The sequence below is a fragment of the Macaca mulatta genome, chromosome 6 (assembly GCF_049350105.2).
Source record: "Macaca mulatta isolate MMU2019108-1 chromosome 6, T2T-MMU8v2.0, whole genome shotgun sequence".
NCBI classification, from domain to species: Eukaryota; Metazoa; Chordata; class Mammalia; order Primates; family Cercopithecidae; genus Macaca; species Macaca mulatta.
The window spans coordinates 39,587,648-39,731,826 of NC_133411.1; the positions used below are offsets into that span (position 1 = coordinate 39,587,648).

At 39.2% G+C, this 144,179-nt stretch overlaps 1 protein-coding gene across 5 annotated transcripts; it reads right to left on the reverse strand.

The window, feature by feature from the left end:
- Window positions 1-2,250: 2,250 nt before the first annotated feature.
- LIFR (LIF receptor subunit alpha) lies at window positions 2,251-78,982 on the reverse strand. Of its 5 annotated transcripts, none has more exons than XM_015139923.3 (20): window positions 78,666-78,982; window positions 56,163-56,323; window positions 54,397-54,511; window positions 53,017-53,156; window positions 49,259-49,422; window positions 38,876-39,050; window positions 37,569-37,823; window positions 33,959-34,088; window positions 33,363-33,532; window positions 31,470-31,615; window positions 30,128-30,290; window positions 26,945-27,015; window positions 23,813-24,026; window positions 21,053-21,232; window positions 17,625-17,726; window positions 16,515-16,682; window positions 13,240-13,401; window positions 12,192-12,285; window positions 9,683-9,761; window positions 2,251-9,312 (listed from the first exon to the last, which is right to left on the reverse strand). In XM_015139923.3, the coding sequence occupies exons 2-20, from the start codon at window positions 56,302-56,304 to the stop codon at window positions 8,689-8,691; spliced, it is 3,294 nt and encodes a 1,097-aa protein (XP_014995409.2). In that variant the 5' UTR covers window positions 56,305-56,323; window positions 78,666-78,982; the 3' UTR covers window positions 2,251-8,688. The 5 variants fall into 5 exon arrangements, with proteins under 5 accessions (XP_014995409.2, XP_077860532.1, XP_014995410.2 ...); XM_078004406.1 differs by lacking the exon at window positions 78,666-78,982 and adding an exon at window positions 77,867-78,182 and having other exon boundaries at window positions 56,163-56,304; XM_015139924.3 differs by lacking the exon at window positions 78,666-78,982 and adding an exon at window positions 77,867-78,182 and having other exon boundaries at window positions 12,192-12,252.
- Between the last annotated feature and the right edge of the window lie 65,197 nt (window positions 78,983-144,179).

Sequence of the window (144,179 nt, forward strand, 5' to 3'; positions counted from 1 at the left end):
ACATCCACTCTGTTGGGAACATGATGTACTCTGTCTAATCTTCCCTACTCCTGCAAAGGTGGGCATGAAGAGCCACGTTTCAGAGATGAGGACACGGGGAGAGGCTGAATTTAACTCTCCAAAGGTTATCCTGGTAGTAAGTTGTGATGCTGGGATGGGAGCCAGGCCTGTGAAACCTCCTGCAGTGCAGTGGCTGACTCGGAAAAGGTGTGAACCCGGCCTCAGCCAACACAGGAAAGGAAAGGAGCAACAATGGCAATTGAGGAAATTAGACTCTAGGTTCCATTCTGAAGGTGGCATGTTGCCTGCACTGGTAATTGGGCAATTTAGGACTACGAGGGTCCATCTGTTCTCAACACTCTGCTTCCTCAAGGCTTTCAGACTCTGGCTTGCAACAACTCCAAGGATGGTGTAGGTGAGGGGACTATGTAAGTGCCTCTAGAGGCTCAACCTCGAGCAGAGTTAAGGCAGGCTGAGGGCAGGAGGGGAAGAAAGATTTGTTTGAGCTAAAGCTTGACATTCATACCTTTCGAAGGTTTGGAGACAGAGGTTCATACACTGGGGTTGCATTCATTTTAAAGTTATTTCCACTTAGAAGTTTTTTTTTTGTTTGAGATGGAGTTTTGCTCTTGTCACCCAGACTGGAGTGCAATGGTGTGATCTAGGCTCACTGCAACCTGCACCTCCCAGGTTTAAGCAATTTTCCTGCCTCAGCCTCCCTCAGCCTCCCGAGTGGCTGGGATTACAGGCGTGCGCCACCACCTCTGGCTAATTTTTTGTATTTTTAGTAGAGACGGGGATTCACCATGTTGGCCAGGCTGGTCTCAAACTCCTGACCTCATGATCCACCTGCCTCAGCCTCCCAAAGTGCTGGTATTATAGGCGTGAGCCACTGCATCTGGCCATCACTGAACAGTTTTTATCAAGATCATCCTCAAAAGCTTTTCTTATCGCTAATCTGAAACTCATCACCCAGGGATAAAATCATCTCCAATTTAAGCACAAATCAGTTCAAGGCATCTCTTGTTACTTCAACTTCCCTGGGACCAGCACAATGAATATTTTCAATTCAGTTTTATTGTTGATCACTCCAGGAGAAAGCCAGTAAGATCAAATTTATAAACCACTCCAAACAAGCTATTATAGTTCGTTTTGAAGAACTTGTTTGTAAGCTAACATTTTAGTTGACATTGAATACCTTTAATATTTTTTTCATACATCTCTATCTTTTCCCCCAATAATTTCATCATTCGTCTCTGATCCTTTTTAAAAGTTCCTGGGTCTGAGGGTGTTATACATTTTGACTCAAGAACTTACCATCTGGGAAACAAGTTATGCACTGAGAATCCCCAAAGGACAGGCCATATGTATGTACTTCCTTGCACTTAAATACTAACATATTTTTCACAATTAAGTTGGTCTGGAGTTTCTTGTGGTTAAATCCAGGCCCATTCATGTTTCAATCTGGCTAAGTCTAGGCTATACATATGACTAAGGACTTAATTTCTCCATTTTTATCTATTTAAGGTCACTTTGGCTGGGCGCGGTGGCTCACGCCTGTAATCCCAGCACTTTGGGAGGCTGAGGCGGGCGGATCACGAGGTCAGGAGATCGAGACCATCCTGGCTAACACGGTGAAACCCCATCTCTACTAAAAAATACAAAAAATTAGCCGGGCGCGGTGGCGGGCGCCTGTAGTCCCAGCTACTCGGGACAGGAGCATGGCGTGAACCCGGGAGGCGGAGCTTGCAGTGAGCCAAGATCACGCCACTGCACTCCAGTCTGGACCACAGACTCCGTCTCAAAAAAAAAGAAAAGATCACTTTATACTTTAAAATTACTGGTTTTGCTAAATCTGACTGTATTTCCTAATAGGTTGAAATAAAATTTTGATACATTCTCAGAATCTTCAGGAATGTTTAAGCTATTTTCAGAGGGCATAAACTAAAAACCATTACTTTAAAGACCAGTATTTATTATTTATTTGCCAATGTTGGATTCCCACTATTTGATTATTTTTATGCTAACTTCTCAGGTAAACAATAATGATTTAATGGACAGATGGATGTCACACCAATGGCACAGCAATGTATTCAAATGTTACAAATACATCCATAGTGCTATGTGATTGCTTTACAACCACAGTATTTCTTACGGGATAGAACAAAAAAATACAACAACGAAGCAGGCACCACTTCTCCCAAGTGTGTAACATGGGGAAAAACCCAATAATGCCCAAGTCTGTCAGTGTAAGATGTAAGAAAATATATTTATTTTTTCCATGACAATACTATGATAAAATTGTTAAATACATGCATGTTTTAAAAACAGACATAAGTAACATCTTTAGAGTTAACAGCCAAGCATACTAGTTTTACATTTATGGTGTTTTAGTAATAGATTACTTATTTTCTATGTTTTTGCTATAATCATGTTTTCCAAAAGATACAGTAACTAAATTCTGAAATTATACAATGATATAAAGTGTCCAAATTTCCCATTCTAACAGCAATTTAATATCCAAATTTTCACAAGGCAGGAAATACTTCAGTTATCATCTAAGTGGAGTTGTTTTATTCCATATTACTCTCAGAATTCTGTGAATCAGACTGAATCACACACACATACTTCGTCTACAGTTTTCTTCCTGTATATGTGTATTTAAATGTTTCCTTATACAATTAAACATGATTTTAGGTACAGCACATCACAACTGATCATTCACCTTAAAAAAAAAAAGCATCTGTAGTGGTAACATTTCAAGAAATGAAAAAGGGAACAGTTTGGGATCCGCAGTTTCTCCCTATCTTCTTTCAGCGACATTTACAAGCACTTGACCAAACAAAAATTAGTAAACAGTTACTAGTATTTATAAAAAACTTAAAATATTTAACATATAATACTCACTTTAAAAAAACATTCATTCTACAAACAATCTTATAAAAGACAGAAACTTATATCTGTTCACAGTATGTGTATTTTGTAAACAGTAATTCACTATAATGCAATTTTGAAAGTAAAAACAGGTAATTTCCTAGTGTTATAAGGACCTTGACTTATGGCCAGCTAATGAAAGAGAAGAAAACTTAACATTCTTACTGGGAAAGTTAAGTATTTTGAGCATCAATCACATAATACCTACACCTCTGCAACAATGAAAGGCTTCTTTTTCGTGTTGTCTCCTGCTACTCACAATGTTATTTATATTTTTCCTAAATATTATGTTGGAAGGAAAAATTAAATGGAAGGAACCACTAGTTTATGATATATTAGAAAAAATGGGAAAAAGTATTTGGAATCAAACTGGGAGAAGAATGTTTAACAAAAATTGTATGAAAACCATTATTTAGTGTTCTTTTCTATGATCAATTGCAAAAACACTAATGTTAAACCTAACAGTTAACTTTTCCATGTTACAAATGAAAATTGTATTACCACCTAGAGATATTTTGATCTTTTATAATACACTACTGGAATGTTTAGGAAAATAGTTCAGAAGTTGAAAGTTACCCATTTAAAATGGAATAATTCTAAACGAAAGTACACTTTAAATGTGTAAGGAAATTCAACAACTTAAGTGAGCCATTCAATCTGGTGTGCAAAGTATTTTAGTCTTATGTGCAACACACAGGATCTATGTTGTTAGCTTTTTTTTTTTTTTTAAAGTTTTGATTGGTTACTGTAAAGGCAATCTTAGAAGACACCTGTAAATATAATATAAATCAATTTTCTTATCAAGTAGACATTTTCTCCACTCACATCTCTTAGTTTTTGGGGTATTCAGTCCCAGCAACCAAAAAAAATAATGTAAATTATTAATATTTTGTTTCTGGTTAATGTTCAATCAGTTTTTCTTTTATAAGAGCTTTTGATTTATTGTTCTATGGTTCTTTAGCTAGGCACTTATACATAAAAACATTCAGAGTTTCCCCTTAACACACTACTTTTAATTCTCATGAAAATGTTGCACAGTTAGAATTTGTCTTGCATAGATAAATTCTGTTTATAACATGGACTCTGATAATCCAAATATTAATATTCCTAATATAGGGAAAAATAAGCACCATTCATGGCTAAAAATAATAGAATCCTGTCATAACCCAATATCGTAAGGATCTGGATATATTCTAGACCAAATCACACTCCCTGAAACATTACCATGTACAATAAAGCCTGACATATCAGCCAACTAATTGAATGCTATCCTTAATCCTTTACATTGGCACTAAAAGTAGTTCATCTGTAATAAGCATGAATGTGACCATGTAATAATTAACAGCATAACTGAAAAGGAATAAAAAATCTAACCACTATAGCAAAATAAGGGGTTTAAGTGTTATTAATGGCCCTGGTACATAATCCATAAAGATATAAATGAACCAAACTCAAGCCAAGTTAATTTCCAATGATATTCTAAGGCTAAGTCTAAAAGATGAACGTTCTGTAACTTTGGCCATAAATCATTTTCTTCTATGAAAATTTTCTTCTAGAATAAATAAGATGGGCATGACAGCATGAAACTTCATTTCAGCAGGAAATAAAGACTTAAAATAGATGCTTTCAAGAAAAAGTTTATCAAGAGCATGAGTTCTGAATTAGTTAACCTCACACATGGACACACTGTTGGGCAGAACACACGCTGGCTGGTACAAACATGCCCCAGTTGCATACCCATCAAATAAGAAGGAAGTATGAACACTTAAAATTATGGAGAAATAAATATCTAGTGATAACAGGCATGAGCCCTTCCTCAGTTTTCATTCAAACCATGCAGTCACTTCCAAAGTAGATTTGAATCTTTGAGTCAATAGTCTCAGATCTACACAACCTAGATTTTGATGTGTATCGCCCTTCAGGAAAATTCTGTTGAATCTGTGACACTCTGGGATAGGACTCCATCAAGAAAATTAGTTACTGAGCTTTCACAATGTGTCTAGTTTTTGTAGCTAATAATCCCCCATTTTACTCTGAGATGCCCAATTTTACACTTTCAAAATACGAAAAAAGGCATTTCATAAAATGCACACAAATTTTAACACAATTCAAAATAGAGAATAGCAAAAATAACCTTAGAACAAACAAACAAAAAAATTTTTATCAGATTATATACCTGAGTGATAGAAAACTTTGAGATAATGTTTTCAAAATATTGACATGTTAATGAATATTTTACTTTCAAAATACCATAAAATTGATTTTAAATTCCCTTTGGAAGAAAACATTCCCTGGTCTCCTTCATTAAATTACAAATAATTACCCAAATACAAAAAGGACTTGTAATGCTTGTTAAATATGGACGGCATGAAGACAATTAAGAAACTACAGGACTTATTTCCAACAAGAATACAATGTGCATGAAGTTTTGAAAATGTGACTTTTTACCACAGTTTCTGAGAGTGTAATAGTACTAAATGTTCTAAATGTAATCTTTCAGATCCATGAGCCGTGAAAGTAATGCTGGTTTGGAAAATGAGGTTGATACTTCCTCTCTTAAACTTCTCAATGAATGGCTGCTTCTGTTTCTAGGCTGCAGGAACAAAGCACCTCTATCACATAAGCACATAAACACACAACTCAACTATCCAGACACTCAGGGCCACAGTCTCAAATCCAGGGCTGCATAAATTCAACAAGCTGATGACCTAGATTGCACACATGTGCTAATCTATGCACTATATGATTCACGAGTTCATCTAATGTTAAAAGTCTAGCTAAGTCTTTAATAATGTAATATTAAATATTATTTATTTAAAATGGTCACTCATAAATGAGCCCCATAATGACCTCCATTCCTTGGAAGGGAAGCTGGAGTTGAAACTGGCTTGTAAGTGAATTGACTCATAAGAGAGGTAAAAATATGTCTTACATGAATTACTATCCCACAGATATGATGGAACATAATGCTAGTTTGACATTTAGTTTTCTAACCAATGACTGGGCTTTCACTGAAGAAGAAAAGAGGGATTTCTCAATTATTTTCCTAGTCAGTAAGGGCTGGAGAGAACACATCTAGCTCTGCCTCTAACTAGTCCTTAATTGTCGCTTCCAAGGGAGAAGCCACAAATCTAACTGGACAGAGCACAATCAGTATGAGAACACCTTGTAAATGCAGGCATGCAACCAGCATTGAAAAACAGTGCACATTTACCAGTGTCTCAGACAACTGGACATGCGACTAATCTCTCCTTCCCACTTCCCTCTCCTCTTCCCGTGTTGTTGCTCTCCCTACACACACAGGTGGAGTGGGAGGAGAGGTAATATCCTGGGATCTGCACAAGGGTCTAGCTGTCTTCAATTCAATGAGGAAAAAGAAGGAAAACCGCTTTGGCCTCAGACACAAACCACACTCTTTTAAGCATACAGCAACTTATAAGGAGCTTGCCCAGACTTAATAGTGTTACTCTGCTTCTCATTAAGCTAGTGATCCTTGTGTATGAAACTCCAGAAGTAGGGGAAAGGTGAGTGATATTCTGCACTTTTTTCATACAGAAAAAACAGTGAAGTCTTGCAGAGAACGAAAGGACTTAAGAGCCCCAGTGATATTCATCATTAGCCAAACAAATGAGTCGTTATATAGGTTAGAAAGGGCCCTGGATCCAGATGGTCACAGTTGAAATGCATATATATTGACAGACAAAGATCAAACAATCTCTTCTGGCCTTTTCTGGTTATCTCAGGTTAGTGTCGTTTAGAGCAATAAACGTTTACTGTAGCCAACGCCTATCCTTGTCCTGGAGAGATAAAGTATGGGATTGATATATTTCAACAGGGAACAAGGCAGGAGTTGAGGGCAAGCAGACTATGGTAACAGCAAAATTTGGCAGGGAGAGAAGGCAGCCCTAGATCTCATGTCTGGGGTGGAAGCTAAGGGAAGGAGCCAAAGAGGATACAAAGGAAGACAAGAGAACACTATTTAGGGATGGCTCTGATTGGATATATTTTTCATTACTGAACATTTCTATGAACTATTATATAGTTTTAATATACTATGTATGTACAAAATGAATTGCATTTCACTCCAAATTTCCACAGATCATAAAGCTCAGAAATTTAGCTGAATCCTAGCAGTTAAAATCAGGATTCATACACAGAGAACGTAAATAGATTTTGTCCCTTGTCACTCTGGCTTTTTTCCACAACATGGTTTTTAAAAATATACAATATGAGCTTCAAAAAAATTAACTGATCCATTATTTGTAAATACATTACAGAACCTCAGATGACAAAAACCAAAAAACCAAACAAAAAAGGCATATCTTATTTGGACACTTAAAATTTTCAAGTACTTTTGCCTTAACTATGAAAAGGTAAAATACACAGGCAACCTGAGGGCAAGGAAAATACAACATACACTTTTTAGTTTTTCCTTCTGCTTTTCCAAGAACCACAATCACTCCAGACATCGCTTATGAGAAAGAAGGGTGGGCAGAGGATGCTGTGCTGAAGGCACCCAACTACGCACAGCTCACCAAGCAATTGCTACACCTGCAACACAGGCATGCCCGTGGATTCAGATCGGTTTATGACAGTTACTAAGAAATAGCCCTTGGGTAACTGTTCCTGTAAGAAGCATTCTCTCTTTAGTTTTATATTTAAAAATGTGAGTACTGGATCAGATAATCTGGCATGATGAAAAGACTCATGAGCAGGAGGACATCCACTAGGAGGTGTCAAAGATCACCACTGCCTGGGTAGCCAGGCTCAATGGCATGGTCTCCTCAGGAGGAACGAAACCCAATCAGAATACAGACAGCTAATGCTGCTAGATATTGCTTAGTAGTCATCTCACATAGTAAATCACTGGAATTATATGCTTATGAATAATATTGAATTTGTTCATATAAAGCTGTCACTATCACAAAATAAAATGATTTAAAAGAAACATGGGTCTATAGTCTTAGAAATGTAAATCTTAAATATCAGGGCAACCAACTGAAATAATGGAAGCAAGCATAAAAGCTAAAAAATAATGAAAAGGCTTGCAAAACCTATCACAGCAAGAAAACATGATTATGATTTGGGCTGGTCAGTGTCACACTTGTTTTCAAAGTTTGTACCCCTGAGACAACTGTTTGATAACCATTATACAGTAGGCACAGAAATCAGCATATTTTATCAAACAAAACACTAAATCACTGTCGCTACATCAAAAATTATATTAATTTTTGTGAATGCTGTGGATAGAGGAGAATAATCTTAGAAGTTTTTAAATCTGTGCTTGGTTTTCATCTAGAAAGGAGTAAACGTCAGGCAAATAAACATCACCTGTTACTTGGACATTTTCTCCCTGGCCTGCAAATCCACTTGCAATTCCACCAAGTATACATATGAGAAAACCACAAACAACAGAACAGAAAACAGTTGCGGCGGGATTTGTTTTACATGTACGTACAAGTAGGTATTAGCCTTGAAATGCTTCCTGAAGGTAGAGTACATGAGAATTCTTTGGCTTGATCACAAAGAGCTCCAAATCTTGAATTTTGTGGATTGAGGATTCTGAGTCACTATACTTTGGCTTTTAGACTACATTAAAAGCACATGAACACTTTTAGTGTAACTTAACATGTAGTGAAGTTCACCTCCTAACAATACTTCACAGGATCCCTCCAAGAATGCCCAGTGCTGATGTAGCAACACTAGCAATAAGAGCTTATTGAGATGGCCGACTGAAGTGACACGCTGACACTGTTAATCGTTTGGTTTGTTCTGAAAAAAGTTTGTAAAGGACCACCCTCCTCCATTAGATTTAGGAGAGTCTTCATCTTTAGGAGGAATCAAAAATTGTCGGGAATTAATGGAGCATGGACTTCCAAATGAGACAATCTCACTGTTGCTGTCTATGGATCTAGGAGAGTCTGGAGACACTAAATTCCATGTATTTACATTGGCCTGAGGTCTGTAACCCGCAGTTTTCTCTAAATCCTCTTCTGCAGCTATATCTTCCACAGTAGAATTAACGGGGAGGTGCATCTGTGGTTTATAGCCTGCCCCTCCTACAGGGTCATTTTCTTGTTCTTCTTCTGGTTTTGCTTGAGGCTGATACATCGACTGAACATCAATGTAAATGACCTGTGCAGTCCCTCCAGCTTCATCTGCTGCTGGGTTTGGTATTTCTTCCTCAATGATGGGTGGACAATAGGACACAACCACATGGTTTTCAGGCTCTGCATCAGAGCGATCTTCAGGACGCTCAGCTACTGGCGAAATTATTTCTGTATCTTCTATTTTAGGAAACGCTGATCGAGTTTCTAGAACCTCAACATTATTTGGGGTACAAGGATTCATTTCCAATGTCTTAAGACCACTGCTTCCCTAGAAATAAATTTAAAAATGGTGATTAAAAATAGCACTAAATGCTACTGCAATGCTCCTCCTACAAACAGGGGCACCTTTTTCCCCAAATCTGCTTGTAAACAGGTGCCTCTACTACTCTGCATTTCACACTACAGCACAGCCACTGTTTTCTTCCGTATCAGTTTTTCCTTGTTATTAATATTTGTGGGAGAAAAAAGAGCACGGTATAATTTAAAATTAATAATTTTAGAAACTGGGATGTTTCAAAGTATACTATCTTCCCAACACTTTTTACTTAGAATGACATTTGCATGTTAAAAACTTTTCACAAAAGATTAAAAAAACAAGTCAACACGTCAAAGATAAATATAAGAAAATAAAAGATTACCTCACAGACACTCTTTTGAAACTGTAACGCTTTACAGTTTTCTGGATTTGGAATATCAGGGTAGAAGGTTTCTTTAATCCTTTAATAAAAAATTATTAAAGTAAATTTAATAGTTTTAAGATTATTAGATAATAAGTTAATAAATCATTAGGCTTATTTTGAAGTATTTATGAATCCATTAATGAACATCTGAGATTCAAATGGAAGCTCTTTCGTGTGATCATTCACTAGAGCTGTCTATACAACGCACTGAGAGGTTCCAATTTGAAAACCATAAACAGGGCTGGGCGCAGTGGCTCACGCCTGTAATCCCAGCACTTTGGGAGGCTGAGGCAGGCAGATCACAAGGTCAGGAGATCGAGACCATCCTGGCTAACATGGTGAAACCCCGTCTCTACTAAATATACAAAAAATTAGCTGGGCGTGGTGGCAGGCTCCTGTAGTCCCAGCTACTCGGGAGGCTGAGGCAGGAGAATGGCGTGAACCCGGGAGGCGGAGCCTGCAGTGAGCAGAGATCGCGCCACTGCACTCCAGCCTGGGTGACAGAGCGAGACTCTATCCCCCCCCCCCAAAAAAAAGAAAACCATAAACAGTAATTCAATTTCTAGAACTACCATACCCATGTATCTCATGAAAATGGAAAGCAAATAATTAAAATAGTGGTTGTGCCATCTAGTCCAAAGGATCTGGACTATGGAAGAACAGCTGTGATCCCATGGCACTGCTTTACCGAGGTGGTTACAAAGGTGATCATAAAGGTGATAACTACGTGTCATGAGTACACTGCAGGCTGTGCTAAGAAAAAGGCTACTAATCTTGAACAAAAACTAAATGCAGCCAAAAATGAGATCTGCCTTTACCAAGGTGGGTTACTGAGGTGGTCATAAAGGTGACAGCCACGTGTCATGAACACATTGCAGGCTGTGCTAAGAAAAAGGCTATTAATCTTGACTAAAAACTAAATGCAACCAAAAATGAGATTTGCTCAGTGTCCTAGTCCTATCATATTTTTATATTTACGGCTACTAAAAAGAACTGTATTACTTGAAATTCCTACAGAAAAAATAACTTTGTTAATGTGAGCTTGAAACGCTGTAACTTCTAAACTCCCTTCTTATTTTGTCTTTTTTTTTTTTTTTTTTTTTAAGACAGAGTCTTGCTCTGTTGCTAGGCTGGGGTACAGTGGCACAATCTTGGCTCACCGCAACCTCCAACTCCCTGGTTCAAGCGATTCTCTTGCCTCAGCCTCCTGAGTAGCTGGGATTACAGGCACGTGCCACCACACCCAGCTACTTTTTTGTATTTTTAGTAGAGACAGGGTTTCACCATGTTGGCCAGGATGGTCTTGATCTCCTGACCTCTTGATCCGCCTGCCTTGGCCTCCCAGAGTGCTGGGATTACAGGTGTGAGCCACTGCACCCGGCCTAACAGTTGTTTGTAAAATGTGACTTTTGGTAATGAGAATATGGTTACCAAAATAGACTATTCTATAGTTCTACAACTATTACTATTTTGATTTATAAGCCAAGATTGCTAAAATACGTTCTCTTGTCATAAATGATGTCATTTTTAAGGCCGGTGAGGACTGGTCTAAGCATGAATGCAGTCACTGGCTCCATATCCAGCCCGGACAGCTCCTGCCAGGTAAGCATGAATGCAGCCACTGGCCGCATACCCAGCCAGGACAGCTCCTGCCAGGTAACCACACACATGGTCCTCTCTCCCATGGAGCCCCCACTGACTTCACCTCACCTCACGTCACTCATTCCTGCTTCACCAGGCACACAGCTCCTCTCACTTTCTCTGAAGGTTTTAACTCCTTCCAATTTCAGGGCCCTCAAAGAAACAATTCTCTGTCTGTAACATTCTTTTGCCTCTCCTTACCCTTTGGAACTCTCCCACAGACCGGCCGTGACTAGCACTGGCCGACCAGCTCCCAGGACGTAGCCCCCTGCTGGTCTCCTCAGGGTACCTGGTTCAGTCTTCCTAGCACCCACTCACACTCTGCAAGCACATCTTTGCTGGATGTCTATGGTTTACTGTCCCTCTTCCCACACTGTGCTCCAAGTCTATAAGAACCATGGCTTGTTTTGTGCACCACAATATTTCCCCCTTCACATGGAAGAGGTCATTCATATTTGTTGAATAAATGAGCAAATGATCAAAATGATAGGTCACCAGGGCAAGTGAGATCTTAATCATTAAATCATGTTTAATCTTGTAGACAGCTATTGCCGTATTTCAGCCTATAAATATTTTTTATAATAATAACTGCTATGACTTTAAATTATTAGGAAAAACAGTAGAAAAAAATTTACACATTGACTCTATTAAGACCTTTAAATAATATGTCATGTTTAATATTAAATTCAACATTAATTCTAATTAAAACTTTTTTTACTAACTTATTACAACAAAAAAGATATACTTAATACATAAACTAATCTTACAAATCTTATAATCATGCCCTTAAGAAGAAAAGAGCAAGAGTAAATGCAGAAACCATTACCATTCTCGCTTCCGATAACAAAGGATACTTGTCACCACTCCAACAATGACAGCCACTGCCACTGGGATGAGAATGGCAATAATTAATCCCACAGCTGAAATGAGAGTATTACAAATATTAAAATCACCATTTTTAGTGTGAAGTACAGAATAGATTTATGTTAGAAGATATTTAGGTTGGTAGATTATTTAGGAAAAAAACAAAATTAACTGCTGCAGGGACACTGAAAAACTATTATAATCTAACCTTCAGGTATTGTGATGATTTTTACGCAAATACTTAAACTCTTTCAAGTAGGGTTTCTCAATCTTGAAACTTTTGACATTTTAGGCCAGACAGATCTTCACTAGAGGATCGGGGGAGACAGTCCTGTACACTACTGGAAGTTTAAGAGCGTCCGTGGCCTCTCACCGCTAGATACCAGTAGTATGCCCCAGTTATGACAACGAAAAATGATACCAGACAGTGCCAAGTATCTCGTAGGTGACAAAATCACCCTCCGTTGAGAATCACTGCTTTAGAGAACCATATCCTCATGGCTCTTTATTTAAGAGCTGTGTCTGAACTCTCCAACTCAGGGGTAGAGGATAAGCCCATGATCCAAGTAAAGTTCTTTACTGCAGAAAGACAGTCAAGGCCATCACTGTTCTTGTCTCTCAAATTTATGAGTGTTGTGCTTTACAAAAAAATTAAGAACATCTTCACTTTTCCCTAGATACGTGAGAAATCACAGAATAGCTGGAGCAAAACATTTTTAATCACTGACCGTTAGATAAATTCAATATGACTTTAGACCTCTAGACTTCAGATGTATCCCAAATTCATTAATTTATTAGGTACTCATTTGGAAATAACTTCAAATAACTGACAAGAACGAACATAAAGTAATCTTATAGCTTTTTAACCTTTCCCTCCACCAGCCAAAAAATGCAACAAAATGTGAATGTTTTTTAGAAAGGGTGGGGAGGGGTTCCTACATAAACCAAGAATCACTAGGAACACTACGCATGCAGGATGGAAAGCACCTCAACAGCAACCCGAAACTTACAATTTTCCTTTGTCACCACGTACATACTCTTCTCTGGGCCCACTCCACCATCTGTATAGGCTCGCAAGACCAGGTGGTAACTTGTTTTACCTTGAAGGTCAGCAATTCTCAGTGTCTTCTGGGATATGTCAGTAATATTCTTAACCTTTATGTCAGAACGACCTATTTTTAAAATGAAGTATGTTAGCACTAATCTCTAACCCGTTTTAAATGCATGGTTACCTACACCTGTCTCACTAACTGCCCTTCTAAGTGGGTCTAGCTGCAGCCATCCCAGCCAAGGACTCTGGAGCTGCCACTACCTTGTTCAAACTCTACCCCCATGCCAGTCAGTAGCTGTATGACATGGGCCCGTTATTTAAACCACTCTCAACTGGAGTTTTTCTACTTATGAAATAGAACATCACGACTTAAGCTGTGTGAAGTTTTCACACACATTCTCTAGCATAATGCCTGGCATATAGCAGGCAATCAGTAAAAGTCCCCTTTCTGCTACTAAAAGCATGAAAACTACCACAACCAAAACCCACTTAGGCTGAGCCTTCCCATGAGTGAGAGTGAAAGATGGGATGAAGCAAATGTGCAAATCAGTAGAGATGACTCCAAACCACTTAGAAAAAGGATCAGTGTGATGGGAACTCTCAAATGAGACTAGTGAGAAATCCTTTGAGTTATAACTTCAAAAGGAAGAGTGAGGAATCATTTGAACTACTCTTTTATTTTTAAAAATTTAACCAGAATAATGCAGGACAATAGGTTAAAAAATTAACTAGTACTAAATGGTTAATAACAAAAAGTGACAGTTCTCTACCAGCTCCTCCTCTCGCCCCCTACAACCACTGTAAAAGTCATGTAATCAGTTTCTTTGGCTATTTACCTCCATATTCCAAAGTAGCAAACTTAGAGAGATGTGACTTTTAACTATTAGACCTTATCTACACATACTTTATAAGGGCAGATAAAGATAGAGCTCTTTTACACTACCATCACCCTTTCCCCCACCACATCATTCATATAGAAACATCAGAACATTTGATGAATTCAGTTTGGATTACTATGATTATATAAATATGAGTTAATGCTAAGACAAACTGCTTGGTGTGATAATGTTTCCTTTCTTGTTTTCCCATTGTTATAACTGCTTTTTCCCTCATTTGCTTGATTTTCTATATACCAATCAGTAATTCTTCCCATATCCTCCAATGTACACTCAGTAAGATTTTCCATGTGGTCAAACACAACAAAATCCCAGCTCCACATCTTCTCTGCTCTCCCCTCCACCCATCTCCTGCCTCCTGCACTAGACTGGATGCCTTCTGGGCTGCGGCTCTCCTAGAGCTCCCTGCTCTCTCCCCTGTGGCTTCCTGGGTTGGCCTCACTTCATTTCCTCATTAGGATGCACTCTTCTAGTAGCTTCTTGAGAAAAGCAACATGGGGGAAGTAAATATTTGCAGCCTTGCATGTGCAAAATGTCTGCATTTTAATCTCACTTTGGTTGACAGACTGGTGGAGTATCGAATTTTAGACTGAAAATAATTTTCATTCTGTATTTTGAAGAGACTTCTGTGGTACCTTCTAGTATCTGGAGTATTGCTGGGCTGTCTGTTGCCATTATTATTCCTGATTCCTTGCACATGACCTGCTTGTCTCTGATCATTTCTTTACACGTTAGCTGCTCGGAAAATTCATAATGACATACCTTGGCATAGATCTTTTTTCTATTTATTTTGCTGTGTGTTTAATGAATTCTTTCACTCTATATACAGTAGTCCTCCGTTTTCCTCAGAGAATAACTGTAACAATATACTGTAATAAAAATTATGTAAATATGGTCTCTCTCTTTCTTAAAGTATCTTATTGTACTGAACTCATCTATTTTCAGACTGCGTTTCGCCAGGGGTAACTGAAATGGCAGAAAGTGAAACCATGGAAAGTGAAACTGCAGAGAAGTGGATCTGCTTGTAGTTAGACCCTTCAGTTCTAAGGAACTTTCTTCAATTGATCCCTCCATTCAGACCAGATTGATCCTCACCACTTGGCCTCCAAGGCCTGGTCTGGCAGGTACTGGAGAAGTTCCTTCTCGACAATGCCTGACTGCCCACATAGATTTCACAATCCTCCACTCATTTAAGTCATTTGCCCCACTTCCACCCACAAATTTCTGAATCTTCTTTTTTGGGGTTGTTTTGCCTCTTCTGTTCTCTCCTTGTGGCTTTATTAGAGTTTGGGATTTTTTCCCCTTCTTTATGCTAACTTTAGTGATCAATCTACCATGTCTTACTGGAAATCTAGATGCTAGAATTTTAACTGTTTCAAGTGTAAAATTTCCAAGCATGTGAGGCAAGTCACACTAGACTGGGGATGTTTGTGGAATTTGATATTTAGGATGTCCCTCATTCACCAGCAACCATGAAGGTTCAGGCAATGCAGAACCCGGGGACGGAAGGGGAGGCACACACTTCCTGCAGCTGCTCTGGGGAGTGGCTGAGACAGTGCCCGGCCAGCACCGCCATGCCGTGGCGGAGTTCTCTATTTCTCAGACAGGCATTAAATAATTAAAATGATTTCTTTCTGAGGAGAGGCCAACCAGGGAAATGAAAGCTCTCAAACTGAAAAGATGATATGCTTGTGTTATGCAGCTACAGGAAACATCTGATTCTCTGCAGAAATATAATGAAAGGAAAAGCCAGAAATCTGTACAATTTTGTATTTGTAAATCTGAGAATTCTCTAAAGTCTTTGGATGTACACTTGCCAATTTCCAAGGATTGTCTGTACTTTTTAATAAATCCCCAATCAAGTCATTAAGTTTTCCAGCTTATCAAGGACACGGCTAAGTAAAATGCTAATAGGCCAATGGTTTTTGTCCAATTACAACTGAGGATCTGAAGCTAACTCTTTGGATTCCTGAGTTTTTCTCCTCCACTGTTATAAGTACAAGATTTCTTTTTGGCAGTAAACTTCATGAGATGCCTTGTTATGGATTATGTAAGGATCTAATAAGAGATGGTTTCTGTCCTATGAGGCTTATAATCAAAGGCTTCAGAATAAATGATTTAAATGATTTCTGAAAGACTATGCATGTCAATTATTGCATATTAAAATCTTAAGACTCTTATATTCATAGAATTACTGCCTTTTCATTTCTCTATCTTTCAGATAGTTTTGAAAACCAGTACTAAACTACTGAGCAGGACTTTCTTTTCCTTTTTTTTTCTGTTGTGGTTAAAGAGAAACTTGTAAGAAACACTATCCTCGTGCTATCAGTTTACTTACCTGATTCTAAAACCCTCATCTTTGATGTGTCTCTTTCTCCTTTTCCAAAGTAAAACAAATATCCTCTTAAAAAGCCTCTAAGTTCTTCCACAGGAATGTCTTCCCATTTTACTAATATCGAATCTGCAGAAGTATCCTCAACAGTAAAATTTGGTGCAACAGTGGGAGCTGTAAAAGGAAAGTCAATTGCTAAAGGGGAGTGTACGAATACAGAGTAATACAGTAATGTTTCCTGAGCTTTCTAGCCTCAAAAATAATTCAACTTGGAATTAAAACTTTATTTAATCATAAACTTGGAGAGAGATAATCACAAATGCTTTTTTTGTGAAGCTTACATACTAATAACCATAGACAAAAATATTTTTAGGAACAAAGGTAGAACTTACAATATCACTTTCAGACAAAATATGTATCTAGGGAAGCAATCTATGCAAAATCTTTCTGAGGCTATTCAGATAGACTTTATTTGTATTTCCCATCTTTACTGATAGTCCTGAAGAAGTTTTAACAGTTTTTTAAACTTGTAAAAGTACTAATTACATATTTTTGACATCAAGTTCAGATTTAATTTTCTTGAGGACAAGAGCAAAATTGTGAAATATAAACATTCAACAAATGATTTCAGAGTAAGCAGGCCCAGTGCAGTGGCTGATGCCTGTAATCCCAGCACTTTAGGTGGCTGAGGTGGGAGGATCGTTTGAGCCCAGGAATTTGAGATCAGCCTGGGCAACATAGTGAAACTTCATCTCCACACATACACACACAAATTAGCTGAGCATGGTGGCATGCACCTGTAGTCCCAGCTACCCAGGAGGCTGAGGTGGGAGGATCACCTGAGCCCAGGAGGTTGAGACTGAAGTGAGCCATGATCTTGCCACCACTGCACTCTAGCCTGGGTGACAGAGTAAGACGTTCTCTCAAAAAAAAAAAAAAAAAAAAAAGGAAAAGGAAAAGGAGGAGAAAAAAGTAGAATCAAATACTTTTTATCAAATTATTTTTCCTTCCTTGAACTAAACATCTTATTTTTAGAATTCAATCATACTATTGTTGCCAATTTATAATTTCTCATGTTACTCTGAACTCTTAAAAATAAGTACCCATTTAACTTACCCAATTCTTCTATATATCCAATCATGGAGCGTAATAATTGATATCCTTGATTTCTGCACCCATACAGGAAAAAATTATATCTTACACCTGGTCGAAACTGATCTATAGGATGAACACATCAGCAAACTTTCATAAATAAATTACTATGAATATCTATTTTAGAAATATCAAATTTATAACATACTCTAAAATTTCCAAAGCTAATTTTAAAGATGTTTTATTTAAAAATACATATTTTAAAGATTAGTATTCAGAATGAAAACTGACTAAACAAAAATTGTATTTACTTCTATTAACAAAAAGTTTAGTAATATAAGATGGGATTGCCTTGGAGAGAACAACGATGATTAAGGGTTACATTTTGTTCCTTTTTCCAGGAAGAAACATCACTGCTTGATTTTTTTTTTTTTTTTTTTTTTTTTTTTTTTTGAGACAGAGTCTCGCTCTGTCGCCCAGGCTGGAGTGCAGTGCTGCAATCTTAGCTCACTGCAACTTTCGCCTCCCGGGTTCAAGTGATTCTCCTGCCTCAGCCTCCCGAGTAGCTGGGATTACAGGTGCCTGCCACTGCATCTGGCTAATTTTTGTATTTTTAGTAGAGACAGGGTTTCACCATCTTGGCCAGGCTGGTCTTGAACTCCTGACCTCGTGATCCACCCACCTTGGCTTCCCAAAGTGCTGGCAACTGCTGGATTTTAAGGAACAAAATGTAAGTCTAAATCAACTTCCTGGGTCAGTTCACTAAGCCATTCATTCCAGGTCTACATTATGCTTCTATAAATCCCTTCCCTACATAGTGTTATTTCTGAGTTGGAAAAAACAAACCCACTGCTCTCTCCTCTCGTTCCAAGAAGCAGAATTAAAAGTTGCACTCTGCCTTGAAGCTTCACTGTTAAAGGAACTGGGTCTTAGAGTTTGTTCCTCTTTATAGCATCACCATTAAGTGTCTTTGGGTGAGTTAACTCTACAAGATATAGAGGTGCTTTGAATTAACTCCACAGGACACAGAGGTACTTCCTATTGAAGTACCTTAACTTAAACTCAAAAGGCTCCTTTTAAATGCCTCCTGAATACAATGCAATGTGTGCAATGTGAGCAACACAGACATGCACAAAACAAAATGTCAAGCATGCAGACACTTGCGGAGTGGTGGGGAAGACAGATGAACAAGGGTGACCATAACAGTGTGTTATATTAGAGGTATGTATCAGATTCCACGGAATCGTAAGTGAGGGGCCAAATGAGTCTAAAAAGATCAGAAATAGCTACCATAAGGGCCATCTGAATAAGGCCTTGAAGGGCACTGAGATGGTCATCAGTGGTGGTTGAGAAAGAAGAAAATGCCGGGGTTGCGGAGGTGGATTGGCGGCATATGGCATTGCATTTAATTTGCAGAATGCAATTATTCTGGTGTGGTTAAAGCATTAGTTCTCCAATCAAGTGCCCATAACACACCAGTGGCCTGCAGGCTCCAATGTGAGACAGTAGTCAATTTCTAAAATCACACAACCCAAGAAAAACTGAATCAACTTGTCTAAAACTTTTAACTTTTCTTCTTGCAATGATTTTCCTTAAACGTTTGCTATGTGCTGGCACGTCCTAAATACGTATTAATGCAACTCAAGCTCAGCCAATTGTGTTTAGTTTTGTAACATTTTTCTTTGGAGAAAGGTATGCTTGAGGTTATGTTTTTATACTGCATGTACATCTGTAAATCTGTACCTCTTTTTATATTAAATTTATTAATATTTTATAGGGCTCTGACACTTTAAAAAAAAGAGCCTGAGAAGGTTAGAGCATTAGAAATGTGCGAAGGTCAAAAAAGAGAGCAGACAGCTTAATGAGTAGACAAGCGGATGAGGGAGGAATAAAAGGTGTGCCTACTATGTGTCACTTGCTGTTCCAGAAGCTCAGCAGTAAATAAAAGACAATATTCCCAGCCTCTTGAAGCTTTGAATAACTTTGAATTTGAACCCGGGTTCTATCACATAATAATTTTGTGACCTTGGAAAAGTCACCTAACTTCTCTGAGTTTTTGTTTTCTCAAACTTTGTGTCTTTGTTCAATTGAGTTGGCACAGAAAGTTCTCCTCCCACAATCATCGCCGGGCAGCTTCTCCATATCCTGCAAGTCTCAGCTAAAACTTAAATGGGTAGATACTCCATTTATATCCACTCCAGCCTTCCCCAGTTCATCCTGATTATTCTAAAAGCCCAGGTGAGAAATGACAGACTGGAACCGTGTAAGGCTCATTCAGCTCCATGGGAGGGGATGCAAGGGAAGGTGCAGGAAAGAGAAGGGTAGCAAGTGCCTGGGCCCTTGAAAAGGGAAGTGCACTGTAAGAAAGGATAAAGGGAACAACTCAGGAAGATCATTACCACTTCAGCCAATTATATATGTGGAGGAGTTTGGCTGTATTCCAAGTAGAACTGGAAAATAATCTGAACTCATATGTGATAATCCAATGAATGGGACCCATCCTCATCATTTGACAGAGAAACAGTAAGCAAGTAGAAAGTGTTCCCTGAGAGAGAGGTAAGGAGTAGGCTGCTTGCTCTTCTGCACTTCCCTAACATGCAAGGGAGGCAGGAGACGGGAATGATCAAGAAGCATCACTACTGACAGGCTACAGGGTCCAGAAATCCCATGGGGACAGGCAGGATACACTCCCATCCTGCCAGGAAAAAAAGATGATATTGGAGAGAGGGCTCTAATGCCTAAGGACAAGGCTGGATTAGCCTGTAGGTTATTAAATACTGCTCTGGGGCTAAACTTCTCAGGCTGCATCCCATTGAGGGCCACTCAACTGCAGCTCACAAGCTCCTGAGCATTAGGCTCATGGAACACAAGGCCTCCCACCCACACTGTGGTCAGTCCTGCTGATGCCCCCTTGCCCTGCATCAGGGAAAGTGGTGAGGGGTTCACGGCCTTTCTGCTCAGTCTCTCCCTAACCTCGGTAACCTGGGCCCTGGGCAAACAAGGCGAAGGCCCTTCTGTGAGACCAGGTTACCGTTCTGTTGTCTTCTTTTTTCATGAACATTTATTTATTCATGTTGCTAAATTTTCCGCATAACTTTTAATGTTACTTAACATTCCATTTTACAGGTGTACCATCATTTACTCATTCCCTTATTTGCTATTTGGGTTTTTAATTTTTCACGATTATCAATAATATTGCCATGAACATTCTTAAATTAAATCTGTGTTGTTCTCTGATTATTTCTAAGAGTAAATTTCTAGACGAGTAATTACCAGATCAAAGGGTTTGGATCCTTCCACATGCTGCCACAACTGCCCCCCACTCCCAGGAAAATCAAACCTATTCACACCCACCCAGCAGGAAAGAGAGTCACTTCACTGCGCCTAGTCCCACGTGTTGCCTTTTAAAAATATTTTGTAGAACTTAATTAAGAGATACTAATTCAGCTTACCAGATTCGATTACAGTTTCAGTGCTGTTTGAGGGGACTTTTCTCCAGTCCATAAGGCATGGTTCCGACCGAGACGAGTTACACCACTTAATGACGTAGTCACAAGTCATGTTGGGGTCGTAATGCCAGGTGAGGAGAATGCCCTTTCCCATCCCAACAACTTGCTCTATTTTGAGATCATCTTCAATAAGAAAGGAGGATATTTTACTGGCATTAAAAACAATAATATAAGGCAAACCTCATAAAAATGGACGTGAGTTAGAAAAATCACTTCACTGTGAAGAAATTATAAAATAGTACTCAAACTAGATAAACTTTCAGCAAAGATTAGAAGTGTTGCTCTGTTATTTTTATTGTAACAACTGTAGCACTTACCTGTATATATAGATTAACATAGCAGCTGAAAGAAAGTGATTTTTTAAAAGCACCTAGGATCAGGTAATAACATATTGGGGCTAAGACATCAAGATCAAGGCCCAGGAAGGATGCAGCTAAGGGCACTGGCTGGGATGGGAGACTGGGGAGTGGACAGTGGACAGTCTGAAGCCCTCCTCTCATCACCCACCAAGAATGTGTGCAGAGAACAGGCGGGGCCCAGCACAGTGTGCAGAGTAGGCACTCAATGAACTTGTGGAAACAGTAGACGAACTAGCCCCCTTTCTTTCTTTCAAGGAAGACTGTGGCCCCAGAGGTGGGCTGAAGCGGTTGTCTGGCTGACCAGGGGCGGGGTGGGGGCAAGGGAGAAAGCTGTGGAGACACCCAGAGGCTATGAGGTGGGATGGCTGACGTGGGCACTGAGAAGGAGAAGCCTGCACAGCGTCCTAGGAGATACCAAGGGCAAGGGGCAAAGGCTGAGGGCAGACACAGGAGTGGAGGCCCTGGCAAGGTTTCCTTTCCCTATCTTGCCAGATCTTGGCCTAGGTAAGAAGTGGAACCCCAGGCTTGGGGAGAAGAATTGGGGTGGGAGATAGGGCAGTGTGGTCAAAAGGGAGAAGGAAATTTCCCACTGTGACAGGAGAAAAGTAGTAGTTTTTATAACTGATTTGTATTTAATGGTTCAGTAAAAACAAACATAGAAAGGTTTTTGGTTATTTCTAAGAACAAAGGTTTAGACAAGTAATTGTCTCAGGAGCCAGATGCTCAGGAGGCTGCAAACTGTAGGTGAGTGGCCCTTGACGGGATGCAGCCACGGCAGAGTATTTAATCACCCACAGGCTACAAAAAGGGTTCAGTAAAACCAACACAGACATTTCCCACTGTAACAGGAGAAACTAAGTAATAGCTATAACTGATTTATATTTAAGGGTTCAGTAAAAACAAACATGAAAAGGTTTTTTGAACAAAATGTGCATTCACAAAGCAACTACTACTAAATGCAAGACAACAATTTGGCTTAGAATATAGAACACTTCAGACATAACAGCTTTTTTTGCTCAACGTGATTAAAAAGCCACAGTGTAAACCTGAGTTGAGGCTGCAGAGCCTCCCTCCAGTCGCGATATCCTCAAGAAATGAGGATTTGTTCTGGGGCTTCAGAAAGTGTCTGAAAGCTGATGACAGAATTGCTAGTTCTGTAAATTACCATTTTCTAAGGGATACACAGAAAAGGTAGGATTATGCTTCCTGAATAAAAAGATAACATAGCTATTGCCTAGAATTGTGAGAGCAACGAAATACATAACCTAAATCAGTATGTTATCTTCTTATGGATGTTCACATCTCTGTCTCCTTCATTTTTTATTTTGTTATTTTTGCCAGGCCAAAATGAAGAAGCCATTATTCTAAGCCCCACCTCCCAGCATCTGCCACAACCCCTGGGCATCTCCAGCAGCACTGCTGCCTAGGCTCTGTATCTCTGAAATGCACTTTGTTTTCCCCCTTCCTTCCTCCAAATTCTCCTATGACTGACTCAAAGAGAACAAAGAAGCAGTCAAGTAACAAGCAATAAGAAACAGCCTCAAACTGGAGTTGGAAAGCTACTTAGAGGACCCTAACTGGACCAATTTCTCTTCCTCTAGAAGCTGTGGTTATAGAAAGGCGCTCCCATAGCAGGCAAGACAGAAAGGTGGGTAGGCAGAAAATGACTGGGGCACAGAGATCAGTGGAAGAAGAGGCGGACGTGGCCGTTTAAAGCTCGTAACTCTCAAAGTTGTCAAGAGATAGAAGCTGGGAAGAACGTATTAATCACTGGATATCTATAAAATTTAAAGAAAGGTGCTAAATTTTAAGAATTACACCACAGTTGTTTTTCTAAAGCCTATACTGAAGATCTAATTTATACCTTAAGAAGACTTTTTTTAATCCATAATTTCTATTAATAAGGAATTTCTTACCAAAAAAGGTGCTAATTAAAATAAGTGTTTTTTTCTCCTGCCCAACAATTTGCAAAACAGTCTAGCTGACCTAAAATAAACTTTCCTAGTCTTGGGGAAGTGTCTTGGAGAAGTGCCTGAATGTCATTTGAATAAACTGTTAAAATATTTCTTCCTAAAAATACTATCCACCACTGTACCTCTCCAATATTATCCACTATAGTTACTGAGTACAGTAATGATTGTATCCCTCAGTGCACATGCTTCAAGTCAATACTAATTACTTCTCTCTCAATGAACTGTAGACATCAATCTGCTCATTCTGCCTTCTATGTCAGCAGCAACAAGGTATACGAGAAGAATGCTGACATGACAAAAGAGCAAGTAACATCAGACATTCCTTACTTTAGTTTCCTGTTCTTATATACCACACCATCTCAAGCACTCACCATTTGGAATTTCCATACTCGCTATTTTGGAAGGTGGTGACGAGCCCACAGAATTTTTAGCCACCACGCTGATGATGTAGTCATTCTTATCAAGCTGTATCTCTGCTTTGTGCTGAGGATCAGGGATTTCAGAAAGGGACTGTGTTTCCTCATCTGATGAACATGACACATTGTAGGAAAGTATTTTTCCATTAGCTTCATTAATGGGTAAAGGCTATGAAAAACAGACAAATTGTTACAAAAACCTGCAAAAGGTGACTATGACTAGGCAAGGTAATTGGGTTTAAACTGGATGGTATATTAACAATAACAAGGTTGGCCAGGCGTGGTGACTCACACCTGTAATTCCAGCACTTAGGCCAAGGCAGGTGGATCACTTGAAGTCAGGAGCTCGAGACCAGCCTGGCCAACATGGTGAAACCCTGTCTCTCCCAAAAATACTAAAACTAGCCAGGTGTGGTGGTGAGCGCCTGTAATCCCAGCTACTTAAGAGGCTGAGGCAGGACAATCACTTGAACCCAGGAGGTGGAGGTTGCAGTGAGCCAAGATCGTGCCACTGTATTCTAGTCTGGGCAACAGAGTAAGACTCCATCTCAAAAACAAAAAACAACTAGTTACAAGGTAATATCAGAAAAGATGAAGCTGGCCGAGTGCGGTGGCTCACGCCTGTAATCCCAGCACTTTGGGAGGCCAAGGCGGGTGGATCATGAGGTCAGGAGTTCGAGACCAGCCTGACAAACATGACGAAACCCTGTCTCTACTAAAAATACAAAAACTAGCCAGGCACGGTGGCGCCTCAGGAGGCTGAGGCAGGAGAGTCACTTGAACCTGGGAGGTGGAGGTTGCAGGGAGCTGAGATCGCGCCACTGCACTCCACACTGGCTGACAGAGCGAGACTCCATCTCAATAACAACAACAACAACAAAGAAGCTCTCCACAGTGTGAAACACAGATTCAAAATCCACTGAGACCTGGGTAAATCAGGAAAGAGACACTGAAGAAAAACTATACTTGCTATAAGCAGTAAGAGTACACAAAAATTTAAAAATTAAGTGAATAAAAAACAATATTTATCTCCACATTTTTCCGGAGCAAAACTTTTAAAACTATCCAGAAGCACTGCTCTACTTAGTAACAAACAAAACATTTAAAAAAACTATAGCATCATGGGTTTTTTTCTAAACATTTGTTTTCTCATTTTAAAGTATTATATGCCCACTACAGAAAATCTGGAAAATATATAGGAGTTGAAACTAGTAAAAATCTCCCATATTCCCACCTCTTAAGTATTCTTTCATTTTGATATTTCTTTCAAGTTCTTTTTCTAGGTATAGATCTTCTATTAACATTGTTTTAATTACATTACACCATCTTACTTTTTACTTTTCCATAATGTACACTTGTTCATAATACAGTTATATACATTTTCATGGTTTTATATCTCATGTAGCACTTTTACTAGTGTACTTGAATGTCCCTTAAGTAAATGAAATTTAAGTTGTTCCTAATTTTTCACAATACTAAAACAAATATTTCGGTGAATTTTTTTGTGCCATGTTTTTTTTCTTTTTCATAGAATTTAATATGAATTTCTAAAAGTGAACTTACTGGATAAAAAGATGAACATTCAAACCTCTTCATTTCTACTGAACTGCTTTTCACAGCAACTGCCTTAATTTATACACCAATGTATGGGGCTCTCTGGTCAAGACTGAAGATGATGTAATACTGCTAAAAACTCCACTCCAGCAGAGAGGTCTCTGGTGATGCTCCAAATGGCCTGCTCTAAGGGGCAGGCTTTAGTCCTAAGACTTACGGGCTTCTTGGGATACTCCAGACCACACACTGTTTGAAATGTCCTCCTCCCCCAGTTTCTCTAATTCTATTTTCTTCGCTTTTCCTGCCCCTCTAAACCTTCCCCATCTCCTCTGCTGGTTCCTCCTCCTCTGCTGCTTCTATGCATGCTGCTGTCACCTGGGCTCCAGCCCTGGCCCACTTTTCACCTTGCATCTCCAAGTGATCCCATTTATATGCTACTCAAACCTGTTTTCAGTGCCAACCTCTCCCTTAAGGTCCAGAGCCTTACATAGATCAAACTACCTACTGAACTCTACTCATGATATCCCAGTGGCATACCTTTGGAAAACTCACTATGACCAAAACAACATAATTTTCTACCCGAACACACTCTGACTTGGCAAATGGCAGCACCATCAGCATAGGTAATGATGTTAGAATCTAAATCCTTTCAATATTTTTAGTCTTTACTTAAGTCTTCATCTAGTTTGAACAATATTCCAAACTTTCTCTGTATTGAAGTAAATTATATAATCGTTGCTATATTATCATGAAATCTGACAGGCAACTGAGAGTAGCCGGGGGATTTTCTAATCAAGAGTGGATGTAACAGTCAAATACAATCTCAAAGCAATAGAACTCACAACGAACCTGCATGTACACTTCACTTTACTCAAAGCTGTATCGATGCCAAAAGTTTTTTTAAATAAAATTATGTTTTACATTCCATAACAAAATTCACTATTTAAAGGAATCCTATTATGACTGCTCGTGTAAAATCTAATATAGAAAACAACTGTTCATGTTTTTGATATTCATAAAATACTTAAAAATATAGCAACAAAAAATGTTCCAGCAGAGAAAAATTAGTAAAATATACAATTCATATTTCATCTAAATATTTTACAAAATCATACAAAACTTTAAAACTGGCATGTCATAATGCAATTTATTGAAGGGAAATATATAAAATACATGAAATATATAAAAATTTAGTTTCCCATTCATAGAAGAAAAATGTAACAAACAGGATTCTAACCTATAGATTTCAACTGAAGTGAAGGAGATGGAATTCATGAAATCTTCAGGTCCTTTACAGGCCTTATAAGATCAAACTCGAGAAGGCTCAGATCTGACAGAGAAGATCCTCAAATGACTGTGGGGAGTTAGGAGTGATGAGGAATTTGGGTGGTTTAGGAACCAGGTTAAATTCTCACCAATATTGCACAAAAGCCAGTCTGGGAAGTTTCAGCTCCTTGATGACCCAAGTACCATATGTAAGTTAAGCGGTTTAGCAAAGTAATGTAAATGTTCATGGAAAAATTAGATATTTACCTTCCAATAGATTATTAAATTTTTTCCATCAGAACTCCACTCTCTCCAAGTGTCAGGCCCCTTTGAAGGAACTAAAAAGGAGATTTTAAAGTTAATATCTGAAGACACATACTATATTATGGTGCTTGGCATTTTTTTTCTAGGGTATTTGAAATTCTCAATAAAATGTGAAGCAGTTCAGTGGCTTCCACTTAGAAAACAGAGCAATGGAAAATCTAAGCTCTCAACAACTTTTGCAAAACACACGGCCCCTTCAGATGGGTGAAAATCTACCTGCAGGCTGGCTGTACTGGTTCCCTGGGTTCCCCTCTGTCTCACATCCTCCCACTCCCTCACTTGGCCACATACTGGCTTCCTGGCTGTCCCTTAGATATGCCAAAGACATCTGCCTCAGGCTCTGCATCTTCTGTGTCCTCTATTCCTCTGCCTACAACTCTCTTCTCCTAGATAAAACAACATGGCATGCCTCCTCATCTTTATAACTCAGCTTGAGTATTACCTTATTAGTGAGGTCTTTTTTAACTACCCTATTTAAAACTGCAATTCCTTTCACCGCCACCCCCTCTTATCCCTCAGCCTTTATTCCTATCCTTTCCTCTCCTCTGTGGCATCTGTCACCACCTGATAAACTGATGTGTCTATGTCTTTGTGTGTGTGTACATATATACATATAGATGTGTATATATATAAATTTATTTCTAGTTCTGGATCCTACAAACTCCACAGGCAGAGATCTCTGTTTTATCTGCTGCTATATCCCTGCTAACTAGAACAATTCCAGACACATACAGGTTGAGTGTCCCTTATCCGAAATGCTTGGGAGCAAAAGTGTTTCAGATTTTGGATTTTTTCTAATTATAGAATATCTGCATACATATAATGAGATATCTTGGAGGATGGGATCCAAGAACACATAAAATTCATTTATGTTTCATATACACCTTATACACACAGCCTGAAGGTAATTTCAGACAATATTTTAAATAATTCTGTGCATGGAACAGATTTGTGTTAAGTACTAGAGTGTGGAATTTTCCATTTGTGGTATCCTGGCGGTGCTCAAAAAGTTTTGGATCTTGGAGCATTTCAGATTTTCAGATTACACATGCTTAATCTGTAATGCATACTCAGTAAATATTTGTTGAGTAAATTGATGCCTTCATCTTAATGAGGTGCAAATAAGATGTTTCCTCCTGGAGACAACAGTTCATTAACTGAAGGCAAAAACTCCTATTGTGGCTAGTCTCCAAAATGACCAATAATCCCCATGTGTGTGGTGCCCTCCCACACTGCATTAGGGTTGGCCTGTGTGACTAACAGTGTACGGCAGACATAATGGTATGTTACTTCTGATCTTAGATCATAAAAGACACTGTTCAGTCACCAGCTGTGGGAGGAACTGGCTGCCATGAGCACACTTAAGCAGGCCTAGAGAGAGGCCCACAAGGTGAGGAACTGAGGCCTCCAGCCTTTAGTCACATGAGTGAACCATCTTGAAAGTGGATCCTCTAGCCCCAGTCAAGCCTCCAGTTCCCACCCACACTCCTGACTGCAGCCTCATGAAAGACTCCAAGTCAGAGATATCCAGCTAATCTGCTCCTGGATTTCTGACCCATAGAAATGGTAAGATAATAAATATCTGCTGTGTTAAGCCACTGAATTTTAGGGTAATTTGTTGCACAGCAATAGATAACTTATATCTTCCCTCTCTGTACTCATGCATAGCTTTCACTTTTGATGATACAAGTAATTATAACTTATATCTTCCCTCTCTGTACTCATGCATAGCTTTCACTTTTGATGATACAAGTAATTCTTACATATATCACAAAGCGCCCTGTCTATTCTTCACATCTCTTCATGTGGAGAGGCAAAAATCTACATCAACATCTATCATTTATTTGTTTTGCTATTTCTTAATTTTTTTGGAGGAAGTATTACATCTCCTATACCACATAATATAAATAAAGCTCTTGCTATCTTTTGTTAAATGATTCCTAAAAAAACCTATTTCGGCCGGGCACAGTGGCTCATTCCTGTAATCCCAGCACTTTGGGAGGCCGAGGCGAGCACATCACAAGGTCAGGAGTTCGAGACCAGCCTGACCAACATGGTGAAACCCCATCTCTAGTAGAAATACAAAAATTAGCCAGGCGTGGTGGCGGGCACCTGTAATCCCAGCTACTCGGGAGGCCGAGGCAGGAGAATCGCTTGAACCCGGGAGGCGGAGGTTGCAGTGAGCCGAGATCGTGCCATTGCACTTCAGCCTGGCGACAGGCTGAGACTCTGTCTCAAAAGAATAAAAAATTAAACCTATTTCTAAGTTTTTTTTTTACACCTAACATCTGGTTTTTCAAGGATAGAATATCATTCTGTCTTTGGAAATTATCATATTTAGAAAACCAGTTACCTGATTTTATAACTATCTTGACCTAGGTATACTATAGAAACTGAAATTCAAGACCTTTTAGCCACATCATTTCTCAGGTCTAGGTCATAAATAAAAACTAACAAATTCTCTTTTTTAGTAATTTTTTTTAAATGCCAGTGAGTTAAAAGCTAATTAAAATTCCAAGCAGAAGAGAAAAGAATAGGAGAAAAATCATTCTATGCATTATTGTAATATGGTAATACGGTGGCAATCATACAGGAGCCCTGTCCTTTCACATAATTTATGCCAATCATTTTTCTATACTATGACAAAACTTCAAAAACTATCATTTAAAATATCTGTGATATTTTATTAGCAGGTACTACACAATTTATCTAACCATCCCCCACTTTTAAGGACTCTGATAACATTTTTTTTTGTTTTTAATTTTGAGACAGAGTTTTGCTCTTATTGCCCAGGCTGGGTGCAATGGCATGATCTCGGCTCACCGCAACCTCTGCCTCCCAGGTTCAAGCGATTCACTGCAGCATCAGCCTCCCGAGTAGTTGGGGTTACCGGCATGTACCACCATACCCAGCTAATTTTGTATTTTTAGTAGAGGCAGGGTTTCTCCATATTGGTCAGGCTGGTCTCGAACTCCCGACCTCAGGTGATCCACCCTCCTCGGCCTTCCAAAGTGCTGGGATTACAGGCATGATCCACTGTGCCCGGCCAACTTTTTCTTTTTAAAGAAGCTGAAAAACTTCAGGATACACAGTAATTATTAGCCATATATCACTTAGTTAACTTACTGGCTTCTGTGGTTAAATGTTGTTTTTTATTGCTCCATTTGCTCCATTTCCAGAAAGTTTCAGTAGAACAACGAATCCGAAAAGTATATACAGTGTATGGATTTAACTTGTCCAGAGCAACAAGATAACTTGAATTTTCTACTCCTTTGATTGTGACATTCCGCTATTAGAAAACAAATAAATATGTATGTATGTATATATTGTGTGTATGAAGAATATATATAAATATATATACACATACATACACTTTTGGTAAGAAAGCCTTCACATTTGTAACACAAACCGACAGAATCTCAATGAGTTTGTATATATAACACCCAAAGCAGTTATCCACTATAATATTTTAATTCTTATATACCTGCCAAGCCAATGAAATTATGCCCTGCAATAGTAATAAAAAATTGAGTTGTCTTTTTAATTCAAATACTGGCTCTAAGTAATAATGGTCAATTAAATTATCTAAAGGATTACAAAATTTTGATAATGAGTCAAATGGCTAACGGTGATGCAACAAACCTTAACATGATTTAGTAATTTGAGATGACTGTGAGGAATAAATGTATTATTTGGATGATATCTGGAAGTTTCTTGGAGGCTGGCATTACCTTTTGTGCATCTTTGTTAATATGACACTTAGAACTTCTAGTATGATGCTAAACATGTAGCAAATATGAAACAAATACTTCCTTAAACTAAGTAAATACAGTTAAAACGAAACAATTCTAAACAAATTTGAAGATCTGCGTGTCTCACAAAAGCCTCTGAGCTCCCCAAAACATTACAAAGAAGCTTTTCAGATTATATTTCACAGTTGTGACTGATTTTCTAGACATCAGTAAATTTCCAAATGAATAGTTAAGTACACCTCATTTATTTTAGACTTACCACAAATTACAAGATAGTATAATATAAAAGTCAACCTAAATATTTAAAATGTGTTAAAAAGTCATGTTGTGACTTATAAGTACCAATTACAACTTGCTCCCACTGCCACACTTCATAGTTTTAAAAAATCACTTCTGCTGTCTGGTGCCAATTCATCCATTAATGATGCTAAAGGTTACAGCAAAAACTACTCATTCATTCACAAATTTACTGAGCACCAGCTATGTGCCAGGTACTATACTGCATCTGGGAACACTCTGAGGAATAAAAGTCAAATTTACCATTGTTATTCAAATGATACAATGCTGTTATTACATGGATACTAATGTCTTTCTTGGTTCTTAGTAAATCTCTATAATAAACAATCTGAGAGCTTAAGCATATCAATTTGCTTAATTCTTTTTGAGAACTGTTTCATCCAAAATAATCACAAAGGAAGTCTTTAGGAGAATCTTACCTGTTCTTGTACTGTATTAGATTTCTTAATTTCAATTTGACATAAAAAATTAATCTTTGCAAAGTTGCCTGGTAAATGCCAAGAAAGTTTAACAGCTGTTGAATTAATATCCTTCACTTTGAATGAAGTAGGAGTATGGGGATAAACTGCAAATATAATTAAAGATTACTTTAAACATTTATTTAAAGGGGTAAGCTATCTTCTAATACGACAACATAAAAAACAAGGAGGCATCATTAGTGCTAACCAACAACATCCTACCCAGTATTTGTGGAATCGACAAACCTAATTTCTACTACTGACATCTTGCCAACATTTTTAAACAATCAATCATGTTCAAAGCTCTTCAATTAGTGTCAGGAATACTCAAAGGTAGTAAGATCACAGTATTTACCTTTAAGGAACTTCTAATTTACTTGGGGAATGACCAAAAAAAAAAAAAAGAAAAAAAGAAAAAAAGAAAGAAAAAAAGAAAGATAATAAGAATACAAATGCTAAGTTCTAAATGCATGATACAGATATTAACTACTTCGTACATGTAAGCACGGTAGGGTAAGTCTTACAGTGAAGATGGAACTTAAGATGAACTTTGCAGGAAGAATCAGACAAAAACTGGCCAAAAAAAAAAAATGCAGAAAAGCATTTTAGGCAGAGATGGCAATAATGAAGGTACAGCGAGGCAAACTGCATATTACGTTGGTGATAGTGTGTATGCCCACTTGAATGGCAGGAAAGAATCGCAAGCGAAGTCAGGCTGAAATGGCAGAGGGCAGACAAATACATACAAATACTACCATGCCAGGATAAAATGTAGCCATGGTGACACTAGGAAAAATCCAGAAATCACAAAGATGACAGGAAAGAATAACTGATAAAAGTGACTTATACAAATAAGGCAACAGGATCATCTACTAATCACTTGTGAGACTGTATGATACATGCCTTTGGTTTAGGCCCTTTCTCCCCTGCCTGAGTCTCTAAGAGAAGGTCTAGGCCGTTGTTCAGTGTGTTGCAAGCCTGACATGGAGTGTTAATGCACATGGACTGTGTGAATGAATACCAAAAAGACCAACCACATTTTATTTTTATTTGGAGCTATGTATTAATACGATTGGTAAAAACGCAGAAATCGTTAGTAATAAAAGGGACAAACTATTAATACATACAACAACATGGATGGCTTGTATTTAAAAAAAATGCCAACCTGCCTACTGTACGATTTCACTTATGTAACAGTCTCAAAATGACAAAACAACAGAGATGAAGAATAGATTCATTGTTGTCAAGGCACAGGGGATGCTGGAAGGGCAACACGAGCAAGCTCCTTTGTAGCGACAGGGCAGTTCTGTATCTTGCATGTGGTAGTGGTTACCTGAATCTATACATATAAATTGCACAGAACTACACACACACACACACACACAAGTACAAATGAATGCACATAAAAACTGAGCAAGGTCAGTAGTCCAGTTAACAGTGTTTTAAGAGTGTCAATTCCCTGGTTCTGATATTGTACTAGAATTATATAAGATGACACCACTGAGGATAGCCAGAGGATGGGTTCACAAGGCTCTTATTATTGCAACTACCAGTGAGTCAACAATTACTTCAAAATAAAAGTTTTTAAAAATTGGGTAGAAGATATTTCAGAAATCAAGAATTATCAGAAACAGCTACTTACAGTTTATTTGTAAATTACTAATTCAAGTATTTAAACTCAATAAAATAGTAAAACTTGAAATTATACATTTAAAGTTTTTATAAATATATGAAATTAAGTAACTATAAAGAAAATAATCAGCAAAAAGTAATCTCCATAAGTATTTTTCATTAACCAAAGCATTTCACCACTTCTAAAGTTATTTTTAAGACATTAGTTTATTTATAGCTTACCTTTTTCAGTTATATTAACTAAAATTGTTGATTCTGATCGACCCAGAGGATTGTGGGCATTCAAAGTAAAATTATATATTTCTTGATTTGGAAGCATTTGAAAGAATAATTGATAGCTTCCATTTGTAGGTGCTTCAGCTCTTTTAAATCTAACATATTTTCCTGAAAAACTGTTAATTAAAAAAAAAAATTTCAAAATGGCAAGAGATAAATATTGCAGGAAAAAATAGGCAAATTTGTAATACTTAATTTGTATAAAAAGTTTAAATTTCTAATTAGAGGCATATTACATACTCAGAGAAGAAAATGTACATGATACAGAAAATAGAAGAAAATAATCAGCTGTAAGTTTACTACCCAGAAACAGTCTCTGTTCATATTCAAGTGTTCTTCATTCTAAGCTTCTTAAAAGAGGAGACATGAAATTGAGTGTACATGTGGCTGAACTGCAGTACGTATAAGTGTAATTTTATACAGCATATTTGGTTTTATACCTTGCTTGCAACATAAATGACCTAGTGCACTTCCCTATGTCATTTAACATGTACCTCCAATGTACTCCTTGCTATCTGACATCCTTTCCCAATTATCATTACCTTTCAAGTAAAGTGTAACTTGTAGCACGTGGGCCCACCAATGCTGTCGCCCTTCCTGGATTCCAACTACATAGAATTTCTTTTAAATCATGTGTCTCACAATTCAGTTGTTGAGGAGTATCTGGTGGATCTAACAAAAAAAAAGAAAAAAAATCTAGGTACTTATGATTACATATATTTTCCCTGAAAACATAATATTTTATAAATGTTAATGCTTTCCACAATTTCCTAAAAAATGAAATAATTTACTATTTACATTTTACTTTTGAACAATGCAGGAATGTCTTGTCAGAGTTCATATTACATTAGAATTGACAGATTAAAATATACTGAAAAATGACTCTTAGCTCATTTGGAAACTCCCTATAAACTTCAAAGATCAATGCCCACTTTTTCCCGTTAATCCTATTTCAGAGTCTACCAAATCTCTCCAAGAAACCTGTGTCTAATATGTTAAGTCAGAAAAATCTATAGGTTAAAAAGTATTATCACCTATCATCAATATACTGTGATTTGAAAAGAAATACCAAAACATACTGAAAATCAATAAGTCATGCTACATGTTTCAGAGTTCTAAAATACATTGTAAGTACTGTCATTTAGAAAACTCTTGGTAAAATCCTGCGTCTCCATATTCAAACTGACTGCAGCTCTTTCGTTGTTTTTCTCTTTATCAAAACTGTTCTCCTTGGCTTTAAAGCAGGACTAGAAAAATTAATTTTTTTTTTTTTTTTTTTTTTTTTAAGATGAGACCTTCAAAGTGATAAACGAGCTGGGTGCAGCGGCTCATGTCTGTAATCCCAGCTCTGGGAGGCCGAGGCAGGCAGATCACTTGACGTCAGGAGCTTGAGACCAGCCTGGCAAACATGGTGAAACCCCATCTCCACTAAAAATACAAAAATTAGCCGGGTGTGGTAGGGGGTGCCTGAAGTCCCAGCTACTTGGGAGGCTGAGGCAGGAGAACTGCTTGAACCTGGGAGGTGGAGGTTGCATTGAACCCAGACTGTGCGAGAGAGTGATACTCCATCTCAAAAAAAAAAAAAAAAAAAAAAGTGATAAATGAAAATTCTGCAGTCTGACACTGTTTATTATACAAATATTTCTGTAATCATGTTTAACCATACACATATAGAAACTGGTATTTCCTCTGTCATATTTATCCAAACTATCTTTCACTTTTGGTAAAAGTTCTTTTTAAAAAAAACTGCTTGTTTAAAAATTCTGTAAAATGTTTTTTTCACAAACTTGAATTAAAAAAAAATACTACTTAGTTTATCAAGCAAAACTTAGAAAATTTTATACCTTCTCCAGAGATGAGGAAAACATCCTTCAGTGATATTTTAGGTAACATTAAGAGGATTAATGAGTGTTTATATGAGAGTTTAACAATTAGATAAGTAAACAAACACTGACATATTTATTCTGAAAATTGTTTTAAACTTAAGGCCAAATATTCAGTCACTCTATTAAAACCACATACCAAAAATTTGGAATATATTTAAAATGCTGGTTATCTTAGGATTTGGCAGATATTAAGTTGAAATATTAAAATCTAAACAACAAGAGCAAATAAGAGATAAATAGAAGGACAGACAGAAGGGGAAAAATTTGAGAGGACAGTATTTGAAATGTACTAATTTTCTTTTCAAAGAAATTGACTTATAAAATAATCAACTGAAGCTAGGTTAAAAGCTAGGTATACATCAACTACATTTTTATGTACCAGTCAATAGAAAGTGCAATTTAAAAAACAAAGTCATTTTTAATATTACCAGAAAACACCAAGCACTAGGAAAATATTTACCAAAAGACCAAAAGACATAAAAACCTCATATTAAGATGAATTAAAGAAGACCCAAGTAAATGTAGGGATATACCATGTTCACAGTTTGGAAGATGCAAATATTGTAAGAATGAAAATTCTCCTAAATTGATCCACGGATTTAACGTAATCCCAATCAAAATTCCAGCAGGGTAGGTGTATGTGTACACAGACGTGTATGTAGGGAAAAACTAATAAGCTGATTCTAAATTTCTTTTCAGTATTTTCAGTAAATGGTGGCTTAACAGGATATCCATAAAGAAAAGGAAATAAATGAATCCTGATACCTAACTCACGAAATAACCTGTTCTTATAAATTTCCTAAAAGTTCCCTCTGAAGGGAGATGTTACTGCTGCTCAACAAATATTGTACAATATTTCAGCCTCCAAACGTTATAAATGAAGGTTAAATTATAAATTAAATCAGCTTGTTCTATCACTATGATAAAAGATTACAACACTGTCTGAAATAACAGAAATGGAAACAGTGCATAGTCTCATCTTTTAAGTTTTAATTTCTTTTTTCATACTTTTAAGTAATAGCTCATTTTTGGTATTGCACACGAAGCAACTTCACTACATATACCACTGGGTCTCAACTTAGACTCCAGGACTATTTGTGAAAAATGCTGCACGTAATTTCCTAACATTCCATTAAGAAGGAAAATATGATTTCCAGGATTTAAATTTGAATGTAACCTTGCTTTCACTTAATGCATTACTGAGAAGACAAAGAGAGTCAGATTACAGCCATCAAGGTGAGATGAGCACCTAAGCCTGGCTATTCCTTTGGGAACACACCAGTATCTGAATGAAATTCATCAAGAAGTACTGTATAAGTAAACAAGAGAGCTGCTGATCTAGACCACAGCTGAGAATCATTAAAAAGAAAAAGCACTAAGCAATCAAAAGAAATATCATAAAATCTAGTTAATCTATCTTACACACTTTATTCATATGACCTATAGACTAAAATCCCAGACTTCTAATTCAGCATGCAGGGAGGAAGGGACTCACTGATAAAGCTGTCAGTGACACCAAAACGTTACGGTTGCTACAAGGAAGGGAGGCAGAAAAACTCTAAAATTGAGACCTCAAAGTTCTAAATGTTTATCTGTGGACATTCAACACAAGCCAAATGGGCAGGGCAGCCCACAACAAACAACTACTTCTGGAAATACCATGGAATTTTAGACAGTGGGGTGATCATGTTAATACAGACACCTTGAATGATAGAGCATACATCATATACAGAACGCAGTGGGAGAGTACATTTCCCCTCACCCATGTCCTCCTGCCAGCCTGTTCTTCTCAAACCTAATAGTTAAAAGCTGGAGAAGATATGTTATGCTACTGAAATATTTTGTGTAAAATTGCTATAATTTCTTTAATTTAGATATTTTAAAAAAGGTATACTTTAACTGGAAAATTAATTCACATAATATCTAAACAATGCAGGGTTAAGAAATATTATATACTATCCTTGACTTAACAAAGTTGTTAACTAAGAATTTAAACTAAACATTAGAAGCTAGATGTTTCAAATCTGATTACAAAACCAACAAATTATACAGATACAGGTTATGTACAAAACAAGCTTGCAATTCATTTTAAAACAAGCAAATATTCTAGTGCCTCCTTTGTATATAGCCTTTATATTAAAGAACAAAGAAATGAGAAAGAAACAGAATCACTCCCCACACCTCCCACTCCAGAAGAAGAATTAAGGGTTTCAAGGAGGACCAAAACAGGCTAATATGAATTCTCTCTTTAAAATCATATACTTACATCCAGCAAAAATAACAGTTCCAAATATGTTATCTTCAGTTGTAAAAACCACATTTGTTCCACTACTTGCAGAAACAGAAATATTATGAATCTCGATTGCAACATTTTCCCCATCAAGATGGATCAAGGGGCAGTTTGTATGGCCAATCAGTGCTGATAACACTTTTTCTTGACTTATACAACAAAATGTTATGTCTGAGCCTACAAGTATCACTTTATCTTGAGGAAAAACCTTAGTCTGAGAATCAGGCATCCCTAGAAAGAAAAAGAGGAATTATCAACATTTTATACAGAAGTCTTTTACATAAACTTTTCTATATTTTAAGACTTTTTTTTTCATAAGATGACTTTTAAAATAGCCCAGTATATACACTACAAACTGTTAGGTACTTTGGATGGTCCAAAGATAAGGTGTGTTCCACAGGTTTTGTAGGAGCAACATATATACAAGAAATTTTTAAAAAGTGTATGTGGTTTTATTTACTTATGAAGGGATAATGGTGAGAAAGCAGAAGCAGATTACAGGTCAATATCTAAACTTAATGTCATAGGTTTATATCTAAGAAGTCTAAGGGTTGAAATTCCGTGGGTTTATATATACATGCGAACAATCCACGCCCTCCAAAAATCACTAAATAATTCCATTCCTTTTATTCAATGTATTTAGGGCATATGTCTTACTTTCCATTGGCCTAAATATATGCCCAAGTACTCTACATCCTAAAAAACAATTTTCTTTCATCTAGTCCCCTTCCTTCCTCTAATCCTTTTCTCCATAGAGAGATCTCTCTCTACAATGATTACCAGCCTTTTCAGGATTTCATTTTATGGTCAACAATTTTCCAGGCCCCCCATCCAAACTGCCAACATTCTCCCTATGTATCAGTTTTACTTAATGTACGGATGGTTTTTGTTATGCTTGCAGATCCCCATGTTCCTGGCAATAACTATGCAGCCTCTAGGGATCTGCTCTGTGAGCCAGAAATTGGGAACTATTTTTTTTTAAAATAGATTTCATCTCAGTATCATCTATACACAATTTTTAATGCTCTTCACTTCCTACGACAGTGATTTTCAAACCTGGATGTTTATCCAACCACTCAGAAAGTTCTTTCAAAATACAGATTCCTGAAGCCTATCTCAGACTTTTAGATCAAAATCTCCAGGGATGGTGGGCTTAGATGCTCCCAGGTAATCCTCATGCAGCTGAGTGAGGTTATGAGAACTGAAAGCTTAAACTAAATCTTACTCTTAAGTAAGACTAATTTAAATCATTTGAAACAAAAATTCTTTAAATATAAGCTTACAAGAAATGTTCTTCACAGGGCTCCAGTCACTCCACTCTTTGCGACCAGAAAAATGAAGACTGTCAATGTAGCATCTAATTTCCACAAAATGAATGGCACACTCCAAGGGCATATCTGAGGCCCAACTCCAGTGATGAAGTGTATCTTTGCCATTCAGAGTTGTGTTGTGGGTCACCTAAAAATGAACACAAACAAAAAACTCTATTTCCAAGTAGCAATATGTTTTGCTCTCCTTTAGAATTAAAAGACACAATAGATTCTATATAGTCATCAGCTAAGTTTATGGTTTGTCCTTTAATACAACTGAGTTTGTGTAAGGTGTAATAGCAGAGTAACAATAATCATGATTCATTTTTGTTTACTTCTTCAACTTTAGGCCCTAACGTATTATATAAGATGTTGCTATTCATTGAAACATTCAATTTGGTACGCAAGAAAATACAGGTTGGGTATCCCTTGGGACCACAAGTGTGTTGGATTTCGGACCTTTTCAGATTGCATTATATACTTCTCAGATGAGCATCTCTAATCTAAAAATCTAAAATCTGCCTGGGCACGGTGACTTACACCTGTAATTTACCCAGCACTTTAGGAGGCTGAGACTGGCAGATCCCTTGAGCCCAGGAGTACAAGACCAGCCTGGACAATATGGTGAAACCTCATCTCTACAAAAATAAAAAATAAAAAATAAAAAAATAAAATTAGCCAGGCATGCTGGTTTGTGCCTGTAGTCCCAGCAACTCAGGAGGCTGAGGTGGGAAGGTCTATTGAGCCTGGAAAGTCAAGGCTGCAGTGAGCTGAGATCATGCTACTGCACTCCAGCCTGGGTGGCAGAATGATATCCTGTCTAAAAACAACAACAAATAAATAAAATAACAAAAATCCCAAATCTGAAATGCTCCAGTGAGCATTTCCTTTGAGCATCATGGTGGGGCTCAGAAAGTTTTGAATTTTGAAACACTTTGAATTTTGGATTTTCAGATAAGGGATGCTCAACCTGTATACCATTGCCTAATGATCTAAATTTTTCATGGAGTAAAAGTAATGAATGGGGTTGTACTTTCAAAAGTTTAAGTCAAGCAGAGGAGCAGCATTTCAATAAAATAGTTTAAGACTAGATTTGTTTTTTATATAAGTATTCTATATATTTACTTTTATTTTTAAATAGAAGTTCAAATATGTATGTTATACTAATACAAAGTATTATCAATTGTAAGAAATGAGCAAGATTTCAATAAAATATTGAGGTGCTATAAAAGATAACTTGGGACTTCTAGGTAAACACAATAAACAAATATTTCCTTCTCCCTTACCTCCTGAAATCACTTCAAAGTAGGAGTAAACAGATTTTTTTAAAAGGTGTGAATGGACAAATACAAAATATAGGAGATAAAGCAACATCACTAAAATCTGGAAGCTGGAAAGCAAATGGATAATGGTAACTGATGTAGAAGACCTGAGAAAACGCAATCTTAAGCATCCAATGGGAAATACAGGAAACCAGCTTGCTTCTATTACAGAAACGCCAAAGGGCTCAGTGAGTGGCTGTCCCAGGCTTCCCTGGAAATAAAGAGCTCAAAACAGCAGGATTGCTTGAAAGTCGTTTGAAGGTATGTTGGCTACCCAGATCCCTTCCTATACTCCACGCTATCGAAGGACTACCTTTGTTTACCTTGGCAGAAAAATAAAGATATATGTTCTGGAAGAGTAAAAAAGAATATCTTTGGATTGAAGAATTTTAGGAAGAGATGAAAATGGGGACTATCATTCCAAAAACAGGGGGATTGCTAACCTATGCCTTCTTCCTCTGCTCAGCTCCCAGGATACTGGTTTGCCAGATTAATCCTCACCAGGTAATAGCCTAAATGAACTTTTCTAAGTCACATGAACAGGTCAAGATAAAATACCTAAAATAAAATTTGGTGTTTGCCACCTGCATAGCCCATCCTCATCACTCTAGAGGGAGGGCCCTCATCAACAAGTCCTATCCAGAGAAACCAAAGTGCCAATTAGATTAAAAAAAATTTTTTAAGAGCCCCTCACTTAACTATGAGCAGCAACCAGGATGACCAGAAAGTGTACAAGAAATTCTAATATGAAAGTCAATGACCAAAAAGAAAAGAAAAAGAAAAAAATGTGAGGAAACAGGGCACGCAGAAAAAAATTTTTAATCATTAGCATCCTCAGAGATAAGATATTGCATCCATGAAACAAAAACTGTATACATTAAAAAAATCCTTTCTTTCAAAGGATCTTCTATAAATTAATAAACATATGAATAGAAATTCAATAGCAAGATGCAAAATTCAGTTTAGAAGAAATTTCTCAGAAAACAGAAAATACATAGAAAACAAGAAAGATACAAACAATCAGAGGATTGTTGTGGAAGGTTCATGAAGAACAGAAGTTCTAAAAAAAAAAATAAAAAAAAAAAAAAAGGAGAAGAGAGAAGGACAAATCAAAGAAATAAAACAAGAAATTCCCAAGCTGACACACATGCGTTTTTAGACTGACAGGAGTCCAATGAGTGTCCAGCACAACAGATAAAGATAGATCCAGACTAAGAAACAATGGAATCATACCTTCAAAATCTTGACAAAATTTCCCAACCTATAATTTTTACCCAGTTAAACTAGTAATCATGCACGAGTGCAGAACAGACATTTTCATAAATGTGGTATCTCCATGTATTCATTTGGTAAGCATTTTACACTCCGCCCAGTAATGTATGATATGAAAGTTCCAGTTCCTCTGCAACTTCTCAGTATTAGTAATTGATAAGCTTTTAAAATAATTAAAAGAATAAATTATATTTGCAAGTGAGCTGTTACAGACAGCAGAGAATATCTACAATAGCAAGTAACTACTGGAATACAGTTGGCTCCCCTCTATTCATCGCTCCCATCTGTGGGGTCAACCAACTGTGGATCAAAAATACTTGGAAAAAAATTCGCATCTGTGCTAAACATGCGCAGACATTTCTTGTCCTTATTCCTTAAACAATATAGTATAACAACTACTTACACAACGTTTACATTGTATTAGGTATTACAAATAATCTAAAGAGGGTTTAAAATATACAAGAGGATGCCCGTAGATTATATGCAAACACTACACCATTTTACATCAGGAACTTGAGCATCTTTGAATTCTGGTATCTAAGGGAGGTCTGGAAGCAATCCCCCAAAAGATATCAAGGGACAAGTGTATATGCTTCCACAAAAATGAGGAAATAAGAGAAAAACTGGAGATTTAGCAAAAAGAAGATCCATCTTAAGACAAACTTGTAGGAAATACCCTAGATGATGGAGACCCCTTGGACCACAGCTTCCTAAGGAATGTGTTGAAAGACACTGAGGTCTATCTTGAGTGAGCTATAAATATATCTAGGTATTAATCCATTCAAACCTAGAACTGATCGGTAGGGGTTGAGGCTACTGGAGCCTCTGTGATGCCTCTGGCCACAAGCGGTCTCGGCTATTTTACCACACTCTGTGCTATACAAATATTATCAGTGTCTGTGTGAAACCTTCTGTGAATAAGGTTGGGAAGCCAGTCAGAAGGCCCTCAGAGAGATTTATTCGCAAAGATAAAACTGATAAAGTACTTCGTATATTTGAAAATTGCAAGGAGATCTACACTGCCTGCAAAGAATTTAGGATTAAAGTGATGAAGCAGAGAAATAAACAAAAAAACAAGATAATATAAGGAGTGGACAAAAAAATGTGGATTTTTTTATAGACCATAATACAAATGATTAATACTGTTCTACCAAAAATTATCATAGATTCCACTGGAAAAAGATAGGAAACTGGCAGGCTGCAGGGAGAAGGAGTCAGAGGGAGGAGCAGAAAGAGATAAGGCGGTGGGGTTAGAGGAGAAAAGGGAGGGGGGCTGCTATCAAGAAATAGCAACATAAGCATGCTATTTGGAGAAATGAAGATAAATAATGAAAGGGATCAGTTAAAAGAGTTGAAACAGGTTGTTTCCAGGGAAAGTCAAGGAGGAGTATTTGTGTGGGGGCAGCAGTGCCTAGTGAGCTCTTCCCGGTGTGCGCAGCACACAGCTCCCACTGCTGGACGCAGAGACCATGCACAGACAAGTGCCTCACAAATCAAACATGAATACAAAGCATTCTTGATTTTTAAATTTTAAAATAATAGCCTTATTACAAAATAATAGAATTAAAACATCATAAAATGATCACAAGCAATTTTGTCTTAAATACTAACATTAATAACATACTATTAATAAAAATGTCCTGGGGCATTTTCCCTTTACAGTTCTAAAGAAATGTGTTCTTTCTCATTGCTTCTTGCTATTATTTTCCCAAACAAATTTTTTCCCAAAAGTAGGGAATTACTGTCTTGTCATTGGCTGACTTACGCATGTTGTAGAATGAGCTATATGGTTTTAGCATAACAGTCCCTTCATTTAAGTCTGATTTCACTCACATTTCAGAGTGTCCCTCTTTAATTCTAGTATTCTCTAGTTAGTTCCTCCTCAAGTTACCTTAAAAATAAAAAAGCCTTGTCCCTATCCATCTGACAAAGGGCTAATATCCAGAATCTAAACTTAAACAAATTTACAAGAAAAAAATCAAACAACTCCATCAAAAAGTGGGCAAAGGATATGAACAGACAGTTCTCAAAAGAAGACATTTATGTGGCCAATAACAAAAAGCTCATCATCACTTGTCATTAGAGAAATGCAAATCAAAACCACAATGAGATACCATCTCATGCCAGTTAGAATGGCGATCATTAAAAAGTCTGGAAACAACAGATGCTGGAGAGGATATGGAGAAATAAGAATGCTTTTACACTGTTGGTGCGAGGGTAAATTAGTTCAACCATTGTGGAGGACAGTGTGATGATTCCTCAAGGATCTAGAAGCAGAAATACCATTTGACCCAGCAATCCCATTACTGGCTATATACCCAAAGGATTATAGATCATTCTACTATAAAGACACGTGCACACATATGTTTATTGCAGCACTATTCACAATAGCAAAGACTTAGAACCCACCCAAATGCCCATCAATGATAGACCGGATAAAGAAAATGTGGCACATACACATCATGGAATACTAAGCAGCCATAAAAAAGGATGAGTTCATGTCCTTTGCAGGGACGTGAATGAAGCTGGAAGCCATCATTCTCGGCAAACTAACACAGGAACAGAAAACCAAACACAGCATGTTCTCGCTTATAAGTGGGAGCTGAACAATGAGAACACATGGACACAGGGAGGGGGACATCACACATTGGGGCCTGTCAGGGACTGGGGGGCTAGGGGAAAGATAGCATTAGGAGAAATACCCAATGTACATGATGCACTGATGGGTGCAGCAAACCACCATGGCACATATATACCTATGTAACAAACCTTCAGTTTTGCACATGTATCCCAGAATTTAAAGTGTAATAAAAAAAATTACAAAATTAAAAAAATAAATAAATAAAAAAGACTCATCCCTAAAGGGAATAGTGACAAACAGTATTTGTTTAGCAGCTTTACAGATATACTATTTACTTTGCAGACCCTAGAGCAAATATTGCCACTGTACCAATGATAAAAATGAGGTTTGAGGAGTTATCCTAAGCCCATAAGTGGTAACCCAGAGTGCAAAATGTTAGGCCATAATGACAAGTTAAGCAAGATAATTTAAATAAATAATAGCTTTAAGACAGCACTGGTAGAGCTGTATCAAAGTTAGCTGCAAATTAGATTAACAGACAAGACTTGCCATGAGAATCAAGAAAAGTGAGAGTTTGTAGGCTGAATTAAGATGGGCTTTAAGGCCGGGCGCAGTGGCTCATGCCTATAATCCCAGCACTTTGGGAAGCTGAGGCAGGTGGATCATGAGGTCAGGAGATGGAGACTATCCTGGCTAACACGGTGAAACCCCGTCTCTACTAAAAAATACAAAAAATTAGCTGGGTGTGGTGGCTCGTGCCTGTAGTCCTAGCTACTGGGGAGGCTGAGGCAAGAGAATTGCTTGAACTCAGGATGTGGAGGTTGCAGTGAGCCGAGATTGTGCCACTGCGCTCCAGCATGGGCAACAGAGCGAGACTCTGACTCGAAAAAAAAAAAAAGGATGGGTTTTAAAATAAGGCGTAGGCAGTCTGGGCAAAAAAGTGAGACCCCATCTCTATAAAAAATGGAAAAAAAAAAAAAAAAGTTGGGCACAGCTGCATGCATCTGTAGCCCCAGCTACTCAGGACACTGAGGCAAGAGTATCCCTTGAGCCTAGGAGTTTGAGGCTGCAGTCAGCTATATGATAATGCCACTGTACTCCAGCCGAGGTGACAGAGCAGAACCCTATCTCTAAAAACAAAACAAAACAAATAAAATAAAATAAGGGGTAGGATTTGACCTGGGTCTTGAAATGTAGGTTCAAGTAGGATATGTGAGAAGGAAGAGGACGACATTTTAAATTTAAAAAATATATATATTTCTTTTTTTTTTTTTTTTGTGAGACGGAGTCTCGCTCTGTCGCCCGGGCTGGAGTGCAGTGGCCGGATCTCGGCTCACTGCAAGCTCCGCCTCCCGGGTTTATGCCATTCTCCTGCCTCAGCCTCCCGTGTAGCTGGGACTACAGGCGCCAAAATATAAATTGTAGCAGTTAAGAGAAGACTCGGAAACCAAGCTGCCTGGGTTGGAATCCTGACTCCACCAAAGTCTTCCTGTGACTCTGTTGCCATCTGTAAAATGGGAATAATAATAGTATCACCCTCCTGGGACTGTTGTGAGGATAAAAAGAATCAAGGTATACAGTAATGTGCTATATAACAATATTTCAGTCAATGTGGGCCCACATATACCATGGTGGTCCTTTAAGATTATAATGGAGCTGAAAAATTCCTATTACCAAGTGACATCATAGCTAACATAATGGCATAGTGCAACATATTACTCATGTGTCTGTAGCGATGCTGGTATAAACAAACCTACTGTGCTGCTGGTATAAGAATATAACACATGTAATTGTACTCTGTACATAATACTTGATAATGATAATAAATGACTATGTTACTGGTTTATGTATACAGTGTACCACACTTTCTATCATTATTTTAGAGGGTACTCCTACACGTTTTTAAAAGTTAACTGTAAAACAGCCTCAGGCAGGTCTTTCAGGAGGGATTCCAGAAGAAGGCCTTGTTACCAGAGGAGATGAGAGCTCCACACATGTTACTGCCCCAAAGACCTTTCAGTGGGACAAGATGTGGAGGTGGAAGACTGTTATACTGACGATCCTGGCCCTGTGTCGGCCTAGGCTAATGTGTGTGTTTTTGTCTTTGTTTTTAACAAAATAGCTTACAAAGTTAAAGAAAAATAATTTTTAAAAATACAAACAAGCTTATAGAGTAAGGATATAAAAATATTTTTGTACAGCTGTACAATGTATTTGTTTCAAGCTAAGTGTTAATACAAAAGAGTCAAAACGTTTTTAAAAATTAAAAGTTCTAAAGTAAAAAAGTTACAGTAAGCTAAGGTTAATTTATTACCAAAGAAAGAAAAAAAGTTTTATAAATTTAGTGTGGTCTAATTGTACTGTGTTTATAAAGACTACAGTGGTGAAGAGTCATGTCCTAGGCCCTCACATTCACTCACTGACTCACCCAGAGAAACTCAGTCCTGCAAGCTCCATTCATGGTAAGTGCCTTATACAGGTGTACCATTTTTTATCTCTTTAAACATTTTATTGATACATAGTATTTATGGGATACATGTGAGTATTGATTACATGTACAGAATGTGTAATGATCAAGTCAGGGTATTTGGGGTATCCATTATCTTATAAGTATCATCATTTCTATGTGTTGGGAACATTTCAAGTCTTCTAGCTACTTTGAAATATATAATACATGGATGCTAACTACAGTTACCCTACTTGGCTATCTACCATTAGAACTTATATCTTCTATCTAACTGTATATTTGTACCCATTCACCAACCTCTCTTCCTGCCCCTGTCCCACCAACATACCCTTCTCAGCCTCTAGTATTTATCATTCTATTATTAATAATATCTCTACCTCCATGAGATCAGCTTTTTTAGTCTCCATGAGTGAGTAAAAACATATTATATTTATCTTTCTGTGCCTGGCTTATTTCACTTAGCATAGTGGCCTCCAGTTCCATCCTGGTTGCTGAAGATGACATGATTTCATTCTTTTTTTATGGCCAAACAGAATTCCATTGTGTATATATATCACATTTTCTTTATCCACTCATCTACTGAGGGACACTTAGGTTGATTCCATGTATTTTCTATTGTGAATAGTGCCATGATAAACACATGAATTCAGGTAACCCTTTAACATACTGATTTCTTTTCCTTTGGATAGATACCCAGAAGTGGGACTGCTGGATCCTATATGAGTTCTCTTTTTAGTTTTTTGAGGTATCTCCATACCGATTTCCATAGTAGTTGTACTAATTTACATTCCCAATCACATTGTATAAGAGCTTCCCATGTTCCACATCCTCACCAACGTATAAGTTTTTTTGTCTTTTTAATAAAAGCCATTCTAACATAAGTGAGTTTATTTGACTGTGGTTTTAATTTGTATTTCCCTGGTAAGTAGTGATGTGGCTGCATTTTTTCATATACCTGTTGTCCATATGTCTTCTTTTGAGAAATGTCTATTCATGTCCTTTGCCCACATTACAATGGGAGTATTAATTTTTTTTTTTTTTTTTTTTTGAGACAGAGTCTTGCTCTGTCGCCCAGGCTGGGGTGCAGTGGCCGGATCTCAGCTCACTGCAAGCTCCGCCTCCCGGGTTTAGACCATTCTCCTGCCTCAGCCTCCCGAGTAGCTGGGACTACAGGCGCCCGCCACCTCGCCCGGCTAGTTTTTTGTATTTTTTTAGTAGAGACGGGGTTTCACCGTGTTAGCCAGGATGGTCTCGATCTCCTGACCTCGTGATCCGCCCGTCTCGGCCTCCCAAAGTGCTGGGGTTACAGGCTTGAGCCACCGCGCCCGGCCGGGAGTATTAATTTTTTAATTGTTGAGTTGTTTTAGTTTACGGTAGATTCTTGATATTAGTCCTTTGTTGGACAAATAGTTTGGAAATGTTTTCTCCCATTCAACAGACTGTCTCTTTACTCCGTTGCATTCTAGTCTCAGCAGCTGCAGTCTGCGCTTCTCTCACACTTCAGCCTTAGCAGCGGCACATCATGCCCCACTTGTGCTTCAGCAGCCACAGGCAGGGGACTCTGGGCACATGGAATACACTTTAGCAGTGGGGCCACTGCTGGTGTTCTGCTGGCTGCCTCACTTTCCTCTCCCTTCCCTGCTTTAGGTGCTTCCTGTCACTTCTCTTGAATCCCGATGCTCTCTCTGGGACGATCTATTTGAAGTGTGACTACTACTCCCTATCTTGCTTCTTTGTTGTAGAGAAGGTGAGTACGAGATGCCTCTAGTCAGCCATCTTGAAGCCCCTCCTCCATTTAAAGTCTTCTATACCATATTTTAACATACCTTTTATATATTCAGATACAGAAATACTTACCATCATTACAATTGCCTCCATTATTCAGTACAGTAACACACCATACAGGTTTGTATGTGGCCTAGAAGCAACAGGTTATTGTCCCATATAGGCTAGGTGCTAGCTGACTAATGTTATTTTAGGAATGAAATACGTGGGTTGTGAAAGAGAAACAATAAGAAAGTATGAAATATAGAATAATCTTTTCTTATTATCTTTACTAATCTATGTACTTGAGCAACTTAAACAAATTGTAAAATCACAAGATGGTCTTCTAATTATTAAACCTGTAACTAAGCAAACTCCAAATCTATCAAGAAAAAGAGTAAAATGCTGAAAGGGAGCATTTCCATGTAACAGCTGTCAAATTTTTCATACCTGTTGTTCATGACTCCTTAGAGGTCATTCATAAACAGGATTGAAAAAACGAGAGAGAGAAAAAGCATGTACTGATAAATTCGAGCTTATAGATTTATAAAAAAATGCTCTACGGCTAAACTCTGGCTAAATATGCTTCAAAACATTAGACAAAGGTAAAATAATACACTAAATTAAATGTATACTTTCATTTACATAAAAACATGCATATAAACCAGTCCAGACAGGAATACACAAAAACAGTACTTACTATGTTCAGATGGTAGAATCACGGCTTATTGCTCCCCTAATTTCCTAAGCTATCTATAACGGTTACACATCTTTTAATAATTAACAAGTGATTTTTAAATGATGCATGATGTTTTCAATGAACCCTGAAAGGTATTTGATTTACTTCCTAAATAATCCAAAAGTTCACTGATACCACCTTAAGACTTCCCGAAAAAAAAAGTATTCAGTTTCTTTAATGTCATAGGAAGAAAATCTATGTTCAAACTTACTAATTTTACGAGCTCCATACTCTCTTTACGTAGAATTTTAATTTCCCAGATAACATTTGAGTGGTGTGGAAAAACTGAACCCCTGTCATTCCACTTTAGGTATAATGTAGAGGTTGAGAAATCAGCAGACAAATTCAAGATCTCTGGAGTATCTGGAATTAAGGCTTTAAAAAAAGGAAACAAAAGAGAAAACTTAGTAAAATAAGTAATGATTTTTCATACTGTAACTCTGCTAATCAACTACTTATAAATTCTATTTCTTCTTGATCAAAAAATCAACACTCAAGATTTAAAAGGAAACTCTAGAACCTAGTAATCCTGGCTGCAGTAAAAAGGACATGGACTGAGATGCCATATAAGGAAAAGATAAAATGTCATGGACATTTCAAAGAAAGGACTGGATCAAAGAAATGAAGGGTTGGTTCTAATGATAAAGGGAAACAACCAATATTCTCTCAAATTTCTGAAAAAGGGGAACAAATATATTATTTATTTGTAGAGGTAGCTCCCAATACTTAATCAGCCAAATTTAAGAAAATTATTTATTAGCTGGCTGTTTCAAATCCACAGCACATTTTCTAATACAAACAGCAACTAGGTTTCTATAGTACTATAGTGTCATTTAGTCAGGAACCTACAGGTAGGCAACATCAGAGAGAAGAAAACAAGCTTCCTCTGTATGGCTGTAGACTACCCTAAGAAAATGACAAAATATAGAAAGTTTGTTTTGGTAAAGGCTTCTCTCTGTTTTCTCTGCAGCTGTCTCAGGCATCTCCTGGTGTCAGAGTCCCTCATGCTGGGGGATGTCAACCACTTGAGAAATGCTATGGGCATTACTGATTTTAGATACCATTAAATAGTAGCAGGATTGTCTCAGTGACTAAGGCATTGAATTAAGAAGTCAATGGTTACTTGCAGAAATAGCAGGTTGTAAGATGTAAGAAGTAGCAGGATGTAAGAAGTATGTCAGAAAGGTTCCTTTATCAGGGTATGCAACACAGACTGAGGGGGACTGAGACAGGTGATAAGGTGACCAATTAGGAGACCACTGGAGCAATCCTGGCTAGAGTAACAAGGATATAAACTAAGATGCCATCTAAGGAAAAGATGTCATGGACATTTCAAAGAACTGACTAGATTAAAGAAAAAAAGGGTTGGTTCTAATGCAAAAGGGAAACAACCAATATTCTCTCAAGTTTCTAGCTCAGAAAGCAGCAAGAGGAGCAAAAGGAATTGGGAGTCACTGTGAAGAGACACAGAAGCCTGGCTGTGGATGAGTAAGTGTCAGGGGAAGAAGACATCACGGAGTCAGAACCGTGGATGTAGACTTAAAAGGAACTCACTGAGTGTAGTGGAAGAAAAGAGCATGAACACACAGATATAAACCAGCCAAAGCTCCTTTTAGGGGCTGCGGATAGACAATTACACCTCCGAGGAACGGAAAACACCAACATGAATCCAGAGAGGGAACCCTAGAAGCAGAAGGAAACCAGAGAAAATCCAGGATCATCAAAATAAAAACAAATAGTTGTTATCTGGGCCAAAAAGAACAGTTTATAGAAGACGACTGTGGAAAAACCATTGGCAAGGCTACTGTTAATATCTGAGAAAGAAGTTTAGGAGAACAGTGGGCTCTGAAGCTGCATTACAAAAGGTAAAGAAAAAAAAATCCATGCTCGAAGGTTTGGGCATCTCCTAGGGAGAATCCAGGTCACTAAAAAAGGTAGCATGAAGAATAATGTATCCTTGAAAATCATTACATCTCCCTAATGACAGATAAATCATGGAAAATTTTGAACCAATGGAAAACAAAGAAGGTATGAGCACGTTCCATTCTATAAAATGTAGGCTTTCTGGTTTGAGAATCAGAGAGACTTGGACTTTCTTCCATGTTCCTTCCTTAAATAACAGTAAAGTAAAGGTGAGTTAGAAGAAATTCATAGACTCATCCTTTCTTGCCTCATTTCTATCCTAGAAGCTCAAGGACCAATTACATCTAGTCATGGTAAGCCCAAAACTGCAGGAGAGCGTAGGGCTAGAGTAGCTGAATATGCTAAACAACAAAAAGGGCAGAACAAACCAATACACATTGATCTCGGAACTTAAAAATAGTTCTTAAAAATACATTTAACTAAAATTTGCCCTATACAGTGTTTGATACTGGATTTATGTAAAGTGTTTAGGGCTGTACACGACACAGAACATGTGGATTTACAGTCTAAACTACAGAGCAAAGTCAACAGTTACACCAGTTACACAGCTGTATAAGGACAGTGGAGGATGCTTCATAAAGAGATTATAAGTGGGCAGCTGCTTGTGAAAAAGGAAAAACGCAGACAAATGAGAGGTAAAAAGTTAATTTAGCACCAGGACAGGGAAAGTTCAGGGTGCCAGTGTGACCAGAAAAGAGCAAGAGGCTTCCAAGAACACGGCTCTTCTTTCAAATGATTCAGTATGTCACATGATGTAGTAACTTACAATTTATGAAACATGGGAGTATTGTACTAAGACAATGCTCATCTTTAAAATGCTTCTCTCCCTGAAAAGTCCACATAATTTACATTTTATTTAAATAGCAGTGGGCTACTCTTAAAAACACAAGTCATATCCAACATTTCACGCTAAAGACAGTAATGGCCATAATTACAAATACAAGGATTTTAAAAAGCCACTGTTCCCTTTCTTTTCTTTATAGCATATAGGGAAGTTTCCCCTAAGCTCCCATGAACTACCATCTTCATTTTGTGCTAAACAGACATGTGAGGACAATGCTAACTTGCTTTCTAGAAACTCAGGGAAGAAATTTAATGAAAGTCTTTCTTATTTTCTTCTAATGCTAATTCAGCTTTACCCAGAAACTACACGCTCTTGCTTCCTTAGGACATCAGGAGGTAAGAGTTTTCCCAGCTTTTTTACAGGACCCACGTTATTTATTCTGCTTCAGAATGACCCAAATTTTCAGGTGATTTTAAGAAATGCAGACATTAAAAATCTTAAGAATTTTTCATGCTTACACAAGGGAAGTACAAACTTTACTCTCTGTGTGTGTGTATATGTACACAAAATCTTGTTTGCTTTATGTAATTTCAAAAGCATCTTTAGATCCACAGACACTCAATTTTCATACTTTTATTTAGTAGCAAATTGTCAAGAGACCCAGATTCTCTAAAGGACAGCTATACATGCATTGCAGAGCTTCTCTTGCACACAGTAGGTGCTCAAAGATTTGCTGATGTATCCATCTCCTCCCTTCCTTACACTCACCTAATTTGCTTTTCAATTTTCTTACCCCAATACTGTTATTCTAATCACAATCAGGACCATTATTATTTATAATGCTACCAATACATTACACGATATGTAAAATACAAGGAACTATTAATCGACTGAGTCTCCTAGAGTCTGTCTTGATTTGCCTTTCTGATTCTAATACTGTCATTTTTCAGTAGCTTCCCAGACAAGACTATGCCCTAGAGCGAGGGGCATTTGAGAAATTCTGGAAGGTACGCAGGAGTCAAGGGGGCTAAGGAAAGAGTATAGAACTGAGGGAAGGAGCTTGAATTCTGGGATATTTTGATTGGCCAGAAGAAAGTTTGCTTCCTTCTGATCTTGGCTACCATTTACAATTCATAGGAAGGTTGCTCAGTGAATTAAAAGTATCAGCATAACACATGAAATTCAAAGAACTAGAAAGTACCACAATACTAACAAATGACACTTGAGTTACTTTAAAATCGAGTTTGTTTGCAAATACTTACAAACGTTTTGTTCATTTAGTGTGAATTTACTTGTAGAACTTCCAAAATCATGTAGAGAATTTATTGTTATTTCATAATCACCATGTGAAAGAGCTGGAATTTTAATATTTGTTTTCTCTAGTTGATAACAAGAATGGGACCTGTAATAAGAAGAAATTGAATTTTAATTAGCAAATAAAATTAATAGTATAATTTTCATAAAAATTTGGTTAACACAAAATACAAAGGAAAAAACTTTATGCCCCTTTTGTTGCAAAAACATGATAGGTTGTACTGCATTTTAAGACTGAAAAAACAGATTGGTAGTAATTTTACCAATGTAGGGGTAGGAAAAACAACCACATTGTACCAAAAAGTAGAGTAAGCACAGAGGACTCCATATAGCTGGAGTTTTTGCATGCCTTTCAAAATCCCACCTCAACCTTCCCTTTGTAGGCTGATTTCCACTGCTCATGCTCCACCCCTTCACTGGGGGACCAGCACATCACAGCGCTCCTCATGCTAGGATGATGTTCAATGGATGCTGATGAAGGAAATGAAACTGGCAACTCCCCTGCTCCTCTGCCTTGGCTCACGGTTTATTCTTAACAGAACTTCCTCTTCAGTTCTGTTTCTAAAATACTTCCAGTTCCCCTGGTATCTCTGGGTGCTTAGGACTCTGGACGTGAATGGGTCCAGCTCATCTCCTTCTAAACCTCTCACATGGCAAGGCTTCTTTAGGCACCAGCAATGAACACCTGAATTCTCCAAATAATGCCATCTCATACATTTAAGCCATTGTACGCAATATTCTTTCAGGGTGGAATGTCCTCCTATTGCTTTTCTGCTGAGAAAACTGAGTGTGCCTACTCCAGAATTATACCTCCTCTGACAGCCTTTCTGGACTTTCATACTCCTAGTGTATACTCCCTTGCACAAAACCCACAGCATTGTTACTATTTGTTTATTGTGACCAGGGGAGCAGGGGACCAGAACTAACTTCCTCTCTGTTTGGCCTGTGGTGGGCATGTGTGCTCTTCAGTAAACTTTTCAGGGTCCCCTTTCTGGACTCACACTAAGACCATCCTTCCCTGCCTCTCTGAAGCAAGGTATAGCCATGTGGCTTTATTTGGTGGGAAAAATCTGAGTGACAGTCTTATCTACCAGATCAAGAAGGAGGCTCTGAAAGCCAGTGCAGACTCTGTCCCCTCTTCTCACCTTGCTATCACACCTCATAACACCTGGTGCCCTACAGGAGAAAAATGAGGCAGAAGTCATGGCAGACTCTGCTGGACACAGAACACAAGCAGGAAATAACCCTCTAGTTTCACAAGCAACAAGAAAGTAAGAACTGAGGGTCATTTCTGCAATTCAACCTAGCTCATTGTGAATTAAAATTACCTGTTTTCAATGCAAACTTCATAATCAGTACCACGGCCTGTTCCAGAGGGTGCTTTCCAATAACAGTCCCACACTTGCAAATTGTTAGTTACACACTTCAAATCACGAGGAGCTCCTGGAGAAGGAGAAACACACACACACACACACACACACACACAGAGAGAATATGCTGAGTAAGTCAACTGCACTCTAAAAGGTCAAGCATTTTCAGTTTTAAGTACAAGCATGTGTGTCTGTAGACAGCCCATGTTTTTTCAAAAAGATGATCCTGCAGTCATGGGAGTGGACTGGTTTTCTATTTCTTTTTGCAGCTTTGATAAAAAAAAAAACTAAAGGGTAAACTGATGAAAGTGGGCCAGCTACTAGACCATTTTGGGGTTAGGCTGCTATCAAAAATTCCACTTTCAAGCAACTAAGACAAATCAAGGGAGTGAGTGGCTAGTCATGTAGATTCAATAATGGGACCAAGAGAGGGCGTGAGGCTAGATTCTAGCACCTCTTGAATCTTCAATAGCCCCACTTGAGGAAAAAACAAAGACAAAAAACAAAAACAAATAAGTCTTAAGTAAAAATGATGTGCCTTCCAAGTCTTTAAACAAAACTTTGAAACTCCTAGCCACCACCACTTCACTGCTTGCTACCAGACTGCCCCCTTGGTAGAACTCCCATAACTAATCTTTAGGTTATTATGAAGTATATTAAATTTAAACAGTAATAAACTCATGAGTTCATTTGAGAAATGTGTTTTTGGTGTGGGCCTAAACAATTGAAAAGCAACAATTCAAAAGATTACAATCCTACTAGTACTTACATCTATAAAATAACATTACATCATGGAATATGTAAGCACTATGCAATGAAAACAGTCACCCCGAAAAAAAATGAGTAAAAAGAAGGGGGGTATGAGAGAGAGGGAAAGAGGGAAGAAAGGAGGGAAAGAAGGGGAAAAGGCAATTACAGAATAAAAAAGGTAGTCCATCTCAGATTCTATAAATGTTTATGAAAAATGTTTTTGTTTTTGTTTTTGTACATGGTTGGTATGATCTTCACTGTAGGAATCAATTATAAAGCTGTTTATATAAGACAGAAAAACAAATATTACATTAAAAGTACTCACATTATAAAGCAGCAATAATCATAATAATAAAGTAATCTAATGAAGGACCTTGGGGAAAAGAGATCTGTTTAAATATGGAAATAATATAAAAACTAAACCAAGGGGCAGGAGGATGATAATTTCTTTATAGAAATAAGCTATAAAATATCTACATAAACATTCTTAATATATTCAAGATGTAACATAATACATTTAAAAGTATTTGGATTTCATTGATATGACATTCTAAAAAGGTAACATTATAGAGACAGAAAACAGTGTCTATGGAGACAAGGCAGCGCTGGCAGGGGATGGGCCCGGGAGGGTTGACTACAGAGGAGCCAGGAAGCTTTTGCAGTGCCGGGGCTGTTCCCTATCTTGATTGTGCTGCTGGTTACATAACTATATTCATTGTCAAAACTCACAGAACTGAATCTGAAAAAGGCAAATTTTATTGAATATAAATTATATCTTATATTTTTATGGTAAAATAATATTTTGATCTATCATTAAGGATCTTTTAAAAGAACTAAAAGTACATAGAAAAAAGATGACAAAAAAACGAATTTTAACCAACAAAATCCTAAAGGGATCAATAAAGCAACAAAATTACTTCATCATGGAAATAAAACTGCAATCTGTTCATTCTCTGGAAGGCTGATGCACTTACCCTTTTTCTGGCTATTTACTTGATTCATTAGATATAGAAGAATAAATGTTGATAAGAGCCACTGGAAATTTGAAGCAGTCCTCATTCTTTTATTGTCCACCATCCAGGATGCTCGTTTCAAACACACGTAAATATCCATCATCTGTGCAATGCAATCAGTCCTAGGTTAGGAGAAGAGTTTCAGATGGTGTTCAGATTGTTCTGAAGGCTCACCTTATACTGTGTACACAAACACTCAAATAGATTCTGACAGATTCTGAAACATTGTACATTTAGAGACTTTGGAGCTACTTAAACTCAAGTTTCCTTGGCTTGTGGAGACATCAATAATTGGACACAGTTGTTGCTTTAGGTATCTACTAGAAGGCCAATTTTCAAATGATGGGCTTCAAGTTCAAAATTATAACTATAATTATAAAATTACAACAAAATTATAAGCACATGGCTATCAACTCTACTCCAACACTACTAAAATGCAGAAAAGCAGTGCATGAGACTGAAGTTTTGACAATTTTAAGTGATACCTGGATTGATATTTTTATGTATTTTATTAGTATGTTAACTTGTGTTTAGTCATTTACGACAAGTAATATTAGTTTTGTTTCCCATTTACATGGTGATGGAAAGTTTCTATTTCATATAAATTTAATAATTTAAAGAGAAAAAACTAGGGTAACAGTATGGAGATGTTGCACACTGGACATTTAGGGATCTCCCACAGTAATGAAATTCCCATCCACCCTTCATCCTTTCTTCCTAGGGGGACACCACCAGCAAACAAGGTCCTTCCAATACACTGAAAACTCTTGTGTCAGACCTAAAATTGCCTCATTATATTACAACATTGGCACAGGGCACCAAAGATCACAAAACATATAAGCAAAGGCTAAAATATTAAAGAGAAATTTAGGATAACCAAAAGGAAAATAAAAAGTATTTCCAGAGAAAATGAGGATGATATAGGAAACAAGAAAACTTAAAAGAAAAAAACGAACCTAAGAAAACTCTAAATAGTATCCTCAGAGTAAACATGGCATAACTATAAAAAACAAGAGGATGCAATAAAAAAGGAATAACAGGAAATAAAAATACCTCTTAGAAGTTAAACATATATTGTCTGATATTAAATATTAAAATAAGAAAAAGATTGCATAATCTTTCAGAAAAAAAATACCAAAAAAAAAAAAAAAAGTAGAAGAAAATGTGGGAAAAGAGATGAGAAATGGAGACTCGATAAAGAAAAGGAGATCCAACACTTAAACAACTGGAGCCCATTGAGAGAATTCAAAAAAATATTCTTCTTAGTGAAAGCAGATGGCAAGCTCTCTTCTTGGCTACTGCTAAGTACTGTCAAAAACCCAGGAAATGAATCCCAAATAGCTTAATTATAACCAAAACATGCACAAGGCGTGAGCACACATTTCAAAAGTGTTCTATTATTTTCTGGATGAATGAATAACTTCCTAGTCAATTCCAGAGTCACTGAGTTTACTTCTTAGAATGAAAATGTATTCACAAAATGTCTAAAATGCCAGTTGCCGAATTTATAGAATTACACAACTGTACAAGAATAACTGAGTAATGGAGCCAAACAGGACCCTAAAACTCAAACCCTGACTAAAATAATCATAAACCATATTCACTGACTGGCTAAACATTATCTTGAAATGAAACAGTCCCTCGCTACAAGTTTCGATTATTCTAAAAAGAGACACAGGTCCTACTGCCATGCCAGGAAGAAGGGCAAGAAGGGGTGGAGGGAGGCAGCTGAGGAAGAGCTCTGGACCAGGTGCTTCCAGATTTAGAAGCTAATCTTGGCTCCATTACTAATTAGTGGTATGGCTGAGGGTAAATCACTTAATCCCTCCCTGCCTCAGCCTCAACCATTGCAGCACACAGCCATGCTCTATTCAGGATCCACATAAGAGACTTCCCAAAGTGAAGCTGTAATATTCCATTCCTGCTGGCAGGGAACAGGCATGCAGACAGTAGCGAGCTTGCACAAAGCCTACGCCAGCAACAGCCACGGATCAAAGACTCTGCTGAGGAGGTCAGTGAGCAGGAGGAAGGCAGTGCCCAGGGACAGAAGGATTAAGGGCAGTGTCACCGAAGCCTGCTTAACTTAAGCAGGATAATAAAGAAGACTTCCTGGTGTGATACATTTACACAGAGAATTTTGGGCAATGCAGTATTATGCTTATGACACATCAGACTTCCCTACCAAGCAAAACTTTCAAATGGACTTACTGTGGGCCAGAACAATACACGAACAGAGCCTTCTGAGGTACTTTGAGAAAAAAGGGATGCTTGGGAAGCTTTTCTCTATGCACTCCTGATAGAAATATTGTCAGAATTCACTTTTTTTACCCTGTCAATGCCTTATTCCTTAGAGAAGCACGAATTTTTATAGAATTTCAGGATCTAACTTTCAAAATTAGGATGCGACAACAGGGTGCCAATGCAAATATGCAGGGGCAAAGCAAGGAACAAACGTTTTCACAGCAGGTGCAAACTGCGGCCCCTCTGCCGAGCATAAAAGTGGCAGCCACCAGCCTCATTTTGCCAAAGATGCTGATTTTTCCAGACAAGGTAGAAATCTGGCATTTTAAATGAAACACCAAAGTTTGTAAATGTAAGAAAATAATGCATATGTTGTACACATTCTAAAGGCCAAACAAAACATGCTCATGGGCAGTATCCTTCCTGCCCAAGGATGACCAGTTTGTCTCCTATACTAATTATTTTAAAGGATTTAAGAAGTCAATAAACTCTTCTGCTAACGAAAAGCAATCATGCAGAATAAATTTATAAGATTGTTGAATGGAAAGAAAAATATCTGGTTCTATTTCTTTACACATATGCTGACCTCAATCTTAGACCATCATGAAGCACAGGCAGAACCTGAGCCTGGGGCCCCACATGGCAAAGTTCGGTCCTGTCAACACATGACCCTGAGCTTTTAAAGGCCTTGTTTGTGAAGATGAGTGTTCATACATGTACCTTGACTTGTATTTTTCTCAACCTTGGGAATTCTGGTTCCAATGTACATGAGGTTTAGGGCCTTTCTGCTGAAGAAAATTAGGAAAAGAGAAAAGTAAAGCTAAATACCAGAAACTGTAGTCCCAACACATTTTGTTGCCTATTTTCTCTCTGTTCCCGTCCCCCAACCCCTCTCTATATATACATAAATATGGTGGCAGTGGTGGGGACAGGTAGGTAGAGACAGAGGGGGAAATGTGACAGAGAATGAGTCAGCATGTCCTGCTGGCACGAACCTAAGCCTGATGGCACTGAAGCCTCCAGCCTTGGGTGCAGAAGGAGGCCTCAGGCAACACCTGCACAGTCAGGATATAAGGAATTAAGACTGCCTAAAGCATCTTTTATCTCAAGAATCTATCTTTTTGAGATACAATGAGATAACTCCCTTGTCATTAATTCTCAAAAGAAATTAAATGCTAAGCTGGAACACGTGAAGAAGAAAAGAAAAGACCCTGAACTACTGTAAAGGTAAATAAACCTACGAGTGGGTCACCGATCCACAGGAGTGGAGATATTGGGAGTTGAGCCAAACAAGGGCAATCACACAGGCAGTAAACAGTACCCGCACTGCTCATTTGTATTCTTCCTAGTGTCCCTTTCTTTACTGTTTCCTAGGAGGAAACATCAACATTGTTTAAAAACTTTGACCAGCAACGATTTTCCTTATCCCATTTCCCTCCCACAAGATCTTAAATTCCTCAAGCATTAGCTCCCAGTGAAGAAGGCTTTTCAGGATCATAAACTCTGCAGTTAGGTAGACTCCATTGTGTTACTGAAGTGAAGTGTAGGGGCTCTTCAAGTTAAATGAAAGAAATACTTATGAAAAACATAAACTTGACTAGACTAAGAAGTTCTATCTGGGAAGACTAGACTGCACAGGAAGGCATGAACAGCTTTTCAGAAAGAGGGAAGCTGCAACAAAGTGATGTTTCAAGGAGATTAACTAGGAGATAGCTGCAGTAACAAAGATGTATGCAAAATTTATCAGTATATAGATCTAGTCCTAGCAAAAATCTAGTCCTCAAAGAGCCCACATAACCCAGCACAAGGAATTTGAAAAGACTGATAGCAAGATGCATCACTGAGAATATCAAAATAACTGTATCAAAGATGTTACAAGTTTCCAGGGAGTGGAGGCCATACACAAGGGCTCAGGAATAAGAACAACATCATAATAAATCACTCAAGGCCTCTGTGACTTGCTGTGTGAGTGTGGACAAACCCCCACTGTAACACAGGGATGGTGACAGCACCACCTCCAGAGCAGGTTACAGGTGTACATGAGACTGGGTGTGTGACCCATAAATATTCTTGAGAAGAGGAGGAACACACCAGACTTCTTAGCAATGAAAGCTAAAAAGAACACCTTCCAAAATACAAGTGAAAATTATTTTCACACTTAAATTCTATACTCAAGCTGTTGAGTTGATAACATACATTTTACGAAGACATGCAAGATGTCGAAAGATATATCGCCTTCCATGTACCCATTCTCTGGAAGCTACTGCAGGACACGGTTGACCAAAATGAGGTACAAAACAAAAAAGAACAAGAGAGAAAATATACAATCCATACAACTGGAGTCGGAACCTACAAAGAGGCCTTGCACACTGCCCCTGCTGCGTGTGTCCGGACCACACTAAAATGGCTGCCGTACCACAGCTGCTGGACCCTTCAGCACTCCTCAGGCCAGCACCCATTTTCCCTTCTAATTTCATCTGCACCCTCCTCAAGTCAGCGGTGATGCTCCTAGCAGGGGGTATGTTTGTCATCACCTCTGAGATCCCCAGAATGTTAGATGCCATCTTCTGCTGCTTCTACAACACTTTAATTATATTTATGTCACGGGGTTGCACAATTCATGTTCCACAGGCCGAATCTTACCCGCCTCTTGATTTTGTAAATCTTCCTAGAACACAGCCATGCCCATTAGTTTAAGTACAATCTATGTCTACTTTCCCATGACAATGTTAGAGCTGAGAGGCTGGGATAGAGACTGAATGGTCCACAAAGCCTAAAATATTTACTGCCTGGCCCTTTACAGAAAGAGTTTGCTGACTTCTGCTCTACCGCTTCACTTCCCAATCTTGTAATTCTCCCCACAGACTGTCAGATCCCTGAGAGCAAACACATCCCTGAGTTCACGTAACCCTCAGTGTCCAAGCAGTACCTGGCACAAAGCAGACACCAAAAACTCTAAGCCAGCTGGCTGAATTAAAACCAAGGCACAAATGATTATATGCCCACAGTATACTTTCATCGTTAGGCTGCATGCTAACCCAGGTACTGCTGACACGAGGAACCTAAGTTAAAGCTCTGGCTCCCAAACTGCACTGACGTATCCCAAGATACCAAAGGAAACTGAAAAGCTATCACAGAATATCTAAGTTTTTGAAGGAAACAAAGCGACATCTGTCCAACATTCTGAAAACCGTTAGTGCAAGGTAGTCCACAGTTTCAATATTTGGTCATGCTACTTTTTTTTATGTGACGTCATATCTCTATCTTTGGTGAAGGGAGGGAGGGACTAGTAATTGGTGGGATAAAACACAAGTACTACCCAAACAAATCAATGTAGAAACGGAAATGAGGGTGCTGGTTTCCAAGATCTGAGAAGCTATGCAGTACTCAATAGGTTCACACATCTCATCAGTAATTAAGGCTTTTTAAGAATGAAAGAAAAATACTACCATAGGCCCTCCATATCCCAGGGTTCTGCAACCACAGATTCAACCAACCCTGAACTGAAAATAGTCAGAAAACAAAACCAATAAAACAGTACAATAATAAAAAACAGTATAAAAACAGTACCGTATAACTGCTCACATAGCATTAACATTGTATGAAAGATGATTTAAAGCATATGAGAGGATAAGCACAGGTTATATACAAATACCACACCATTTTATATTAGGGACTTGGACATCCAAAGATTTTCACATCTGTGAAGGTCTTGGAACGTGCCCCCACAGAGATAGAGGGACAATTATATTTCTCCTTTTAAGTAGATACACATTATTTCTTCAAACTGCTACTAAAGTGTTTGATCATAAATAGTCATTAAATTGTCTGGACCCAGCTATTTCATAAAGAGAACTGTTAGGTAATTCTTTTGACTACAAGCATCATGAAAAGCATTAACAAAACGCGACGGGCACTGTGAACTGTGACAGTCTGGGAACCTGAGTTAGAGGATAGTTCGGCTGCTTAGAGATTCCACTGTATCATGCTTCAATATGCAGTCTGTATGTAGGAGAATAATAATGAAATTTAACATTTGCTACATTATAAAGACAAATCTATCACTGTACATAATGCAGGATATTCATTCCCCAAAATAACTTTTTGGTCTATTATTCAAATAGAATAATCTTGTCAATTTTTTTTCTTAATTCCTTGGCATTTCCCAGGAACTTTTAAAAATAGACTGTCTTCCAAAGTTTTTGTTTTTCAGGACCCTCCATGTCAATTTTAGTAATCTCCATTGCAGTGTAGACTTCCCTGTTAATTCAAGAGCTGGTCCATTATGAACCTCAGCACATCAAAACAAGTTTGAATATATCATTTCCATGCTTAAAATCCTCCAAAGGCTCCCCACTGCTTCAATACACAGTTCCAGTTCCAGTTCCACACTGCGGGAACAGCCCTTAGAGACGGCCATGAACCCCTTCCTCTCCACACCACAGCAGCTCCCCAAACACTCCACATTCCTTTTGGTCTCAAGGCCTCCCCCAAAACCACTGCCTCCATGGAGGACCCCCTGCAATGTCTCCTATGCTTCTCATTCTTCCATCTTTCAGGACTCACTCTATCATCATACTTTAGAGTAATATCTGACTACTCATATCCCACCTCAACTACACTATAAGAGTGACTGGTATGTAACAGTCTTCAATAAATATAAACATCTATCAAACAAACGAACTTGTTTCTTCCATTTTAACGATGAAGCACTCTATTATTAAACAACCTGAAGAACATTCCTCCAAGAAATCTTTAACATACAGGAAAACATGACGAAAACTTATCTCTAGAAAGAAACAGGAACATCTCCATTTCCCAGTACTTTTCACTAATACCAAGGATTGTCTTTAAAAAAAAAATTATTTTGTTGGGCCATAAATGGCATTTATTTTCTTGTGTAATTAAAATATCCTTTCATATGTTTATGGTAATTTGCAATGCTTTATTTATAAGTTATTTTATCTTTTGCCTCTTTTTCTAATTGGGCATTAATCATTTCCTTAATGATTGCTAAGAAAAAAATATTAATATGCATATTAACTATGTTATACACATAGCAAATAGATTTCCCAATCGCTTTTACTTTCCAGTGAGTCTTTTGTTTGACTCTGACTAGATCAGATTTCTCTATTTTGTCCTTTGCTGTTTCTAACCATAAAGGTTTTTCTCATGCCAGGACTATGCAAATTGTCCTGATACTGCCTTCAAGTCATTTAAGGTGTTTCACATTTTAAGCTTCAAGCCATATAAAATTAATTTCAGTGTACATTTAAGGACCCACCTTTTCAGTTTTCCTATAAATGTTTACCACTTATCTCAACACCATTTATTAGGTAATCCATTCCTTCCCTCACTGACTTGAGATGCCATTAAAATTCTACTCCTACTTAGCATCCTTGGTGGGACTCCTTAGCTAGCCCACTGCTCCTTCTATCCTTCACTTCCTGACTGAACAATATTACCTGTGCTTGTGGCTATAACATCACTCCTATGCTAATTACTTCCAAATCCGTGTTCCCAGGATTGGCCTCTTCCCAGTTACAGACTAACCATTCACCAGATAATTTCTTGCTTACTTACACAAATCCACTCAAGTAAGGTTCCTTCAGGCATGACAAAATATTCTGATGCTTCACATCCACTTGGATATTTCAGATTCCTCAAAAACTCCAGATGTACTGAATTAAACTCACTTTCCCCTCCAAACCTGCTCTTTTGTGCCCCAGTCTTAGCCCATGGCACCAGCGTCTTCTGAGTAATCCTGACTCTTCCTTATTCCTCACACTTCCCACCTGACTTGCCACTTTTACCTAAAACATGCCTTGACTCTTTCTCCATCCTCTCCCTCAAGTCCATTTCTACTGCTCTGGAGGCTCAGGCCCTCCTCAACCTCTGGCATACGTAATTTACAACCATCTGGCAAGGGCCTCATACAATCCATCTTCCATAGTGAGTTGCAAAGCTTTCAATATATCTATATTGAACAACAGCTCAGATATCTGTCCACACTTAAATTCACACGTCTATTCTGCAATCTTCTTCCACCTCTTCTACTCCTTTCCTAGGGGCATCTCTTACCTCTTGGCTCTCAAGCTGACCACTATGTCCAACCAGACACAGTGCTCTGTTTATGCTCCCACTGGACATCAATTTCCCCTTTAGGCACTGATCTTATCATACCAGGTATTACGGAGATCATTCTCCCCCTTTCTTCTTTTGCACTGTAAGCTAAGATCAGAGCCTTATCTTTGTAAAATTCGTACATCTAGGAGTGCTTTACATCCACCACACAAGATTTATTTGGTGACTGAAGCAAATCCATTCAAATAGAGTCCTCGGTGAGGACTTAAAGTATTTTCATGCCACTCAGTTGTTTGTCTACATTCTGAAGAGTAAGCTGATAAACTTCATGCTTTTGAATGAACCTGTTTGCTATACAAAAATTCATTAATAAAAAGAATACTGGCTCAAACTGAAGTTTTTTTGTTTTTGCTTTTGGGGTTTTTTTGGGGGGGCAATACATAGAGTAAAACTATCCCTAAAGGCCTTTCTAAATTCTAGGAGGGGGAAAAAGACTAATTACACAATAATTCCATCCAGGTAACATGCTGGTTTTAGCTAACTCTACCATGTAAAATATATGTATTTCAGATATTAGGCATTATTTATGTACTGTTTATTAAGGAGTAGCCACTTTTCTAAGTTCTTTCAACGCAAAATTGGATTTAATTTTTGTATCAATCCTATAAGGTCAGTATTATTAGTATTATTTCCCTCTTTTTATAGTAAGAAAACTGAGGCACAGAAAGGTCACATAGCTAGTAGGGAGCAGAGTAGGACCTGCAGCCAACTCTGATTGCAAATCTCAGCTCCAGGCCATTACACTAAACTGTAAAACGAGCAACTAAGCTAGAGTCAGAGTCCTGGACTCCAGTCCCTATTCTACCACTGAATAGGTGACAGGTAGGGGCTCGCAGATAAATGACCTAACATCTCAGGTCTTAGCTCTCAAATTACACAACTAAGACCCAGCACCTGCTTTCCCTACTTTAAGTATCATAAGAAACTTACGGTTGTTTCGTTTTCAGAAAACCTTATTTGTCACCTGCAGGAACAAACTGGTAGATGTACAATGTGACTAGAAATTCGGCTCTACCTCGACCCTGTCCAGTGAATACTGTTGCTGGGGAAACACCACCTGCTCTACCAAGCACTTCCACTAATCACATTGTAACAAAGATCAGACAGCCTATGTTCAGAGAACAAATGGAAAATAACTGCCATCTTACTGTTCTCCCTCCAACTCTAAGTACACTTTTAATTGGTTAAGCTCTCAACTCAGCAGGTGCAAACTCAAACATACTCCAAGAGCCAGCCAGATGAAATAACTGGAGCCGTTCACATGACACATGCTGGCGGGCAGCCCCTTGCCAGCTCCTTGTGTCTGTATTATACCACATGGGATGCACAGCCAGTACAGCCACAGATCTTCCAGTTTTTCCAAAAGAGCAGGAAATCCAGGTTGTTGCTTTTTGAGGTTTTTTTTTTTTTTAATTAGTATTATTACGAAATCCCCTTATTTTTAAATGCTGGCAATTAATTCCAATTTAAAGAAAAAAAAAAAAAACACTATGTGGGCCAAACAAAATACATTTGCAAGCCAAATATAGTTCTTAGGGAGCCAGTTAACCTGTCACAAAATGTATTGGCATTAAAAATTTATTGTCTTGCTGCTGAAATAATCTTAAAATATAAACTGTTTTAAGACCTAGATTTCAATGCACAGAAGTTGACCAAAATGTGCCTGAATGTTTTCTTAACATTCTTTAGGGTCAGAATCTGAAGCTCTCCACTCCAAAATAATTCAAAGTTTTTTTCTTTATGACATTATTTAACCCCAGATATCGAAATCCTAAGCATCATCTTAGATTATGCTTCTCAAAACAACAACTAAAATAAACCCTTTAGCTCTGGCTTCAGACCATGGTCTACAACATCTTCTAAGCAGGTGAAGCATCTTCTATGTAAGAGTGGAATGGAGTATGAAAAACATAACAGCACCTAAAATAACTGGTATTTGGCAAAGCGATTTCAGAAAGGGTCATTCTTGTTAAGAAATAAAATCCTACAGACCAGAGGCCTGTGAGCTTGATAACTGATCCCGGATAAGAAGATCAACAGTATTAAGAAAGGAATCCTAGAAGACCTCAGACCCATGCATGTCAGCCCATCCTTAACCTTGACTTGATACGCTGTTGTATTGGGAAAAGCAAGGATCAGAAACAACAAAATGTATCTCTGTTTGAACAAAATCTTTTCTAATACCTGAAAGATGAGTATTAGCAAGGTAGAGAAATTCAAGCTGTGTAAACAGAGTGAAGAGGCTGCTTTGACCACATGATCAGCCTTACTCGGAGTGCTAATTCATAGGATGATGTCAACCTGAACAAAAGTGATATAGACAGATATCAAAGAGTTCTGCTTCTCTTGGTATTTTCGTTAATGAGTTGGATGAAGATATACGAATCATATCTAACTTATCTGTGGAACAACTATCTCGTGTTCTCAGAGCGTAATGCATATGCTTACATTACTACATACAATATTATATGGCAATGATTTCTAAAACCATCTTTCTCGTGATACTAGATACCACCCTGGACAATGTGGAGAAATGGGCAAAACAGCAAATATACAGGGTGTAATAGTAGGATTCTAATAAATACATCCAATAAAATAAATCTAGCATGGACGTCAGGGTCCAAAATGAAATGATAATGTTGATAACAATAACACCTAGAAAATGAACAAATACAGATGGGAGGAGATGTGATTTAGTAGCAACACATGGGAAAACCACAAAAAAATGGTTAATAAGCTGGGCCAATATTGTAAGATGGCCATAAAAATACCAAAAAGGACTACCTTTTTGTCTCCTCACTTTATCAGATGCATAATGTTGAAAATCCTGTCCTCCAGTGGCATTAAAATTGGAGGATTCATTTTTGTTTGAAAAATAAGTAGATAATCTAATATCAAATTATTAACATGAAACAAAAATTATGATTGTTGGTTTCATTACTGCCCAAGTCATCATAAATTCTTGCTCAATATAAATCTTACTCTAGGCAATCCCATCTCACCATAAGTGCCAGCTACTACCTATTTCATAGAAGTACCCACATGTGGGTACTTTGAACCATATACATAAAACAAGCAAAATTTTAAAACCCTTGAATTATCTGTCAATATTGCAAAATAGAGTGTTTAAAAAAATCAAAATTAAGAAGCTCTGGAAATACTCATTCCACATCTCACAGTACAACAATCAACTCCAGGTAAGAGCAGTCACTCCTTCCTAAGAACATGTGTTCTAGAGTTTTTCATAGTTCTCACCTTTCCTTATAGGTCCTCAAAACTGAGACAAGTTTCAGTTGCCATTTACCATCTAGATTATCACTGTTGTCTATCTTGCAGTAGTGTTAAAAAGAAAGTGACATATTTCTGATTGTCTCTGTATCAAAAGCATAAAGACAAATGGCAGGTCAGGCCTACTTCTGCCATTTATGTAACGTCCCCTGTCCCTGTAAGCATTTGAGTTTCTGATTCCAGCAATGCAGCTTGCGGAAAGAACTGAGTACAGCACTCACAGCTTTGACTATTTGTGAGTTGAAAAAGTTTCAAAACAGTCATCTGTAATTTTATTGAAGCTGGCCTTCAGGAAAGGATGAGTTGGCTAAGTCCTAAGTCTAGCCAGTGGCCCAATGTCTATTATGTCAACACAGTTTGGTTGCTCTCCAGTCACCATTACATACTCAGTGCAGCTCATCCAGTGTTTCTTTGTGAAAAGTAAATCCCCGACCCCCCCCCCCAAAAGAAAGCTAACTGCCAGTTCCAGTGGGGGCAAGGGGAGTAAAGTCCACATGAGGCAATGGTATGGGGTAGAACAATGTGAGATAGATAGAAGTAATACGTATCTATATGTACAACTTGTCACCTGCAAGTCTTGTCACCTTCAGATATATGTTCAACTTGTCACCTGCAAGTCTCATAGGTACCTTAAACTATGTCCAAAAATGATTCTTGATTCATAACTCTCCTAAATTTGTTCTTCCCCTAACCTACACCCTCTCAAAATATGGCTAATTTATTCAAGCAAAAAAAGAAGTAAAATGGTGACTTTGCTGTTGGTTACAATCAGTGATGTAACTTATCCTACTATGAATTGTACACAGGAACATGAAAACACGACTCAAGAAATTTTCTTTCTTTTATTTGGCTGTATGAGGAAAATCAAATGCAAGCTCAGTATTTGTCATAAAGGTTCCAAGACATATATTTCATGACTACTGACGGTCTACTTGTTATCAAAATACTTACAACAGTTGCCAACTTAAAAAAATTGTCCCTACATAAAACTAATTACAAACTAATGTAGTTTTACACACTGTCAAATGGAAACATTATTTTTAAATATAGTCATGTGTGCTTAATGACAAGGATACAGTTTTGAGATTTGTGTTAGGCAATTTTGTTGTTGTGCAAACATCATAGAGTGTACTTACACAAACCTACATGGTATAGTCTACTAGACACCTACGCTATATGGTATAATAGCCTATTGCTCCTAAGGCTATAAATCTGTGCAGCATGTTACTGTACTCAATACTGAAGGCAGCTGTAACAGAACGGAAGTATTTGGGTATCCAAACATAAAAAAGGTACAGTAAAAATACAGTATCATAATCCAATGAGACGACCATCATATATATGGTCTGTTATTGACCTAAACATCATTATATGGTACACGACTGTAAATGCTTTACTGCCACTCTCTCTCAGTAAGATCATGCGCTGGAATTTCTCAAGTGGGATAGCCATAAATTCCATGCATCCTAGATTTTTTAGGAGGAGCTCATTCTCAATAATTTTACAAAAGATAATCTCAAAAAGGCATGAGGTCATACTTAAGATAATGAAAGATTATCCTTCACAGAAGATATACAGTAGCAATTTTAAGCCTATTAACCTAGGATATTCTTACACTTGTATAACATAAGTCATCACTAAATCATTCATGAATGTCAACAAAGTGAAATAACAGTATGTTCCTCATATACAGTAGTTCGTTGAATATGCAGGAGGCAATGTTTGTGTTCAGTAAAATGTAATATCACAACAAAATTCCTTTTAAAATCAGAAGGGAGGAAATGAGGACTACTTGATACTTAACTGTAGTAACCATCTATTTATTGAGTGGGCCTCCTGGCTTTGAACCACACTGGTCACTTCCATATGTCATTCACAGGGCAGAGACATGTCTGTCCAGGACGCCGCTGCAAATCTGATGCCTACCTAGTGCCTGTCAAGGAAAAGGCACTCAACAGTGACTTTAATGACTCACATCCCACTCTAACTCCTCTATAAAAGGAAAGAAAGATCAGACCCTGACCTTCAAAAATGAATACAGGACTATTCAAGACAACAACAGAAGAAGAAAAATGCCTTCAATTCAAAATAAAACGTATTGGCAATGGAAGGCATTTCAGTTTTAAAGCAAATAAAACTCGACAAAATATTTCTCAATGACCAGAAGCAACAAAATAGTTTGTCAGAATGCCCTGAAATGCTTTCCATGACAGTTTGATAAAACTTACATAACACAATTATTCTGCTTGGAAATTCTGTATTATTAAGAATAGAATACTGGCTTTAATCACCATATCAGATCAGTGAGATCAAGGTAACATTTATTAAATATTACATGTGGGCACCATGAGCTGGATATTATTATCCCCATTTGACAGATAAGGAAATACAAAACTTGCCCAAGTTCACATAACCAGTAGTAGTAAATGGGAAACGGGATCTGATCCAAGACTCTCTACCACATGGCATGCTTTATGTGTGGGAAATTCAGGAAAGTAAAAAGAGTAACAGTCAACTGTAATTTCAACACACGAAACACAGTATCACCTAACATTCGGCCTATAGTCTTCCTGGCATTTTCCCACATAATAATATGTAGAACATTGTACACACACACATATACATGCATGCACACACACACACTCCATAAGCAAAAACAAGGATCAACCTACCCATACTGTTTTACAATCTGCTTTTTCAGTTTACAAATATTGAGTATCTTTCCACATCTATAAATATTCCTCTACATCACTATTAAAGAAAGGGTATTCTATCACATGTATGTACCACAGTTCATTTAATCAGTCCCCCTATTATTGAGCATTTAAGGTGTTTCTAGTTAATAACTATTATAAACAAACTTACAGGCTGGGCACGGTGGCTCACGCCTGTAATCCTAGCACTTTGGGAGGCCGAGGCAGGCGAATCATGAGGTCAGGAGATCGAGACCATAACACAGTGAAACCCCATCTCTACTAAAAATACAAAAAATCAGCCAGGCGTGGTGGCAGGTGCCTGCAGTCCCAGCTACTTGGGAGGCTGAGACAGGAGAATGGCGCGAACCCTGAACCCAGGAGGCGGAGCTTGCAGTGAGCCGAGATGGCACCACTGCACTACTGTCTGTACGACAGAGCGAGACTCCGTCTAAAAAAAAAAATTACAAAAATCATTTTTGCAAATTAGAGGAGGGTTTTTTTTTTCATGTATATTTTTGTGGAGGTCACTAGAATCTGGAAGTGAGTTTCTTCCAAACTTCAGAGGACCTCCCTCCAGATTTTGGTACACCCTAGTAAGTAAGCTTCTTAAGAATCACTGAGAGGAGAAAGGTATTGACAGGAGTATGGTGCACACATGCACTATAACCACTCTGTATACATGCTTTATTGTTTCTCCTTCGTTTAGATTCCTAGCAGTGAACATGCCCGACTAAGGGATGGGGCACATTTTTGAGGCTTCTGATGAGTAATACAAAATTGCCCTCCTGTAAAATTATAACAATTGAAACACTCACCAACAGCATTTGAAAGTGACAATTTCCAAAACCCTCCAGTTGACCGGATTTGTTTTTAAACAATCATATCCTCATAGGGCCATAAATTTTTTTTTTTTTTTTTTTTGAGACAGAGTCTCGCTCTGTCACCCAGGCTGGAGTGCAGTGGCGGGATCTCAGCTCACTGCAAGCTCCGCCTCCCGGGTTGACGCCATTCTCCTGCCTCAGCCTCCCAAGTAGCTAGGACTACAGGCGCCCGCCACCTCGCCCGGTTAGTTTTTTGTTTTTTTTTTTTTAAGTAGAGACGGGGTTTCACCGTGTTAGCCAGGATGGTCTTGATCTCCCGACCTCGTGATCCGCCCGTCTTGGCCTCCCAAAGTGCTGGGATTACAGGCTTGAGCCACCGTGCCCAGCCATAAATTTTTAAAATAGCTGAGCTATTGATAAAGCACATCTGAAAAAAAAAAAAAAAACAGGGAAAAATTCAAACAATAAATGCTAGATTTTAAAGCATCTGTTTTCAAATACAAAATATAAAACTTAATGATACCAGATACCAGTAGGCTGAACTTAACAGAATGACTTTAGAAAATCCAGTGATAAGAGATTTTGAAAGGTACAAGCTAAGATGTAAAATACCGCACCTTTGTTTGCCTGTCTGGCTTAAGAGTTTGGGTTTTAATAGCAACATGTTCTATTTTTCTAACAAGAAACTCATAAAATGGTATATTCTTTCAGATTGTGTAAGTACTGTCTTATAGCTAACATGGCAATCTGAAGTTCTTAAAATTCCTTTAGATAATCACTTATTCAACAAACATGTGAATGTCTACTATAGACTAGACACTGTTCTAATGCTAGGGACACGGTAGTAAATCTCACAAAAGTTCCTGCCCTTGAGGAGCTGCTGGTTCTAGAGAGGAGTTCAGAACCCTGCAGTTAAGAGTCCAAAAATCATGGTTATACTGCCAATCAGGACTCCTGGATTATTTGGCAAATTATAACAACACCTCTGGGTCTAAGTTTCTTTATCTTAAGAAGCTGACCAGATGGATCTGAAGGGCCTTCCAACTTTCCATCAAGTTATCTACTTCACTTGATTTTTGTTTGAGTGCTTAATTTTCTACTATTCATGAGAGCTTTACATTTTACGCTCTATATAGTTTTTCCACAAAATCAGATTCTCCCAAAAGAACAATTTTACATTTACAGTAAAATTGTGGTGATCCAGGCAACTTCAAGGAATAAGTGTAGGATGAAGTTCCAGTTAGAAGAAAATGTATGCTCCTAACTTTAACTGTTTCTATGGAGATGTTTCTGCAATGGTCTTGCCTCTTTCACCTTTGTACTGCACTATAAACACTAAGGCAAGAAGCATGGCATGACTGTGGGTCTCCAAGCCTGTTGCATGGAAACAGCTGGCATCCTGTCCCCACGCAGCAGGCGCCTTAGTGCTTACCGTGGCACTTGGGTGTCCTCAGGGGCTGCAGCCTAAAGTCCTGCTGGTGATTTGCACCTCTCTCCCACTCACCTTACCTCCAACTCAACAGGTACAACAATTCTGCCTGAAGTCTACATCTCACTGCCCTGTTAGCATTTCTGTCACCTCTTGTTATTTTCCACCAGATGTTCCTGCTACCACAATTCAACAGTCTTCAGATTCAGGGTGTCTTTGGAGAAGCCTACTTTGGGGAGAAGTTAGAAAAGGTATTGCAAGAGGCCTCAGTATTCCAAGGCAGTCTCTGGAAGAGCACCACACGTACACTTTAGGTAGTGATATCACCGCCTTGTGGCCTCTAAGGATATTGCTGCTTAGTAATATAGATACATATTCCCCACTCTAAGCATATACAATGATTCCAATTCTTTCTCTGTATCTTCCTTATAAACCAGAAGAATGATTGGAAGCCAAGATTTTCACCTCTGTGCAAAAGTATAGAAAAAAATACACCAACCCAAGTTTTTCCTCAACTTCCAACATGAAAGCGTAGAACAGTATCTCCCAAACACAAGCTTTGCTCACCTGAGCAGTAACAGCAGCAACATCCTATAAGAATGCATGTGTTGTCATTTTAGACAACGTAAGACAAATTTGCAATTTCCATTATTTCACAAAAGGAAAGGTAAAGGAATTGGTAAAAACACTTTAACTCAGGCATCTAAGCCTCTAAATTTACCCCAAATGGTAGGTGTTTCTACTCTTTTACTGAAGAACTTTTGCTATATCAGGACAAAAGGACATAGGCCTGTTTACTGAAGAGTAAGGATCTAAAGAACCCTCCTTTACAGATAATTTGCAGAGAACTTAAGAGAAACAGTTGGAAATAAAATTGTCATAAATAGGAACAGCTTATTATGCTAAGGTATTAATCGCTTAAGACAGGATACAAAAAAGTTGAAAACCATCATTCTGGAAGACCACAACACTTCTAATATGGAACAGGAGTCCAAAAGACACAGTCAAGAGAAAGATGTAGATTCTTATTAGACATCTATAACAACTGCTTGGCATAAAACTCATTTCCCAAGTTTTCAATTATTATTTAGAATGACAGATTAGAAGTTGGGAAAAGGAAATGCCACAAATTATTGATATTCCCTATAGGGCAGGCACACATTCCTCCTGTGAGAATAAAAGTACCTACATATATTTTATCTACTCATTAGTCTGTCATCTGGCCCAAAGAATTAAAACATTCAATACGCACACACACACACACACACACACAAGGCATCTTTGAAATCCTACACTTATACAAATGGCTATTACACGGAAATAAAAGATAAAAATACTCATCTTTCTGAAAATCTCTCATAAATCACTATAATTTTACTGAAAAGGGTTTGTTTTTAAGGTTTTACACTTGAATTTCATGGAAGAGCAGTCAAGTGTAATCGACTTAAAGCAATACTCCGACTAAAGTGATAATCTGAAAGAAAAATGGTAACAGTATAACCAATTGCCTGTGTCAAAGGCCAGAGCCAAGCTGGAAAACTAAAAGACTCCCAAATCTAAGTATTTTGACCAAAAGCAGGTAAGATTATTTTGTAAATTCTCTAAGTATTCATTTACTCAATAACTATTCATAGCCCACTATGTGATGAAGGTGGTTCCTGGTGCTGCAAATGCAATCGGTAACAAGCAGATGTGTTGCTAGCCCCCTGGAGCTTCCAGCCTATAGAGGAACTCCACCACTCACATCTTTCCCATTTCTGTAAACATTTCTTGACTTATGCAACACATATAGGCATCAACCCCAGCCCACTCCTCTCCTGCCTGCAGCTCTCTCCTTTCACCAACACCAGCCACAGAGGCGGTCCTCTGTCCCTCAGGTATGCAAGGCTCAGTCCTGCTCCAAGGCCTTTGCACTTGCCCTTCCCTCTGCCTGAGCCACTCTTCTCTCAGATCTCCAAAATCATAGGCTTCTTCCCCTTCATTCAACTCTCAGCTCAGACTCCTCCACCCCAGAGAGGCTTCTCAGGCCACTTGAAGTAAAACAGCAGCCCACATCCTGTCCCATTCTACCATGCAACCCTGCTTTATTTCTTTTGCAGCACTTAGCACTATCTAGTCACTATCACTTATTGCATCTTTGCTTTTTATCCATCTCCTTCACTGAGATTATAGCAGTGTCTGTCTGTCCTGTGCAGTGCCATAATTTAGTCCCTGGAAAGTTGTCTGGAATATTAACAGATGCCCAATAAATACCTATTTAAGAACAAATATACACAAGGTTAGCAGTTTTGTATCACAACAGGTACCAAATAAAAGGCAAGGGAATGCCTTAAATTCTAAGGGGTGTTTGCACCATTTAAACTATATATATATATAGTTTAAATGTTTTAAAAGATTATCATAGCTTACACTAGTCCTAAAAAATAGCCCTCAAAAATAAGCATAATGAAAATACTAAAGTTCAACATTGGCTAATGTTCAAGCTTTATAATGTATCAGGCTCAATTCCTAGTATTAGCATTACTTTTATAATTTATTCTTTTTCAAAAGCATGCTGACAAGAGACCCCAATTTTTTCATTTTAAAGAAAAACAAGAGCTAAATATTTTTTAAAAGCATCCATCCCCTTAAAAGTTGTTATTAATCTTATCATAAACTATAAAATTTGTAACCATATTATACTAACATTAAAATATAAGATACTGGTGATAATCTACAGAAGGCAGTGATTTGAGTGCCTAATGCCAACCAAATTTTATGAAACATAAACTACCCTCATCTTCAATTTAATCAAAGGTACAAGCTGCCTATGTTCAAAAACATTTAAACACTTAAGAATTTTTCCTACAGATTATTCTTTAAAATGTGTATCTGTTCCTTCTTTTCTTTTGTTGAAACAAAGAGCCAAGTTGTTACCCAAGGAATAATGACTTTAGTTACTAACCATCATGGCTCCCACTTCATAGCAAAGATGCCAAAGGCTCTTATGGATTACTGTGAAGTTATATAGAAGCAAACAATGCACACTGGGGAGAAGGCACATTTATTTCCTGAAAGGTGATATAAAGAAACAAATGACTACTCCCTTTAGGCCTTTGAGAATAACCAAACCCACTTAAAAACCTCAAAAACTAATGCTTTACAATTTCATAGCAAATTGTTAGAAACAACCTACGTATATCACAATAAAGAGGCTAAATAAATTATGGTCCATCCCTAATGGAGTACTCAGCAGCTGTTAGAGAATGAGGCAGGCTCTCTCAGATATCAATGGAGATTGCCATGATTTAGTACTCTGGGGAGGGAAGAGGGACAGGGGGAGCTGGTGCAGAGTATACAATGGGTCCTCATCTTTGGGAATACAAACAAAAAGAACACTTACAAAATGTTTACACATACGAAATGAGCATAGGCTATCTCTGGAAAGACATACACAAGGAGCCAGTAGCTGTGGAACATGATGAGAGAGAGGTATACTTTCTACTCTGTATCCTTTATATCTATTGAATCTTCTCCATTGTGAATAGATTACCTGCTGCACAATTAACATAAGAATAATGCATACTATTACCAACATATTTGTCAAAGATGACCATTCAGAAGCAAATTTTTCAAAAATCACAAAAGTTTTGCTCCTTCAACAGCAGAGTCCCTGATTCTCATTCCCCAGAAGAGAATTCAAGTCTCCAATAATCAGAGGCTTGCTAGTGATCTCACCTATTACAAAGCAAAGAAGTCTCAATTCAATTCTTGGAGAGGAAATAGCTGCTCAGACCAACTTGAGAACACATCATATATTTAAATTGAGCTTGCAACTGACTCCCTAATGAAGTTTCCAAATGAACAGTTGCACCCGACTATAAGGCAGAAAGTCAACGTAAAAGACAAGTAAAAGAACGGTCTCATGTTTTTAAAAACACATTATACTTAGGCTTCCTTTTCTCTGCCAGGCTTAGACAAGAAACCCTCTGGTAATAGTGAAATGTAATTTCAGATCTGTGGCAAAATAATCATGTAAGGGGAAGGGCAAGTAGCATTTGCGCTGAAAAAACTCCTTGGTTTATTCACTTGTGAAAAGGAAAGGTTTGCTTTAAATTTAATTTCTATACCATTTCTGGACCCCTGCCTAAACGATACTATATCACATTAATCTTACTTCAAGCAAATAACTTTTTAAAATTAAAAACTAATCTGAAACTGAACACGAATTGGAAGGCAAACTTCAAACTGAAACTTTTCTGTTGAAAGAATGTATCTTTTAAAGACACATAAAAAGAAATGCAAAGAACCGATTTCCATATAAATGCTATTCAATAACAGTGCAGGTTTTAACAATATTTAACTGCACTAAACACATTCAAAAAGGAACACAAAGATACCCAACTGCAAATAAAAGACCTCATATATTTTTGGTGGCGGAATGGGTGGGTGGGGGGGGCAAAATCACATTAATTCAGATTAATCATGTAAATTCAGAACACGTGATGTGCAGTTTTTCGTTGCTCAGAACTCCTGAATCCAGCTTTGTGCTTTTACACAACATAACAGAAATGGCATCTTTCACAAAGCCTAACTTTGACCTCCAACACTTTAACTTTGGGTTTAACCAGTATACCATCTTCGGAAGTAAGCACATAAAAATACAGGTAAGTCAAATGCACCACGGATACAGAAAGGACGGGGAACAGGTTTAAAGCGGAGTTGAAGCACAGGGACACGAAATCACCTGGCAGGTCAGCTCTCCAAAAGAAAAACATTTCAAGCTCCCTCCCATCCCCCAGGTAACCTCTGGCCTCACAACTCACTGCCGCGCGTGGGGCAGAAGTTCTGGGTGCTAGAGTCCGCGCCCCCCCGGGACACGAGGGTGACCCAAGGGCGCGCGGAGAGCGGCGGGACCTGGAGCGGCGCTCTCCGGGGTCACTCCCCTAGGACGCTCCGCAGAGCCCGGAGCGCTGCCCCACCCCGCCCGGGCCGCCCCTGGGGACCCCGCTCGGGGCTCAGCGGCTCTCCTGCCCCGCGCCGCGCCCACCCACCCCCGGCACTCACGGTACGCTCCCGCGCCGCTATCTTGCCATCCCCGGCCGCCGGCTCTGTCGCCTCGGCCGCCGCCCTGGGGCTGCCCAGAGCCCACAGCCGCCCGGGGGCAGGAGCCGCCAAGGAGGGGGCCGGGCACAACCCGCCGCCGCCGTCTCGCTTCCCCAGTGCCGGCGAGAGGCTGCTCTAGGCGGCCACGGGCGAAGGGCGGCCCGCTGCGCTCTGCGAACCCCGCGGGCCGCCGCCGCCGCCGCCGCCGCCGCCTCCAGAGCCGCCCAGAGGCAACACTAACGGCCACCGCCACGGCCGAGTCTCTCCAGCCGGGACTGCGGCGCGCGGGGGCGGCGCCTGCACGCCGCTCGGCTGGGGGCGCAGCGGGCCCGGCCCCGCCCCTGACCCGCCCCTGCCCCCGGCCCCGGCCCCGCCCTAACCCGCGCGCCCCCGCCGATCCCCGACCGCGCGCCCGCGCGCCCGCGGGGCTGCTCCAGGCACTCGGAGGAACGCGACCGCGCGACGGGCCCCGGACGCCGAGGGTGGTGCTTCCTCCTAGCCTCCGGTGGTGAGGCTGCTCACAGAAGGTCATGGAAGCGCAGGGGAGAGCGAGGCGGCCGAGCCCAGGCAAATCCTCGCGAAAGGCCCAGTGCACGACGGCCCTGCGGGGAGGACCGCGGCTCCCCGAATGCTGCCGCTGCAAACAGTGCCTTGAGGAGAGGAAAGCGCGGGACGGTGTTTTCGCCGCCTCTGTTACCACTGCACACACGAAAACCAGCTTCTGGGAGAGGGGGATGATTGTTGAGACTTTGCGAATTACCTAAACAGCCCACGGCCGAGGCGCCGCCGCTCGCGTTACCGCCCTCCTGCTGGGTGCGGGACTCCCCTGCCCGAGAGGGCCCGCTGGCGCGCCGAGAATATCCTGGAGCCATCTAGTCCTGCCTCGGAGGTGGGGTGGGCTTATTTGTGCGGAGCAGAAACGGATCCCTTAATGGGGTGAGATTTTTCCTCCGTACATTGTTCCCATTTCCGCAGTTTCACTTGGCCTCGGTTTTCTTCCAGAGTAATGACCAAATGAAATTAGCTGGAGAGCGTTTGATGGCGCAGGATCACGGTCTGAAGATGTTTACGCTGTATGCCGGACGCGTTTGATGGTGTTCTCTTCGGCACAATTAATTTTGCAAAGTTAAGAAATGTGCCAGATAGAGCCCCTGGCACGCAGTCAGGACTACAGACACACCTTGAGTAGGAAACTGGCTTGTTTGTTTCATCTGTGATTTATGTGATGCACCAGCACCAAGGCCAACGTGCTTTTTAAAGACCTTTGGATGAAATTCCAAAGCAATTTATAAATTGGCAAAATGAAGCTTGTTTTGTAAAATAACTCTTCCCTGTTGATCATGTAATTAAGTGGGCAACAAAACACCTGAAAGTACATTTATTGAAAAGTAGACTCCCAAAACAAAAATATGTATTTCACAGCTAGATACGGTCGCTATTAGTGTCCTAATCGCCAACTCCATCCATGTGTGTATTTTGAACACTGAAAACGCCTCCTGTTACCCCTGAGACCTTGTTTGGATAACATTTTTCTATTATAGGTGCTTGAAACTAACCCAATTTAAGATGTTTACCCTTTTTCTTGAGTCCTTGATGGTTTGGGAAATTTATCCTTATTCATATTGCACAATCCTGTCACTGTCTTTTCCATCAGGCACAGTGCCTAAGGTCCACAATATTTTTAGAGGCCCACAAAAAAAAATTCAAATCAGAAGGAAAAATATTTAGGTTTAAGAAAGTATTTTAATATAAATTAATATATTTGTTTTTGTACTAATACAATCTTAAATATATATATATTTAGTAGTGTAGTGTCCCTCTTAACTTAGATATGTGAGTATCGCTCAGATAAGTACCCTTAAGACAAATTCTTCCCAGAGACTAGGTCAGGAAAGGCTTTCTCCTGATGAAACTGTAGTTTCATAAATATATATATATATATTTAATGGAGTAAGGGGCTCAACGAAGGCAAAAAAGCCTAGGGCCCAAGAAAAACATGATGTGGCCCTGTTGCCTGGGGTTGAAAAATCCCATTCCATAAGAAGAATTTAGTTTTAAGCATATTACATAAAATGTTTCTGTGGCCTTGCTGTAATAGATAGATGGAGATTTGGAGTAGTGATAATGGTTAACATCCACCTGGTACACCATGTGTCCATTACCTCTTAATCTTCATAGCACACCTGTGAAAGCGGTACTATTCTCATACTTGGGGGGTGATGCAGGTTTTGTGGGGCCTGCAATTTATGCAATTTGGGTGGTCCTCTTAAAAGCAAATACTGTGTATTAGTCCGTTCTCACACTGCTATAAAGAACTGCCCAAGACTGGATAATTTATAAAGGAAAGAAGCTTAATTGACTCACAGTTCCACATGGCTAGGGAGACCTCAGGAAACTTAACAATCATGGTGGAAGGAGAAGCAAGTACCTTTTTCACAAGGAAGCAGGAAAGAATTGTGAGCGGAGGAACTTGCCAAACACAAAACCATCAGATCTCGTGAGAATTCACTTACTATCATGAGAACAACATAGGAAAATTGTCCCCATAATCCAATCACTTCTCTCCCCAACACGTGGGGATTACAATTCAAGATGAGGTTTGGGTAGGAACACAAAACCTGACTGTATCACACAGCATGTCCAGGTTGCCCCAGCACCACCCAGTAGAAGGGAAAATGACAGCGGGAAAGTCCAAGCGGAAAGAAACCTCAATTTCAGCTAATTGTGGTGACAAGATATTGCTTTTGCAAATTGTACATAAACACATGACCAGGTGAATGTATCGCCAAGGCTCCCGCCAAGGCCTGGGATGGAGGCCTAGAGAAGACGCCCGAAAGTTTATGCTGTGTGAGCTTCACAGAAGACCTGCCTTCCATGTATACCCATTTTACAGGTAAGAAATTTAGGAATTTGCCGCAGCTTCGAAGGAACACCACATTCCTTACACCACGCTGAGGTATAATTTGAAGAGTTGCAGTATACGCACTGTTTCACGAGAAAAAACAGAGTTTATATTTCTGTAACAAAGTAAGAGCTTTAAACATATGTTAGCAATATTTGACCAGGCCATAACCCAGCTTGGGGCACCTGACTGCTGTCTGTGCTGTCAAGAATAAATTTTTCTTATCTGTTGTATAAATATCTGAATTAATCTATATGGACTCCTGAAGGAATTTCATCTCAATTTGAAGTCTCATGGATTGACACTATTTTTACTTACTTTGTCATAGACCAGTCTATGTTGTAAATTCTAATTTATGTAATGTTTACTTTTTGCAGTTTCATGAAGTGTTGCAAAATAAGTATCAGAACAAGAACGTATTTTGTTTGATGCTTATATTGCATAATACAACGAGCCTTATCTCCATAAGTGTTTGTTGAATAAATAAAACAATGAAATAGAGTAAGTCACAAAACTAGAAGTAAAAGTGTAAGTTTTGTCACAAGTTGAAATTGAATGGGACTGAAGTAGCAAAATGTTGAGCTGTAAGTACTTGCTGGATAAGCAGAACTGACTTCTTAATTAATTATTTTGTGCTAAACGTTTGTGACCTTCTTCCCAGCCACTGGCTCTTCTTTCTGTTTTTGTTTTGATAATTTATTTTCTTTTTTGCAAATGCTATTGCATTTGAAATGCATCATTATATAATAATGTTCAAATGAAACAAAAATCATAGTCACACCTGTAATGAAAGTTCTGGAAATGAAACGCATTGTTTTTTGAACGGATCAATTACTCACAGAAACAGCAACCTTGAGTTGATGGGAGTTTTTTCATTAAATTACCTACATCTTGACCCTTAAACAGGCTTCTCTTTATGCGTGATCTAATATATATAGTGTTTATCAGTCAGCAGGAGAAGATATGGCTATGTTCCTGGAATAAATTTTGGAAGCAAAAAAAAAAAAAAAAAAACTACAAATTAAGCATAGTTTATTAACCTGTGAATAATGAGTGAAACTGTTTTTCATTTTAAGGCTGACTGATAAATGTAGATTTAAATTGGTTTATTTTGGAGCACAGTGTTGGACAAGATTCAAAACTTTAATTATATCCCTGTAACATAAAGACATTTGAGAGTAATCAGTTATTTTTCTCTAGATTTTATGTTCTTTACCCAAAGTGGTTTGGAATGCTATTTGAGAGACATGAAAAATATGACAAAGACCATAAAAAATAGTATCTGCTCAAAATTCTGTTTAGAATATTCTCTTTTAGATGCAATGATTTCAGGGTGCTATGTCCAGTAATTTGATAAATTATGTCTCTAGCTTGGCCCCAACAGGATTGCATTTTGTCTTTTTTTTTTTTCTAGACTGAGTCTTGCCCTGTCACCCAGGCTGGGGTGCAGTGATGCAATCTTGGTTCACTGCAACCTCCGCCTCCCAGGTTCAAGCAATTATCTGCCTCAGCCTTCCGAGTTGCTGGGATTACAGGTGTCCGCCACCATGCCTGGCTAATTTTTTTTGTAATTTTAGTAGAGATGGGGTTTCACCATCTTGGCCAGGCTGGTCTTGAACTCCTGACCTGTAATCCACCCACCTTGGCCTCCCAAAGTGTTGGGATTACATGCAGGAGCCACCACGCCCGGCCTGTCTTTTGTTTTATTTATACCATGCCTTCTTCCAAAAGGGACTTAAGGTGCTTTATTTACAATGAAAGACAAATATTTTTTAAAAAAGACAAGTTGAAATTCTGGCTGAGACAAACAATAGTATTTGAGCATAAAACTGAGCCCAAGCTTCCTCATAGCAGTGAAATAGGGGAAATGAAGGTTTGCATAGCTCTCATTGTCAAGTGGAAGGAGTCCTACAGTTTCATCAGGAGAAAGCCTTTCCTGACCTAGTCTCTGGGAAGAATTTGTCTTAAGGGTACTTATCTGAGCGATACTCACATATCTAAGTTAAGAGGGACACTACACAACAACAATTTTGGTTATCTTTTGGTGGCATACAGAGCTAATTTTTTTTTTTTCTGGTGATTAACTTCAAAATTGCTATTGTTGAAAGTAAGTAGTGAGACTCTTACCGCAGTTGTTTTGTTTTGGTTTTTGTTTTCCCTAGCCTTTGAAGTCAAGCCAATGATGTAATATCAAATCTTGGTTTTCCCAGTTCCCTTCTCTATAAAAAGGGGTTATTAAAAGTACCTACCTCATAGGGATATAGAGATGACAAAATGAGTTAATTCCTATCAAACCACTTACTGCTGTATGAAATTTACTGTAGCCTTCCTCAGCCAAGGTATATATATCTATTTTTTCCTCCCCTCTTAGAAGTTGTCTTATTGTAGACCATCTGAAATCCCTTTCGGAAGGATGCATGCATATGTGCCTGACGCAAAGTAAGCAATAAATATTTGCTGTGAATGTTATCATTATTATGATTTCTACTACCACTCCTAAATCTATCAAAGCAAATACAGGAGCCTACTTTGGGAGTGGGGTGATGGTTAGGCAGTTCTAGCCCCCAGTTGTCCTTACAGAGTAAAGCTTAGAGAATTATGAGGAGTAAATTGGTATCACTGAGATACCCATAAAGCAGTCATTTTCTCTTTGGTTCCATTGTATTGTTTACCATCACCTCGTGTCCTCTATGACTTCACTTCACTGTTTAATTTGAAGAACATGAAGTAAGAACACTTTCCCCTGATAACCCCCTAACATTTGCTTAACCTCCTGGGTCTTGGAGACCTCTTATACTCTTGGGAGACTAAATGGCACAGCTGTTAAAGCCAACTCTCTGAGCCAAAAGCCCAGTGTTGGGGATCCTGGGGGCACCGCAAATGTGAAGAGAGCCAGTGACAGGAGGGAGGGAGACAGCCCTAGCAAACCCTCTCTTTCCAGAGTGAACCCTGCCCGTCCACTCTTCTCTGCCCCCTCTCTATGTGGTTGTCCCAATGAACTTCTATCTGATTGGAATCTTCGTTTCACATTCTTGCTCTTCCTATCCCTAAGGAATCTTCTTGTTTCCCTTCTTGCCTTTCCCATCTTCTCTTCCGCCTCCGTCTTCACCTGTACCTCACTTCTTAGCCCTTGAGCCTCCATCCCTTTACCTCTTCCTTTTGACTTCTTGAGCACTCTCCTCTGTCCCTGCTTTTCTTTCTTTCCCCTTATTCTTTATGTGTTGTCCAGAGTCATTTAGGGAGGCAAAGCAAAACATTTAAATTGATGCTACCTTCTTTCTTATAGCCCATCATACATCCAGAATACTGGGCTAATATTCTCAGTTAAGCTAATGGATCCCACAAAAAAGCAATTGACTCCCTTGTGAGTGGTGATATGAAGCCCATTATTGAATGTATTCCTATGCTACTGCACTCAGTGCGTTGCCAGAGGCGTCTTGTGCAGATGGAGAAAGAAGCCAAAAGATTAAAGGATTGAGCTGAGGTCCAGCCAGGGGTGGTGGAGTGGTTCAAAATTGAACCCAAACTCCTTAAATCCTGAATATATTATTCTAAATAATGCACTTAATCCACAGCCTTCAATATTATGTACAAAACCAAAAGTCTAAAACTACAGGGGTGAATTTTTCTTTCCAGTTTCTGACTGCGAAGAATTTTCCGTGGTTACACATTTGCCAATAGGCATAATTCAAGGTCTCTGAAACACTGGGTAGGTGAAAAATAACTAGTCAGTTAAATAATTAATTTAAATAACAGTGATGTCCCCATGGTTTTCTTCGGGTACCTAATCTAGAACACTGCCTGGGTCTCATATCGGGAAAACAAAAGTAGCCATCGCTATGGCAGCCCTGGTAAACATGGGCATTTCTGTGGATGGTATTTCTACTGGAATTTAAGGTAACTGAGGATGCCACTCTCAAAGGGAAAGTCTGCAGCTTGGGATTTTTTTCTGTGACACACCCAAGAAATCTTGTGTTTCTGGCTATTTTGTTCCCAGGGTCTTAGACTTATTAAAGGGCTGACAGAAACCTTGCTACTACCCTAATCAATGTGGTATCCCACTCCAACGTGAGTTCACATAGAATTCCATTCTACCCACCCAAGTGGTCTTGACCTGGACTATTCCAATGAGTCTAACCTGACTGGGTTTTCTCTTAACTCTAGAAAAGAGAAACATAGCTGTGCAGGTGACTCTCAGGTTGGGAGATTAATATTAATTGGTTATTAACATAAAGAGTCCCCATGCTAGGCACTTTCTCTGTGTTTTTTATATGTAGGTATTAGTCTTACTTTACAGGTGAAGAGACCAAAGCTCAAAGGAGTAAAATAACAAAGATATGAACGCACCAGTCTGTTTAATTCCAAAGTCATCACAATTTATAATGATTTAGAAGATATTGACTAAAAGTGGGGCTCAGAATTCATAATCACCAGAAAACATTGAACATTTATTAAGCACTTATGGCATGCCAGGTACTGTCTACCAACTCAGCCCATCCTCCCTACAACCCTGCAAGTTACAGGGAGGGTTGTCATCTCCATTTACAAGTCAGGCAAAGAGGTTCACTAACTTGCCAGAGGCCACACAGTTATTGACAACAGTGTGATTCAAACCATGGCAGTCTGGCTCCAAAGCCCACACTCCTCACTCCTGGACGCTATGTTCCATTTCAGTGCTGGCCACTGAATCTTCTCCTACCGCTTCTAGTTTCAGGAGCTTCACTGGGATCTCACCTACCCCACAGTGCCTTTGTGAGTGAGGCTTTGACAAAGTTGGGTTTTGATTGAGTGCTGTCAAAGGCTCTTCTCAACCCAAAGGACATGCTCTGATTTCTGTCTTTCTTTAGTCCAAATGGTTCCTGTCCTTTGTCTCTGTTGGGTTGAATCTAATTCTTTCTCTCCTACATTCCTGTTTCAGGTTGTATTGCTCGTTGAGATAGAGACTGGCTGTTTCCTGTGGGTGTTGTTTGAGTGCAGAATTGTGTCTCTGTAGGACCAGCCCATCCCCCTTGCCCATACTACTCTCTTCTGCTTTGAGACCCCATGATTGGATTTTTTTTTTTTTTTTTTTTTTTTGAGACTACTGCCCAGGCTGAACCTCCCACCTCAGCCTCCCAAGTAGCTGGGACTACAGACACACCACCATGCCCGGCTAATTTTATTTTTTGTAGAGACAGGGTCTCATTATGTTGCCCAGGCTTGTCTCAAACTCCTGGGCTCAAAGGATCCTCCCATCTCAGCCTGCCAAAATGTTGGGATTACAGGTGTGAGCCACCACACCCAGTTCCCCATGACTGGATTCTCATTCTGCCACTCACCTCTCGTGGGTTACTCCTTTCTTCAACCTTAAAGTAATATTATATTCAAAACCACCAACAGCCGGGAGCATCCCTAGACACTCAATGATTTAGAGTGTTATTTTTGTCTATGCCATACATATCTGTATGTATATACTCTCTCTTTCTCTCTCTCTCTCTCTCTCTCTCTCTCTCTCTCTATATATATATATATATATATATATTTTTTTTTTTTTTTTGAGGCAGAGTCTCACTCTGTCACCCAGGCTGGAGTGCAGTGGTGCGATCTTGGCTCACTGCAACCTCCACCTCCTAGGTTCCAGTGATTCTCCTGCCTCAGTCTGCTGAGTAGCTGGGATTACAGGCTCCTGCCACCACGCCTGGCTAATTTTTTGCATTTTTAGTAGAGACAGGGTTTCGTCACGTTGGCCAGCTGCTCTCGAACTCCTGGCCTCAAGCAATCCATCCACCTTGGCCTCCCAAAGTGCTGGGATTATAGGTGTGAGCTTTCATCTATATTTTGCACAGCAGTTTAGTAAGGAATTTGTTGAAATTGTACTAGACTTATATTCAGTATTGAGCCCTGGATGTTCAATACTTTGTTTATCTTTAGAAAATAAAAATTTTCAGTTGAAGAACGCAGCATATCAGTATTCCATTAATATAGTTTTCAGTGTAACAGATATAACAATGAAAATTGTTCAATGAAGATTCCTTTCCTGCAAGTGGTAGAAATATAGCCCTCACTAATTTAGGCAAAAAAGGAAGGGGGAAAGATCATGAAAAAGAATATTAAGTCCCAAATGGCAGCATAGCTATTGTCTAACTAATTTAGGCCAAAAGGGAAGGGAAAAAGGTCACGTAAAAGAATATAAAGTCCCAGATGGTGACATAGCTATTGGGGAAGGTAAATTCCTACATGAAGGAAGGTGGGAAGGGCAGACAGTGCCTTCGTATATCCACAAAACATATGAAACGAGATGATGTATATGAGAAAGCATCAAGTGGAATTAAAGTATACCTCTGTCATCATTGTTGATTTTTTTTTTTTCTTTTTTGAGATGGAGCTTAGCTCTTGTTGCCCAGGCTGGAGTGCAATGTTGCAATCTTGGCTCACTGCAAACTCCACCTCCTGGGTTCAAGTGATTCTCCTGCCTCAGCCTCCCAAGTAACTGGGAATACAGGAATGCTCCGCCATGCGTGGCTAATTTTGTACTTTTAGTAGAGAAAGGGTTTCTCCATGTTAGGCTGGTCTCGAACTCCCAACCTCAGGTGATCCCCCGGCCTCGGCCTCCCAAAGTACTGAGATTACAGGTGTGAGCCACTGCGCCCAGCACCATTGTTGATTTTTAAAATTCAGTATTCAACAAATATTTATTGAGTACTTAATACATATGCATGCTAAGGAAACAACAGTAAGTGACACAAAGCCCTTTGTCTTATGAAGACTCTTATGAAGTTTACATAGTAAGACTCAAAACATGGTCAGAATGTCCTTGATTAGCCTGAGTTGCCAAAAAAGAAACTGTTTTAAAATTAATTTTTCATTGCTTTCTGTCTTTCATTTTTGATTCCTATCATAGCACTAGATAAAGTTTTAGATATACATGCTTAAAGCTGAGTATTTGATTTCTGAATGATTGAAGGTTAATTACAGCTCATAAAAATATTAGAATTAACATAATATTCAGCCTAAAAGATATAGGAAATATATTGTTCCTTTGATTTTTAAATCCCTTTTAGTCGCTTAAGGTTAAGATAAAGTTTGCAGTCGTATCAGTTGGTTTAAAATCAATATTTTCTTCATTTTAAGCATTTTCTATTTGCTATTCAAGGGAGAGAAAACCATAAAGGATCTTTTCTCCCCCAGCCACTAACACAGCAATAGATCTGCATAAAAATTGTTAGTTCCCTTCTTTTGTATTAATATCTCTATTCTCTTGTTCACTATTTTCTAAAGGCATTGAGAAGTTAATCAGAAGTTTATGAAAAAAGAGACTTTCTAATCAGAGAAGGTTGGGTAACACTGAGTTAAACAGCTTTATAAGTCACAGGCCTTTTTAGAACCCTTAGTTCATTGTGGATCCTCAATTATAACGTAATGTAATGTAATAGTATAATATATGGGAGGACACTTCCCAACATTCATTCTCCCTTTTCCTAGTAACAGTGTCTAAATTGCCCTTTGGGAAACCACCCATCCCTCATGCTTAGTCCCTGAGTTCTGATGAGTCTGTCCCCCATTCCTGGCCTTAGAAATGTTCATATGACAGGTGATTCATTGATAAGTGTTAACAACCAATTCTTCAAAAAAAAGAAGAAAATCCTTGATTTGTAGCATTTGCCATTTTCCGTGGTTCCAGCATTTGCCACTCTTACCATGGCCAACTTCAAGCTACCAAGGTGAATCACGGAGTTGGGAAGAGAGGCACATCATCAACTCCTGGGAACCTGCAGTGCACGGTGTCAGAGATGACCCAGTCTAAGTGAATCAGACCATTTATCCCTCTGGGCCCAGGACTCAAGCCAGACCAGCTCCTTAGGTCCAACTCCTTCGATGTTTTTAAGAACTATTGTGAAAGGGGCACCATCTTTCACTGCGTTCGTTGAAAGGAAGGAATTGGAACCAGTTCTGGTGATCTACTTTCCATGTGGTCTGTTTGGAAAGAGCCTGGCTGAGAATGTAGACCCTCAGAGAAGTGACTAGCAGAGCTGAGAGATGGAGAGAGACCACATTCTGGGATCACTGTTTGAGTCCTTGGATCTTGTCCAGCCTGAACCTCTGGACATTGCTGTTACATGAGCCAATAAATCCCCTTCTTTCTCTGTGTCTCATTCTCTTTCTCTTCGTCTCCCTCTCTTATCCATTATTTATTAATTTTTCTTTTATTAAACCTGTTTGGTTTTTATTTCATTGAAAGAATATGACTATTCTGTATTTCTCTTTTTTTTTTTTTTTTTTTAAGACAAGAGTCTCATTCTGTTGCCCAGGCTGGAGTGCAGTGGCATGATCTTGGCTCACTGGAATCTCCGCCTCTTGGGTTCAAGCAATTCTCCTACTTCAACCTCCCGAGTAGCTGGGACTACAGGTGCACACCACCATGCCCAACTAAGTTTTGTATTTTTAGTAGAGCCGAGGTTTTGCCATTTTGGCCAAGCTGGTCTCGAACTCCTGACCTCAGGTGGTCTGCCCACCTCAACCTCGCAAAGTGCTGGGATTACAGGTGTGAGCCACTGCCTGTCCCAACCATTCTGTATTTCAAAGAGCCTGCCATGAGCCTAATATTCCCCCAGACCAACTTGGAAACTGCTATTCTAGCTCATTCTCTCCCTATGCCTCACAGAGACTGGGTACTGTGAGTAACTGTCTTCTAAACATCTGATCTAACTGCTTTGTTGTAAAGGCTGTTCAGATTCAACCTATTCAAAATCGAACTCATATTTTCTTCTGAAAACATACTTCTCCTATGACTCTCATTTTCATTAACTCATGTACAAATTATGTGCCTGACCAGGGATATAACAGTGAAGATGATAAAGTTCTTGCCCTCATGGAGCCCTCATTCTAGAGAGAGAAAGAGACCATACATAAACACGTAGGTAAATAATGTGCCAATGGCAACTTGAAATAAGTGCTTTGGAAAAAAAATTACGTGGGTTTAAAGGGATAGAGAATGACAGCGGTTTCTACGGTAAATGGAGTAGTTGGAGGAGGCCTTCTTGAGAAGGAATTTTTGCGCAGAGAGGGCTAAATGAAATGAGACAAGGGCCTATGAGAGTTTCTGGGGGACCAACAGGCACATGGTTAGCATGTTCCAGAACTTCAAGGAGGTCAGTGTGGCTGGAGTCCAGAAGCACGGGGAGGTTGGAGAGGTATCTGGGAGGTCAATTAGGTGGGATGTTGTAGGCAGGATAAAGGACTCCTGAATTTCTTCTGCACATGATGACAAGATTTGGAGCATGAATCCCTCTGCCCCATGTGTGAGGAGTAGATTATAGGGGTGAAGAAGAGACACCACATTGAGGGGCTGAGTATAGTTAGTCAAGGGAGTGACCATGCTGGCTAAGACCACCCTCCTAGCTATGCTGGTTGGGCATGATCTTTGACTTTTTCTTCTCCTTCATTTGCTACATTCGTGCATACATGCCCAACTGGGGGTTTTGTTTTTATAATGCACTTTACAGCCATCAGAAGCAGGTTGAGTGTCCCAGGATGCAAACTCTAGGACAGAGATTAGTGTGGAAGAGGTTTATTGGGAGTTTTCTTGAGACAGAAGCTTGTCAAAGAGAAGGAAAGAAAGCACAACTGGGCAGAGAAAGAAGTTCAACTGCAATGTGGTGAGTTCTGAGGCTGAGATGGCCCTTCAGAGCTGTCCTAAGCTGTGGTGAGAGTTAGGGGCCTTTACACCCGCAGTGATGATCAGTCATTGATGCCACCATCCCAGGAAGAGGTCATGACCTTGGCCAAAGGCCCTCTTTTGGCAACATTCCCAGTGACTTGGATAATCTGATCATTATTACTGAAGGGGAGGTCTGGACACCATATCGCAACATCCTGGTACCACATCACCCATTTTTACACTTGTCACTGAAACTGCCTTGATTTAATTCCTCATTCTTCCTGCTTAGATTATAGCCCACCATTCTATCTCGAGTTATACTCCAAAGTAAAAGTCAAGTTAGTCCTTATTGCCTTCACAATGACATTTAGACTCAGCACAGCATTGAGACTCTTCAAGAGCCAGATGTCATCCCCTACTGCAGGGGTCACCAGCCTGTGGCCTGTTAGGACCCAGGCTGCTCAGCAGGAGGTGACAAGCAGGTAAGTAAGCATTACCACCTGAGCTCCACCTCCTGTCAGATCAGCAGCAGCATTAGATTATCATAGGAGTGTGAACCCTATTATGAACTGCACATGGGAGGGATCTAGGTTGCATACTCCTTATGAGAATCTAATGCCTGATGATGTGATCTGAGGTGGAACTGTTTCATCCTGAAACCATCACCCCCACAACCCCAGTCCATGGAGACATTTTCTCCCATGGAAACTGGTCCCTGGTGCCAGAAAGGTTGGGAACCACTGCCCTACTGCGTGTCTTACAATCTGGGCAGACAAGCCTAATTGGCACACCCTAAAATCGCACTGTTGCTTGAACCTGAAATGTTGCTTTTCCACTCTATTAAAATTCTATTCTTCAAGGCTAGATCAAATTCTACCTCCTCTTTCCCAAGAATCTTTATTTTAATATTCATTTCATTCTGCCTAGAGTGTGTTGCTTATTTGGTAGCTGGGTAAGTGCAGTAATGAGGACCCCATCATTTTATTCCCCCTCAGTTCCTTACAGCATTTAACATGGTGGACTCCCGATCAATGTCAGTTGACTTAGTCTGTTTCAGCCTTCGTCAATGACTAGATGATATCCTGAGTGGCAGTATAGCAGAAGGGTTACCAGCAGAGATTCTGGACCCATACTATCTTGATTCCCTACCATTTAATAGGTCCATAACACTTAGATAATTAAGCATGCTATACCTCAACTTACCCATCTGTAAAATGAAGATAATAATACCACCCAGTTCTTAGGGCTGTGGTTAGGATTAAATCTAGGTAGAACATTTAGAACAGTGGCTGCTATTTAATAAGTACATGTAAGTGTTGGCTTATAAAGGTACCTAAAGATTATTTGGGGACCTGCCCAAGTCATCAGTTCCCAAGGTGGCCAATGTTCATCAAGACTGTCCCAGAAGAGAGTGCGGTTCTTGCTGAGATTCTGTGAAGAGGCCTTCATACAGTTCTTCTGTAGAAAAATATAATAGAGTTCTTGTTTTCCTCTTATGAGCATACCTTTAATGAGTGAGGATTTTCTTACAAAACATTTTGGAATTCTGTGCTTTCCTGAGGCTCTTTTGGTCTGGACTTAGACTGTGTTTTAGAATGAACATTATGCACTTTCCCAGTGTTGCAAGAAAAAAAAAGTACAAAGCATCATATTTATAAGTGAATAGATTCATGGACACTCTAGAACTTAGAGTTCTAAAGAGTTTAGAGTAAGAACTTAAGAGTTTAGAGTTCACCTATTGCAGGAGACAAGAAAACAAAGAGATTAAGTGGCTTGCCTAATTAAAGGACAAAGTTACTTAATAACGTTAGCCAATTTTTATACGAAGATGCCATATTTTCAGCATGTATAATTCAGACAAAAGTAGATCTAACTTGCTAAATCTCCACAGAACAAATAAAGGAACTCTTGTTTAATTTTAAGGCTATTGTGTTATTTAAAATTTATCCTAGATTTGGTGCAATACTTACTGGTCTTATAATTAGTTACCTTTTCTCATGAGCAAAAATAGTTACCATAATTATTCATTCATTTGTGTATTCATTCATTACTCAAAAGCCATTTGTGAGTCTCTTTTATGTACGAAGCACTGAACTAAAAATTGGAAACTTTGAAAATGAATAAGCCCTAGTGTTCTGTGACTGGCTCACATCTGCAGAATCTGTGTGTCTCCTGAGTAGTCCAAATTTAAGCAACTTCAAAATGTGGGTGTAGGCTGCAACTCGATCTTCATCATCCAGAGGTTAAATATTGTTAGCCACAACATCAGTGATCAGATTCAGAGCCAAGGTGGAGCTATATACAACCAGTTATCATTAAGTGAGCATCGTTCTCTAGAAACAAGCAAATAATATGGACTGGTCAGCCGGGCACAGTGGCTCACGCCTGCAATTCCAGCACTTTGGGAGGCTGAGGCAGGCAGATCACTTGAAGTCAGAAGTTCGAGACCAGCCTGGCCAACATGGTGAAACCCTGTCTCTACTAAAAATACAAAAACAATTAGTCGGGGGTGGTGGTGGCTGTCTGTAGTCCCAGGTGCTCAAGAGGCTGGGGCAGGAGAGTCACCTGAACCCAGGAGGCAGAGGTTGCAGTAAGCCGAGATTGCACCATTGCATTCCAGCTCAAAAAAAAAAAAACAAAGCACTAGTCTCCTTCTCCTCCTCTCCTTTGCTCCTACTGATTGAGCTGTACAAAAGCCAGAAGAAAAAGATGACATTACAAATTTTGTAGCACAATGTCTTGTTATCATAATGCAATATTAATGCAGGTATTATGTTTCTATGGGATGTTAAGTATAAAGTGAAAAAAAAAAAATCCCATGGTCAATGAATTTGGAAACTTCTGGTTAAACAACCTTAAAAATGTGTCTTTTAGTGTGCTTCCTTTTCTGAACTTTTAGCATGCTAACATGCATCATGAATCTCTAAGAGAGGCTAAAACATTTGACCTAAGTCAAACTAACTTGCCTGTGGAATCTTGTTTGCAGGGAGGGCATTGCTCATGAATACTTTCAAACCCAAGGTCAATTTTGTAAGTTTCTGTAGTTCATCATCCATTAGGTATTGTTTTTTTCTAATAAAAAGTATTGTTTTTACTATAGCTTAAGCCCTCTTTGTCTTTGAATGTTATTATGGAGAAAAATGATTCAAAATCATCTGTATAAAAATGTTGTCTTTACTTGTATATTAGTCTCTTCTCACATTACTATAAAGAAATACCTGAGACTGGGTAATTTATAAAGAAAAGAGGTTTAATTGGCTCACAATTCTACAGGCTATACGGAAGCATAGCAGCTTCTGCTTTTTGGTGACCTTAGGAAGCTTCCAATCATGCAGAAGGCAAAGAAGGAGCAGGTGTCTTACATGGCAGGAGCAGGAACAAGATAGATAGAGTGAGGGAAAGGTGCTACACACTTTTTAAACAACCAGATCTTGCAAGAACTCACTATCATGAGAACAGCACCAAGGGGAGGGTGTTAAATCATTCATGCTACCACCTGTTTATCCAGAGCTTATGACACACATCTCCAGTCTATCCTATTGCTCCTCCTGTGCGGGGCTGAAGCGGGGTCAGAATATCTTTCCAATGCTATGCTTCAGGCAGTCATTTCCAATCCATGAAATGTGACCTGCTGGATTGAAATGAATTTGCCATAGTTGTTAACAATAGCTACCCCTTAATAGCACACCTACTACATGCCAAGCACTTTGTGCAGCCTTTTACTTAGAATTTGTTATTTCATCTCCTTTTTAACTGCCATCGCAGTGGTCTAAGTCACCACCATCTCTCACCCAAACTGTTGTGATCACCTCCTAACCAATCATACTCCTTCCCTACACACTAGGGAACAGTTCAAACTGTGCGCATGGTCTATATAACCTGCAAGACGTGGCTGCTGCAGCTTTCCCCATCTTTGGTCCTGTCACTCTCCTGTGTTCTAACCATTGATCCACAGCTGGATTTCAGGTTTGGAAATTCAGCCTTATTAGTTCACTAAAAGGGAGCAAAACTCTAGAGAATCAAATCACAGTAATGAGCCCACAGAGCTTAATGTGTATTGCACAATGCCAATTTACTAATTTAAAATGAGAAATGCAACAATTAAACCCACCAGATGTTTGTATTGCTTGTCTGTGACTTCTTTCTGGAAGTTAGAAGTAGCCATTAAGAGCTTTTGAGTTGAAATCAGACTGCTTGAGTGTGAATCTTGACTCTCCGCTTACTAACTAGGTGATCTCAGGCCAGTGGGCCAACGTGCCTTTCACTATCTACTTCACCATCACTAAAGTGGGGGATAATGATGAATCCTACCTGTCTGCGTTGTTGTGGTGAGGTGTGAATGCGAAAACACGCCTGTTACGTATTACCATATTAGAACAGAAGTTGATGCATGGTAAGCATTCAACAAACATCAGTGACTATCCCTAGAATGAAAATCTACTGAAAGAACTAACTTAATATCAGAACAAATGAAATTAAATAATTTTAAACAGAATGTCTTTTGCCGGTGTGTTGACCTTGTAAGTTACTGTTTATGCATTCATCCTATTCAGTAGTTATTGACACCCAAATAATTTCAGACGTGATCAGAATCACTTGGTAGTCCCTCATCCCATAAATATAAATGAATGAATGGATGAATACTGAAATGCAAATTCACAAATCAGCATATATTTTTGCACTTTCCTGATTTTGTCACCACTCCCAGCCTATTTCCCAACCCTCTTTTTGCCTTCAGTTTAAAATGCTTAAAAAGCAATCAAGGGGCTGGGCGCAGTGGCTCATGCCTGTAATCCCAGCACTTTGGGAGCCTGAGGGGGAGATGATCACTTGAGGCTGAGGCTGGCTGATTACTCGAGACCAGCCTGGCCAACATGGTGAAACCCCATCTCTACTAAAAATACAAAAATTAGTCGAGCGTGGTAGCATATGCCTATAGTCCTAAGCTACTTGGGAGGCTGAGGCAGGAGAATTGCTTGAACCTGGGAGGTAGAGGTTGCAGTGAGCCGAGATGGCACCACTGCTTTCCAGCCTGGGCAACAGAGTGAGACTCCATCTCAAAAAAACAAAACAAAACAAAACAAAAAAAAGCAATCAAGGTAAGCCCACCACTTAAAAGCCTGGCCTGACACTGCATCTGGTCTTTCCCTTGCTCTCCTCTCTGCTTACTCATATCAGCCACACTCACTGTCTGTTTTTCTTACACATGCCAGGCTCCTTCCCTCTATAGACTTCCCTCATGCTATTTCATCTGCCTGAAATTTCTCACCCCAATTCTTGGCCTGGCTCTTGTCTACTTGCCTCAGAGATTCCTCCCAGACCCTCCAGACTGGTTAGATTCTGTTATTGCAATTTTCATAATTGTCATTAAATGGCCATTGTTTACCATGGGTATTCCTTCCCAGTAAAGTCAATGAGGATAAGGACACTTTTTTGTTTACTGCTGGATCCCCAGTCTTCAGCACACGGATAGGTAGTTAATCATTGTTGAATGTATGAATTTAATCTTCTTAACAATTTTCTGTAAGGGAAAGTCAAGGCTTTGAGCTGTCAAGTGACACACTCCAGTTACACAGTCACACTCAGAGCAAGTTCAAACTCAGATCTTTCAACCAGAGCCCTTTACTACCCAACACTGCTGCCACTTGGTTTCTGCAAGTTACCTAGCTATCTAAGCTCACCATCATTTTCCTTAGCTTAGACTATGCTCTACTTTGCATCCTGATGGTCACAGTCTTTTCCTAAACTCTGGACTTTTGCTTTCATTCTTGAGCCTATCCAAACCTTCCCTGTAATATCTATACACATTGTTTTACCTCTCTAGCTCGAAGATGTTATATTTCATCCTATCAAGACATCTTTTTTCTCTTGCAACCCTGCAATTCCACACCTACATACATACTCAACAGGAACTTGTGCGTGTTTTCACCAAAAGGCATGTACTGAAATTGTCACAGCACACTATTCATAATAACTCCAAACTGGAAACTATCCACATGTCCCTCCAAGTAAAACAGATCAACTGTTTTGTATTCATATGTCATATTATATAACAGAGAGAATAAATGCTCTAAACTTTACACAACACAGATGAATCTCACAAAATGTGATGTTGGAGGAAATAAGTCAAGAACATTTTATGTGATTCCACTTAGAAAAAGTTCAAAAACTGGCAAAACCAATTTACAGTATTAAAAGTCAGGAATGGTGGCTACTCTTGAAAGAGTAGTGATTGGAACGGTATGGTGGGGGCCCCAGGGTACTGACAATGTTCTGTTTCTTGGTGTTTAGCTTATAAAAATTCATCAATATATACATTTATGATACGTGCACTTATATTTATGTATATTATACTTTAAGAGGTTTTATAAAACAACTTTGTGTCTGTTTGTTTCTGATTACTTCAATTTACAGAGACAAGTTTGCAACCTGATGCCATTGTCTGATGTGCTGGTTACCCACTATTTGCCCAGAGAGAGCTTCCTATACATGGAAAGAGACCACTCTGAATTGTTTAAAGTCTAACTTGTGACAAATGTGAAGAACACAAGGCTGCCTGCCATAGACTGTCAGAAATCCACTAATGGCTGTGCTGAGTTCATGGGCAGCTGTGGTTTGGGGCACAGATTAACAAACACACATGACACAGTCTGCTGATCCAGAAAACGTGCTGGACTGGTTTCCCACCTCTCGTATCTCTTATCCATCCTCTGTAGGACCCAGAGGCCCCCCACCTATAGACTCATCCTTGCTCTGAGTTCTGGGACCAATCCTGTCCTTAGGGGGAAATTTAAAGAGACAGATTTGGGTAACTGAGATGACCCAGGCTCAAGTCGGTTTAACTCAGATACTTGGAATGGTAGGCCTAGAAAGGAACCTTGGGAAGATTGCTCTTTTTAGGATTTACTCCTGTGCCACTGGTTTTGCATTTTGTTTGAGAAAGAGATACAGAGGAAGGTGATGGGGGAAGGGCATCATAACCTGTGGAAAGAGCATAACTTTGAAATCACACTCCTGGGCCCACATACTAATGCCATGGTTTAATCAGCCATGTGGCCTGGTAATATTCCTCCCTCAGCCTCTGTTTCCTCATCTCTATGGTAGGGATAAAAGAACCAAATTTAAAGTTGTGAACATCAAAAACCACCCTGCTGGTCTAAGTCACTATCATCTCTTGTCTGTTATTGCAATAATCTGCTAACAGTTCTCTCTGCTTCCTCCTTGCTCCACTGCCATCTGTGGTCAACATCATATCCAGAACAATCCTGTTTAAAAATGTAACTTGGATGATTATTCCTTTTGCTTAAAACCTGATCATGCCTTTCAATTTCTCACAGGTAAGAGCCAGAGTTCCTATGATCATCTAAAACAGGCACAACCTTGCTCAACCTTGGCACTCTTGGCATCCAGAGCCAGATAATTTTTGGTTAAAGAGGGTTGGCCTGTGCATTATAGGCCTAGCTTTCCATGACAGACTTGCTGGCATTTTCTTGGTTCCAGTTGACTATAATGCGAGCCAGCACTTGGAGTCATAGAAACAAGATACCATCCGATAAGCAAGCAACTACAAACGCCAAGAGTGAAAGAAGGCTTGGAGGCCTGGCTGGTTGTCATTTTTAAGGTGTTAACGTGACATTAGACAGTTTCTTTGGCAGGTATCACAATAGTGTCAGCAGGGAATCATCTGGTTACAGTAGTTAGTTGCCTGTGATAAGAAAGGATCAAGTAATCAAGTGCGTATTATTTCTATCTCAGGTTTTCTTCATGCCTGTTACGGGGAGGGATTTGGGGCAATATTCAGACACATTCAAAGCACAAAGTTGTGAAATTAGTCAAGCAACAGTCTGAAACTAAACTTGTAAGTAGAAATAGATCTGTGGACACAATCCTAAAGTGCTCACATAAGCAAAACCATTGATTGAACCATACTGCGTTTGTCTGAGATAAAATTGGAAATCATTGATCAAGCTGTCAGTGGAATCGATTTGAACTGACACTGATGACATAAACAGATACTGAAAGTTATAAGAATTTCATGAAAAGCTCAAGGCATTCAAAGACACTAGTTGAAAATATTTTTATGATTTGGTTTCTAAACATCTGGTCATGGCATCCAGCCAACTCATTCTCCTCCCTCTCCTTTCTTCTCATTCTGACTTAACGTCTGAGTATGAAGCTAACAATGGAGGAGGAAGCAGTGCTGATTGATGGAAAGAAACAGATATTTGAAGCTACGTTTTGCGTATCTAGATCTAATTGTAAGTGGAGCCCTGATTTCAGCTGACTGACACCTGTCGTTCTGCCTACCTACCTACTCCTTACCTTTCTGGTTATTCCCTACCCAGCTGTCAGGACTTCCACTTATCAGACCTGGCCAAATCTCCCCAGTGCCAGTCATCTGCCTAGACTACCCCTTCACTTGTTCCCACACTGTCCAGGTGCCTGCCTAGTCTTCCTCCCACAAGAACCTGCATACCCTCCTCTTCCTGCCTGCTGACTGATAGCATCCCTACCTCCCAGACGCCTTCCCAAAAGTCTTATCTCCAGTTCTGACCTGTCCTACCCCGTCAACCAAGAACTTCATCCTCTCAAAAACCATGGACGTTTTAGCTCTGTAACCAATGTTTGTTTTGCTTAAGACAGTTTGAATTAAATTTCTGTCACTTGCAACTGAAGTAGCCCCTGATCTTCATTGGTAACAAAACTTAATCTTTTTAAAGCAGATTGGTTTTGGTTTTATTGTTTGAAAGAGCTAAGGGTCATTTAGAATCAGGCTTTTTGAACAAGATAGGCATTTAAGCATGAAAGTATCATTTGTGCATAAAATATTTTGCACAAAATATAATGAATATAAACTCAAATGCGATAAAACTGATTTCATACATGCTTCCAGGAATTCAAAGGAAGACCCTCCACGGTGCCTTCTTAAATTGAAATGACGTTTATTTAAATGCATGTTATCACATGACTGTTAATCGAACGGTGGCTTTAGAGAGGCATTTTCCAAGGTGTGGTTAACAGATCACCTGCATTGGTAATAGCTGGTTTAAAATTCAGATTCCTAGAACCCATCCAAGGCCCATTAAATCAGAATTTCTCAGAATTGAGCTTATGAATATTCTTTTCTTTTCTTTTCTTTCTTTCTTTCTTTTTTTTTTTTTTTTTTTTGAGACAGAGTTTTGCTCTTGTTGCCCAGGCTGGAGTGCAATGGTGCGATCTTGGCTCACGGCAACGTCCACCTCCCGGGTTCAAGTGATTCCCCTGCCTCAGCCTCCAGAGTAGCTGGGATTACAGGTATGCACCACCATGCCCAGCTAATTTTGTATTTTTAGTAGAGAAGGGGTTTCTCCATGTTGGTCAGGCTGGTCTCGAACTCCCAACCTCAGGTGATCCGCCTGCCTTGGCCTCTGAAAGTGCTGAGGTTACAAGCGTGAGCCACTGCGCCCAGCCAAGAATACTCATTCCAGGTAACTACTAGACACCATTTCTTTTTTTTTTTTTTTTTTTTTTTGACAGAGTCTCACTCTGTCACTCAGGCTATAGTGTGTAGTGTAGTGGTGTGCTCACTGCAACCTCTGCCTCCTGGGTTCAAGTGATTCTCATGCTTCAGTCTCCTGAGTAGCTGAGATTACAGGTGCACACCACCACACCCAGCTAACTTTCTTTTTGTATTTTTAGTAGAGACAGGGTTTCACCATGTTGGTCAGGCTGGTCTCAAACTCCTGACCTCTGGTGCTCTGACTGCCTCAGCCTCCCAAAGTGCTGGGATTACAGGCGTGAGCCACTGCGCCCAGCCTAGACACCATTTCTTTAAGACATGTTTCATATATATGTATTTTTAGTTCACCTTCAAGTGTACTGTCCTAACCTAAAGAATAATTCCAAGAACACTTCCTCATTTAGACAATCAATACAGAATGAGTACACCTGTGAAAAGTGGTAAAGGTTCAGATAATTTAGAAATACTTTGAAGTAGAAGGCATTAGTCAGCTTAGGCTCAGTTAGCTGGTAACAAATGATGCAAAATATTAATGGCTTACAATTTCAAAGACTTATTTTTTATGCATTTCCATTTCCATTCAAGGACTCTCCAGAACTCTAAGATGTCAGAACAAACTTTGGGACATAGCTGGTCTTGTGGCAAAGGATAAAAAGAAAAGATGAACTACACCTGGCTCTTCGAGTGTCTGATAGAAGCAACACACCTTACCCACAGCCATGTTACTTTAGCCAAAACAGGTCACGTGGCCACAGCTGGGGTCAGTGAAGTAGAGAGGGATAACATTTCTACAGAAGAAGGATACCACAGGGAGGAGCAGCCGACATTTTGAACAGAAATATAATCTGCTATATAGGACATTTCATAAAGTAGGTCAAATGTTTTTTGGAAAAAAAAAAAGAGAGGAATCTATGTATGGTCAGATAAATGTAGGAACTCCTACATAATACCCATCTCTAGAGCTATGCAATGTAAACCAGCACACTGAAGGTTCTCAGAAGTCCTGCAATAGAAAAATAAAATCTAGATTGTTTAACCCCAAGTTTCCAAGGTTTGTTTCCATGAAACATTTTCCAAACACCATCTCAACATACCTCAATAATTTGAGGTATACTCACCAAGAAAGTCATTTATGTTATAGACAAAATACTGTAATACTTTCTTCTACTATAAAACTTTCATTTGAGCTTTTCCTAATAGAATGTTGCATAATAAACTCTGTGTAGCTTTGAGCTATTCGTATGTTTTTAAAAATGTAGTATTCTACTAGGTCATCCAAAAACCTGGGGAATTCTATGCAAATATCTTAATATTCTTTGAACTAGTTACAGGCTGTTGAAATGTAATAGTGTTAATGGAGAACACATAAGAGGTGACTCTAATAAGCTAGCTCTTCTAGGTAAAAGAGTGTTCCAGAAAGGATTTTAATTTTAAATCCTTCTCATTACTATGTTTGGAATTAGGCAATTCCTGTAAATTGAAGCAATGCACTTTTTTCCCCCATTTATGGGAATCTGTCATTTTAGAAGTTCATGAATAAGTTCTGTAGTTATAAATTAGTATGAGTACTTACATCTATGAGAGTCATCATCAGGGAAGCTCATTTTCTACTTTTTCTCCACCTCCACCCAAATGCATCTTCGCACCTCCTCCACTGGGACACTTATAAGGTACGACGTGATTTATGCTGCTGTGGAAGTGGAGGTTCTTGTTTCTCAAAGTCACTATGGCTGGACTGTGCCACAAACAGAGGTGGCTGTGGTTGCCTCCTAATTCCTCCAGTTTTAAGTCATTGTGGCGATCAGTATTTTGAAAACCCATCCTCTCTTCTCTGCCTGCCACCTTCCTTTCCTTTATCACTGCCTCCCAGTCAAAGTTCCTCTGGCTCTTCCTCCTAGATCTACCCCTTAAATCATGGGGTTCCTCCAAATTCTTCCCTTGACACTCTTTTCAAGTCACTTTCTACATCTGCCAGGGTGAATTAATCTACTACCTGGCCTTCTGCCCCACCTGGATCTGTCTCCACCCCGTATTCTAACTGCCATCTCCACCTGGTGCCTCACATCTGCCTCAAAATTGATGCATCCCAAGCAAAACTCGTCATTTTCCTTTCCTAAACCTGCTCTTCTGTTTCCATGTTCCAAGTCATTGCTTTAGCGCTGATTGAGCGTCTTCAGTAAAGAATGAGGCATTATCTGTAGCTCCTCCATCTCTGTCACCCCTAAGCTTCACCTCATGCCCACCTTCAGCCTCTGCAGCCCCATAAATATGAGACTCGAGACCTTCTTCTCTAGCTCCATGTGCTTCAGATGCTTATTACCACTTTCTAGGCTTCTGAGAGTGGGATATAGTGGTGAAGAGTATGGATTCTGGCACCCAGACTGCTTGGGATGGAACTCTAATGCTACATTGTCTTTTGGAGTGACTTAGCCAAGTTATTCCACCTCTCTGTGCCTCAGTTTCCTCATCTATAAAAAAAGGATCATTACAATATCTACCACAGGGGGCGGTTGTGAGTATTACTTTGGCAAATAGACGCAAAATGCCTCACACATGGTACGTGCATAATAAATAGTGGTGGTTAGGATTATAAAGATGCTTTAGCTGATTTCCCTGGTACTAGCGTCATTCCCCTCCTATCAGAATCATCTTTCTGAGAAAAAAAAAATCTTACCACGTCACTCCTTAGCTTCTGCTGGCTTTCTACCATTTAAAGACTGAAACTCAACTTTCCTAGCAGGACCTTAAAGATCCTTTGAAAATCTGTTCCCAGGCTACCTTTCTGGAGTATATCTGGCTGTCTCTCCCTAAATGCAGAGTCTACACTCTCAGCCAATCTGAACTTCTCACCATTCCTCAACCACTCCATGCCCTTTCATAGTCCTGTGCCTTTTCAGTGACTATTTCTGTGTTAATCAGCTTTCCTAAGGTATGCTGCTGTAACCAGCATCCCATGTGTTGGAGGTTTTCAACAGCAAGGTCTATTTCTTGCATGTATATTACACATTGGCTGCAGGTTGGCCTCAGCTTTATTCCAAGAGTCTTCTTTTTTTCTGGGACTGAAATGGAATGAGCAGGTCCTTTCTGGAAATGGTTTTCTCACATGTCAGAGGGAGAAGAGTAATATTGGAATGTCGGGATGAATTTTGCTCATAAATGACACAAATCACTTCTGTTCACATTTTATTGGCCTAAGCAAGTCACATGGCCAAAACTGACCTTAAATGGGGCAGGGAAATATAACCCTGTCATAGGGAGATGGAACAAATCATTGGAAACAATAATGTAATCTCACACAATATCCTATATTTGAATGCCATCACACGTTCCTCCTTTTCCCCATTCTTAAAACCTTCAAAGCTGCGTTATCACTTCTTTTGTGAAGCGTTTCTTTTGCCACAAGGCAGAGTTAGCTCACTTCTCTGCATTCTTGCAAGCCTCACTTCTAAGAATGTGCTTATTACACTGGACAAATGACTTCTTCCCCCCCAACCCTTTTTTTTTTTTTTTTTTTTTTTAGAGATGGGGTCCTCTCTGTTGCCCAGGCTGAAGTGCAGTCTCATGATCATAGGTCTCTGCAGCCTCAAACTCCAGGGCTCAAGTGATCCCTGCTCCTCCGCCTCCCAAGTAGCACGTGACACCATGCCTGGCTACAGCCTCTTCTTGATTTCTCTATTGCCGGTTCCAAGCATCTCAGAACATATTGATAGAATGAATACATCAGGCAGCTTGTTGCTTGGCAATTTATTAGACAGGATTGGGAACACTTTTCTACTAATATGCAGAGGTAGGTGACCAAGTAACTCCTTCAATCAGGCAGAAAGGAGATGGAGGGATCAGTGAGACTCAATTTGGTTTTTTCTTCATGTTCACTAAATACTTACATCCTTTTCTTATTTTGCCTTCAGTCTGTTGCTATGCAAGAACAAATACCTTAGAAATATACTACTTATGCAAACAGCCTTGGGAATTTATATGTATATATATAAATAAAATATTCAAATTAAAATAAATTATGCATATATAGTGTTTGTTAAAACTTTGCTTCAAATCGAGTGATCTATTAAAAAGAAAAGACCAGCAAAATTATCTCCATGAACCACCAGTAAGTTTCATTTTCAGTAACCTTTTTGGACAATACGAAATCAAATTGCCAGGTTTTCAGTGTTACCTCCAAAGTACTGCAGATTCATCCCCTGCCAGCATTTCACTGGCACTGTCTTAGTTTCAGTTCTCATCACTGCTAATCTGCACTTTTATCACAACCCTTATTTGGTTTCCTTCTGCCCAGGGAATGCCCTGCTGCCACTTCCTCAGCACCCTTCAATCAAGAAGCTATTCATCAGGCATTGCCTTCCTTCTGAACCCTCTCTGACGCCCTCTCTTCACCATCCTCCAACAGAGTTAAATCCGGTCTCTGTGTAACTTTTTATCATTGTGTTTGATCACATTGCATTGTAATTATTTGTTGATTTGTCTGTTTCCTCTTGATGGAATAAGAGTCCTTTGAGAACAGGCACTGCAGTATGCTAATTCCTCTCTATACTCTGAGCAGAGTGCCTTGCACATACATAACACGTTAACACGTTCAGTTGATGCTTGCTTGTTACATGGAACTGCTGTTGAACTGAAGTCCAAAATTATGATTTATAAATGTCATGATCAGTAATATGGTACAACTTAAAACATTTTTTTGATCTGACATTCTAACATATGCTAATATTTTCATGATACATGGAGAATGGAGTGTTTCTACTATTAATCATATGCTTTATGTTAATTAATGTAGATTTTCACTTTCATATGTAAGCACCATGCAAGGCTTTTTGGAAATGAACCAATTCTCATGAGAACTTATTAGTATATTAAGAAAGCACCCACACCAAAAGTTCAGGCTACAAAAGCAAAAATAAATAAATGAGACTACATCGAACTAAAAAGCTTCTGCACTGCAAAGGAAACAGTCAACTAAAAGAAAAGGCAACCTACAGACTGGGGAAAAGTACTTGTAAAGCACATATGTGATAAGGGGTTAATACCCCAAATTTATAAAGAACAATTATAACTCAATACCAGAAAAATAAATAACCTGATTTAAAAAGGGGTAAAGAACCTGAACAGACATTGCTCCAGAGAAGACATAAAAACGATCAACAGGTATAGGAAAAAGGTACTCAGCATCACTAAACACCATTGATATGGTTTGGCTGTGCCCCCACCCAAATCTCACCTTGAATTATAACTCCCGTAATTCCTATGTGTTGTGGGAGGGACCCAGTGGGAAATAATTGAATCATGAGGGTAGTTTCCCCCATACTGTTCTCATGGTAGTGAATAAGTCTCATGAGATCTGATGGTTTTATAAGGGGTTTCCCTTTTCGCTTGGCTCTCATTCTCTCTTGCCTGCTGCCATGGAAGGTGTACCTTTTGCCTTCTGCCATGTGAGGCCCCCCCAGCCACGTGGAACTGTGAGTCCATTAAACCTCTTTTTTTTTTTTTTTTTAATGAATTACCCAGTCTCGAGTATGTCTTTATCAGCAGCATGAAAATGGATTAATACAACCACGGAAATGCAAATTAAAGCCACTGTGAGACACCATCTCATACTCATTAGATACCATATCACACCCTTTTGATAATAGGACTATTACTGAAAAGTCAAGAAATAACAAATATTGGTGAGGTGGTAGAGAAAAGAGAACCCTTGTACAATGTTGGTGGCAATTTAGATTGATACAGCCATTAGAGAAAACAGTATGGAGGCTCCTAAAGAAATTAAAAAATGGAACTACCATATGACCCAGCAGTCCCTCTTCTGGGTATACACACAAAGATGAAATCACCCACTCATAAAGATATCTGTGCTCTCGTGTTCACTGTGGTACTGTTCCATAGTCAAGACATGGAAACAACCTAAGTGTCAACAAATGAATGGATAAAGAAATGTGGCATATATCCATATACATACACACACACACACACACGCTGGAATATTATTTAGCTTTAAAAAAGAAGGAGATCCTAATGCTTGCCACAACATAAATGGACCTGGACACTATGCTAAGTGAGTAAGCCAGACACAGAAAAAAATAGTGCATGACCTAACTTATATGTGTAATCTTAAAACAAAAAATCAAATAGACAAGGAGAATAAAACAGTGGTTAGGGGTCAGTGGGGAGAAAATAGGGAGATGTAGGTCAAAGGATAAAAAGTAGCAGATAAGTATGATGAACACACCCAGAGATCCCATGTAAAAAATAGGGACTATAGGTAATAAAATTGTATTGCATTAGGAATTTTTGTTAAATAAGTAGAGTTCAGCAGCTTTTGTCACACACACACACAAAAGTGACTATGTGAGAGGATAGATATGCGAATTTGCTTAATTATAGTAACCGTTTTACTGTCTATTAATACATGCATCTCCTCACATCGTGTTGTAAGCCTCAAACATACACAGTAAAATTTATTTTTTAAAAAGGAAGAAAATGCTTTCCAAAGAAATATTCTTCATAGGATATTGTATGATGGCTAAAGAAAAATTGGATGATGCCATAAGTCTTTTTATTATCTTTGTAATAGAATACAAAAGCTAAAGTTTTACTTCAGTACAAAAATTAAAGAAATAAAGAGATTTTAAGTTATGTGTGCTTTAGAAAAACAGTACAGCATACTGACTTAACCAGCTCTTCTAAAAGAAAGAAGTCGAGTACAAATTACATCCATTTAATTAGCTCAAAGATGAAAATTTCAGTTTTAGTAACTGTAATACATGTTATGTAAGAGACCATGAGGAACACAGTAAAAGGGGTTGTAATTAAAGTAAATCTTCCCAGAGCCCTGGATTACATCAGGAACATAGCCAGAACAAGCAAGGCTGTTGACTTTTGCCAGGGTCATGTTTAGAGGTCGCTTTATCATAGCCCTTTGCTTAAAAAACATAATTTGGGCATAGAAGGGCTCCCAACATTCAGTGATCTCCATGTGCTTCCCATTAGGGTTAGAAGAAGAAATGCTGTGGTAGTTTCTTCAAATAAAATGGAATGGGATTTTCAGATCTCTTTCCAACTTGGCAAAACAGGCTGCGTGTCAACCTGGACATCAGGAAGGCCCAGAGATTTCTAAAATATAGGGACACACAGTCATTCAGAGTCACATATGAACCATTACATATGGTTGCTCATTTTTTTTCTCATGAAGGAAAGCATCTAGGTCAGCTCACATGGCTATCTACTTTATTCTAAATAACATAATTTAAAAATATAAGTCAATAGCAAAATATTGTCAGTGAGTTCCCTTGCTAGTTAAGCTATTACAGACGTGGAAGCTGCCAGAAGTGACCTGTCACATCTTCTCTTCTTCATCCACTCCCCACCAAGAGAGCACGATTGATGACCCAGATCAGTCAATCCCCTTCCGTTTCCCATCTGCAACTCGGATAATATGAAGCAACTAAGCCGAGTGTAGCATCACTGTTGGTTACTTATCCAGTATCCCTTCCCTTTTTCCCCACTTTCCCAGCCACTGAGACATAAGTAGATATTTGCCTGGGGTTCTGGTAAAAGCTTTTGGTTCTCTTTTTTTCTTTGCTTATCTTTTTCTTTCTTTCTTTCTTTTCTTTTCTTTCTTTCTTTCTTTTTTTTTTTTTTTTGAGATGGAGTTTCACTCTTGTCACGCAGGTGTCTTAATTAAAAGTCAATTTTAAAACATTGACTCTGACCCATGACATAGCAACATTATGGCCTCATTCTTTTAACTCAGTTTCTTCCATTGCTAAGAATCATCACAAACTATCCTACCTATGTTAAATTTTCAGCAAAGTTTGTAACTTAAGACACCTGGTCAGTTGAAAATAAAAGAAGTCTCACACTTATAATGTTTAAATAAAAGAAGATACAAGTCTGTTACACCAAGCTGTACATAATATAGTCCTCATTATGAAAATCCTACCTTAGAATTCTAGCTGCAGTTACAGTATTCACCTTTCATTATTCATTTAGAAGCCTTAGATGTAAGACTTTCATGTGGATTCCATAATTATCTTTTGCAAATTGTGTTTTTATGTGATACTGTAGTCATTTTCCAAGTGCTAACATGTAGATTCCTATAGGCACCGCTCATATTTGAGTTTAAAAAAAACAAAAACCTTCAAACTGGTAACATCTGATTGATAGACTGGGTTAGGGATGCTTACACCTGGAGCGTAGCCAGACCCGAGGCCCTTGCAAACACACAATTACACTAGATCCATCACATCAAAGCCATTTTCTGTGTTGGCTCCAATTTTAGGTCTGGCACATTGTTTCAACTCGTTCTGCTTTAAAACTCTCAAATAGTTTTCGGACAAATGGATGCAAAATGGCAGCTTGCATATCTTCCTTTAACTCTAGTTTTTGGAAAAGTGTCCACCAAAGAATGTAGAAATGAAAGAAATCCATAAATTAAGCATTTGTATTATTAATAATAGCCACCATTGACTGAGACACTAACTATGTGCCAAGAATTGTGCTGATCTCCATTACCCTTCACCAGTCTATGAGGTAGACTGATGTTGGTCTCTTGATATTAAATCCTTCACTCATCCATTCAGTGAGTTTTATGAACAGCCACAGGACTATACTCTGGGAATACAGTACTGAAAAAAGTAGACCTCCTGCCCCTTACCCCTCCCCACCCCAGCCCTCTACAAACACACAAATATCTCATGGAGTCTAATGGGGAAACAGACATCCCAATGCGGTGAGTGTCAAGAAAGAGGGAAACTGAGGAGCATATACCAGGGGCCCTAACCTAGACAGGGATGGGAAGAAAAACCTCACGGATAAAAAAGATGTTTAAGCCTGGACATTAAGAGTTATTCCGGCAAACAGGGAGGCGTTACTGGTGCTGGAGGTGAAAATCATTCCAGGCAGATGAGACAAGATGCTATTGGACAAGATGGCCCAGGAGCAAGAAAGAGTCAGGTAGCACTTCTGAAGGACTGAAAATAAAGGGCCACTATTGCTTAAGCTAAGAGAACTAGCAAGAGAAGACTGGTGAGAGAGGCAGGGACCAGATGCTGTGGGCCACACTGGAACTTTGTCCTGAAGGCAGTGAAAAGCCATTAAAGATGGTGGTGGTGGTGGTGGTTGTTACTGTTTTAAGAGAGTATATGGGATGGGGGACAAATAGGGAGAAGAATGATCAGATTCAAACCCAGAATCTGAGAAATAACATTGCCCAAAGTCACTTTAAAGCTGGAATTTGAACCCAGCATGCTAGATTCCCACCTTTTGCTCCTAATCCATAAATCTCTATTGCCTTCTAGTTTTACCAGCTTCATTCTAGTCAGGGCAACTTATCATTAACAAATCCATCAAAAGACCCTTCAAAAGCACATATATCTAGTGCTTACCACGTGCCTGGGCCTACATTAGGTGTAGGGATTCAAAGGCCCTGGCCTGGAGACATGCCCTGCCTTCTGTTCCTTCTCAGCTGCTACTGTAGAATTTGGAATCTGTATTTCTGACTCTATCCATTAATACATGTCCCAAGGTCTATTTTATTTTTGACCTAGAGCAACATTATATCAAAGCATAAGTTAACTGCAGTTGGAGGTTTTGATGGAAACCATTCTCCCGTTAGCAAAATCCCCAATATTCAATATAATACCAAAATTAACATGCGACATGGGTACTCAGTTGCAGATGAGTAGACTGAGGTTCTGAAGGTTAAGCCACTAGACCAAGGTCACACAGATGGAAAGTTCTAGGTTGAGAGGCCAGAGTCTGTCCTCTGGGAAACCAAACTCTCAGAGCTACACAGCCAAGCAGGTTTTCTCTGATCAAGTGCTCAGTCTGAAAAGGAAGGAAGGGGAGAAGAAAGGGCTTGAGGAAGAATTTTAATATGAAGGACACTGTATGCAGGATGGCGAGACTGTCCAATCATTCAGGATGGCGAGACTGTCCAATCATTCCCCGTGGCTTAAATACTTTTATTGACCTCATTGTTCAAAATCCTCACAGAAGTCAGTATTACAGAGAAAAGAAACGAATTTTCAATTTTAACTAAACCTCATTTTTCTTCCCTACTTGTTTTTTGAATTAAATGTTACATGTAGTTGCAGTTGTTAGTAAGATACGCAATTTTGCTAAGACAAATAAGTAAATAATACAGTATTTATAAAATTCAGAATGTATATTTGCTTAGGTCTTTGAGTACCTTTTTCAAAAGGCCTTAAATCCCTATGGATTAATCAAGCACATCTCAGATATTGTCCTTTAAATGCTCAGGAAAGAAATGGCCCATAATAGGATAAAAGGCACATTATGATCTGAACTTGAGAATTTACCTGGAAATTTTTCTTTAGAACTGGAATTACTCTAGAAAGTGTATGAAACGCTCTGAGCACTTCATTATTTCTCCAAATCACCTATCTATAGGTTAGCAATGCATTTATACATTTTACCCATAAAAATAAAGTAGATCCAATTATGCATATGTTTATTGGTATTTATTATACTTTTACATTGAAGAGCTCTGTTATTGATTTCATTTTAAAAACCATATTCTTTGGGATACTGCCTCCTTTAAGTGTAGGGCTAACTCCTTTCCCCATTTTTTTTTACAAGTTAGCTATTGATCTTGTTAGATCGTGTTTAAACAAGAAACAGTAATGCTTATGTTATACTTTAGAGGACTATGAATATCAAAGTAAATGGTCCTTAACTATTAAAAAAATAAAATGGATGAAAGTAATTTTGCTTATTAAAAATAATTTAACTTTACAACAGCTAGTTCTCAAGTGAAATTGAATCCCAAATTAATCCCAAGTGATTCTTGAAAATGCTATAAAATTCAAATCTGGTATCATGAAATTTAAAAAACTGGGAGAAGGGTTAAGGATAAGATTTGATAGCCTTATTCCATTAAATAATAGTTTATGGAAAGTACTGAAATGGGATTTTAGAATTATTAAAATTTAATTCCCAAATTAGATTTGCAATAGCAAAGTGTCAGAAGGCAGAGAAAAAAATGTGTGTGTGTGTCCTCCCTCCTTCTTTGTTCTTGGGCAGAAAGTAGCTCCACCACTTGTAAAGGGAGTCCCTAGAGAAAGGAAAAGCCCTTAGCTACATTTCCCAGATTTGGAAACCTGGAAATGCTAGAATTGTGAGGGCAGGGTGTGGCAAAATTTCTACTTTTCACTGTTTAGAAACTCACTTATCTAATCGGAACTAGAATGTCTATGCAGTTAACTCATTTAATTCTTACAAACCCGGGACACGGATCCCACATTGATTATTCCTACCAAAACAATGGTTTTTCTAAGACATAATTCACCAAGTAATTTATCAGAGGTGACTTAGTAAATGCAGGATCTAGAATTAGCCTCAAGTCTTTTCTATTATTTTCTCTTCCTCTCCTGAATACAGAAATACAAGCTTTGATCATTTGCCTTCTCTGAATAAATTATTTCCATATGAGAACAGATTACATCCTTTGACTATGTTGAGTAGAGACTGATCCTCTAGGGGAGGCTGATTTGCAAGCTGGGGGACTTGAAAATCCCCAGGGAGGACTGGTCAAGAGCCAGAAGACCACACAAGCATTGGGGGAAGGGACTGGGAAGTAAGAGGGAGATAAAAGTGGGGAGGTGGGAAAATACTTGGTAACTTTTCCTTGGACCCTAGAGACCTGTGTACCATTGTTAACATCATTTGGATAACTCCTTTGACACTGCCTGTGTCCTCTGTGCCTGGCATAACATAGAAAGGTAAAGCAGTGGTCCTGTGATATTATAGGTAACTGAGGACCACCATATGACTGATAATCAAAAGGCAAATACTTGTTCAATGATGACTGTGAATAACAATTAGAAGAAGAGCTATTATTTACCAAGAACTTATTGCATGTCCACCGCCACCACCACCATCATCAAAATTCATTAGCATGTATTGAGTCCTCACCATGTACCAGACCCTGTTCCAAGCTCTTTGCAAGTATTATCCCACTAAATTTGTACAACTGTCAACTATTCAATCAAGTAGATGCCATTATTATCTCCCCTTTACAGAAAGCAGAAACTAAGGCAGAGGCAGAAACATTACTCGTCCAAGCACACAGGATCCAAACCCAGGGATTTCACACCAGTAACTGCAAATGGCTTACACATTTCAGTCAAAGATTTTTGTGGACTCCCTTTTATATGCCAGGCTCTGTGAGGAGGCAGTGATGCAATGTTGAGAAAAAGTTGACATAAATCCTGTCCTTATGGAATCTTCAGTCAGCTGAGGGACAGTAGTCAAATGATGATATAAATAAATGTAGAACTGTAATGGTGCCAAGGATTCTGAAGGAAGGCCTTGCAGCACTGTAATAGTATCTGTCCAGAAGACCTGCCCTAGTTCCATTTAATCTTCACGACAACCTATTCGTATTTTGTACATTGGGACAGAAGCAAGGTTTAGGGAGAGATGGGAAAACCCTCTAGGCACTTGCCTAAGGGCAATCTAGTCAAACCTTCCCAAGTTATGAATCAATTTTTTCACTCTGGGCCATGTCACATTTTAGTTGCCATTAGCAAACCATTTCACTTAGAAGCCTAAGTGGTAATTATGTGCACACTAAGGGATCCAGAATACTGATTTTACTTTAGTACAACTCACACATTTTTGTATGCAAAGATTTCCCACTGCTCATGTAACAGACACCAGGCGTTTAACTGACTGCTCACATGGGCATACTGGCAAGAGGTATTCAGCTGAGGACTCCACACTAATGTTTTGGACTTCACGTTATGCTTTAACTTTTCATCTGTTTTGTGGAATGTAGAATTTGGCTTAATGACTGTGTTTATTTCTGTTCAAAGCACTGGAAATAAAAGGTTTGTGCAGATGTTTGAAGGACACCATATAGACTATTCACAAAGTTTTGTGGTCAGTTTAGCCACCATGGTCAGGCCAAGTGACTCACTCTGAACTGAGTTTTGTTGTTTCTTAAAATATTGTTTTGCTCTTGTCCTCAGGAAAGTTGGTGTATTCGTCACAAACATTGCTAGGTGGGAGAAGGGGGTGTAGGAGGTGGGATGATGTGAAATAGTCTGTGTGACAAAAGTTTGTTTCAACTTTCCTAGTTATTCCTAAGACTGTGTTTGACCCAAAGAGCATTGTGATCTAGAAGACACCTTAAATTGGAGTGTCTAGTGAAAACCTGCATGCTGTGAAGCAGAGAGCTGAGTCTCTGAGAGATTCAGTGATATGACCAATGCCCTGGACTGGTTGGTGGCACAGACATGCTTACCACTAACTCCAGCCTCCCAAGAGCCACAGTCCATAGTTCCTCAACCCCACTCCATGCTGACTCTTGGACTTCAACTCTTAATTTCTTTCAGTGTTATTATTTCTTCCCTTCTTCTCTTTTCATACCTTAAAGGTGGTGCCACAATCATCTGAACTGGCACATATTAGCTTACTAACTATGGCCTTGTAGTTTTTGCCAAATAAAGCATTAGTTATGTAACTCTACTCTGTTTTCTAGGAGTATAGAGTTTTAAACAGAAAATTTTAAAGAAATTGGAAATTTCTTTAAGAAAAAAAAGAGGGAAGAATTAAAAGGTATAGTCAAGCAACATCAACTAGCTTCATAAATTAAAGAAATTTTAAGTACATTATGTGAGTCTGGGCATAGTGGCTCACACCTGTAATCCTAGCACTTTGGGAGGCTGAGGTGGGCAGATCAGTTGAGGCCAGGAGTTTGAGACCATCCTGGCCAACATGGCGAAACCCTGTCTCTACTAAAAACAAAAAATTAGCCGCGTGTGGTGGCAAATGCCTGTAATCTCAGCTACTCGGGAGGCTGAGGCATAAGAAATGCTTGAACCTGGGAGGTGGAGATTTCAGTGAGCCGAGATTGCATCGCTGCATTCCAGCCTGGGTGACAGAGCAAGACTCTGTCTAGAACAACAACAAAAAAAGATATGTTACATGAGACAGCAGCATATGTGCATATTTTTTCTATTTTTTAGAAAAAACTCATAGTTTAATTAGTTTAATTAAATTAAACTAATGCTTTTAAAACTATTTTTAGTTTATATGGATATATAACAGTTGTACATATATATGCAAATTTAACGGTAATAAATGTAATGGACATTGTAGCTGACTATTTCAGCAATGGGGTCAGGAAGAATTGTATCTTTTCTGATTAGGCAGGAAAGAATCAAGGGGAAGGAGCGGCTGAGCGTGGTGGCTCATGCCTGTAATCCCAGCACTTTGGGAGGCTGAGGTGGGCGGATCACGAGGCCAGGAGTTCAAGACCAGCCTGACCAACATGGTGAAACCCTGTCTCTACTAAAAATACAAAAATTAGCCAGGCGTAGTGGTGCATGCCTGTAATCCCAGTTACTCAGGAGGCTGAGGCAGGAGAATCCCTTGAACCTGGGAGGCAGAGGTTGCAGTGAGCCGAGATTGAGCCACTGCACTCCAGCCTGGGTGACAGAGCTAGACTCTGTCTCAAAACCAAAAAAAAAAAAAAAAAAAAAGTGGGAGGGGAAGGGGAGGATGTTCAGTATGATACTGGGGGGATGTTTATGAATTCTATTAGAATGGGGAATCTGGCATAGGTAAAAACTTAAACCTGTGCTGTCTAACACAATTGTTGTTTGCCACATGGAGTTAAGTTTAAATTATTCAAATGAAATGTAACTTAAAAATTCAGTTCTGTCACATGAGACACATTTCAAGTGCTCAATAGCCACATGCAGCCAGTGGCTATTATATTGGACCGCACAGGGGTAGAACATTCTCATCATTGCAGAAAATGCTTTCAGACAGGGCTGACATAGAAGATGTGTCAGAGAAGAGAAGGGAGATGGACGGGTGGGTAGATGAGAGGGGCGCATAAGGTAATTGCGACAGAATGAATATTTATGTCTCTCTCAAATTCATATGTTAAAATTCTAACCCTTAATGTGATGGTATTAGCACGTGGGGCCTTGGAGAAGGGATTAGGTTTGAGGGTGGAGGCCTCATGAGTGAGATTAGTGCCCTTATAAAAGAGACCCCAGACAGCTCCCTTGTCCCTTTTGCTATGTGAAGACATGATAAGAAAGTCCTCTAAGAACCAGGAAGTGGGTGCTCACCAGGCTCTGATTCTGCCTGGTGCCTTGATCTTGGAATTCCCAGCCTACAGATCTGTGAGAAATAAATGATTTTTGTTTAAGCTACCCAGACTATGGTATTTTTGTTATAGCAGCCTAAACAGACAAAGATAGAAATGTTTACCAGGAAAAGGATGTGCTAGATGGATAAGGGAAAACAAGAGAGACAGGACACACGGATGTGATCCAGGGAAAGGTCTTGAATTGGGTTAGAGCTTGGATTCAAGGCATTGGCTGGCTGCGATAGAACCTTTGTGCATATTTTTAAAAATGGTGTCCCTCTGGGCAGAAGCATCCTGTGGTTTTGGCTGGCAGATAGTTCTTTGTACAAAGAAAAAAAGTGTACTTTCCTCTAAACAATGGAGATGGTTAAAAGATCAGTGGTTGTTAGGGCCTGGAGAAGGCAGGGAAGAAAAGGAGGATGAACAGGTGGAGCACAGCGGAGTTTTAGCAATAGCAACGAAGCTACTGTGTAAGATACCTTAAGGGTGCATATATGTCATCACATGATTGTCAAAACCCATAGAATGCACAACGCGAAGGGTATACATAGTATACATAGTAATGAATACTATGAACTTTAGTTCATACTAATCTATTAATATTGATTCATCAATTGCAACAAATGTATCACACTAACATAAGATGTTAATAATAGGGGAGACTTGGAGTGGGGTGGATGGGGTGGGCAGGGGTATATGAAGCTCTCTGTACTTTGTGCTCAGGGTTTTTGTAAACCTAAATCTGCTCTAAGAAATAAAGTCTAGTAATGAAAAATAGAAAGGGAACCTATTTAACTATTTCTCATAAAATATTTTCAGGCACTCTGAAAGTCTTCATGTTCACATACACAATGACATGACAATAAAACACACTAATCTGGTTTTAGCTGATAATCTAATGTAGTTATATGTGATTCTATCAATATCCAACATGGAAAAAAAGCAAAAGAATGTACCTTCCTCCAGGTTTCCACAGAGCAGCTTCACTCATCTTGGTGAGCAGAGTGCAAGCTGGATTTTCCTACCCACTTGCTCTCTTCCTCAGGTGTCTGTACAGTGCACAAACTGTACAACCGTACACAGCGACCATTTCTACTCTGGCTCTCTAAACAAGGGCTGGTATCATTACAGTGCCTGAAGACTGAGGAGGACCGTCCCTGTAGGATGCCAAGGATTGACTAGAGAAAGTCTGGGTGAGTACAGATCACAGGAAACCACACAAGAAATACTCTTTTGTAGGACAAAGAGGCAAGGTCAGAGCCCCGAAAGCCCCTCACAACTGGTATTAAAGCAGAGTGGAAAGAAATCTAAAGGGACAGGTCCTTTAGATTTAAGGGGACATGGGACACAAAGCCAGGAAGGAAGGAAGCAAACCCCAGCAATACTGTACCTGGAGGGGGATGAATGAGTCGCAGAGGCTCCCTTTCTGAGCTGGGATTAGGAGTTGATAGCGGTCTTGCAAGCGCAGTTCTGCAGAGCAAAGGGCCCGGTGCCTTGCAGCAGAGACACGCTCTGGGAGAGAGGGTTAGGATTTGAGTAAGTTCACACTAGGAGGCTATATATACATGTGTGGCATTGCCCAGGGGCTGGAGGGAAAGAGGAGAAGGAAAATGCATCCCAACAATGACTGGAATGCATCAGCAGTGCAAAACAAAACTCTTGGGAAAACCAAATTGTGACTTGGATTGTGGTTCAAGGAACTAGTAATGGGATAAAAAGCTTTTGCCTCCAGGTCAGCAGCATGAGTCCAACCCCAGGTTAGGAGTTAGCAATGTGCTTCAGATGTCAGTGTGAAAGGAATCCATGGGGCCAATTTAACCTTCTAGTATTAGAGTAATCCTGAAAAGAACCACCTGCCACAATAGGTAATCTTAGCAGCCTACTTCATGAGATGACTGGGAAGGGAAGATGAATTGAGATACTGGCTCATTCTTAGCCACGGAGGGAGCCTCTTTAGAATAAGACTGGAGCAATACGGACAATTTCTACCACTCCTTTATATACAGGCCAATGCTCCTCGACGCTTGGTTCATGGACCAGTTGCACCCATATCACCCTGGGATGCTTATTAGCAATGCAAACTTCTCTGGGTCCACTCTAGACCAAGTGAATCTGCATCTTTAGGGATGGGATCTGGGAATCTGCATTTTAGCTTCTTAAGTGATTCTTGTGTATGCCGAAGTTTGAGGAATATTGAGGCAGCTCAGAGGTTCTCAAACTTCAGCATGCATGAGAATCACATCACTTAAAGGGCTTGTTAGCTTACAGATGCCTGGGCCCCACCTCCAGAGTTTCCAATTCACTATCTGGGATGAGGCTTGATAACTTACATTTCTAAAAAGTTTCCAGGTCATGCTGCTGGACTAGAGACCACACTTTGAGAACCACTGCTGTAAATAGAGCACTTTACCTGGCTCAGAAAATGTAAAATCGCCCTTACCATTCATCCACATAATTCAGCTAGCTTCTACCATCCTGTTATATAGATGACTGACACCCATGACCTCTTTTTCACCTTGTTAGATAACTTCTAGTTTTAAATTGACAATATGAAAAAGGATTACACCTGAATCTTATATATTGTTCTAGTTGCACATGTTTATATTATTATCAACACTGTCCTTTCCTCGTTTTTGGCGGTGACCCTGTTCAACTTTGTGCTACCTTGGGCTTCAAAATGCAAAATCAGCTCCTTTCTTTGCTTGCCATAAGAGATGTCATGAAAAAAAAAAAAAAATGCTTCCAAAGTAGAGGAACCTGAAAATATTCTGAAATTCAGAAGGTGTTATTTTGGGGAGCCTTTCTGGGACAGGATGTCCCCATCATCAGCTAGAGGAAGCCCAGCTTCTGATAAACAAAGTTTTGCCTTGCACAGATCAAAGGGAGCCATTTATTGAAGGAAGGGATGGAAGTATTTGATGAGGCCCTTCTGCAGACTCCCTGTAAACAGGATAAACCCTATCAATGAAAGCTTATACTCAGCCAGGCCACAGTCCCCAGGAACAATGGAGCAACAAGAACACTGGGTGGTAAGGAAAGAGCCTTGGTCCAGACAAGATTGTTCTGCCAAGAGAATGGCTGTAAACAGGATTAGTTGTAATGAGATTATGAACTTAGGACCTGGAGGCCTGAACTGGAGAGTTCAGAGTTACAAAAGAAAAGACACAGAAGTAGTTCGTGGGGTGAGAGGATGCCAAAAGGACAAGGACTTTTCCTTCCTAGCATCCCTCCAGCCCAGAGGTGCTATCTCTCTGGGGAGGAAAAATTAGTCACTGTAATTGCATATTTTGCTTGTAGGAGTAGACGAACTAGGGACTAAAGCACCAAAGTAGTGGACCTCAATTAGGGGATGTTGGCAATGTCTGAAGACATTTTTGGTTGTCACAACTGGGTGAGGGAGTGCTACTAGCTTCCAAAGGCAGAGGCCAGGGATGCTGCTCAGTATCCTATAATGCACAGGATAGCCTTGCTCAACTAAGAAATATCCAGCCCCAAATGCAGAGGTTGAGAACCCCTGTGCTAGAGTGACAAAGAGGGAATCCAGCTAGGATGCTGGTAGATGACCAGCTGGAGACGGAGCATGGCAGTGGTGGGCAAGTATTTCATGGGCTTAGTCTAGAGGGATGTCATATTAGCAGTCCTCAGAAGGTGAAAGTTGGTTGTTGAGTGGGGGTGGATGGAGCAAGAAAGTTATTTATTTTGTGCGTAAAGCACATACAGTGCATAAAGACATAGATAGCATTTCTGGGGTATTAAAGTTTCATGGGGATTGGTGGGTTGCTTGGGAAAATAATGTCTAAAAAGCCTCCTTAGGAGGTGATAATGAAAAAAAAAAAAGGTTGAGAAACACTTATTAGACTCTAGAAATTCACTCACTTTCCTCAGCTGCATCCAGGATTCATGTATTTTTTTCTAAGAAACAAATCTACGGCAGTGACTCCATGGCTAAGACTGGTTTCTTATTGCCTTCAGGATAAAATAGAAATATCCTAGTATTTTAAGGCACACTTTTTTTTTTTTTTTTTTTTTTTTTTAAACAGAGAGAGTCTTGCTCTGTTGCCCAGGCTGGAGTACAATGGTGCAATCTTGGTGCACTGCAACCTACCCCTCCCGGGTTCAAGCATTTCTCCCACCTCAGCCTCCCAAGTAGCTGGAATTACAGGCATGCACCACCATGCCTGGCTAATTTTTGTATTTTTGTAGAGATGGGATTTCACCCTGTTGGCCAGGCTGGTCTTGAACTCCTGACCTTAGGTGATCTGCCTGCCTCGGCCTCCCAAAAGGCACACTTTCAATATGGCTCCTGCCACATTCTACCTAACATCCCTAGTGTCAGCCATAGTGAATCACTGATAGCTGTTCCCAACCCACTGAGCTTTTTCTCTGCAGGCCTGCATCACCCCCTCCTGCCCCTTCCCCTGACACCCCTCAAGTGGCTAACTGCTACTCATTCTCAGCTCCTCCACGATGTCCGCCCTAACTTCCTCAACACTGGGCTGCTTGCCCCTTTTCTGCACTTCCCCTAGCATAGGATGTATCTTACTCCTATTGCAGCGTCGTTCCCACTTTGCTATAATAATTTACTTCCTTGTCCATAAGGAACTCTTAGGCAGGTGTCTATGCCTAGCACAATGCCTGGTGCATACTGAAACCTCAATAAATATTGGTTAAAACCATAAGATAATGTGCACTCATTATCTCCTTTCATCCACTTTACCTTCTTTGAGATAGTTATGATTATTCTTATCTTGTAGAAAAGTGCATGGATTTCTCAGATGACAAATGGGTATAACCTTCTTCCATGCCCTCTTCTGGGTCCTAAACATTATCTAGACCTATGGCCAGGAAAGAGAATGAGCAGGCTTCCCCCAGGAGCTGTGTTACCAGTAGAAAGAGCATAACTTAGAAATGAGTCACAGAAAAAACAAAGAGTAAAGACAGAAAGTGAGTCAGGGATAAGGGTTGTATAAATACAAGGGTTTCCCATTCTGACATCTATAGCATAAACCAAAGGCAGCACCTAGCTCTCCAGGAAACAGAAACCCATTGCCTTAAAGTCCTAGAGCTAAGATATGCATTTTCAATAGAGTGACCCCAAGCTGGACTTCCTGGCACCATTACTGAAAGGGTCACTGGCTCAGTCACAGAATCCATAGGGTATGATAGTAGTTGAGATGGAAGTCCTCAGGGTGCAGTTTGAAGCATAGACCTTGAGAACCTGGAGATCAGTGGGAAGGTCAGGATCCAAAGCACAGTTTGGGAGTCATCATTAGTACATAGGGCCTATGTTACAGGTGGTCTTTGAAGCTGTGAGAGTGAATGAAATTAGAGAGGGATAAAAGTGTGGAGTGGAAACAGGCCTGGTATGGAAAGTGCCAAATAATCTCTCAATGTCTTGCGTTTTCAGTTAATTTTTTAATCTATAACTTATCTTCTCAATTAGTTTACAGACTCTTTGGTGTTGGGGACAGCTTTAGATACTTTACAAAAATTTTAAAAATGCTTAAGCATTTAATTAACAAATTAATTAAACCTTTTCCCTCCATCATTAAACTTCTGGAAATAGCTATAAACCAAAAATAAAATTCTAAGCCTTCTGACCATCTGAATGGACCCATCCTCTCAGTAAGGGCATTCCAAAGTTAACCTGAAAAACTAGTTCAGGCTATGATGGGAAGGGAGGGTCAGACATGCCTCATTGTACCTTCGTCCCTTTTAGAAATATACTGATAGAGCAGACTCTTTAAGTCTGATAAGAAACATTTTTACAATCTATTCTCTCTGAAGCTTGCTACCTGGGGGCTTCATCTGCATGATAAAACCTTGGTCTCCACAATCCCTTATCTTAACCCAGACATTCCTAAGTCTTTAGACGATAACTTAACTCTTTCAACCAATTGCCAATCAGAAAATCTTCTAATCTACCTACGACCTGGAAGCCCCCTGCTTCCAGTTGTCCCACCTTTCCAGACTGAACAAATGTACATCTTACATGTATTTGATTGATGGTTCATCATGCTTCCCTAAAATGTATAAAACCAAGCTGTACCCCAAGCACCTTGGACACATATTCTCAGGATCTTCTGAGGGCTGTATTATGGGCCATTGGTCACACATATTTGGCTCAGAATAAATGTCTTCAGATACTCTACAGAGTCTGACTCTCCGTTACCACAGCTTTCCTTTTGTCTCTACTTCCTTTAGTTTTAACTATTTGGGTTCTGCCAGCATCACAGGACTGAAATGTCTCTTTAGCAAGTTGTCTGCAACTTCTGCATTGCCAAATCTACTGGCCTATTCTCAAGTCACCTTCCACAATCTCTAGCATTCAGCACTACTAGTTCCCCTCATTCACTGAACAGTTGCCATCCTTGTCTTTCATATCACTGTGTTCTCTTGGTTCTTTCTCAGACTTCTTTGCTGAATATTACTTTCAGCTTCCCTTCCTGGCTCCTTTTCCTCTCTTAGTCCCCTAAAAGAAGATTATTGTTCAAATTTCTCTTTGTCCCTCTCCTCTCCTTTTTCAGGTTCTACCTTGACAGTCTCATCCACGGTCTCAGCTATGGCTTCTGGGATGATGACGCAAGCCCTGATGTCTTTCCTGATCATTTTGGGCCTGATTCTCTGAAACTGGGGGAGGAAGCTGAATTCTGGGCCACTTTTTAACAATGTGGCCAGTAGCCCGGGGTTGATACTAGAAGCAAACATTAGTCTAGTAAACTACACAAGGACAAAGGTAGAACAGGACACACAGGGCTAACACTGACCTTAGTGGGTGTCGCGGACTGAATGCTTGTGTTCTGCTCAAAATTCATATGTTGAAACCCTGTCCTCTAATGTAATGATAGTAGGAAGTGGGGTCTTTGTGAGGTATTTAGGATTAGATGAGGTTACAAGATGGAGCCTTTATGCATGGGATTAGTGTCCTTAAAGACAGTCCTGAGAGAGCTTGCTTCCTCTTTCTGCCATGTGAGGACACAGTGAGAATACTGCTGTCTATGAACCAGAAAGCAAGCCCTCTCTAGACACCTTGTCTGCTGACACCTTGATCTTGGCCTTCCCAACCCCTAGAACTATGAGAAATAAAATGTCTGTTGCTTAAGCCACCCAGTCTGTGGTGTTTGGTTATAGCAGCCTGAACTGACTACAACAAGGGTAAGTCAGTCAGGACACAAACTTGAAGGACTGGAGCAAAGATGGGAAGAGAAAGAGATGCCAGGTGCAGGTGGGTCTGCTGTCAGTTCAGGATTTCTCTCCTGGACCCTAAGTTCCCGCCATGGCATAGCTCTTACCTGGGTTCGTGCACTCCTTATAGGGTCAGGAACAGAACATATGTACTGATTTCCAGACTACATTTCCATGAGGCCTTGCCAGATCCTTCCACTGGGACCTCCTGTCTCCTTCCTCCAAGCTCACTTGACATTTGTTCTCCAGGGTTCTGCACTTGGCTCACATCTTTGCACTTCCTTTTTCACTTTGCTGGGTGATCTCATCCACTCCCATGGCTTGAGATACTATTTTTAGGCTGACAACTCCCAAATATGTATCTCTAGCCTAAACTCCAGACCTGTAACTCTACCTATAAATTAAATAAGAACCTAAAAATCAATATACCCCCAACTGAAGCTACTCTCTTCTACCCAGACTGACTCTGTTCTGTCCCCTGTGTTCTCACTGCTGGATAACACCAATGCCCATCCAAGCTAGAAACCACCGCATCATCCTTGCCTCATTCACGCCTCATCCACCTTTCTCCGTGTGTGAGTCAATTTGCCTCTTAATCATCTGTCAATCTATTCACATTTTCCTTTTCCACTGCCAATTTCTTGGCTACTCTTAATTTTTCACCTGAATATTCCAGTCGTTTATCAACCAGTCACTTGTGTCCAGTTTCACAACCTCCCAATCAGTCCTCCAATGCCATTATACAATTTTCTTTAAAGTGGGAAGCTGATGATGTTACTCCACAGTTCAATGACTTCTCATTGTCTCCTACCAGATAAAATCTAGACACAATTCTTGGCACACACTCCTCCTTCTCCATGTAGGCTTATTTACAGACATTTTCCTAGTAGTACTTCATACCTTAGGTACAAATAGTGTCAGTCTCCATAATTGACCATGCTGTTTCGCAACTCCACACCCTAGCGCATGTGTACCCACTACCTGGAATGCCCACTCCCTTTATTCTAGTGGATTAAGTCGTTCAAGCCCCAGTCCCTGCATCATCTTCTCTTTGAGGCCGTCTCTGACCTTTCCTTTTTTCTCTATACTCCTCTTCTCTTACATCCATTGTATATACCTGTTTTCCAGCACTAGTGGACTAAATTCTAATTCCTTGCTTAGGTTTTTATCTTCCTGTCTAAATTCTGAGTTCTTCAAGGACAAGTGCCTTATCTCATGATTTCACTTCCCTCTGCAGCTAGCACAATGCTTCTAAAACTGTTTTCCTTGGATTACTAGTCTTATTGTTACAGGTAGTTAGACAGGCATGAGTGGGGCAGGAAAGGGATCTTCTCCCCCCACCCACAAGGAATATCAGGTGATGGTTCGACAACTATCACACTGACTCTCTCAGGAAGAGACAAGCTCCTGCTGATCCACAGCTGTTAACATTAAAGTGTTAATTGAATGCAGACACCTGGGAAAAGCAACTTCCTGGGAATACACATTAAGAGACAAAATGGAGTATGACTTTCCAGGGGCACACCACTGGAGAAGGGAAGAAAGCCTCAGATGTGCACGCCTACAACTTCCGAAACACACTGCGCACGCTCAATTCCCAGGGTAAGGCAGGCACTGTGCATGCGGGCCACCCACCCTAAAGAAAGAATCACCCTAAGGGAAAAGGGTACAAGATGGCAGCCTATAGAGTCCCAGGGTCAAGGTTGAACACTGCACTTGTTCTCCAAATCACCCACTGGATCTCTTTCACGTGTTCTTTCCTTTTTTTCCTGTTCTAAAGCATTTTTAATAAACTTCCATTTCTACTTTGAAACTTGCGTTGGTCGCTTTTCCTGCCTTATGCCCCTCAGTTGCATTCTTTCTTCTGAAGAGGCAAGAATTGAGGTTACTGTAGACCTGTACGGATTTGCCGCTGGTAACCGAGATACCTTCCACCAGTTACGTTGTGAATTATTTTAAAAGGTATTCTTGAAATGAGAATCTGTGGTCAAATAAGTTTTCGAAAAACTGCATATTCACAATACCTATGAGCTCAGAGAAGTCTTTCAGCAGAAACCTGTTCAATCTGGTTTAACTCTGTCCCTTCCAAACCCAAGGTCAGGGAAAGACACTTAAGCAGATCCTTACAACACATGTGCGAGGAGCAAAGGTGGAGACGTGCCCAGACAAAGGGTGATGTGGGAAAACAGAGAAGGGGCTGCCCCAGGGTCCACGGGTTCTGGAAGCATTTTTGGAAAAAAATGATCTCCATCGCTCACAAGAAGATACTGGTCAATTAAACCCTCAGAAAGAAAACTTCCTAGTATTCTAATGCCTCCAGGGACTAAACTTCAGAATTGAATGCAACTATCCAAAGGTTTTATTATCCAGGAAGGTCAAGTCTTCCAGGATGTTTTCTTCTCTTATTCATTCCTGTGGTCAGACTCAACTTTGAACTGGTCTGCTCCACAGATGAACCACATCCTTCAACTCACTTAACAGCATCTATTATCCTATTGTTGCTTATATTTTTCTGGTTATGCCCTAATGATCTCCAGCCACAATACTGGAGGGCAGCCACTGGTCATTTACACTGTCATCTCATGGACTCTACGAGGCCCAAGCCCATAGTGAGACTCAACAAATGTTTATTAAATGCAGCAAACACAAGCATAATCTAATACTTCCTATTTGCCTTGAGGTGGCAGAGATGCAAATGTGGTGACCCAGAGCCTGAACTTGGGCATTTGGCGCTCCTGTGGAGCATTTTCTGCAGTGGCTGAGGCTGAGGGGGGCAGAACTTTTCTTCACTGCTTCTATCTAGAAGAAAGGAAATTAACTAGTCCTACTGAACTCCCAGACCTGTGGAGAGGAGAAAGGGGCAGCATCTCTGACTTGGATATCCAGCACATTCCCCCAGAGACAGCCATTTGTTCTGTAAACCAAAAGGTATCCAGACAAGTCTCAATCAATTTAGAAAGTTTATTTTGCCAAGGCTGGGCGTGGTAGCTCACACCTATAATCCCAGAACTTTGGAAGGCTGAGGTGGGCGGATCACCTGAGGTCAGGAGTTCGAGACCAGCCTGGCCAACATAGTGAAACCCCATCTCTACTAAAAATACAAAAATTAGCTGGTTGTGGGCGCCTGTAGTCTCAGCTACCTGGGAGGCTGAGGCAGGAGAATCGCTTGAACCTGGGAGGCAGAGGTTGCAGTGAGCTGAGATTGTGCCATCGCACTCCAGCCTGGGCGACAGAGCAAGACTCTGTCCCCCCTCCACAAAAAAAGAAGAAGTTTATTTTGCCAAGATGAAGGACACCCCATGACAGCCCCAGGAGGTCCTGACAACATGTGCCTAAGGTGGTCGGTGTACAGCTTGCTTTATACAGTTTAGGGAGACAGGAGACATCACTCAATACATGTAAGATTTATATTGGTTTGATTTGGAAGGGCAAGACAACTCAAAGGGAGAGGGGCAGCTTCCAGGTCATAGGTAAATTTGAGCATATTCTGCTTGGCGATTGGTTGAAAGAGTTACTCTCAGTATTATTATCAGTAGAAAGGAATGTCTGGGTTATGATAAGGGGTTGTGGAGACCAGGGTTTTATCATGCTGATGAAGCCTTCAAGTAGCAGGCTTTCCAGAGAATAGACTACAAAGGTTTCTTGTCAGACTTTAGGTTTGAGTTGATATTAATGCTGGAGGAGTACAATGAGGCATGTCTGGCCCCCACTTCACATCATGGCCTGAACAGTCTTTCAGGTTAAATTTTAGAGGGCCCTGGGGTGTGAGGGAGATGTTGAGTTTTATTTTTGGTTTACAGTTTTACCGACACTGGGCTATATTTCCAGTTTTGCATAGAGGCAGGCACCACGAGAGCAAGCACTGTGTTCAGGGCACAGACTGGAATCCTTGCTTCACTACTTGCTCGCTTTGTGATTCTAGGCAAATTGCTTGACCTCTCTGTGCCTAAGTTTTCTCATCTGTAAAATGGGGGGTGATAATCACAGTCCCCCTTCCTCCTAGGATTCTTATGAAAATTAAATGAGTTGCTATTCATGTAGAATTTAGAAGCAAGTACTACTTAAGTGTGTGAAAGGAAAATAAATTTTAGGACCCCCAAATCACTAAGCCAAACGGAAAAACAGAGCTGGGAACGGCTTAGAGCAAACCTGCCTCTCGTTCTATCCCTAAAAAAGATACGTGCTAAGATAAAACAAGCTACGTACCTTCCTCACAAGGAAATTTCCTGTGGACAAAGGATAGGCAGAACTCAAACTCATCCCTCTGCTCATGGAGGTTAATGCATAGCTGATTATTTCCTTTGGAAAGGCTAATCAGAAATTCAAAAGATTGCAACCATGTGTCTCTTCCCAACCCGTGACCTGGAATCCCTCTCCTCGCTTGGAGTTGTCCCGCCTTTCCAGACAGAACCAATGTACATGTTACATATATTGATTGATGTCTCATATCTCCCTAAAATGTATAAAACCCAGATACACCCCAACCACCTTGGGCACCTGTCGTCAGTACCTCCTGAGGCTGTGTCATGGGTATGCGTCCTTAACTCCGGCAAAATAAACTTCCTAAATTGACTGAGACCTGTCTCAGATATTTGGGGTTCACAAGTCTTTGTGAAATCAATCAATCAATCAATCAATCAATCAATTTTTATGTTGGGGCAGATCCAGAATGAGACCATGGATAATGTATTAGGCTGTTCTTGTGTTGCTATAAAGATGTGCCTGTGATGGAAATTTATAAGAGAGGTTTAACTGGCTCGCCACGGCTCTGCAGGCTGTACGGAAAACAGTGTCAGCATCTGCTCGGCTTCAGGAGGCCTCAGGGAGCATTTACTCATGGCAGAAGGTGAAGCAGGGGCAGCCATATCACATAGAGAAAGCAGGACCGAGAGAGAGAGAGAGAGAGAAAGAGAGAGAGAAAGAAAGAGAGAAATAGAGAGAAAGAGAGAGAGAGAAAGAAGGAGAGAGACAGAGAGACAGAGAAGGTTCCACACACTTTTAAATGACCAGATCTAGCCAGGAACTCATTATCACAAAAACAGCACCAAGCCATGACCCAAACACCTCCCACCAGTCCCTACTTCCAGCATTAGTGATTACAATTCAACAGGAGATTTGTATGGGATCAAATATCCAAACTCTATCAGACAATTACCTGCGAGCACAAATTATCTATATTGCTGGCACCTACTATTTAAAAATAGTAATAAGAGCTGCTGCTTTCATATCTGATTGCATCCTAAAAATTAACTAGAAAGTGGGCATTATTTCCATTTTTTATTGAGTAAACAGCCTCAGAGGTTAACAGGCTCAGTCGCACATTAGGTGATAGAGCTAGGTTCCAAATTCATGCCTGTCCCACTGCCAAGCCCAATACCTTTCCCTCAAGGACACTTTCTTTTTTTTTACCCCCATAGGGAAAGTTTGGTTTAGAGGCAACCCAGTACATCCCCATGACTTACTGATTGGGAAGTGGCTCATAAACCACTTACATCACACAATTCATATCATATCCAAACTGTGTGTTCAGAATTAATTAGTATTTATTATAAAAGTTAAACAGATATGCAACATTTGTTTTTAAAGATAAAACAATATTAATAGCAAGTCTCTTTCCTTCTTCACCTTTTCTATCCCCAGTAGTTCCTAAAGTCTTAGGAAATGTAAAAAATAATCTGCTCATTTGTAAACATATTTTTTAAAAAATAGTATTTAGAAATGAGATTATGCACCGTTTGGTATCTTCTTTGGGTTATTTAACATTTATCTAAACTGTTTTAAATCCAAGCACTCGTTCTTAGAATCATCTATACTTATTGGGATGTTTCTGTTGAAAGTCTACTGATGGTGCTTACAGCTCAGGGTCACAGCCTGTATGTATAATCAGAGCCTGTGGACTCATTGTGCCTCACATTTTCATCTAAGAAAGGTCCTTATCATATTCTGTGTGCATCAGATACCTCCACAGATCAGAACAGGGTCTGTGGCTAGAATTATAAAATCTTTTTTGTCTATCTGGGCTTTTTCAAAACAAAGGCTTCAATATTCAACATAGCTCTCAAACGCCCATCTTCACTCCCAGCCCTCTCTGTTGCAATCTCTCTCTCTCACTGTCTCTCATATGTGCACTCTCTCCGTCTCTCTCTCATTCACAAGCTTTCCTTTCTCGAACTCTATGGAAAATTACCATGCATTCTTACTTCTAGCAGAATAGAAACTCTTGCACAAGAGGAGTGGAACAGTGGTCAGGGCATTACAGCTGACTCATCTTGACCAGAGAAGGTTACAGCTGGAGGCCTCAGAGATTGCCCACTTCCCCCCTCCACTTGACAGCAAGGGAAGCAATGGCCAGAAAGGATCTGGAACTTTCTCTCAATTTCATTGAAGGCCAGAGGTAAAATCAGGATTGTTTGAAGACAAGTAAGGTCAGGTGCATAGGGTTATATGTAGGAGTATAGTTAACAGGTGTCAGAAACTTGGATTTAATTTAGAGGTGCTTAGGACATGCATAATATTTTTCAACTATGCGTGAAATATGGAATTCTGCATTTATTTAAAATATGGGATTGTCCATTAATTCTTTCTCTTGAGAGGGTGCTTCTTTCAGAAATGATCTAGGCATTTACAAACATTTTAAAAATACATACACGTGAGATCATACTTTCATAGTGATATAAGCATCATTGCTCATATCCCTAATGAACAGATGGGGAAAAGGAGGTAAAGAGAGAGAGAGAGAGAGTCAGCAACTCACCACAAGAATCTCCTGGTTGCCTGCCTGGGCTTCTGTCAGCTCCGTTTGGTTGAATTTCTATTCAATATTATTACTGAGTCCTTATACTTAAGAACGTGTTCTTTGGGTTTCCTGCTTATCTCTAAGCTGAAGAATTTTTTTTTCTTCTATTTGCTTTTCCAATCTTCAGCTTCCATGACCTTAAAAAAAAAAAAAGGTAGACAAACTGAGCTGGTCTAAAAGCAGCCTGTTGGCAACCTGATATGAGACCTGGAATGCAACCAGATAAACCTTGGTGTAGGGTTCTCTAAACACATTCAACATTTTTTCCAAGAGGCAATCGGTTTATTTCCATTGAAATGCTTGATGATGAATTAACAGTACATTTCCGAAACTATTGAAAGAGCAGAGGTAAAATGGTAGTTATACATGTCAGAATGGGAAATAGAGAGCTATGGAATTTGTCTTACTTTGAAGCTTAAGCCTCTTTTAATATTCCTTACATTTAGCTACATGTATTTTTAAAGTGGAAATTAGTTAATGGAACATTCTCATAGTCCATACTTTTTATTAAGGTTGATGTTTGATGAACCAGATAATGTCTAATCACTTTCTGCTTTAAAGTTTATAATTCTTGATAAAAGGAAAAGTGGTAATTATGTGAGCCAACCTTGGAAAGTATTTCCGTATTGAGTTTTGTTTGTTTTAAAGAACCTACTGTACGTATGCAAAAAAAATAGGTATTGTCAATTGTTTTCCCAAAGCCATGACTCCCCTTGTCAGTGTAGACAGAATCAGTTGTCTTTCTGTATGAGAATATCATGGAAAAGCACAGATGTAACAAGGCTTCCTTCCAAACCTAAGTGGTAGAATTATGTGACTTAAATTGTGGGGTCAGGACTAATCTCACAGGCTTTCAAAATGGCTCCCTCTCATCCTCTTTAACCTCCCTTTCCTCTTTTATCTAAGAAGGGAGCGTGAAATAAGTCAATAATCCTGGATTTGTGAGAGTGGAAGGAAACGTATTATGACTTTTAAGGTCCTATTTTAATACCTTTGACTAATGAGACATTAATTACAGTGTTAAATAAATCTTGAGAAGATTTCAAAGCAAAGCCTGCTCTTTTTTCCTTCCACCGATTTAATATCTAGGGAGTTCCACCCTATGAAGGGCAGTTTCCTCCCATTGGCTATCTTCAACAGTCCAGGCCAAATAGGACATTTGAGTCCTTTCAAAGTGGCCTTCAAGTCCCCTCTTAGCCCTTTTAGGTGCTGCCTTGTCAGTTCATGTCCAGCAGCCCTAAGCAGAGTTCAATCAACATCTTCCCTCTCCTCCAAGTCTTTGTAACGCTCCTCTCCTCCTGGCTGTCTGGTATCGCTGCTTAACCCAGAGCCTTAAGGTCTCTCCCACTGCTCGCTTGCTGAGCCACACAATCATGACCTTCAGAGTTTCTCTTGCTGCCTGGGCCCAAACTGCCATCTCCACCAATGTCTTCACCAGCACCACCATCCTTGCTGTCTGTTGCCAATACTCACAAAAGTCAAAGCCTAACACTCACCACTAAATTCTTCATCAGAGCTTCTGCTCTTAGCTCTAGGACAATGGTTCTCACCCAGGGGCCATTTCCTACCCACTCCCCTCAGCCTCAGGGAATATTTGGCAATGTCTGTACACATTTTTTGGTTGTCACAACTTGGGGAGGTGAATGCCACTGGCATCCAGTGAGTCAAAGGCAAGAAAGCTGCTTAAGAATTTATAATACACAGGAGGACCTCCACAACAAAGGCTTATCCAGTCCCAGATGTCAACAGTGCTGAGGTGGAAAAGCTTTGCTCTAGGAGATAGCAGAGGCCTTTATTCTCTTTCTGTACCTTTGGCAAAAAAACAAAGATAGAAGAAAACAAAACACAATCTGTCTTCCAGGCACACATCTGAAACCCTCTGTTCTCTTCCCTACTTCTCAGTTTAGAATTGGAGAGAAAACAGGTGAGATTTTGTAGAACCTGCCTTTTCATTTATGGCATGGGTCCTCTCTCATCTTGGCAGAGGCTAGGACAGACAGGCTCCATCTGAACAGAAGAACCCATTTACGCCAGAGGTTCTCAACACTGGCTGCACATCAGATTCATGACATTTAACATTTTTAAAATACGATATTCGGAATTCAAATGGAATCAGCCTGTGATGGGGCCTGTGTGATACCTTTTAAAAACCCTCTGGGCCGGGCATGGTGGCTCACCCCTGTACTCCCTGCACTTTGGGAGGCTGAGGTGGGTGGATCACGTGAGGCCAGGAGTTTGAGACAAACCTGGCCACCATGGCAAAAACCCAGTCTCTACTAATAATACAAAAATTAGCCAAACATGGTGGCATGCTCCTCTAGTCCCAGCTACTCGGAAGGCTGAGGCACAAGAATTGCTTGAACCCGGAAGGTGGAGGTTGCAGTGAGCCAAGATTGTGCCACTGCACTCTAGCCTGGGCAACAGAGTCAAACTGTGTCTCAAACAAAACAAAACAAAACAAAACAAAACAAAACAAAACAAACTAAACTAAACTAAACTAAACTAAACTAAACACCCTCTAGATTATGCTAACATGCAGCCAGAGCTAATAAACCCTTGGACTGGTCGCCCACTCAGTGGGGGAGAGAACAGATATTCCCAAAGAATGGAAGGAAAGTATTCTTCCAAGATCTTTTTAGTGCTAAAGACATCTGATCTTCCAGTAGGAGGGAAGTCTTTTAACTGTGTGGTCAGTATAGGTCATCTGGGCAGATACAGATTATTTCAGATTATTTGATTTTCTTCATTGGAGTCTTTCTATGGCTTGAATTGAGGCTTATTTTTAATAATAAAAAAGTTTTAATATTTATCAAAATCAGGAAAAGAGAGTAAATTAAAGATTAAAAGCCATCCTTATAATTAAGCACTCTATGCTAGCTATTTATTTGTCTTAGAAAAAAATAATTCTTTCTTCTTTTAGAAAGATACATTAATTCTAAATTAAAGCTTCGAGATAAATTATGACTTATGAAAAATCATGGGATAATATCATAAATAAAAAACATTGTCTGCATGAAATATGACCACTCTAATTCTGTACATTTCCTCCCCATTTCAATACAATGAAGTTTTTACAAGGCAAATTAATCTAGCATTAACCTGGAAATGATTACCCTACCTTACTGATGAAACTGATAAAACAAAAATACTTTTAATGCTAAAGAATTTTGTTAAATTCGCTGTAACTTAAGTAAACTATATCTAATTTCTCTTTTTCCCCCCCATTCTTTAGTCACACACTTAGCATTCTGTAGCAAAATAATCACTGGACTCCAAGTGAGAAGCCTGAGTTCTAGGTCAGGCCATAGAACTGCTTTATAAAGTCAATTAACTTTGCTGGGCTGCTTCTTCATCAGTAAAGTAAAGGCATCACCAGATGATATATAAGATCCCTTCCGTGTTTAGGAATTAGTATGAAGGCAGATTATTGGTTTGACAACCCTCAATCAAATGAAATGCCTGGTTTTCCGTTCTGGCATATAGTGTGGGAACACGTTATATGTAAAATATGGTATATATGCGCATATATAATATATACACACGTGTGTATATATAAAAATTAACATATATGTTATGTGTATATACATTATATATATAACAAATAACATATATTATATATGACATATATATAAATTAACAAACATTCACTAAGCACTCCGCTAAAGAAATAAGGGAGTGCTCTGGAGAATTCAAAGAATTAGCAATTATATTCCTAAGGTTTTACTATAAAAATTATAATTTAGGCCAGGCATGGTGGCTCATGCCTGTAATCCCAGCACTTTGGGAGGCTGAGGCCCGTGGATCACTTGAGGTCAGGAGTTCGAGACCAATCTGACCGACATGTTGAAACTCCATCTCTACTAAAAAAATAAAAAATTAGCTCTGTGTGGTGGTGCACTCCTGTAATCCCAGCTACTCAGGAGGCTGAGGCAGGAGGATTGCTTGAACCCAGGAAGTGGAGGTTGCAGCGAGCTGGGATTGTGCCATTGCACTCCAGCGTGGGCAACAAGAGTGAAACTCTCTGTCTCAGAAAAAAAAATTATAATTTAGTTGGGGATATAAACAGTCACATCAGATAAAAATATTCAGAATTTCCAGTTGATATTTAATAAAATCAATCAACACTTATTGGATACCTACTGAATGAGTTAGGTCCTAACCTGATAAGTATCACAAGTAACAGTGCTGATTTGTTTAGAGAAAAGCTGGGACTTTTTCCTTCCTTTAAGTAAACTATAGTAACACACTACATTAAAACTTCAGTTAATGGTATATTTGTAATGTTATACCTCTAAAGAAGGCCTCTGAATTAGACAGGCTCAGGCCTCACAAAACCTGGTTTTGCTCCTGATGGGGCAAACTAGGAAATAGAGCATGGCAGCAAAACCCACCAATGGCCTGATGTCCCTAAGTTTACATTTTGGCTGCTGTTGGGATCATATACTATATCCGTGCTGGGTCGACTGGAAGCTGTGGGCAGTCATATTCTTTTCAGAAAAGCTTTCATTGTTCAAAGCTACATCTTGACCAACACACATGCACCTTAACCAGAAGCATGGTGAAACCCTGGGCAGTACATGGATAACACCTAGGTCAAAGGTAGGAACATGGAGTTTAGCCATAGGCACCACTCTGACCAGCAGAACACCTTGTGGGCAACTGGCTGAATGACGTAGCCAACCAAGAGAACATCTGGTAGACCCAAAAAGTTTGAAAAAGGGGAGAAAGAGTAAAAAAAAAGAGAGGCAGAACAGCTACATAATTTAAGGGTCCACTACAAAATAAAAATGTGGACCTGTTGTTGAAAAAAAAAAGTTAAGAATTTTTGGCATTGATAGCAGAGCATAAAGCCATGAGTGGGACCCTGGGAAGCAGGAAGCTCTGTTGAGTCACACATCTGTGAAGTCAGCCCTGAAGACAGCAAAAAACTTATGAGAAGGGTGCTCACATTATTGGGCATGTACTATATTCTGGACACAGTGCAAAAACACATTCACAATTCATGGTATTTTCAAAACAACTATGGGAGAGAAATGTCAATGTCTCACGGATGAGCAGAACTCTCAAAAAGGTTAAGTTATTTGCACAAAGACACCAGGTAGTATGTTTGTGTGTACTGAAGTGGAGGAGGAAGAGGACAGAGAGGGAAGGAACCCAAAGTCATTGTCCAAGTAATGGTCAGAACCAGGAACATTTGGGCATCTGTCATTAAGATCATTTAACAGAGCCAAGATGTCAACATGGTTTGATTGCCATTGTGAATGACAATTGAGGCAGTGAATAGGAAATTAAAAGCACCATTGTCTTTTGCTGTTTCTTTGAACCATCTATCCCTGTGCTACTGAGGGGAGGTTGTCATTCCAACAAAAGCAGACACATTTGGAAGCTTCTAGATGCTCAGCTTTTGTATTTAGTTACTCTGGTTGGCTCAGGGTTAAATGACTACTGCTTTATTTGCAACTTATTTATATTAAAGGTGAAATGTCAGGTTCACACAGGGTAAAATAAAGGACTCTCTATAAACATGCAAACAAATGCAAGTGTTCGCTGCCAAAAATATCCAAACAAACCAAACCAGAGAAGAGAAATATCGCCTCAGCTCAAACTGTAGAGCTCTTCCACATGACCTCTTCAGTAGATGAAAGGAAATCCTGAAATTCAAGACCAAACTCAATCAAATGCTAATTTAATGTTGTTCCCTAGTAGACACCAAGTGAAGGGAGATTTGCCACTTATCTGGCTAATTTGAGCTCTGGGATACCCAGGGTGCAAACTGAGGCAAAATAAATCTAATAAGGGATTGGAATATTTTGATACTTTGCCAACCGTCTTCAGAGTCACTTGGACACTGTCATCTTTTTCACTCATGCTTGTTTGTTTACATGCATCTATAAAGCATAATTAAGAATCCTTTGATATAAAAGTAAATTTATTTATTTAAGTACTGACATATTGACACATGCTCATAAATGAGCTTCAAATATAGAGGTGTTCTTAATGTGCACGATGTTTTAGGAAAGAGGGTGGCAGTAGGACCTGCACACTCCTGGATCCTAGAGATGACAGATATGTGACTTTTAAAGAACAAATAGACCTGGCATTATTGATTGTCACTAAGGAGACCCGATCTTATATCAAGACAAGGAACTGGAGACAAGCCCATAATGCGCCTGTGCCAACTCAGTGGCCCTTGAAACTGGCGGAACGGGTTTGGTGCCTACTTTGATCTATGCACATGAAACTTAGAGCTCCCACTGAGAAGAGAGTTTATAGGATCATGGTTCTGGTATCTTTCCTGAGAAGGGAGGAGAGGGAAACTGGCATCTTTTCTTTCACCCATTCCACCCTGTATAAAAGTAGACAGCAAGCCTGCAAATTATATTGCTCTAGAGTTGGTCCTTCTATGGTAAAAGGGACCTAGTCAGCCTCTTTATCCCCTTGGCAAATTATTCCTAGCTTTTGAATGGCCGGGCTTCTTGGAGGCTGGTGGCAGGCTGTTTCCTGCTTAGCACTCCTCTGGGAAGGCGGGTGGGGAAATAAAGACTGAGCTCAAAAAGAAAAAGAACTAAAGACTGAGCTCAAAAAGAAAAAGAAAAGAAAGAAACGGCCTCCCATCAGTGTGGAAACAGCATGCATGAGATGCTTAGTGTACACGGAGGTCTCGTTGTAAACCAGGGGTCTAGGTTATATCACAGCCTGGTCAGTAACTTTGATGAGCTTTGATCTCTCTATGACTAAGAGACAGTTGAAATCTTGTTCTTAATTCTAGGGGTAAGGAAAGCCCTGCATTTCTTAAGCAAATGGCACAATATGTGAAAAAAGCCCAATACTTATTCCAGTAAATCTTGAATCAATTTTTATATATATATATGTCAATTTGCTGTCTTACTTACAGGAAAGAAATCACTAGAAGACCATTGTTTTGTAATCTTGCAGAAGAGGAAGTCAGAATATTGTTCTCATATCTGTTTATGTGGAATATCACCACCGATAAGAGTGACATAACAGGGACATCACACTCAGAGCCCCTGGCTCCTGCTTAGTGATAACGTGCACAGAGCCTGGAACCGGCTGGCTGGGTTCAAATCTCATCTCTGTTCCTTTCTAATTATGCTAATCTTTCTGAATCAGTCTTCTTATCTGTAAAATGGGGATGTTAATATCCTCTGAAGGACCTGCTAGTTTCTTACCCAGTAGCTACGCTATCTTCCTTCCTTTCTAATGATTTTGTCCAGTTCAGTGGTATTTCCAGTTAGAAACGCTTATTTCCCAGACTCCAGTAGGGGGTCTGTTTGACCCGGTTCTGGCAAATGAACTATTAAGCAGGTGTCATTGGGTGGGGCTATTCCCATGGAGATTGCCTCAACTGGCACATGCTTTTGCCCTTCAGGGTCCCTCTGCCTGGGATGTGATTCAGTACCCAGCGGTGGAGCAGTCATTGAGGAATGAAGACACATACAAAGGGTAAAGGAGCAGGTGGGATGGGGAAACATTGCTCCTTGAGCAGCTGCAGGCATAGTGAACTGCCCATTCCTCTATTCCTTGTTATATGAGAAAAGCGAAAACAAAAACAAAAACAAAAAAACAGTACCCTATTGAGTTAAGCCACATACAGCCAAATGCCACCCTAACTGATATACTACCTAACAAGGTCAGCATGAAGAATTTATGAGAGTGAAAGTGTTTAGCACACAGCCTGGCACCGAGTATTTCGTAATAGGTATTTACACTAACTTTTACCTATGGGAAAGAACTGTGAGCAGAGTAACAATGGGGGCTGTCCCATATCCATAGAGATGTGATTTCCTGCTTATGGGGGTTGGGGTGTGGGTAGCTCTCCTCTGCCTGACTGCTGTGAACCAGCTGGCACAGCCTGTTGGTTCTATTCTTTTGTAGCATTTCCCCTCCCACGGCCTCAGGGAGACCCAAGGAGCTCTGATCCTCAGATCTCTTCAGCGCCTCAGATCTCCTGCAGTTTATCTTCCCCCCTTGCTGCCTCCAGGAGTGGTGCCACATTCAATATCACGCCAAGACTCCTGAACCCAATATGATTTTGAATCTCATTAAAATTCTTTTCTGTTTTAACTGCACCTCATAGGGGACACTAATGAAACTCTTAAAAGAACCAGATGTGGTATCTGGCACCAGTTCATAGCCCAAGAATTGAGCTAAAAATGGAATGTACTGACAAATGTTCCCAATAATAACTTCCACACTCAAACAGTGAAGTCTTCCTAGCATAGATAGATTCTTCTGACACTAGCAGTACCAAAATATGCAAGAGTTGTATCTCAGAGACACCACAAATGTAGCATATGTGATAAACCTGACATGGCTTCCTTCTTCCCGGTTTCCCCGCAGTTTCAAGATGCATAAGAAGCATTTACAATCTGAATTAAACTTGCCCTGCCATCCAGATACATTAATTTGGTTCACGACATTATTTTATCTCCTTAAAGGTTAAGACCTATTTGTCTACATCTGAATTTGATCTCCTTTTAAACAGCTATATTGAGGTATAATTGACATACAATAAACTACTGGTTTAAGGTATATAATTTGGTAAATTGCAGTGTGTGTGTGTGTGTGTGTGTATGTGTGTGTGTGTATATATATATATAGTCATAAAACTGTCACTGCAATCAATATAATGAACATTTACCCATTACACCCAAGAGTTTTCTTGTACCTTTGGTAATCCTTTCCTCTGCCCCTTCCCACTGCCCACCAACTCCCATCTGTGTATTTACTTTCTATCACTACTTTGCATTTTCTATAATTCTAATCAACAAAATAATATAGTATGTACTCATTTTGTCTGGTTTCTTTCAATTAACAAATTATTTTGAGATTGATTTATGTTTGCCTGTATCAATAGTCATTTCTTCTTATTGCTGTGTAGTATTCCACTATATGAATATGCTACAGTTTGTTTATCCATTCTATGGTTGAAGGATATTTGAGTTGTTTCTACCTTTTTCCCATGACAGATAAAGCTACTATGAGCATTTATGTACAAGTTTTTTATGGACCTATGCTTACATTTCTCTTTGCTAAATATCTGGGAGTGGAATTGTTGAATTATCTGATAGGCGCATGTTTATCTCTTTAAGAAACTGCCAGATTGTTTTCCAAAGTGGCACCATTTTTCATTCCCAGGAGCAGTGTATGGGAGTTCCCGTCTCTTCAGTTCATTTTCTAGTCTGTTCCATTGGCGTATTTGTCTACCTTTACATCAATATTACATTGTCTTGATTACTGTGGATTTATAATACATCTGGAAATCAGTTAGTTCTCCATCTTAGTTCTTTTTCAAAGTTAGTCTGACTGTGAATTTAATTTGCTCTTGTTTTTCTGTTTTTTTTAAGGTGAAAGCTGAGATTATGGGTTTGAGACTTTTCTTCTTTTCCAATACAGGTGTTTTTGTGTTATAAAAATTCCTCTAAGTATGCTTTAGCAATATGTCTCACATTTGATATACTCTTTTTATATTTTTATTTACTTCAAAATACTTCCCAATACTTTTGATTTCTTTTTTGACCTATGTGTCATATAAATATGTGTTATATCATATCCAAAAATATGGGGGAATTTTCAACAGATGTTTTTTATTAATATTTAATTTTAATTTGATTCATTATGGTCATAGACTATACAGTTTATTGAGACTTGTTTGATGACCCAGAATGTAGTTTAACTTAGGTAAATATTCTGTGTGAACTTGAAAAAAATGTGTATTCTTCTGTTTTTAGGCAGAATGTATATAAATGTCATTTAGGTCAAGTTGGTTAATAGTGTTATTTAAGTCTTCTTAAAGTCTTCTGTCTACTTGTTCCATTAATTATTGAGAGAGAGATGCTGAAATCTCTAGCTATTTATGGGATTATCTATTTATTCTTGTACTTTTACAATTTTTGCTTCATGTGTTTTGAAGCTCACTTACTAGGTGCATGAAAGTTTATGATGGTTATATCTTCCTGATGAATTGACCCCTTCATCATTATGAAATAAACCTCTTTGTCCCAGGTAATATTCTTTGCTCCAAATCTACATTGTCTGATATTAACATAGCCAGTCCAGCTTTCTTTTGATTAGTATTAGCATGGTATATTTTTCCATTCTTTTACTTTTAATCAGTTTGGGTCTTTCTATTTAGACTGAGTTTCTTGTACTCAACATATCATTGCATCTTACTTTTTTATACAGTCTGAAAGTTTCTGCCTCTTAATTGAGATGTTCACACCATTTATATTTTATTTCATTACTAATGTGGTTAAGTTTAAATCATTCATCTTACTATTTGTTTTCTATTTGTCCCATTTTTTGTTTGCTCCCCCTGCAACCCCTTGTTCTGCCTTCTTTTAGATTATTTTTTATGATGCATTTATTGCCTTCATTGGCCAATTAGCTAAAACTCTTTGCTTTGTTATTTTAATGGTCACCTTAGGGTTAATAATCTGCATCTTTAACTCATCCAATCCACATTAAAGATATAATTCCCCTTAATGAATAGTATAGAAATCTTACATTAGTCCAATTCTCCTCTTCCATCTTTCGTGCTATTGTTGTCATACATTTTACTTTTGCATGTTACAAACCTTATACTACACTGCTAGGTTTTTTTTTTTTGTTTAAACCATCAGTTATCTTTCAAAATGATTTACCTTTAAAAAATAACTTACATATTTGTCTATGTAGTAACCATTTGCAGTTTTATTCATCTCCTTATGTTAATGCATATTTCCAGATGGTATGATTTTTCTTCGACCTGAAGGGCTTTTATTGATGCTTCTTGGGTCAAACTATGATCTGCTATTGATGCATTCTTCAACTTTTCCATGACTGAAAAAAATCTTCATTTCACCTTTATTTTAGAAAAATAATTTTGCTATTGACAATTTTTATCTTTCAGAACTTTGAGGTGTTGTTCCACTGTCTTCTCGCTTACATTTTTTCTAACAAGAAATATGCTGACATTCTTATGTTTGTTAATATGTCTTTTTTCACCACTTTTAAGATTTTCTTTTTGTCATTGGTTTAGAGTAAATTGATTATGATGTGTCTTAATGTGGTTTTCATTATTATTATTATTATTATTATGCTTGGAGTTCATTGATTTTCTTAAATCTGTGAGTTTACAGTTTTCATGAAATTTGGAAACTTTTTGGTCATTTTTCTTCAGTATTTTTATTAGTTATTTATTGCTGTGTAACAAATTATTCCAAAATTTAGCAACTGAAAACATACACATTTATTATGTCTTAATCTTTTTTTTTTTTTTTTTTTTTTTTAAGGTGGAGTCTCTTGCTTTGTTGCCCAGGCTGGAGTATAGTGGCACGATCTCAGCTCACTGCAACCTCTGCCTTTTGGGTTTAAGCAATTCTACTGCCTCAGCCTCCTAAGTAGCTGAGATTACAGGCGCACACCACCACGCTTGGCTAATTTTTGTATTTTTAGTAGAGATGGGGCTTCGCCAGGTTGGCCAGGCTAGTCTTGAACTCCTGACTTCAGGTGATCCACACACCTCGGCCTCCCAAAGTGCTGGGATTACAGGGATGAGTCACCACACTTGTCCTATTATTTCACACTTTCTGTGGGTCAGAAATCTGAATATAACTTTGCTGGGTGCCTCTGGCTTTGGGTCTCTCATGAAGCTACAACCTAGGTGTTGGCCAGAGACATAGTATCTCAAGGTTTGACTGGGGCAAGATCCATTTACAAACTCACTTTTGTAGCTTCTGGCAGACCTCAGAAGATCCATTTCAAAGCTCACCCACATGCTTGTTGGCAGCCTCAGTTCCTCATCACAAGGACCCCTCCATGTGACTGCCTCACAACATGGCATCTAGCTTCCTCCAAAAAAACAGATTCAAAGAAAACGAGAAAGAAAGCCCCCAGATGGAAATCAGAGTATTTTTGTAATATATTATACAATACAAGTTATATCACATCACCTTTGCCATATTTTCTTCCTTAGAATTGAGTCAATAAATTCAGCTCACACTCAAGAGACAGGAACTAAAGAATAACATGAACACTAGGAGGCAAAGATCACTGGGAGGTAATCTTAGACTCTGCCTACTACTTTGGGAACCCATTCTTTGCAAACTGCAATTACACATATATTAGGCCACTTGAAGTTGTCACAGCTCATGGATCATAAGTTCCTTTTTAAAAAAAAAAAATGCTTTTCTCTTTATACTTCATTTTGGGTAATTTCTCTTGCTATGTCTTCAAGTTTACAATTCTTTTCTTCTAAAACATGTAAGTTAAATATCTATTAATCCAATCCAGTGCCTTTTTTATTAATCTCAGACATTGGACTTTTGATCTCTAAAGTTCAAGTTGGGTCTCAGTTATAGCTTCCATCTTGCTACTTAAATTTTTGAACCTATGAAATAGAGTTATAATAACTGTTTTAATGTCCTTTGCTGTTGATTCTTCTGCCTGAAAAATCCTGAGTCATTTGATTGATTTTTCTGCTAATATTTTTCTGCTTCTTAGTACTTTTTTATTGGATGACAGACATTGTGAATTTTACCCTGTTGGATGTTGGTTATTTTTGTATTCCTATAAAGATAATTTTTAGGACATTATCTGGGACCAAATTAAGTTATTTGGAGAGAGTTTGATCCTTTTGAATATGCTTTTAAGATTTGTTAGGTTAGAAGTGAACAGTATTCAAGGTTCAATAATGAGAGTTAATTATTTCCCAATTCTGAGGGAAGAGCTATCTCTATATTCTACCTAATTCCCTATGAATCATGAGGATTTTCAGTCTATATTGAGAGAATAGGCATTATTTCTGACCTTGTGTGAAAGTTGAACACTATCACCTCTTATCTTTTGGGTGGTTCTTTCCCTGGCCTCCAGCAGTTTCTCACATGTCTACACTTATCAGCTGAATATTTACTCAAAGGGGTATTCTTTCTGGAGATTTTTTTCTTTGGTTATCTCTCCTCTCTAGTAGTCTAGCCACCTTGGTCTTCCTCATATCTCAGCCCCATCTCCTCAACTCAGGGGTTCCTCTGGGCTTCCCTTTTTTGCACCATGGCTTGTAATTTGTCTCAAAGCAGGTGAGCTGGGACAGTTATAGGGTTCACCTTGTTTGTTTCCTGTCTTGCAAAGATCATTATTTTTTGCCACTTGATGTTCAGAGTCTTGAGCACCATTTCTTAGGTTTTGGGTTGTTTCAAGAGTGAAAATAATCCTGGTCCTCGTTACTCCATGTTGGCTGGAAGCAGAAGTCTGATCTCTGGAAAAATATTTTGAATGGACAACAGCAACATTGTTGAAATAGCATGTCAAATGTTTATTCTTTCCTTTCTTTATAGTGAATAGGGATAAAGGAGGAACCCTGGTGTATATGGTCACAGATTAGGGAAGGAGGAGAATAATTATGTTTGTTTTTTTTTTTCCAAGCTCAGAACATAATTTTCACAGCCTCACCCAGATATGATTTCCCTAAAAATCCTCCTTCATGCTGTCATTGAATTTGTGTCATAAGTTAGCCGCCCATGGCTTTGAGGTCCCACAGATGCTCAAATCTTTTCCTTAGAACCTGTAGCTGAGTTGAGGCCAGACTCTGGCTACAAGTGTCTCAGATGATAATCTTTTTTGGCTCATGTGCATGAGGCTAAATGAAGAGGCTGATTCATTTCTAGTAGTTAAATCAAACCATTTGGTACTGTTCACTAGTGGCCATTAATGTGTCAGTGACGCCTCTGTATAAATCCTATCTTCTAGCTGTAAAAAGAATACTGATTAGTGTGACCGTAGCAGAATCCAATTAGCTTTCCCTCTTTTCATCTAATTTTTAATGTAATCATATTAATGTGAATTTTAATAATGATTTATGGTAATAGCATTTCTTTACCTTCTTATGAAACTAGGTAACTTCTTTTTGAACTCAAAGTGCAGCAAGAGCGGCCTTGCCCGTAATTCTCATTTTTTCCATTTCCTGTTATAATATTTTTAATCCTCTACTTTTAATCATATTTAACTGCGCCCCATTCTTGGGCTGACTTAGTGTACTCTTAATGTCAGACTTCACAAAGCACATGTTTCCTGGAAAGGCTGTCCTTCATTAGTTAGGAAGGAGAGAATATGTTCATGTCAGTGCTCTGTGAACCATCATCTATGGACAGAGCGAGAGTGTTCACACCAAGTTATGTAACCAAGAAGGTTCCTCAAATGTTTCAGGCAGGGCAGGGGAATAGTATCAGCTTAAAAACAGCTTGAACATTTCTGAAGCAAGGAAAGAGCTTTGATAAGCACATCTGATTAAATATTTTTTTCTGCCCTGGAATTTGTTATGAACACTGACATTTATCTTAGTAATACACTGCTTTTACAATCCATACAGATAAGAACTCAAACATTACCAGAAAAATAATGCCACAGTGTGGGAAATGTCACTCTCCCAGTCAGCAAGGGCAAATGTGCATTCTCAGGCCTTGGCTGGAGGAGAGAAGAAGATACAGGGAGAGGCAGATATAACAGTCTAGAAGCAAGAGGAGGCATCCTGGAATTTCGAGAATTTAAGGCAGTCAATATTGCTGTGGTTAAGAGCACAAGTTCTGGAGCCTGTCTGCCTAGGTTCAAACCTCAATTCTACTCTTTCTTGCTGTGTGAACTTGGGCAAATTACTCAACCTCTCTGTGCCTTGATTTTTGCTCTCATAAAGTGGAGAAAAAATAGTATCTAGTTCATAGGATTGTTGTTCTGTAACAACTAAATTAAAATGAGCTAATACATGGGAATGCTTAGACGAATGCCTGACGTATATTTATGTTAGCTGCTGTTATTCCTGAGACATCTAATCAGGGTTAGATCTGTGCTGTCCGGTATAGTAGCTACTGGGCACATGTAGCTGTAAAGTATGTTTCAAGTACGGCTAATGTGACTAAATGATTGAATTTTAAGTTTTATTTAATTTTAATTAAAAATAATACTTGATTCAGTTATTGCTATAATTTTAACTATGTTTGGAACAGTTTAGAAATTTGAATTCATTTTTTCAGTTGTAAATGTTATGAAATCTACAGATGCAGTATTTTTAATAAAAATTTAGCATCCAGATTTTGATAATGAAGTATAAGAAAAAAAGGCTGTAA

Coding starts and splice junctions, on each gene's coding strand:
- LIFR (XM_015139923.3), bottom strand. CDS start 56,304: ATGATGGATATTTACGTGTGTTTGAAACGAGCATCCTGGATGGTGGAC. Junction 24,027..26,944: donor ATTTAATAATCTATTGGAAG/GTAAATATCTAA, acceptor TGTTTTTCATAG/CCTTTACCCATTAATGAAGC. Junction 9,762..12,191: donor TGTTATCGGAAGCGAGAATG/GTAATGGTTTCT, acceptor TTTTTATTAAAG/GATTAAAGAAACCTTCTACC.